This window comes from Nylanderia fulva, unplaced genomic scaffold (genome assembly GCF_048542155.1).
Source record: "Nylanderia fulva isolate GAGA-0341 unplaced genomic scaffold, ASM4854215v1 Scaffold45, whole genome shotgun sequence".
NCBI classification, from domain to species: domain Eukaryota; kingdom Metazoa; phylum Arthropoda; class Insecta; order Hymenoptera; family Formicidae; genus Nylanderia; species Nylanderia fulva.
Window position 1 is genome coordinate 1,391,124 of NW_028190532.1, and position 144,179 is coordinate 1,535,302.

General features: G+C 36.7%; 7 protein-coding genes, 1 long non-coding RNA gene and 1 pseudogene across 8 annotated transcripts in view; 5 read left to right on the plus strand and 4 right to left on the minus strand.

Annotated features, from left to right (window-relative positions):
• The first annotated feature begins 7,534 nt into the window (after positions 1-7,534).
• On the plus strand, positions 7,535-17,136 carry LOC114940936 (fatty acid synthase-like). Its single transcript, XM_085486569.1, is given in 20 exon segments — positions 7,535-7,727; positions 7,901-8,151; positions 8,336-8,567; positions 8,718-9,136; positions 9,370-9,663; positions 9,781-9,988; positions 10,069-10,229; positions 10,315-10,632; positions 10,719-11,194; positions 11,321-11,625; positions 11,761-12,159; positions 12,334-12,975; positions 12,978-13,348; positions 13,429-13,667; positions 13,988-14,684; positions 14,765-15,596; positions 15,683-16,152; positions 16,260-16,514; positions 16,591-16,842; positions 16,942-17,136. Coding segments are annotated over 20 exon segments (7,182 nt in total). The 5' UTR covers positions 7,535-7,561.
• Positions 17,137-18,026: 890 nt separating this feature from the next.
• LOC114940931 (uncharacterized) lies at positions 18,027-26,670 on the plus strand. Its single transcript, XM_029315738.2, is given in 12 exon segments — positions 18,027-18,159; positions 21,467-21,782; positions 22,535-22,712; positions 22,785-23,384; positions 23,386-23,478; positions 23,480-23,525; positions 23,598-23,854; positions 24,312-24,493; positions 24,675-24,906; positions 24,987-25,146; positions 25,396-25,636; positions 25,877-26,670. Coding segments are annotated over 12 exon segments (2,715 nt in total). The 5' UTR covers positions 18,027-18,032; the 3' UTR covers positions 26,160-26,670.
• HemK1 (HemK methyltransferase 1) lies at positions 26,660-28,528 on the minus strand. The gene is made up of 5 exons (XM_029315741.2): positions 28,160-28,528; positions 27,747-27,835; positions 27,452-27,665; positions 27,113-27,366; positions 26,660-27,027 (listed from the first exon to the last, which is right to left on the minus strand). The coding sequence occupies exons 1-5, from the start codon at positions 28,418-28,420 to the stop codon at positions 26,784-26,786; spliced, it is 1,062 nt and encodes a 353-aa protein (XP_029171574.2). The 5' UTR covers positions 28,421-28,528; the 3' UTR covers positions 26,660-26,783.
• A 601-nt stretch (positions 28,529-29,129) lies between these two features.
• Positions 29,130-75,893, plus strand: LOC114940934 (unconventional myosin-XVIIIa). Its single transcript, XM_029315746.2, is given in 28 exon segments — positions 29,130-29,628; positions 31,252-31,897; positions 32,665-33,312; positions 33,696-34,163; positions 37,377-37,511; positions 48,140-48,328; positions 48,424-48,600; positions 48,845-49,003; positions 49,005-49,046; positions 49,129-49,281; positions 49,357-49,940; positions 50,193-50,375; positions 50,551-50,813; positions 50,903-51,065; positions 51,257-51,431; positions 51,951-52,109; positions 52,357-52,572; positions 68,120-68,248; positions 68,629-68,772; positions 68,871-68,960; positions 71,259-71,618; positions 71,690-71,844; positions 72,426-72,549; positions 72,651-73,105; positions 73,216-73,528; positions 73,752-74,015; positions 74,220-74,557; positions 74,725-75,893. Coding segments are annotated over 27 exon segments (6,228 nt in total). The 5' UTR covers positions 29,130-29,628; positions 31,252-31,762; the 3' UTR covers positions 74,732-75,893.
• LOC114940935 (uncharacterized) lies at positions 52,244-56,884 on the minus strand. The gene is made up of 3 exons (XR_003821555.2): positions 56,461-56,884; positions 55,757-55,895; positions 52,244-52,627 (listed from the first exon to the last, which is right to left on the minus strand). It is a non-coding gene; the product is annotated as an uncharacterized LOC114940935 (long non-coding RNA).
• On the minus strand, positions 58,297-61,923 carry LOC146721586 (uncharacterized; annotated as a pseudogene).
• LOC146721587 (uncharacterized) lies at positions 61,435-66,306 on the plus strand. The gene is made up of 2 exons (XM_085486587.1): positions 61,435-62,322; positions 62,411-66,306. Exon 2 carries the CDS (start codon positions 65,362-65,364, stop codon positions 66,244-66,246), a length of 885 nt encoding a protein of 294 aa, XP_085342713.1. The 5' UTR covers positions 61,435-62,322; positions 62,411-65,361; the 3' UTR covers positions 66,247-66,306.
• Positions 75,894-87,140: 11,247 nt separating the features above from the next.
• Positions 87,141-93,105, plus strand: LOC114940933 (facilitated trehalose transporter Tret1-like). Its single transcript, XM_029315742.2, is given in 4 exon segments — positions 87,141-87,783; positions 88,626-88,684; positions 88,686-88,738; positions 88,852-93,105. Coding segments are annotated over 4 exon segments (1,635 nt in total). The 5' UTR covers positions 87,141-87,693; the 3' UTR covers positions 90,285-93,105.
• A 50,611-nt stretch (positions 93,106-143,716) lies between these two features.
• PPO (phenoloxidase subunit A3) overlaps positions 143,717-144,179 on the minus strand; it is a 6,917-nt gene continuing 6,454 nt past the window's right edge. Inside the window, 1 exon segment of the mRNA XM_029320268.2 lies at positions 143,717-144,179. This exon segment is cut by the window's right edge and continues 582 nt beyond it. The gene's annotated coding sequence lies outside the window, so the exon portion shown is untranslated.

The window sequence follows — 144,179 nt, forward strand, 5'->3', positions numbered from 1 at the left end:
CTTCAGTATAATTATTGAAATATAAATTCTTACAATTCACATAATATCGAAATTTAATTATAGTTATTCAGAATCAAGAGTTTTTGAGCAATTAACGCGTGTTTCAATCCGTCCTGTCCAACAATGTTCGCCTCGATATGATCCCTGATTTTGTTCAGATCTCGGATAGTTTCATCGTTAATATGCGAGAAATTAACCCGTTCCGTAGGCGCTGCGATTAATAAAAAATTACCGATCAACGTATGTCCAAATTATAATATGTATCCCCTACAACTGGTAGTATGCTTACCTATCATCGTTCTTCTTGACAATTTTGCTACTTATTAACAGTTATTAAGGATGACACATAACAAACCAACAATACAGAAAGACAGCTCATTTTAAACTCTACTTGATCGGAGAGCGTGCGTGTTTATATATGATCTAATATCTATGTTTTACTCGTTAATGTCCTATTTGTCCTATTATTATTTCTTGTTCGCTAATATATCCAAAATATCAAAATACGACTCGCTAAGTAACTCAGTATCTTTGTTTAAATTTAGTCCATTTTTTTGTTCCTTGATATGTAGCATCTCAGAAATGAGTCTTTTATAATAATTATTTTCGTTGTCCATGATCTTAACATTGTCCCAATTAAAAGTATGATTAAAAGTATTGCCTATCTTATATATGTTAAATTTATAAAAGTATGATGTTCATTTATTATGTGTTCAGAAATTACTGAATGTTTTGTTGAGTCCAATCTAATATTATTTTTATGTTCTTTCATTCGCGTCTGCAATTGCCTCTTTGTTTGGCCTACATAAGATGCATTACAATTATTGCAACTGATCTTATAAACCACATTCGAATTGCATGGATGTTTAGTTTTATCTTTCTGCGCTTTAATAATATTATCCAGTTTGTTGAGACATCTATACCCTACCATACAATTTTTATTTTTTACCGAGGAAACAATCATTTCTGAGATCCCATCTATATACGGAATGACAAAGAATTTTTTATTGACCGAGTCATTTCCTATACTTTTTGTTCTTTCTATGTTGGCCTGTCTCTCTATAATGCTCCCCTTAGATATGATGTGTTCTATCCGATGATTAATTTTGTTAAAAATCAGATCAAGAGGGTAACCATTGCTTCTGAGTATATTAATAATTAACTCCAAATTTTTATTAAAAAATAGTGGATGTGATAGCAATAGACATCTGTCTACAAGGTTATATATTATTCCAATTTTGTGGCATAATGGGTGGTTTGAATAAAATGATAACGTCCTTCCTGAGAAGGTTTCTTTTTGATACCAGTCTATATATATTTTGTTATTAATAATTTTAAGTGATAAATCTAAGAAATTCAAGCTATGGTTAACCTCTTGTTCGACCGTGAATTTAAGTCTTTCATGATAGTTGTTAAAATTATTCACAATCTGAGTCATATTAGTCATAGAGGTGGCCACTATTATGTCATCCACATAACGAAAATAAAACAAACATTCCAAATTCAACGCTTTGAGAACTGTATCCTCAAGATCTTGCATAACCAGGTCTGCAATAATTGGTGATAACGGTGACCCCATAGGGGTCCCAAACGTCTGTTTATAAATTATGTCATCAAATGTAAAATATGTAGAAGTCAATATGAATTTTATACCCCCCAAAAATTCGTTTTTCGGTATTTTAGTATTTATTCCAATGTAATCCCATCTATCGTTAATACCGTCAATCGCAAGATCCAGAGGAACGTTCGTAAACAAAGACACCACATCCAAGGAAAACATCCTATCATTCTCATCAATCTTTTTACCAGACAATATGCTGTACAAATCAAAACTATTATTAATATGACTTTTCGCTTTGGGTAGGCTAGTTCGTAAGGTGTTTTGTAAAAACGAAGCCAGCGAGTATAGAGCTGTATCAACCGATGAAACTATGATTCTAACTGGATAGTTTTCCTTATGGATTTTAGGTAATCCATACGCTTTTGGAAGGAGAGAATCACTACAACGTAATTTATAATATTCGTTTTTTGAAATATAATCTTCCTTAAGCCATCTCTTCAACAAATCATTCAAATCGTTCTCTATTTTTTTGCACGGATTTTTTTTAACAATAGTGTAAGTGTTGACATCTTTTAAAACGTTTTCCATTTTGTTAATATAATGAGATCTTTCCATTGCCACCGTAGCATTACCCTTGTCCGCGCGTGTGAATAGAACATTCGGATTGTCTTTACAAAATTTTATTAAATCTCTGTGTGCACCAAGTAATTTTTGTTGACTTACGTCATTTTTATCCTTCGTGTTCAGAAGTTGTGCAAATTTTGGAACCGCGATATTTCTGATCGTTGTGAGATTATTAATATTATTTCGTTTGCTATTACTCTCTATGTCCTTGATGAATTCATGTATCGCTGTTTTTTTACTAATATTCGGAAGACAGAATTTATCACCCATTTGCAACAGATTAGAAACGTTAGGCGGAATGTCTGTGTTGGAAAGATTAACAAACCATTTTTTATTAGTATTTTCCAAAGGGTTAATTGTATCATTGAGAAATTTATTGGCTTCTATGTGTATATTGATCTCCTTGGCATCATTAGTGATTGCCCTGAGAGAATTTTGTGATATTTTCGTCGGTTGTGAAGTTTCAAAATGTAAAGAACAATGTATATCTATAGGTTTGATGCTGTTGATATACTTATAGTGTTGTTTTCACTTAAGCCAATTGAATTTCTTTTCGTGTGCAGTAACCAATCTGTTGTGGCAATTTTTAAAAGCAATGTTATGATGTTCGAAAATTCTATTCCACGCGAGTACAGGTAAACGATTAAATAACCCGCTGGTGAGATGAAAAATCCTATTTTGTAATGACTCTACCTGTCTATGCAGGGAGATGGGATCTCAGAAATGATTGTTTCCTCGGTAAAAAATAAAAATTGTATGGTAGGGTATAGATGTCTCAACAAACTGGATAATATTATTAAAGCGCAGAAAGATAAAACTAAACATCCATGCAATTCGAATGTGGTTTATAAGATCAGTTGCAATAATTGTAATGCATCTTATGTAGGCCAAACAAAGAGGCAATTGTAGACGCGAATGAAAGAACATAAAAATAATATTAGATTGGACTCAACGAAACATTCAGTAATTTCTGAACACATAATAAATGAACATCATACTTTTAATTGGGACAATGTTAAGATCATGGACAACGAAAATAATTATTATAAAAGACTCATTTCTGAGATGCTACATATCAAGGAACAAAAAAATGGACTAAATTTAAACAAAGATACTGAGTTACTTAGCGAGTCGTATTTTGATATTTTGGATATATTAGCGAACAAGAAATAATAATAGGACAAATAGGACATTAACGAGTAAAACATAGATATTAGATCATATATAAACACGCACGCTCTCCGATCAAGTAGAGTTTAAAATGAGCTGTCTTTCTGTATTGTTGGTTTGTTATGTGTCATCCTTAATAACTGTTAATAAGTAGCAAAATTGTCAAGAAGAACGATGATAGGTAAGCATACTACCAGTTGTAGGGGATACATATTATAATTTGGACATACGTTGATCGGTAATTTTTTATTAATCGCAGCGCCTACGGAACGGGTTAATTTCTCGCATATTAACGATGAAACTATCCGAGATCTGAACAAAATCAGGGATCATATCGAGGCGAACATTGTTGGACAGGACGGATTGAAACACGCGTTAATTGCTCAAAAACTCTTGATTCTGAATAACTATAATTAAATTTCGATATTATGTGAATTGTAAGAATTTATATTTCAATAATTATACTGAAGAAGACCGCGTGCGGTCGAAACGTTTATAGAATGATTGTAATTTGCGTTAGTTTTAATATAATGACTGTAGTTTTATAATTTATACATGTAATAAATGGTAGTTGACTGAACATCTCGAATATTCAGCTCGATAAGTTGGCCTTATATTTATCACTTTGATTATAAATTTAATATTTTATTGGAGACATTGCAAAATATACTATGCAATATTATCTTGTAATAGTTCCTTCATTTGCCGCTATGCGACGCAAGATTCGCTGTTCATCTCGCTATTAAATTTAGTTAAGAGAATTATAAAGCGCATGCAAAAAGTGGCTATTACAGTTAAATATGTTATAATTATTCTGATCAGTTTAACCTTTCTGATACTATCCCAACACAAAAAATTTAGATATTGAATTAATTGAAAAAATTGAACAAATAAAAATTCGGATAAATAAAATGCGAAAATAAGAAATATTCTGCAATATTTTATGATTAGTATAAAAATGAATTAATTTTGCATGTCAAATTTATTATTGTTTATAAATTTCTTCTTTATGAATTTTAAATGTCATTTTCAATGATATACATGTATAATAAAGAACCAAAATATGTTTATTAAAGATTTAAAATTTATTCATAAAAGATCCAAAATTCGTCCATTAGATCCATAATTAGTTTATATGAGATCCAAAATTCGTCCGTTAGATACATAATTTATCCATTTAAAATCCATAAATGACCAATAATGGACGACTTATGGACGTCCAGACCAGTTGCAAACGGACGTACAATGGACGTCCCTTGTACGTCCGCTGCAGGTAATCTGGACATCCGATGGATGTACACAATGTCCGGATCGGACATCCGTTGTACGTACATAGGATGTACTTGTGCTTATTGGGTGGTGGGCACAAATAATATCATTTAACTATTTCAACTGATTGATATCCATTCAACTTATTTTGAAAAGTTAAAAGTGAAGTAAAAAAGATATATTAATAATTAATAATTATTCTCATAAAGCATAAAAACTTTAAAGAAAATTTCTTAAATATTGAAAAACTTTCAGAAAATTTTTACGAATGACCAATGACATTTTTTCGCCTGTATAGATATATTATATTTGCCTGTGTATAGATACTCCATTGAAACAATTATATTTACTTCTAAATATTTTTATATATTAATGTTGATTTCTATATACAGCATATATACAGCACAGAATTATCTGTGAATGTGCTATAAACATTGAATAAGTATCCTAATATTCCATGGGTCATTCAGAATATTCTATAGAAGTTCTATGAATATTTCATGGAATTTTGTCAATTCGGAATGTGTATATAATATTCCCGAAATATTCTAATAAATGTAGTACATTTGGAAAATGCGTGGAATGTTTTATAAATATTCTGATAAATGTGGAATATTTAGAATATTCGTAGAACATTCTGCAAATATTTGTAAAATATTTATAGTATGTGCTATAAACATTTTGAAAAATTTTCTAAAATTTACTATGAATATTTTGATAGTATTCTACAAACATTCCGATAAACATGAATATTCAGAATATAAATAGAATATATTTTTAGATATTAATGAAATATTGCTGGAACATTCTATACACATTTTAGAAAAATATAGAAAACCTTCTGATTGTTCTATAAATATTTGAAGAATATTCTTGGAACATTCTATTAATATTGTAGAAACTTTATTGTTTTCCACAATATTAATAGAATGTTCCAAGAATATTCTTCAAATATTTATAGAACATTCAGAAGGTTTTCTATATTTTTCTAAAATGTGTCTAGAATGTTCCAGCAATATTCCATTAATATCTAAAAAATATTCCATTTATATTCTGAATATTTATGTTCATCGGAATGTTAGTAGAATATTATCAAAATATTCATAGCAAGTTCTAAAAAATTTTTCCAAATATTCATAGCACATACTATAAATATTTTAAAAATATTTGCAGAATGTTCTATGAATATTCTAAATATTCTATATTTATCAGAATATTTATAAAACATTCCACGCATTTTCTAAATATACTACATTTGTTAGAATATTTCAGGAATATTATATACACATTCCGAATTGACAAAATTCCATGAAATATTCATAGAACTTCTATAGAATATTCTGAATGACCCATGGAATATTAGGATATTCATATAATGTTTATAGCACATTCATAGAAAATTCTTTGCTGTATGGGTATCTATAATTGAATATGGGGTATTGCAGAAGTTAGCTGTGACTTGTACTAAAGATCTTTTATATCACTGAAGATGAAATCAACGTCAAAATTGTCAAATTCAAAATGGTATTCAATATGGGCAATGTAAAAATTAAATAATAGTATATTAGCTAACAAGTGCGAGGGATCATAAATCGGCCGAAAGTGCGGAAGTTTGGCGCACGAGGCGAAGCCGAGTGTAACAATTCGCACGATCGACCGATTTATGACCCGCACATGTTGGCTACGATATTTTGCGTGACCAGTGCGTGAAAAGAGAGCCCTTTCTAAAATCCCATCATGTGCGGTAAAGGCGACTATTTGCGCGCCGATTGCACAAACGTTTTTTTATAAATCCGTCATATTTCGTCCACCATTTTAACACTTTTCACATTGGGTTCGTATTCAGCGACCTAAAAGGCCTAAAAGAATAATTCAACGTAATTTAAAACTGTTTGTAACTCGTCAATCAAAGTATTTACTGGGTTAGCTATTGTCACATATTGTAACTATATATAATATGACAAAGTTCGTGAAACAGACATTTTTTGCACCTTTAATTATAAATTTCTTAAAATCGTGACGTGATAGAGCAATTTGGAAGTCGAATTTGTATTCAGCGTTCAAAAAAACTATAAGAAACAACTAGTCTTGTTGCAAAAAAAATTCATTTTTTTGTTGAACTGTGTAATTGGAGCAAGATCTGTTTGAATTACCACAATAAACTACAATCAACAGTCGTTGACTTCAATCGATGTGGTTGAAAGGGTTAATATAATACAATAGAGAGGACCTTTGACCACATTAAAATCGAAAGATTGCATATAAAGTTTGTTAAAATGTAAAATTTGTATGTTTATTAATAAGATGTACCTATAACCTGTATAAATAATACATTGTCTATGTTTAAAAATAAAAAATTGCATCACTATTGTACCTTCTCAACATAATTACAGTTACTATTTATTTTGTTAAATAGATATATTATAGAACCGCCTCTTTTAATTTACATATTATAAATATACATAATATACACAATTCAGAAGACATTGTTACGAAGTAAATAAGGATGCTTCTTTTATGTAAATAATTGTAAATTATATTTAGCTCTATAAAAATTTAATATACATATATACTCATGCTATTATTCACACATTAGTGTCAATGCTTATAAATAATAAATAAGGTCAGTCTAGTATTATATAATAACTATTATTAAATATATATTTATCATATAGGTCTTATATAAATAGGTGCATAATATCTATGCAATTCATTATGTCACAGAGGACATCCGTAATTCAAAAATCAAAATTTTGGGTTTAAAAATCGAAAATATTAAGATCTGAAATTTCACAAGAAAAACATATGTGTTTAACAAATATAAAAATATAAAACAAAATTATTAGTAATTATCAAAACATTTTGCATTTTTCTATTTGTCTCACGTTTTTTTTCGAATTCCAGATCTTAATTCTTTCGATTAAAAGCATTTAAGAAATGGGCAGTAAGAAAATGTCACTCCGCGACATTGAACCTGGGGATGAAATCGTTATTTCTGGTATCGCTGGTAGATTTCCTGAATCTGACAATATTAAACATCTTCAGGAGAATTTGTTTAACAAAGTGGATCTTGGATCAAACGACACCCGACGATGGAATCACGGTAATAACATTTAATTTTATATGTAACATGTAATATAAAAAAATTAATAATTTATTGTATAAACATACATATAAAATTATCTAAACTTCAGTTGACATATAATAACATCATGTAATCAATAAAAATTTTAAATAAAAATATCTTATTTAAATTATATGATTTAAAATTTACAGTTCATCCAGAAATACCTCAACGCACAGGAAAAATCAACAATATGGAGAAGTTTGATGCGGAATATTTTGATATTCCCTTCAACGAAGTTCCCTTGACAGATCCTATGAGCAGAATGCTATTAGAACATACCTACGAAGCTATTGCCGACGCGGGAGTAAATCCGAAAGATTTACACGGAACAAAAACAGGAGTTTTTATAGGAGTGTGTTTTTCCGAATCGGAAGGAGATTGGTTTTATGAAAAACATCAAGTATGTAAAATATTATGAATAAATAATACGAATAATCTAGTTTGAATTTATATATTAAACATCAAAAAATAATTTCATGGACAATGTTTCAATATATCAAATTATAAGAAAATGATTTCTTTTTATATAAAGACATGTGCAATAGTCATATAAAGTCTCTAAATAATCTATGTATATACATTAGGTAACTGGTCCTGCAATTTATGGCTGTAGCAAGGCTATGCTGGCAAATCGAATTTCTCACTGGTTGGGTGTAACAGGACCATCTTACTCAATCGATACCGCTTGCAGTTCAAGTCTGTTTGCAATGGAGCATGCTTATAGAAGTATGCAATCGGGGGAATGTGACGCTGCTATCGTCGGTGGTGCAAATCTCTGTTTACACCCCAATTTAGCTTTGCTATTCACACGACTTGGTATTGTTGCTCGTTAAAACAAATAAATTAAAATATAAGAAATTTATATAAATTTAAGATAGATTTAAAGAAATATACGTATACATAGAAATTAAATAATATATTTTAATAAATATATATTACTTTTCACAATTATTTATAATTTTATAGGAGTACTATCGCCTAACGGAATATGTAGATCTTTTGATGATAATGCAAACGGTTATATGCGTAGTGAGACAATCGGTATAATATACTTGCAAAAAGCAAAGAATGCTAAAAGAATTTATGCTACCGTCGTGTACGCCAAAACGAACTGTGATGGATACAAAGAACAAGGCATTACTTTTCCGTCCAGCGAAATGCAAGGAGTTTTGCTTCAAGAATTTTACGATGAATGCGGTATATCTCCATCTTCCTTAACTTATATGGAAGCTCATGGTACCGGTACCAAAGTTGGCGATCCGGAAGAAATCAACGCACTCGAGAGAGTTTTCTGCAAGGGCAGACAGACTCCTCTGTTGATCGGTTCTGTCAAGTCAAATTTGGGTCACTCTGAGGCTGCTGCTGGTATATGTCAAATTGCTAAGGTAATGGTAATGATAATATTTACAATAATTTATTTTTATAATTTATATAACAATTTATTAAAGTCATACAATCATATATTGACAGTCTCATATGCACACAGAATCATAAAATAATTTAGTTAAAGCTAATACTGTTTTTGTTTTCTTTTTACTTCTGGCTCATAAATTCTATAAAAAAATAATAATTTTACAAAGAGTGAAGAAATATTTCTGATAAAATTATTTTTCAAAAGGTTATAATTGCGATACAAACCGGCATAATTCCACCAAATATAAATTTTACACAAGCACGAAAAGGTGTTAAAGCTTTTGATGAAGGAAGTATACGCGTAGTGAATAATCCGACACCATGGAAGCCTGGTTTCGTGGGTGTTAATTCCTTTGGTTTCGGTGGAGCTAATTGCCATATTTTATTACGATCAAATCAGAAGGAAAAAGTTAATCGAGGAACGCCAAATGACGATTTGCCGCGACTCGTCATTATATCTGGTCGTACTGAAGAAGCAGTTGAATCATTATTAAATGAAGTATGCAAACCTTCTGTCGATAAAATATCATATTTCCGATAAAAGCATATTTATACAATTTAAATAAAATAGACCAAATATTTTATATTAAAATAAACAAATATATTTCTACATTAGATCGAGAATCAACCGATAGACGTTGAATATATTCGACTGCTGCATGATCTCTTTTCTGACGACATGAAGGGTCATCCTTACAGAGGGTATGCGATTATCGAATCTAAAGCATCGATTAAAACGATAAAAGAAATACAATATTATTCAGGTAAAAAAAAGCCGATTTGTTTCGTGTTTTCTGGATTAGGCTCGCAATGGCCTGGAATGGGTACGCATCTTACTTTGTACTTATGTATGTATCAGAAAAGCAGTAACTTACAATAAAATTATTTTGTTATACATTGATAGGTCAAGCATTACTGCAATTTCCGGTATTTCATAAAACTGTAGAAAAGTGCGATACAATTTTAAGAACACGTGGAATGCGTGTCATTGATGTATTAACAAGCAAAGACGAAGCAGTCTTTAATAATATATTGAATTCGTTGGTTGGCATTACTGTAATGCAGGTGATAAATCCATTCTAATTATAGCGTAAATTATACAATTTATTAACCATATTAATCAAATGATTTACTTTAATTTCCTCTTTAGATCGGATTAATAGATCTTTTAAAGTCTGTAAATATCGTGCCAGATCATGTTGTCGGTCATTCTGTTGGTGAACTCTGTTGCGGATACGTAACTGGTAATTTTACAATGGAACAAGTGCTTTTATCCTCATATTATATAGGATTGGCGTTGAATGAAACAAAAGTAATTTATGGAGCCATAGCTGACATCGATATTAGTTATGAAAATGCGAGGAACATATGTCCGTCAGATATTGACGTAATATGCAATAATAATTTCAATGCTTGCACTATAAATGGACCAAAGGATTCAATAAAAGCATTTATAACAAAGTTGCAGGTTCATTTTTACATATTTTCTTTATTATTAATAAAATATTTTAATAAATGATTAATTATGTCTAATTAACATTTATATTCTTTTAGATAAACAATATCTATACTAAAGAAATTAAATGCAGCAACATTTATCTTCACAGTCGTCATTTGGCATCTGCAAAAGCCACGATTCTGTCTTATTTAAATCGAATAATACCGCACTCCATGATGAACAATCAAATATGGCAAAATTTGTTTCGTGGGACTGAAATGTCATGCGCAGAATATTTCACAAATAGTATACTAAATTCTATATCTTTCAAAGAAATTGCGCGATTAATTCCTAAAAATGCGACGATCCTGGAAATAGCGCCAGATAATATTATTCAAAGCGATATGAAAGAACTGTTAGATATGACTAATATCACATTACTACAACGCAATCATGAAGATAATGTTAAAGTATTTTTGCAAGGATTGGGACAAATATATAACAATGGCTTGCAACCTCAACTAGCAAATTTGTATCCGACAGTGCAATTTCCTGTTAGTCGTGGAACTCCAATGATTTCGTCGTCACTTAAGTATATTGAACATTTTATCTATTAAACACATATAAAAATGCAGAAAGTGTAAATTAAGTTTTGTAATGCAAAGAATTTTTACTTCAAATTTGTTAATTGATGAAAACATTTTTTATTATATTCTAGATGGAATCATTCCGAAGACTGGTACGTAATGTGTTTTAAAACACAAAAAAAGATCAATTCTGGAGAAAGAGTTGTCAATATTACAGTAAAAGACGAATCTTTCGAATACATGAGCGGTCACGTAATCGACGGACGAAACTTGTTGCCAGCCACGGGATATCTTGTTTTCATTTGGGATACGATTAGTATGCTGAGAGGTCAATGGCTTAATGAGATACCTATTGTATTTGAAAATGTCAAGTTTCTGCGAGCCACGCATATTCCAAAGCAAGGTGAACTAGAGCTAACAATAATGGTGCAAAAAGGTAAATTTGTTTAGAAAATATCTTAAATAACTCACGAACAACTTCGACACAGCATTATAATATAATTATAATATTTGCAATAAAAAATAAATATTGTGGTTATTATTATTATATATTTAAATATATATTATCTAGGCACTGGAAATTTTGAAATAATTGAAGGAGGTAATGCTGTCGTTACTGGTAGAGCACGCATTCCGACAGATCCTGCTAAAGAAAGATTACAACTTTTAGAAGAAGATGAAGAAAATGAGGAGGAAATCATGAAAACAAAAGATATATATAAGGAACTTAAATTACGTGGATATCAATATACCAATCTATTTCGTGGATTAAAGACTTTATCTTCTACGGGAAGGCAAGGACATATAGCTTGGGTGAATAATTGGGTGACGTTTATGGATAATATGTTGCAAATAAAAATCTTTGGGATAAATATGAGAACTCTTTATGTTCCTACGGAGATACAAAAATTGGTAATTGACACAAAGCTTCATGCACAGTATATACGGAACATAACAGAAGAAGAAAAGCGTAAGTTTACAGAAGAGTGATTCAACAAACATTTTTTTTAATTACGTCGTATATTTAATAACTGAAATCTTTTTATATAATTTTATAAATAATGTGTCAATGTATCACAGAAAAGTAAATTATTTATTTCTGAAACAATTAATAATACGATTATAATACAAGTTTTAATTCCAGAGTTACCTGTGCGCGTATATAAAGATTTGGATACGATAGTATCAGGTGGAATTGAAATTCGGGGTGTTAAAGCTACTTCTGTATCCCGCCGAAAGCCAACAGGGAATCCTGTTCTCGAAGAGTATAGATTTGTAGCGCATCGCGACAGAGCCGAAGTTTCCTTACAGGAAAGTATAATTATATCGATGCATCTCGCTCTGGAGTATCATCAAACGATGAAAGTAAATATTATCGAACTGATTGAACAAGGGGACAAGATAACGACAGAACAATTAGCGTCCCCATTGTTTCTCGAAGTCTTAGATAATTTGCCATTGATCAAACCTAACATTAATTTAATAACTCGAACCGATTGCTTTAATTCTATTACTCTTCCATCAAAAATCACAATTTCGCACTCCATGCAGCAATCAAAGGACGATAATGCAATTTTAATCGCTGGATTTAATCTATTAACAAACGATAAGAGTGAAACCTTACAGGAAATTCTGTTGGCGTTAAAAGACGGTGGATTTATATTGACACGAGGACTACCACTTACAAGGAACGATTTTATAAATGCAAAGAAATGTGATTTAGAAGTAGTTCTTGAGAAACGCACGATAAAAGAGCACATTGCACTTTTAAAGAAAAAAACAAAATTGATAAAAAAACACAAGTTATTTATGTAGACAATTATGAATTCTCTTGGTTAGAACAATTAATATCGAGCTTAAACGAAGAAAATAATAATTCGAGAATAATTTTAGTGGGGCAAAAAGATCTGGAAAGTGGCTTGTTAGGTCTTGTTAATTGTTTGAGAAAAGAACCAGGTGGTGAATTAATAAGAGGTATGCTAATCCAAGATGAGGCAGCTCCGGAATTTTCTTTAAACGAGCCGTTGTACGCAAAGCAACTCGAGATTGATTTAATTACAAATGTCTTACGTCCGGGACAGATATGGGGATCATACAGACATCTTCCGTTATCATCTTTGGCACCCAAACCCTTATATCACGCTTTTGTTAATCAAATCGTAAGTACTAGTTTTTTAAAAATACATTTTTTAATCAAATTTGTAATTGAATTCTCTACAATAAATCGTGTTACCCTTAGATTCGGGGTGATTTAAATTCATTTCGCTGGATCGAGGGTCCGCTTGCTTTGGATCAGCATAAAAATATTGTTCACATTATTTATGCGTCTATTAATTTTAAAGATGTAATGATATCAACCGCCAAAATCATTATGGATGAATATACGTCACGTGGACGATTAGAGGAATGTATGATAGGTTTCGAATATGTCGGTATCAATAGTGCTGGACGCAGAATAATGGGAATTTTGGAAAATAGGTACGTCATCGCATACTAATAATTGTTTACAAAAATTTGAAGCTTATAGCTGTACTAGAAAAATACATAATTTAGATAATTTAAATAATTGAATAAAATAATTTGGACAGATATTGTAGAAAAAAATATTTTGGATAAAAAATTAAATTTTAGTTTTTATAATAAATCAAAATAAATCAGTATAATTAGTCAGTGTATCTATATATTGAGATTTTAATTCAAAAGCAGAATTGAAATATTTTTATTATATTGAAAAATATGCATAATAAATTATATATTTTACTTTTCTCATTTAAAATATATAATAATTTTTTATTTAGATGTATAGCAAACATGTGCGTACCCAATAAATATTTAAGCTGGGATATTCCCGACGAATGGACGCTGGAGGACGCTGCCACAATTCCATGCGCTTACGGAACATGCTATTACGGATTATATATGAAAGCACAAATGAGAAAAGGCGATAAGATATTAATTCATTCGGGTACTGGCGGCGTAGGTCAGGCCGCGATTAATCTTGCGCTTTTTAAAAACTGTGAAATATTCACTACAGTTGGCACTCCGGAAAAGCGGCGATTTATTAGAGAAACCTTTCCATCTATTCCAGAGGATCATATTGGAAATTCGCGTGATACCAGTTTCGAGCACATGATATTGCAACAGACCAAAGGTCGTGGTGTAGATATCGTACTGAATTCATTAGCCGAAGATAAACTTCAGGCGTCTATTCGTTGTCTCGCAAAAGGAGGACGTTTTTTGGAAATTGGCAAATTCGATTTTATGACCAACAATATGTTAGATCTGTCGGTCTTTTGCAAAAGCATTAAATTTTATAGCGTCATGTTTGATAATTTTTTTACGGTGTACACGAACGAACGTAGAATGGAACTAAAGAAACTACTAGACAAAGGTATTCGTAGCGGAGCTATCAAGCCAATAAGCAGAAAAGTTTTTCAAAGAGACGAAATTGAGTCTGCATTTAGATACATGGCAGCTGGAAAGCATATAGGAAAAGTAAGTCATATCACGTATCAAGAGAGGCAGTACATCAGTAAGCAATGAATATAATCGAGTTAATATATTACAATTTTTAGATAATTATAAAAATACATAAAGAAGATGAATCTATCAACGCACCAATTCTAGCACTTCCGCGTTATTATTGTATGGCAAACAAGACATATGTCATTTTTGGCGGCTTGGGTGGTTTTGGTTTAGAATTAGCAGATTGGTTCGTCATTCGAGGTGCCGAAAATCTTGTGCTTATCTCGCGCAAAGGAATAAAAAATGGATATCAACAAATGAAAATCGACCTGTGGAAATCTTACGGAGTAAAGGTATTTGTTATATCAAACGTCGACGCATCGGACGTAGATGATTGCAAACGTATATTGAGAACGGCAGAAAAGATAGCACCAATAGATGCTATATTTAATCTTGCTGTGGCATTGAATGATAAAATCTGCCAGAATCATACTGCAAATACATTTCAAGAGCCATTTAATGCGAAAGCTTGGGCAACGAGAAACTTGGATCAATTGTCTAGAAAGATATGTTTTCAACTTCGACACTTTGTTGTCTTCTCTTCAGTTTCCTGTGGCAGAGGTAATGCTGGACAGAGCAATTACGGTATGGCAAATTCTGTAATGGAAAGAATTTGCGAGAGAAGAGTTCAAGAAGGTTTACACGGACTAGCGATTCAGTGGGGCGCAGTGGGCGATGTCGGTCTTGTGGCCGACATGCAAGATGATGATAAAGAAATGGTCATAGGCGGCACTTTGCAGCAAAAAATAGTTTCCTGCATCGAGAAACTTGAAGAATTTTTGTTACAAAAGCATCCTGTAGTAGCGAGTATGGTTGTAGCTGAGAAGCGTTCAGATGCCTTTGGCACAGGCAATATTGTTGAAACTGTTGCTAATATTATGGGTAAGTCATATGACATAAAAATTAAATTGTTTAATTAAGTAATTAAATTAATGTATATTAAAGCGAATCAAAATGTTAACATATAGGTCTGAAAGATTTAAATAACGTTGCTCGTCACACACCATTGCCCGAGCTTGGCATGGATTCGATGATGGCTGTGGAAATTAAACAGACTTTAGAACGGGAGTTCGATGTTTTCCTTACAGCTCAAGATATTCGTTATCTTAATTTTGCCAAACTTATAGACATGTTCAAAGACAAAGATACGTCGAAGGATAAAAGTGATCGTGATGAAAACGAATTAACTGGTATTAACCTGCTCGTTCGTTTGATAGGTAATGATGATTTAATTTCTGATGTCTGTATAGACATGCCAACAAAAAAGGACATGGCAAGAAGCGAAATATTTCTAGTGCCAGGAATAGAAGGTTGCGGAAGTATTTTTGATTCGTTAGCGCATTTAATCGAAGCTCCAGCAACATGTTTACAACATGGAACGTATCACATTGGTCCAAACTGTACTTCAATGAGCGAAATCGCTGATTGCCTCTTAAAAGTATATAAATCTTATATTTAATTACAATTATAATATCTTATAGAATATTAAAATGGCAAACTACAATTATTATAGTATTATTTTAATATGTATATATATGTTTGCAGCATCTTTTGAGCAAAAAGAAATTGTGTCAAAACTTTGTAATAGTGGGTTATTCTATGGGTTCAGTGATTGCAATTGAATTAGTACGTAAGATAGAAGAAATGAATCTCCAAGGCCGTGTAGTGCTTATTGATGGCGCACCTGAGCATATGAAAGCAATTGCAAATCAACATTTACCTTTTAACACGGTCGGCGAACTTGAAAATAATATTCTTTTGGGAATAATGGATACTATACAACCAGTACTTAGTGGAAAGGTATATTTTTCAAAAGTATTATTTTTAAATGAGTAATTTTTTGATACATAAGTTACAAGTAATTTAATCTTTATAGCTTCTTTTGGAGTTAAACAAATGCATCAATTGGAATGAAAAATTAGATATTTTCATATCTCATGTTCCACCAACTTATACAAAATTATCAATGAAATATAATAAATCTGTATGTACAACAATTTACGAGCGAGTAATCGCTCTTCATAAATATGATATTACACAATTACCGAAAATTGAATCACCGATAATACTTCTGAAACCTACTATACAATCGCTGCACTTTTCTCAAGAAGATTACGGCTTACATAAGGTAATTACATGAAGTAACAATTATGTAATGTAATTATGTGCTGTAATAATTATAAAGATTATTTCTACTTAATTGTTTCAATTGAAAAATAATTTTCAGATAACTAAAGGAAATGTGGAAGTACGTTATGTCGAAGGCAATCATATTACCATATTGGAGAATGATAAAGTCGTAGCTGCGATCAATGGAGATTATATCAAATGTCAAAAATTATAGTTAGATGTGACACATAATGATAATAATACATCTATTAATAAATCTATTAATAATAAAAATATCTATTCGAGATCATAAAAGCTAAATTATTAGATATTATACAGTATAAAAATATTTAATATATTTAACAATTTTACACGTTTTCAATTAAAAACGTAATAATTGTTTGTTAACATTGTATTAATATAATTTTTTGTATAAAATACGGTATTAACATGTATTTATTTTGTTAAATTATAATTATTTATAGAGTTTAGTATTTTTACAATAAATTTATTTAATTTTGAATGCTTCAAGTAGCATTAAATCAATGAAAGTGTAATGTATTGTATTGGGTTTTTGACAGAATGTAAATTTTACTTTATCTATTCATGCTTTTTATAAAAAATTATTTTTATGTACATTTAATTTATAAATATAATAAAAAACATAACAAATATACATATGTAAAAATTATATTTGTTTAGAAAAAAGTTAAAAATAAATATGTGAAATTATTAAAAAGTGAAAAAAGTTTTATATTTTTTTAAAAGCAACACAAATTTATATACACATAGAAGTCTTTTAGCATAATATTATTAAAAACTCATTTGTTCAAATTGTTCAATATTATTCTTGTAGATGATTTAATATATTCTATAATCATTGATGCAAAATACATTAATGGTGATAAATAATATTATAGACAATCTAGATTATATATTATAGACAACTCGCATTTCTCAGGGAATACATCAACCGCACATAAAAATGTTTGGTAAATAAAAGAAAGGAAATAACCGAAATAATCATTAATTGTCAATGACTATCTTTTTTTGTAGTGTCCCATTCACGCATCGCTACTTTACGCTACTTCCTTTCATCCGTGCAGCATACACCACTCTGCGCAAACTCAACCCCACTCTGATACTTTATTACTCATCCATGTAGAACACCCTGTGGTCGAATCAGTATAACGGAGCGCGTTTGACGCGATGTTACTATGCAGTATACTTCGTGCTACGTTATCCGCGTCTTTTGGGACTATTGTGCAGATTGCAATCTTCTTACTGCAAAACTCCAATATCTCCAGAGTGCTCGCGTCGATGCCACCAGGAGCCGGTCAGTGACTTATTGTTAGTGCGATACGTTTATAAATAAATTTACTATAAATGGACAAAAATCTATGCGAAAGAATAATAAATGCTTTTTTTATGTATTTTTTAAAATATTTTCTATATTAATGCATTCCATGCATTGCTTTTCTTTAATAAAAATTATAGTGTGCTTAGTTGAATGCTTAAAAGATTACCATTTGGACTTATCTTTAATAAAGTATTTTGTATTTGTACAACATTTTATACAAATCGCATTGATGTTGTTTGAAATATTATAGAATGTTGTAAATTTTCCTATTTTATTTTATTCCTATCTTTGTGAAGAAATTATTTCATAACACGACATATCTATTCCGCTTCTTATGAATTATGCTGAAATTATTACACGCATAATGAGTTTATTTTACGAGTACGCATATATTTTGAATTTATATTGCTGATGTTTTACGGTAAATTTTCACGCGCGTATATGTAACGTGTGTGAATCAGCGACGTATACGTAGTTCCACGTGCTCGATCGATTCGAGGTGAACCTTTCTTTCACATCATGATACTCACGTGCGCATGAAAATACAAGCGACGTTCCTCGTGTTCCGTCATCTTATTTCTGTACGGAGATGCGTTCTGCTGTAACTTTTTGTTGTCAATGATGCTACCGATTTTCCATATATGTAAATTAAAATCGAATTATCGATAGCCAACTAGGCGCTAGTCTATATGAGACAACTTAAGTAATTCATGCAGGTGTGCACCTTAGCAGGTAATCAATATTATTATCGGTACATGCACTTATGTATAAGTACTTATGCGCTACTATTATTCTGATTACGATATTTTCGCGATAAAATTTATTTTAATTTTTGTATCGCTATTCTGTAATATTTAAATAAAATTTGTATATCAATGTATGATTGTCACCGTAAAAGAAAATATATTTTTTTAATTAAAAAACAAGTTGTATCGAGGACATAATGATTTGATATGTATATATCGGGGAAAAGTCTCAATGTAATTTTACTCGTTCTTCGTAAATTTAAAGGAAATTATCAATGAGAATTGGTTGCGATGGAATAAACGACGCGGCATACGGGGGTTAATAACGATCAATTCAACTCATTCTCACCATAGGAACTCCGTTTTCTATCGATTTAACACTACCATCACGTACTAAAAATACCTGAGATATGCCGACTATAAACTCTGCGTATGAATGATATGATTGAGTATAGTTCAGTGACGGAAAAAAATATGCATTCGCGTTTATATATTATACATGTTGCGTGCATATTTATATGAAGAGAAAGTTATACTGGAATTATTATATTCTCTTTGGATAATTGTGAGCAAATTTGGAAACATAGACGAGTTACTCGTCCTCGTAGACACGAAGTTGCAGAACCACACGAACGATCAGGATGCGCGTAACTTCGCAACAATATTTTCACGCACCGGAAAGTCAAACGAACCGTGAAACCAGGTCGTCGTAACAACGCGAAAAAAATTGCGCGTGATGAATAGATTGTGGACGTGTTCCACGTAGTGTCATAATTGATCGACAGTTTCAGCGATGACCGGCATGCAAAGATTATTCAACGCAGAATCAATTTTATTCCAAAGTGCATCTTGCTAAAATATGAGTAGATTTCTTTTTATACAATCTGAATCAACATTAACATAAAACGTTAATTTAAAAGGACATTACCCTCCAACTATTAAAATATTTAGAATGACATAAGAAACAGCAATAGCTATATTATATTTCTCGTTTGTAATCACAAAAATAGTTCTGCTCACGCATGTAAATGGATTATACAATCTTCATAAGCTTCGGTCACGTAATCGCGTGATAAGAAATTTCTTCCTCTCTGTTGTATTCCCCGTCTTTATTATTATCGTATCTATTATGATCGGCTCATCTTCAGGCATGTCGTGACATCGCCAATAAGTCGCATGACGGTCGGTCATTGGCCCCATCGACAAGGTGCCTCGTGGAAAAGCTTCTACGTATATACACACGTGTTTTCTTGCGTGTCCTGCTTCCTTCGCAGAATCTTTACACAAGTTACAGAATCAACAGGACACGAAACCCATGAATTTTAAAATTTATGACATTATTAATATTTATCATAATTGTTATATTAACATTAATGATTCATATCTTACACACATATTGGAAAACTACGGTAATTAAGACTTTATTATTAATAGATATAATTAAAGGTATTATATACCAAGATGTATAATATCTTAAAATTGGTATAAACATGTATGTTGCATATTTGAAATTTTAAGATAGAGAAACGAAATAAAATTATTTTTGTAATTTTATTATAATAAATTTTTTATTACGCGCGCATTAGCCATATTTTTATCAGATTATTACATGATCAGATATTTTATACAATAAAGTCAAACATAATGAAATCATGGAATGGCTCTTGCGCCTATTTAAATTAATACGTATCTCATATTTAGGAATTTTTGTAAGTTTTATTAGTTATTCATGTCGGCTGAAGATGGCATTATTTACTTATTTCAAAATATTTGTATGCGAATAAGAAATATCAGGTTGAAGGGTCGGAATAGCTTAGTGGTAAGAGCAATCGCCCGGCAAGCGAAAGACTCGGGTTCGATTCCCGATTCAGCCGATCAATTTCAACCTGATATTTCTCAATTAATATGTTTCCCTGAACATCCTTCACCTCAAAGGAGATGGAAAAGTTTTAGAATAATATATTAATATCAACATCACAAGTTGTGTTTCGAGTTTCGATCGAATAATTAATCATCAAAATTTGCACAGACATTCGACGTCAGTTTTAAGGCGGCGAGAACTGACTTACTTATTTAAAAATATTTGTAAGTCGTTGAGCAATATCAGAATGAAAGGTCTGAATAGCTCAATGGTAAGAGCAGTCGTCCGGCAAGTAAAAGACTCGGATTCAATTCCCGATTTTGGCCTGTTATTTTTTTTTACTTATATAATTTTCCATAAGAGGATATAATGTCCATCCTCTTTTCCATAAGAGGAAAAGGGGATGGACATTATTAATTTGAAATTTTTTGAATTAAGAATTATTAAAAATTAAAACAATTCTTGACATAAAAATTATTTTTGCAATACCATATCAACAAAAATTTGTGCCTTGAGCATACTATTAAGTTTCGACGAGAAATATTAATTTTATCAAAATTGAAATTGCAATAACGTCTGCGTTTGGTTCTTGCGTCTATTTAAATTTAATATGTATCTTATATTTAGAAAACTTTGTAAGTTTAATTAAATGAAATCAATTTTTGCCTGTATACAGAAGACGAAATTATTCTGATTGAGCATCTACCAGGACGGCGGGTGCATCTGCAAGACTTCTTCTGGACCGGTTTGGAAGATGCGCCGCCATGGGTGGATCCTAATCAGGGTTTAACATTTTACGAGACAAAAACGATCGTTCATACTGTCACAGTTTACACTCCGAACAACGAGGAAGGCCCATCGGACCCTATATTGCCTCATCGTCCAGATACTTACAATCCGGAATGTATCACATGCATAGAACCTACACCTAGATTGGACGATGACGACGATCAGAGTATCGGAGTTCTTATCGGAGATGATCCAGGTCCAAGGTAGCTGCAATTAATTAAAAATAAATTGTTATAAAATAATATATGCATTAAATGTTTTGGAAGTTAAAGAATTAAGGAACGACAGAAAAATATTTTGATTAATAAATCGATATAATGTTGCTTTTGCGCATCGGTCAACACTCTGGGCACAAGTTTTGCGCAAATCTTCCGCATGGCCAAGTCTTCCGATACAATCTCGTGAACAATCGTTTTCGGCAAGTTCAATAATTCCGACATTAAGCGAACATTCATTCGACGGTCTGAATTCAATAATTGGCGCACACGAGTCACATTGTCGTCCGTTCGCGATGTTGACAGGCGTCCTGCGCGGGCCTCGTCGGCGACCTCCTTCCGACCTTCTCTAAACATCTTGTGCCATCTGTTTGACTGCGATTTGGAAAGGCAATCGTCCCCGAAAACTTTCTTGAGCATTTCAAAAGTTTCCAGCGGCGTCTTGTCCAGCTTCACGCAAAACTTTATCGCATAGCGTTGCTCTATCGTTCTCTCCATCACAAGTTCGACGCGACCACTAAGCAGAGGTTCACAGAATAAGCCGTCCTAACCCTCCAAGCGCATGGAAACAATTGAGCGACCTACCGTTGGAAAGCTAAGGCTACCCCCCTTCCTCCCCAACCGGTCCCCTCGCTCTCCGATGTATATATAATTATCAAATTATTCTGACATAAATACTGATAAAATAAATATCGTTTCTAATGTAGAAATAATGAAAATAGAAAATGTGCAATTAATAGATACTGGCTGTTGACGGTTCTTCGACCAGGAGAGGCTGTGCCACCCAAAGTCGAACTTCGTTTAGCTCGCTTATATCGAGCCGCGTTTTCCAGACAGCAACAACGGCACCTTGGTCTATTATCGACAGATCCGCGATCACGAAGAGGCACGTTATTACGTGACTTAATTGGCCGAAAGGTAAAATGATTTTTTCCAAAAATTTATATATTAAATTTGTCCATGATTTTTAATTCTTCTCGGTCCGCACAGGTTATACCAGAACGTTTTGAACCTTTGTCTCGAGGAAAAAGTCATCAAGAAGAGATTCCCGCCAATGTAACAAAAGTTCAACCGTCCGAATTAATCGTCGATATCGTCGAGAGCTCTTCGATTCTTGCAGAACCGGAAGCGAACATTTCGAACTTAACCGACAACAATAAATTGTATTTTCCAAACGATTCGCAAATCAAATCTATGAGAATGATCGAAATTCCCAGGCCGAAAAAAATGTTACTGCCGACATTCGATGTCGACGCAACGGAGGATAATGTGAAATCTACGAAGGAAGAAGACTTTGCTTTGAAAAAGATCATCAAAACGTTGAAGGGAGAAACAAGATTACCTTTAGACGACTTATCTACGACTATCGAACCATCGTATCCCATTAAAACTGATGATTCCAGTGAGCAAATTCCGCGGGAATTGATGCCTACGTATACAGAATCCAAGTCTGATTCAAAGTCTAATACCGATGTCGTCTCCAGAAACCGATCGAGCGATGCAGGTATGCGTTCGAGGTTGCGTTTAGCGGATGGCTCGATTCCGGGGGTCGTAAAGGTCAGAATGCAGAATACGAGCGTTATCGAAGGCAGGCGCGATGAGATTGATCTATTCGGTTCATCTCGACGATAAGCCCGTTCCCGCCGAAACTGCCGCGAGAGACATGGCCCTTCTTTCGCCCCAAGGAAGTCGCCCTGGAACTTGGAGCACCGGTGATCATTCAAAGCGAGCGTGAGTAAATAGTAGTTTTTACTCGGCAGAAGTTTATAGAAACAGAACATTAGAAATGATCTATATTTGCAGCTTATTTGAAGGAGAGTCGACCTCTGGCTCTATCAAGAAAGAGGGACGCCTGGCTCTTGATCGGTGCAGCCAGCGCAGGCGTCGTTCTTTTAATTTTGGTTCTCACTGGTTTGATCGTGGCCGCCAAAAGAAAGAGGGCACATAGTGCTGTTGTTGCGCCACCCAACAGAAGTATTCTTAAGAAGGAACGTGAATATGCATCCACGACACCTGGCCTCGATAACGCTGCATTTTCAACGTCGGAAACCGAAATTAAGGTACCCTTACATAATTTTTTTTTAAATATCTGTCAAAATAAAAAGGAAATTATTTTCTGTATTGAGAATATCAATTTTTATGCCTATATTTTAAACTTTAATTTAAATTTATATTATATGCGAAATATTTAATAGAAATGATTAAATATACATCTGCTAATTATATCATGCAATAAAAGATCTCATAATGAAAGAGAATACTTTATAATTTTTAAAGTTTTTACCTCGCGTGTTAAAAGTTATGGGATATCATAAAAAAATAAGCCCGAAATTGTTAAACCGGCACGCGAACGATCAACAAACGATGTCGGAAATTGCGAGGAAAGACAATTTGTTTCCTCGATGTCAGGGACGATATTGATTCTAACAGAAGTATTACTCCCTTTCCCATTCGGGCAAATTATTACGCTTTGAATCGCTTATCTTCGCCTCTTATGCGGCTCTCCCTTGTACGCAGACGGACGGTACCAGTCAGCGACAAACTCCGCGAACTTTATCCAGAACTCCGATCACTCCCGACACGCCTGATAGTTTAGAATTGGGCATTCATGAAGTTTCCAGCGACGACGACGAGGAACCGAAAAAGACTCGCGGCTCGACCCCTTGGAGCATTCAAGAACATCCAGCTAAGAAAGCAAGGTAGTCTCAGCAAGTTCTCGACAACTAATATTAACAGAAAAATTAATAATGATAATTACAATTATTAATTATAATTAATAATAATTTTATTAATATTCCATCCATTTTAATCTATAATAAAAAGAGGAAATATTTATTATGTAATAATTTTTATTTAAAATAATTATAAATTTTATGATAGAACCTCGCATGCAAGAATGACGAGAACGAACGCAATAGACCATCCCAGGACACCAGATTCATTAGACACGGTGACTGATCACGTAGAGACATTGGAATCTTTAGAAAATGGTTACGTGAAACGAGAGGAAGCTACCGCTTCGCCGCGATCTTACTTGTCAATGCCATCGTGCAAACAATTTCCTAGCATGCGTAGCGTGGAACCACTGTCAAGAGTGCTGGAACCCGTTATGGTACTTAGAGAAAAATATGAAATAACACATTGCTCTAATCGTTATAAATTCTTCATATTAATGATAAAATATCATTCCAGGTCAGACACTTAGATATCGATTCTCCAGAATTAGTTCGCCGCGATAGAGATGGTAATATTGACGATACGTTTCTTACAAGAACGTTGAGTACCTCGAAGGATCCTGGAGCTGTAGGACCAATCGTTTGGAATCTTAGTAAGCAGTTATTTTCGACAGAAGGTAAGCAATATCATTTTTTCTAGCATTTGCACGTTTAATATAAATTTGTGAAATCATTTAAGAATACTTTTTAGCGAGACATTAACATTTCTGCGACTTCGATTACGGACGAATAAATACTAATCTCACACAAATTGTTATAATTTAAAAGTGAAATTGTATCGATTTGTTCGTTCGCAATCGATTATAATAAAATGTAAGGAATATCTGTCTCTTCACAATCTCTCGAAAGACTCAACTTGTCTAAAGGTAACGGTGCGTCCGAAACGGATGTCGATGGAATGTACCATCTACCATCAGGACCCGTGGGTCGCGCCCGGAGGAGACTCCACGAACTCCTCGAGGACTCTTTCAGTCTCTTCGGAAGCAGAGACGTCAAAATCAAAGAGCCGCAGCAGTCGCAAACGTCACAAACGTCGGCTTCCTTTGCCCGTACCGCGGATACACTCGCGATATTTTCGGAGACGAGAGGCAAATCCGCCCACGTCAGGTACATATCCTTCTTCTTCTTCTTCTCCTTCTTCTTCTAACAGGTAATTAGCTATTAAAGTTTAATTGTCAGACTGTTATTAAATATAAATATCTATATTTCATTTTTTTTTCAGAATCCATAAAAGAAATATATTTAATAAAAAACATGATACGAAAATTGTCTCGCGATATGTTACTGTTATATATTATATTATATTTTATTAATGAGTGCGATAAAAGTAATTGTATAATTATGCAGTCCAGTAGTAACGCCAACGATGGAAATAAAAACGAGACCACGTACTTCGTTACCACGTAGAGATCTCGACGAGGATATTCCGGAAACAGGCCAGGCTGAACAGATTCATTCACGCAATGTCTGGGGTTCAAGGCCACTTAGCGCAGGTCCGTTCCACAGACCGAATTTGCCGGAAGTGGATACTAGACGTATATTGACGGACAGCAGACTTCCACCGGAAGATCCTGCAGTACCTTTGATCGCGTCGATCAAGAAGGAACTCGAAAAGTTTTCGCCTCAGTAGAACGCAATTATAAACGGGGTGCAATAAATGTTAGCTTAAATACTCTTGCGAAGTGATATGTCAATTTTAAGAATCAAAAAACGGTGTAAATATCCGATAAACTTTTGCCAGAAAATTTTATAACTCAACATCTAATTTTTTCACTATGATGTAAAATGAAATCATTTCATATACATCGCGATAAAATCGTTTTGCATACACATTTCAAAAGATAGATTTTGTAGTTTCATTGTCACGAAACAAAAATTGTGCCACTAAATTCAGCTTGTCAATTAGTCATTAGCTAATCACTGTACATATTACCATATTGAACATGTAGAATATATGTATATGTAGAATCCATTTGCAACCTTGATACTATTTTAAATTAATTAATAAGTTGAGTTTGACTTACATAAATAATTACGAAAGATATTAATTGCAATAATAATTCTCTCGTAACTTCGATCCGTCCAACGTACTTAGATAAACATACTTTATAACTGAAATACACAATAAACTTATATAACATGTATAACACGTGTGACTATTTTATTAAAATTGTTCTATATATGTACAAAATAATTATATAAAATTATTTTAATCGGAATAAGAAACATGAATATAATATCACAAGTCGTGTCTTTAGGCAGTCTTTACTATTTCTACAAAACGATCATTATTACAAAAATCTTTGTACGTGTGTTCGTGATGGAGCTTGAAATCAGGATATTTATTTGTGAAAAATTGTATATATTCGGGATGAATGGGATCAACCTCCAGAAAGAGACGTCCGCCAGGTTTTAATACTTTGGCAGTGTATTTTAAGAGCGGTTTGATCACTTTTAGTCCATCGTCTCCGCCATCCAACGCCCTGAGATCCTCGTAACTGCGTACAGTAAATAAAATTATTAATTAATTACATTTATAGTGCTATTGAAGAAAGTATTTCTCAAGTATGCCTTGTATATTACATCTTTATCTCGGATTGCAGTTTTGGTATATTTTTCGTCGGCACGTAAGGCGGATTACTGACTACAAAATCGAACAATTTTAAATTCAGATCTACATCACTGGCATCGTCCAAGTTCTTCGAAACTTCAACAGTTGCGTCCGACTTTAGAGTTGCATGTATGACTGTGATTTGATTCGCCAAGTTCAAGTTGTTCCGATTTATCACGGTTAAATCGCATGCGTAAGGACTCGTGTCAATCGCTGTGCATTTAATCTGGAAGAAAAGTATATGCATTAAATTTATTGATTAATTTAGCGAAACGTAAAGTAGTATAATATCATTATAACACGTTATGCACCTTTTTACAAGCGTGAGCGAGAGCCAATGATATTGCACCTGAGCCGCAACCGATTTCCAGGATTTCGCAACTATCGAGTTGCGACGAATTCAGTCTCTTCAATACAAAATCTACTAGTATTTCTGTCTCCGGGCGAGGAATGAAAATCGGTGGCACGAGTTTCACAGTAATGTCCCGAAAATCCCATTCGCCGATAATGTACTGAACTGGCATTCTGCAAGGACTCGATGTTGATGAGCAAGCGCGAAGGATTTCGCGCAGTTCTTCATAAAGGACTCTTTTAAAGGCCTCTTACCTCGATAATCGACATTGGCACAACGACTCCAATTTTTCGATCTGGCTCTCGTTGAGTCGGTCATTTCTGACGTTCAAAATATCGATTATCTGTAAATATAATAATAAAAAAAGTAGAAAAATTGTCTAATCATCTAAAAACAAACTCTATTAGAAATATTTATATTTTTTATATAACATAAGACATATTTGGCCTGTCTTATTATTATACACTATATTCTATTTTAATATATTTTATAAAAACAGTGAACATTTCAAAAAATAATAGTCATAAAAGTCGCGTCAAGCAATTACTCCAATAATTTTAAGCAAAAAATACCTATAACAGTGGAACGCGCATTCGTACGTAAGGATAATGATCAATAACCTTTACTCGTGGAATGATAAATTATAATGAAAAATAGCGATTATTACCTTCTTAGTTCCTATAATGTGCGCAACTATGTGTTCTATCGATTCCACCGGCTCCGTTATGCCTTCGTTCTCGAATCGGTGACTCCATTGATCAATAACATCGCCGAACGTACATACACGTGTGTTCGAACTGAACGACCGTCGCATTGGACATCTCAACGTGACAAAGTTGGGACCATTAATCGTCAAACATTGCACATAGGTAGATATGGATGAGTTATTGAAAGCAGCACACGTCTTCAAGATGTTGCGACACAACATGATGATTCATTCGACGCTGCGGAAGCTGCGAGATACAGATGTTACAAAATATTAGCAGATGTTACTGATGTTGTGCCATGAGCTGATAAACCCATGTTAGAGAATCATCAGAAGTTATATACGTATTTTAAATTTTGTGATGTATAAACTGCTGCCAGCTGGCGAGGCAAAGCTTAGTTGAACGTTTATCGGCAAAATGAATCAATATCATGTACAAAAAGAATAGGGCAATGTACAAAAGAATCGGAGCAAGATGTTCCAAATACATAAAATAATTATATTTCATGTTCAACACTAGATGTAAAATAAAACTTTTCAAAAATGACATTATCAATAAAATAACTTTATACGCTCTGGCAAAAATTTATATTGTTAGAACTTTTTTTCGAAAATGCACTACACAATTATGCTATTAATTACTTAATTATTAGATTGACTTATTTAATTACTATCAAATCATATTCCATCCCTTATTCTTTCCTTCCAAAACACACGTCTATACCTAAATCTCCGATCGACTGTTGGTGAAATCACTCCCTTTCCCAAGTCAGAGACTCGGCGACCAGAGCAGGAGTCAAAGACCTGGTTCGCTTTAGAAGATGCCGCTAAAGCCTGCTCGGCCGGTGGATCGAAAGGTCTAAAGGCCGCGCGCGCATGCGTGGATGAGAGAGTAGCTGTCTGGAAAATGAGGGTGTGCTGGCTAAACAGACCGTTGTCTGGCCAAAGGCGCTAGCAGTCGCCACCGGCCCCGCTCCCAATCCGCGCTGCCATGACAGTCCTTCTCCGTGTCGCGGCGAGTACACCAAGTACCAAAGCGTTTAAAGAGCGCCGCTGCTGACTGATGCACCTATCCGCGTTGCACTGCGAGAAGCTCCACCGAGATCCGTTCTCGGGGTTCGTCAAGGTGCTTGGAATTGCTCCGAATCAGTTCTCCGCGGATCGACCAGGCGCGGCCGTCCTGGACGTGTTGATCATCACTATCATCATCAGCGGGAGTTTCACGAAGCGTGTCCTGGATATATCTGTGTATAAAGTGGTGGATGTTGTGGCGGCGGTGTTGTTGATGTAATGCGTGTCCCGGAATCCCGCACGCACGTCTGGCTCGCTGTCAGTTTCGGAGCACCAGGTATTGGTCCGCGTCGAGATACAACAAGCAGCCACGCTTTCCCTGGATTTGGACGATCGATGCGCCTCGTCGAACCCTGTAGGTAGGTAGGACGCCTTCTCCAAGACTAGGATCTACCTTTTCAACATCTGCGGGGAATAGCATAGCAAAGCTTAAAGTGCAGCTAGCATCGATCGCTATTTCAAGCAACTCGAAAGGTCGCATACCTCGAAAAACTCGCCGGTCATTCATAGTTTTTATGTCAATTCATAGCTTTTTGGTGAAATCCTGCTAAACTTCTTCAGAGCTTTCAGGATTCAAAGCTTTCGAAATTTTTTAAATAATTCATTGAATAAATCTAAACTGTTTTCTTACAGAAAATTTTCTGATAACAGTAACTTACGTCGTTCTCTATTCGTTATTCGTTTTGTAACGCACTCGAATCAAAGCTAATCGATACATTGATCGCGGCCCAAATTTTCGGAGCAGTCCGCGTGCTCCGAAAAATTCGCCGGCAAGCGAACGTACGCGAATCGTAGTATGAATGATCGATCGATACGCCTGTAGATTCGCCGGCGTAGACCAACGGGATTTTCCGAACCGCCCTTGAACGAAGAATATGGAGTAAGGTGTGGTGGAAAATGAGCTTACATTCGTTCACACTCCGTGTAACGAATAATAACGCCGGTGCTGTGAACGTCATATATATATATAAGCGAGAATAAAGGATAATACGACCACACAGATATTTATTTTATCGCCAATGTGTCATTTCTCATTTCCATGTGGACATGATAGTTTAATAATGTAAGATCGTTTGCATAATGCATACTTCCGCGTGCTCCGATTGCAATTTAAATTATCTCCTCTTCTGATACACGTCTGGTACGAGAAAGTGTATACATACAGAACGTACAATTAAAAATAAACTAAAATGTGTGTCTATTCGTTAGTGATAGTTAATTGTCGCCTTTCTAATTCTCTACGCTCTCTTAGATCTCAGACTGTTATGACTTCTTAATCACTTTTCGCGAAGTCATGCAAATGTGAGTAATGAGGGTATGAAGGCTCGCTCGATGTATCACATTCCACTTTAAACGATATCTGTCATAAGTATAAGAGAAAAAATTGTAATCTCTTTTCTAATTAAGTCCCAATTAAATAATCGATTATTTAATAGATTATTCAACTTTATTTTTAATACGCAACAAGGAACGCGATAATCGCTGAGATAATTGGTCACTTTTCGACAACACTTTCTTATTTCGCTGACTCCGCGACGACAAGAACGCGAACGGTGCGTATATTAGCGGGTTTCGCGAGCAATAAGAAGAAAGAGAGAGAGAAAGAGAGAAATGCCTCCGTGGCTTCGTGCGGTGAATTGCACCGAACAAGGATTGCGTTATCGTGGCTTCTTCCGCCGCGCCGGTGTGTTAACGAACGAGAAGTCCGCGAGTGAATTCGCCGCCGCTCCGTTTCCGCATACTTCGCGATCTCGAATGCCGGAAGCGTCCGGTCACGAAGAGAAGCACTTTGGTTCACACCCTTGCGCGCCAATATCCAGGCGGCCTTCGGCCGAGTGACTCACATATTAATTATACCGAGGAAATTCGATATTCGCGCGTTACCAAGTCGTTGAAATCGAGGGAAAATCGCGCGAAACTTCGTTCAAGAATATGCTGACGATTCTTGTAACTAATTAATTGTTTTCTCCAATAAATTCCAGGGGACGATCCTGAGGGCGACTCGATGAACGTCGTGCCGTTGTTGCCGGTCGATAGGGTGCACCGGTACGCTTCGGGGCGAGCCGGAGCATTGGTGGGAGCTTTCTCGGACGCAGGACCGAGCTTATCCCGGCGCGAATCGTGACAGACGGCCGCCTCCTTTCGGCACGTTTTCGGCAGCGGCGACTAAAAAAGCGATGCTCGCGATCGGTCAATAACGCCGATCGCTCAATCGCGAATCACGACACACGCTCGCCGCTTGTTTTCACGGACGGTGCTGTGATCACACACATATACATATATACACACACACTGTGATATATACGTGTAATATATATAAAATACATATATATATATATATATATATGCTACGAGGTGCGAGAGATCGAGACTGTTCGCGATTGCGTCGCGTAGGGCCTCACGTCAAGCACGTTGAAGCAATCGAGAAACGAGATATCTCGTATGTTATCTCTTTCTCGCGTTCGGTTTGGGAACATTTAAAAGTCGAGGAAGATGTTTAACTTTATGAAGAAGGCCGCGGAGAAGGACGACAAGGAGAAGCGGAAGCGCGAGAAGAAGGAGCGGAAGGATGTCAAAAAGCGCGATCGCAGCAGCATGTCAGCGGAGGAGCTTCTGCGATTGGATGAGGTGAACGTTCTTATCAAGAAACAACTTGGCCTCGATATTACCCTTTTCATACATATATTGTACATGTATTCGTAAGAAATAAGAGTATTTGACTTGATAACGGTTACGATTCGCCGGTCATATGATTTTCATATTGAACTTGTGACGTATAGACTTCGTTTGGTTATCGCATCCTCCAATAATAATAAAGTGGGTGTATACTGATATTGCATGTAGATTCGCGCAAGTTATACGAAGATATCGATATCTTGTTCGGGCTACGTTTTTTATCGTCGTAAACGAGTTCGAGTCGATACCGAGAGGCAATAAGTTTTTCCGTGAGCTTTCCTCATTCGTGTTATTGCTAATAAACTGTGCGTTTAAATTAACGCGAGCAATATATCGCTTTTCAAAGTAATAAAATTACTGTAAAGATAATTATTATTCGAAAAATAAAGACAATTTTTCGATAAAATTGATACAAGATTATTAGCGCAGAAAGATTTCATTTTGAAAAGCTTTCGTTTCTTTCTGTAGACTCAGTATTCTCGCTGGTTGGATGTGGTTTTGCGCGATAAGAAGTACCGGTCGCGAAGTTACACGCAGTTACATTTGATAGACAAAGTGAGAATTGCAAAATTATTTTGCGATATGGAGAACGCGTCGTCGCAATCGCTTGGTTCGGCGAAAAATAAGAAAGGTCTCTTGAGCAAGGTCGGAGCCGATTCGGAAGAAAACGATTTCCTCGAAAAACGTTTCTCTATATTCGCCACCGAATTTCGTTACAGGTCCGCAGATCATTGAAGATTCCCGGTCGCCGGAAGGAGAAGGAGAAGCTACCGAGCGGCATCACCGCGGATTACAGCGCGTCTTTCTTCGCGCATCTGGACCGCGACCTTCTGGACGCCACGCAGAATACAGATTCGGGTCTAGGCTCGACGATCAGCGCCGGTACCAGTAGCTGGTCCAGCGTCAGGACACCCGACGGCTTGATGCAGAGCGACTCGTCGGAGGCGTCTCTCACCTCCCTAACGGCTACCACGACGACGTCGTCGACGACAACGAGTCATGCGGGTGGTAGGAATCTGCCACCCCTGCCGCCGAAGCCGCCCAAACGAGGGATCCTCAAGGGACCCCGATTGAGCGTGAACAGCGGCCTCGGGAGTGTCCTTTCGGAGGAGAACGCGCTGCCGAACGGCACCGAGACGAGTTACCAGGAAGCCAGCAATCTGCTGGTGAGGAACACTCTTCAGAACGAGGTGATAGCGTATCAGAACGTGCCGACGTATTTCAACAGCGTCCTGAACAAGGACGATCTGTGTAGCGAAGAGGAGACGGTGTGTCAGACCACGTGGCGCGTCACGACGCCGCATCAAACTCAGCAACACTATCAGCAACAGCAGCATCATCATCAAATCGACGCCAAACTGCTGCAGGTTAGATAACATTCCGCTTTCTCTTTGCGACTTCGCGCGTTACAGCTGCAATGTGAAACTCGATTATTACAGTTATTTGCAAATAATGAGACCCTGATGATGGGTCTGTTCATAATTTGACGTAAACGGATGATAAAAAAATTCCCTTCAAACAACGAGTGAATTGTGCCTTTCGTAATTTGCATTTTGCGTGCGATCATCGAAATATTTTTCCTCCTACGTAGCAGAGTTTTTTCTCTGTAAAATCGGCAATTGCTGTATCACAATTCTATAACTTTTATTAATTATTATTTTAATTTTCTCGAATTGACATTTCCAGTGACTGTCTCAAATCGACTGATCGATTTTTCGTGTAACACGTGAAAACGCCTCGATGTATTTAGGTCGTCACTAGTGCTAGTCCATCCGCGGATTCCTTGACGGACACGACGAACTCGAGTTTTGCCACGCCGCCGTTCAGCCTGTCGCCGGTCGGCGAGTCCCAGGGTTTCTCGAGGTGGCGTTCGTCGGTCTCCTTCGAGGAGCAGGGAATCGAGCTGCAGCTGCCGGAGCTGGTGCCACTCGAGCTACCCGAGCCTAGGGAGCTCACTATTCAGAGGCAGCCGCCGCCGCGAAGCGATTTCGGCTTTTCCCTTCGTCGTGCCGTGATCGTCGAACGAGCGGCGAACGGCGTCACCCAGATGAGGCCGGTGATCTTCGCCGAACCCGGAGCCCTGGTCCAGCATAACAACGACACGGGTCTAATACCCGGCGATAGGCTGATCGAGGTCAACGGGATCAACGTGGACGACAAAACGCGCGAGGAGATTATCGATCTTATTAAGAGCTCCTCCGGCAGCGTCACTGTAAAGGTAATCCTCATTTTAGTCATTTAGCTCATACAAAATAAATGCATAACCCATTATTTTAAAATGATTTTATTTTCATCGATATACAAAGCAATAATCTCCAATTAATTTGTCAAGCTATATCTCTTCTTTAAGTAAAAGTATTTGAGATAACATGAAACGCACAAATAAAGATAGTAGGCTTCTTTTATCTACCTAGACTAGAGAGATTTCTATTCTTGTTGAAATTTTTACGAAGACGTCAGAGTCAAACGATGAGAATGCTCGGAGCGTATCTGAAGACATTGTGCAAGAGATAGTATACTCTCTGTATCTCATCCTTTTCTCTTCTATAGAGTCCCGTCGCATAATGTCGATTTCTCATACCCTGTAAACGAACCTTTCTCTTCCCGGAACGCGCAGCTTATTAGCATAAGCGCGGTTTGGAATTTGATGGTATTTACCGGAAGATAATCATTCAAACGTGACGTCGCTGCACAGCGTCTTTACGTTTGATTATGAGCCCGATAACGATAATTATTAACTTATCGTCCGTTTATCTCTCATTATCGCGATCGTTGCGGTTGGCCTTGGATTTTCTTAAACGTTCTTAAAACGCTTGAAAAACACGTGTAAATGTTGCTCGGTATTGTACAGGGAAATCAATAATGAATATGGTGAAAGGTGCCGAGGAATCCTTAGGTCATAGAAAGGGGTCGAATGTCGTTTCGTAGACCTTAGATCCATTGCGGCGGCGAAACATCTATTGTATTTTAATAAATGACAATAACTTTGATATTTTATTTTAATCTATAATTTTATTTCCATAATTCTAATCAGAATGCGAGATCGCTGAATATATTTTATGGGATAAAGTACAATATTTCAATTTTTTTATTAATTTTCGTGACATCAAAAAAATCCATATTTTTTTGTTTCACTGTGTCAAATAATATTATCCATAAAAAAAGAGAGAAAGGAAGAAAGACAGAATACTATGTCGGTTTCATTGATGCTCGGCTGGTCGTTAAAAGTGAGTGAATGCGCAAAACTTACGAGCGTCTGGTAGGACCCCAATGATTATTGCCGTGCGATGTTGGCTGGTTCATTGCCACTGTTGGCAACAAATATAGCGGATAGTGAGTCATGGTCTCGCTAATAAAACTATACTCGGGGGAGAGGATTGCGAGGGGAGCGACACTGCCGTGTGAAAATAGCAGAGTCTTACCGAGAATGAGATTTTCTCTTGCGTCGTCACCAGGAGAGACCAAAAATCGACTATTTCGAGGACGCGCGGCTCATAAAGGAGGAGATCCAAGCGCGAGGTGAGTCCGCTCGAATCCGAGGAGCGAAAAAGTAAAAGGGGGCGGCGTGGTGGAGAGACGCCCAAGAGTGTATCTGACCTTGCCCCGTGTAGAATGCTAAAAATGCCGCCGCGTTCCCGCGGCAGAAAACGAGGAGATGTGCACGATGATTCTGTCATGCGTTGTGTCCGTTCTCCCTTTCACCGTGCGTCACAGAATGCAATCTCCGGGGTGGATTCGGATCCTAATCCGGAGATTTCGTGCGTCAGCGCGCATCGGGGAACGTCGAAGAATCGATATACGTGAGTCTCTGTAAATGCATTTTTCGCGTATAAACAATGTCCAATAGCGAGGATGAAGGTAATCACGATGATGGAAAAGTGGATGATGTTAGGTATCTGTAAACATACTCGGTTGAATTTATTTGTGTGTTTAAAATTCTCAAACAACTTGGAATCTCTCAATTCGATAACACGTAGACACCCGAAAATGCTAGGCATGTCAGGATGTGTAGGAGAGAAAGGAAATAAGCGCTGGAGCAAGGGAGAAAGACGCAGAGGGGGAAAAACCGGATGTAATTCGCTCACAAACCGAGCGTGTTATGTGCTGCATACAGGACGTGTTAAAACTTGCATACTTTTTGCTAGAGATTCTTCAGCGAGAATTTTGGAATTTTTTGGCAATTTTGAATTGTCACGCATACACAAAATTTCTGAATAAACTAAAACTTGGAAAATTGCTGTCATATTTGTGGCAAACCAGAGTGTGCACGTGTACATCTCTGTTCACTTCTCGATTCCATCCATCATCGCAATTTCCATCTATCATCGCTGGAATCGAATAATATGGCTACCGAATGATAAACGGTAAATATTGGAGAAGGCAATATCTATTGTGTGTTTTAGTCTCTCGATATATGTACGTGGGAGATCCGATCCTCGTGTTCTCTTTCTCTCTTTCTCCCCGTTTTCTCTCTTTCTGCGGCAGGGCAACGTCTCGACAGAAAGGAGAAACGTGACGTGATTTACATATTTGTGTATAGAGGTAACGCGTCGGCAGGCCTCTCGGTCAACATCCTGCTTCCTGTTCACTGTACGTCGCACGAGCTCGTGCGTACATAAGTCATACACGTGCCCCGTTATACACGCCCGATAGACGAAGTGTGCGTATCGAGTACGCAGACATGTCGATAACAGGCGGAGTCGTTTATAACGGTGATTAATTGGAATTAGGCGATCGGAGAGAGAGAAGGGTACATAGTACTTCGTATGACTTCTGCGAAAAGTTATTACTGTGCAATCGAGACAATCGATAGAGTCCCAAACTGTTTTCCTTTCCGAGAATTTTAGAGTTTCCAAGATATAATAAAGCTAGATCCTGTTAATGACAGATTTCTGGGATCATTTGGAGATGATTTTTCCTCAGCAAAATTTGCATATTTCCAATTTTTATCATCATGTGATTTTTACAACAGAATCATAACTTGAAATTCTATTAAAGTAGACTGTACCTGAAATTAACTGAAGAATATGGTTTTGTTAATATTTTATTAGTTTGCGAAAAATCCTTTATTTTCCACAACTTGCAAATTAGTGGTGCCTCGACATTTTCGCACTGAGGAAAAATCATTTCAAGAATCCATCATTATAACAAATGGTCCGGTAGGTTTGGGACACTCTGTATATTAGAGAAGAGTGTATTTTCCGACTATTAAATATAAAAAAAAAAAAATACATTGTTATATCTCTCTCTGAGAGCGATAAATGTACATACCTGTCACTTTGTGTTTATATCGTGCGCGGATATTCGTGTGCGGACGCGACTATTCATAAGCGAAAATGAATCTCAGTCGCAATTGTCCGCACGCTCAAGGGCGTACTTGCGTGATGCATGTTAGTATTATAGATATTAACGCCTGTCGATCTCGTTGCAGGTGCAGCCGGTCGCCGAGCTGTCGGAGCTATCGAGACGCGGCGGCTGTGACGGACGTCAAGTCGAATTGGCACCTGCGAATATCCGCGGCGGCACGCTTCGCCGATCCGGCAGTTTGCGGTTTCATCAGAATACAGTAAGCTTATCGCCACAGTTGCTTATCGACTTAGCAACTTAAATGCTACGAGTCAAGTTCGTCGAGATCTTTTTTCTTTTCGAAATAAAGGAGAAAATGAACGAGTGTAAGAAGAAAAATCTATCTTGGCGCAAAATCTCTCTATAAGCGAATAACAACGTGAGAATTCACACGTTGAAAGATATAATTAAGAAGTCACGTTCATTGACTTGTATCATTCAAGTTTTTTACCACTTCAATTCGCCACGCATGAATTATTTCGCTGTATCATGTCAGGCTCATTCTGGGCTTTTTCTGTTCAATCACCTTTCTGGCATACGTGTTTCAATATATTACGTAGTTTCTTAGCTCATTAAAAATATCTACGACAAAACGTCACGTGTATAAAAAGAAGGCCGAAGAATAAAGAGGGCATGAAAATTGAATATGAAGGACAATCTATTTTAGCGAAGGATGCGCAGAGAAATGGGAAAATGACACAAGGGGTACAAAAAAAAATACATCGGAATTCGATAGGATTGCAGTGTGATATAGCAGCAGTGGAAAGAGGAAGACAATAGTAGAGTTCACTTTCCACCCACATTCCCTAGAGCAACGCAGTGGCATAGCAATCGCATAACGGTACATCTACTGCTTCGTACCGTAATATCTCGTTTCCGCCGAGCTTCGAGCTGCTATATCTAGCTATGGGCGTAACTTGTTCCAGGAAAAACCAATTATTTCATTAAATTTGTCATGTAAAATCGAATGTCACCCAGCAATTAATATTGCAGAAATTTCAAGGATTTATTATCTAAATTTTTTATTATCTTGAGCAGATTTTTAGCATAGACAATTTTTAATACTTTAAATAAGCTCTCGGAATTTTTAATATCTCGTGTTCATCAGTTAATTCTCTCGAGTTAAGAGTCTTACAATCAAGCATCAGTCACGAAGCGATTTAACGATCGAGAATTGTGTGTCGCAATTAAGTTAATTAATCGTAAATTAAGTGGAACGATGGACAATTTTCTTTTTTGTATCGTGGACCATCGTCGATATATGGTCGATATATGGTCGTCGAATCGGTGATCACACCAAAAGAGGTAAAAGTCGAAACCGCAACTACCGCAAATAAAGCGAACGATTGCAGAGTACAGGAAGACGAGTCAGAATGTAATCCGCATTGATCTCTCGAATTGACGTTTGTTCATATATAAAGCGGGAATGAACGCACGTATGTCTCGTTATTTTTCCGCACGGTATTTCATCGACACAGTCCTCCTTTATTTCACGGCTTCGTTAGTACACGTAGTCGAGAGCTTGCGGGCTTTCGAGCTGTCTTCATTAAATTAAACCGTCACGTGACATAATACGCATTCCTACTCGCTATCGTGGACGAGATCGAAGCCCCGTTATAAACGAAATTATTATTCGTACTTGAGACCATTAATGAAGGAAAAATGCCACGCTATATTACTAAAATAATTAGCATTTAACTTGTATATTTTTTAAAAATAATTAGAGAGTCGTACTCGAAAATTATTAGCATCTCGATAAGATTTTGATCGTATTTTTATGATGATAAAAATTATGGGAAAACGAGATAATACGTTTGTTATACGTATATAAACACGTTAAGTTTATAGTAAATATGAAACAGTGTATTGTAGGGAAGACAGGTAATTCAATTGTCAGCTTCAATTAAATCAGCTGTGTAAACTTTCCTAACAATCGCGTCGATCTCACGATTTAAAGTCAAATTGTCAGTCTCGATTAAACGTCACAGATATATATATATATATATATGAGAAATAACGCAATTATATCTCATAAACGAAACGTTATATGAGCGCTACGTCGTCGAAAGACGAACGTCATTGCTCGCTGCGCAATTTGACGCGAGTAACGACGTGTCGTAATTGGCAATTAGCTCTAACAAAGTGCGACTTGTGGCAGTGCTAAAACGCATAGCAAAATCGCACGGTGATATTTACTGACTGCCGGTAAAGCCCGAGGTATGTTGGCACACTAAAGAACGTGCTGCCAACATGCCGTTTTGAAGAACATCGTAGCGCGAGCAGACCTCTTCGTATTTCGCTGAAAAAGCATTTCATTAAGATTTCATTACATATATATATATTTAACAAGAATTCAAGAAAAACATATAAGTATTTAATATTTTTGGACAAATTTATGTAAATTTTTTCTAAAAAAATTTGCAATTTTTAATATTACAAAATGGATAATAATTTAAAAAGAAGAAAGAATTTATGTATAGAATTTGGTTTTATAAAAAAATATCTTGGGAATTTTCGTGATTATCTTCGAGATGAATGAAAGAGTGTCACATTTCAAAATGCCAAGATCTTGCAAAGTATCGGTGTGCATGCTGAGAAATTGCTTCGCAATTGGCCGCGATTGGCGAGGCTATTAATCAAAGAACCGACAAATTTGCAAAATATGAACTTGGTATTACGATGTACCGATCGCAGCATCCGCGTATAGCTCCGCTCTTTCTCTTTCTTTCTGTATATAGGTACTACATAAATGTCAAATTACGTAATTAGAATTGCACGTTACGCGCTACGCTAAATAATTACCGCCGTTACCGTCGTAACACTATTATTATGCCCGGGAGGAAGGCACTGGATATATGCGCGCATACGGAGATATTATCTCCGGCGGATCCAGTCCGAGCTGGTTGCTTGTCGCAATATGTAGGCCAATAATGCATATTTTCGATCGCGTATATGCACTCGCGCGAGATAAGAACGCAAGAGCGAACTTCGCCGGTTTTTCTTTTCCATCTGGAAAATCACGCGCCATTAGATCCACGCCCAAGTCGTCAAACCCTTTGATGCCTCCTCGTTAAGAACTCTTATCAGTTTTCTTTCAGATCGAATTTACGATAAATATTGTTGCTCGTAAAGAGACGGAATTCGTGAACCAACAAACGCGCGATAACACGTTCGATGCCGAAAGCGATGCACTCAGATGAGTGCAGTCTCGGTATGACGTCAGCTTATCGCCTATAAATATCGGGTATTCGGAAAAAGTGGGTTGCCCACGCGAGAGCAAGGAGTCGCGAGAGTTTAACGGCCTCTAAATGCGCATCTACGTCTTTGTAAGACTGTTGCTGGCATGTATCGCATTGATAAAGCGCACAAAAAATTTGAATATTTTAATTAGCAAAAATATAAATAATAACAATCAAACATTATTCTCTTTATTTAACTTTATTTAATGAACTTTACTCGAGCAGAATTTCAATATCTGCTGAGAATGTCAATCTAAGAAAAATAATTATAATTATGGAGACATTTCCAAATGGAAGCGTTCGAGAGATCATCATCGATGAATGCATCAGTTTTGTAGCCTTAAAAAATCCGGATAAAAGCGACGATTCGCTTAACTTTCCATCGGCGTTGCGTTATTTCGCAAAAAATGAATAGGCTATTCGAGCGGCTTTGCCGCGCGCGCGAGCGCGCGAATAAATTTGCATGCAGTCGCGATCAACGGGCAAAAGGCAAAGTCGGCATTCACGAGAATGCGACACGTCGGGGCGTAATTTAAATTTTATGCACGTAATCGCGGTGGCTCCACTTACACACACGCACACACGTGCACATATACATGCACGCGCGTACGTGCATGCCTCCGCTCTCTCTCTTATCTGCCCACGTCGATGCGTGACGATGTTGACGCGCCGTCAACGCCTGGTAGCGAGAGAGGCATCTTGATTGCAACAGACGAGCGATGCTGCGTGCATCCAGCTGATCCTTGGCGCCTCTCTAACACCGTCCCTCTCTATCCTCCCCCTACCTTCCCAACGGTAGATGTGTTTTTCTCAATGTCTTCTCTTACTCCGCTAAAGAGTTAATCGGTCTCCATAATGTTAACGTACATTTTTTATTTCCTTGAATGAAACTCAATGCTCTTTAAGGATTATGAATAATTAAACTGACAGGTATAATGTTTCTTGTATGATAGATACTAAAATGGTATTTTCTGTCTCTTATATTCTTCATAGATAGCCTTTACATTTAGATATAATTATTTAGAAAAAAATATATATAGAAAAATATATCATATAATACAACGTCAAGTTTGAATGTCTCCATAATGTTAACGTACATTTTTTTATTTCCTTGAATGAAACTCAATGCTCTTTAAGGATTATGAATAATTAAACTGACAGGTATAATGTTTCTTGTATGATAGATACTAAAATGGTATTTTCTGTCTCTTATATTCTTCATAGATAGCCTTTACATTTAGATATAATTATTTAGGGAAAAATATATATAGAAAAATATATCATATAATACAACGTCAAGTTTGAATGTGATAACGCAGAGCTTTATCAAGGGTCGATTAGGAAACGATAAACAGTGTCGGCGATACTTGAAATCGGAGTCATATCGTGAATGGATGTTTAGATTCAGTGGATGTTGTATACGTGTAGAGGTTTCTTTTAATACAAGCTGTGCGAGCGAACTTGTTCTTTCAAATTGGATCAAGAACCGCGACTTACAATTAGACACGCGCATTTGAGCATGTTACTCGCACTCGATGCAAGTACGAGTACACGCTATTGCAGATTTATGACTCGCGTCTGCTGCAATCGTACCAGTCAATCTGGTCTCTGTATCAACGTGAGTCATCGAGCATCATTATTTTCTCTCCGCGAATCAACAACATTTTATTTGTACGCAAATGTCTAAATTTTCGAATCTGATCGATCTATCCGATTTTGCCTCAGAAAATATTTCTTATATGGTTCCATTGGTCCATTCAATTTCTTCCGGACTTCTAATGGATACTTCATTTTTTTTTCATGACAATTATCTCAATTAAGATACCTTTCTTAAATCCACCACCTACAACTGGTCGCAATCGCGCCTACGCCGATCACGTTACAACGCGCAAGGTCGATTTAGCAATTCGCGCAGCATGAACGACCAAAGGACTCGTTCTCCACTTTCTTTTTTTTCCCTCCTTTCAAGAACTCCGAGCGGCCTCGAATGACCTTCCAACGTGGATTCTATCGGTATTTTCGATGACAAGTGAAATCCATCAATCTACGTTCCAAATTTTTTTAGAAAATAATAAACCATAAAAAAAGCAAAAATTTCGTAAATTCCAAACTTGACTTATTCGCTCTTCTTCGGAACAAAGAATTCACGCGAATACGACGGGGAAAAAATCGCGTCGCGTTACATCAGAAGGTAACAATGATTGAAATTTGTTTGTTCGTTGAACGCGTCAAGCTACTTCGTCTTGTTTGTCGCATATATTATACGCTCGCACACGAGAGCAGGGATCCGGCCGTTTCGACCTACACTTTAATTCCTGCTGTACCACCTATCTCTTCGTCGTTTCGCTCGCCGGTAACATAAGCATAGTGCACCATGGAGCATAAAAAGGCGCGTAGCGCGGAACAATGTAACCGTGAAGCCTGCTCGCACATTTCGAACCGTGAGAAAGATCGCCGTTCCGTCAGGAGTTGACTCTTGACAGGTAACTTTGAAAGCCACGCACAAGCCTCGCGCTAACGATTGCCCTCGATCGACGTGTATACATATCTCGCGGTAATAAAAAGCTATTCTCGTATTGACCAGAAGATAATTGAAGCTCGTAATTGTACCGTAATTATGCTGCATTGCGTATGACAATTTATGTATGTCAGCTGTGTTTACGTCATTTCGCGCGTTGCTAATTTCAGCCTAATTATTGGCAGTGATGTGCACACAGAGGTAAAATATATCGTCTGTTTTTTATTTTTTTGTATCTCTAATTGTTTAATTAAATTATATTAAGACACTAAATGACACTAAATTTCGACAGAAATAGAAAAAAAGGAGGGAGGAAAAAAGATTTAGACTTTTTAAATCGCTTTTTCTTTTCAGATCTTAAGGTTGTACACTATATGTAAATTTTTCTTACCCGCTTTTCTAATTCATCGATCTGACAGCCTACGCGTCGCGGACGAAACGTAACGAAGAAATTGTCGTGTAGCAATCCACCCACGTCGCGATCGATTCATGTTTCTCGTCTCTTCATTGAATAAGCATCCATTGTCGAACAATGACAACGATGCGTCATCAGTCTAGCATAATTTACAATCTAGAATGTAACGCCTTTTGAAAACTAATTGGCTCGATTCTTCACAGCCGATTGAAGCCGTGTCGCACGTCCTTGAATTGTATTATTTCTCCTTCCTAGTAGCTTTGCAAACTTCGTCCGATACAAAGAAAAATGCTAGAGAGCAGAGACAGTTTATCAATTGCCTTATTACGGTTAATGTACCATATCCGTATTCCATATATATAAAGTCATCTGGTGCTTCGTGCAAAAAGCGAATTATCGCGCATCGAGAATTTCTGCTCACATTTCTTGCGGCCGATATAGCTGCGGCGGCAATATTCGGATCCCTAAAAAGAGCTAAACATCGCCGTTATATTACGTCTTTCTGTACAGCATGTGTTTTCTGCGGCGATGTCGGGGAACTCTTGCTTTGGTTGGACGCAATCTCGCGCGTTACGAGTTTCTTAAAATAGCAGCTCGTTGCTCCCTCGAATCTTCACGAATGCATTTCTCTCGGCACGTGCGATGCACGCATTGAACTGTCCTCTCAACACGTGACCAATCCGCGAATGTTTCCTTTAATTAAGACTGACTTCCTTTTCATAACGCTATTAATTATATACAAAATAGAAGCGTCCGATTTTATCCGATAGATTTCGGAAAACTTGAATTAAAAAAAGATTCAAAGGAATTTTTTAGCGAAGGAACAAAAGAACTTATTGTATGCGCCGTTAATTTTTACAGTCTTATATAACATTAATAAGATTAGAGTCGTTTGAATAATAGATTCTTCATGCTTCTACAGAACTCCCTTCTGAGGAAGTCTATATATAAACACTTCTGTATTGCTCCATTTCCTTTGCTTCCTCGCTCAAAGCTTACGAAAACGTTTACGGGAGCTTTGCACGATAAACGGTAGCTATACATATATTCGAATGATCGAGTCGAGTGTTTCTCAGAAATGGCTCTTGTTTGCACTCGCATCCATAAGTCGAAACTCTAAGAATAGGCTCATATTTAACTTGAGATAATAGATGCATTTTTATCGTCAGCCTTCAATTTATATTGGCTAAATAAATAGATGTAAAAAATTTTAATAACTTTTTAATAATAGATTAATTAGAATTATGAACGTCTTAAACTAGATTACACGATCATATCTCTTATTAGAGATTAATGAGGTTTTTTTTTATATCGAAACACTTTCAATAGCATTGACAAGACTTTGACGTCGCGACAAATATCTATACGTCGTTCGGATTTCGAATTTTCGCTAATCGCACCTCGAGATCGTCCGCGAAAACGAAACGGCCTACTGGCCGACTGTTTGCCGTCTGTATAAATTGCGGAGGAAGGACGTGTCTGAAGTAACCGAACGGGCCGATGGAGGGACGGAGAAGGGACTCTTGCACGACGGAGGCGAGAGAGACGAGAACGGAGGAACTTGGTGAGCGAGCGGGAGAATTACGTTTCGTGATGGAGAGAAAGAACTCCCGGGCGGTTCTCGTGGGCACACGCCTCTCTCGCTTCTCCTCCGAAGAGACCTGTCTCTGTCTCGGAGCACCGGCGTTGCCTCAGTCGACACTAGAGAGAGACCCGCGATGCTCCTCGTGATCGCGTTCTGTCCCTCGTGATCGTCCCGAATCATGAGAGGAACTCGCGGCGGAAGTCGCGTCTCGGTTCTTCGCGGATGCGAGTCGTTCGCTGAAACGCTCCTAAACGGAAGTCGGGTGGGACATATCGGATAATTCGCGGAACGCCCGCGATGACGTATTTATGAATCAATACACTTCGAGTTTGAGGAAAGAACGACGGCGTAATTTGTTAATAATTGCTCTTGACAAAGTGCTATGTGAGGAGGAAATTACGTGTAAATTAAGCAATTAAAAAATTTATAAATATGCAATGGAGATATGTATTACACTTTTTTCAAAGTATTACGCTTGAAGTAATATATTTGACAGTAGTGGTGTCATAATTACATACCACCGTAACCGTAATATCCAAGAAATCTGACATTATTGCGCTGAGAAACGTTAATGAAGAGACGATTTCAACAGACGACGAAGAATTCCATACACGTGAATTCTCAAGCAAACTCAAGAAAGTCGGTACAGAGAGAGAGAGAGAGAGAGAGAGAGAGAAGAACTCTCTGCTGAGATTAGTGATAATTGCGTTGGGAAAGTGACAGCGCGCGTGAGATCCGACCGATGTTGAAGATGCCGCGCAGCAGGGACGAAACCGACAATATGTCGCTCGGTGCGCATCGTCTCCTCCACAGATCTTGCAGGGGCAAGGCTCACGCTAGCGGGATAGCCAAGCAGAACCTCCGTCGAAGCGTATCCTCGCCAAAGTCCCCGAGGTCCTCGATGCGGGATAATTTGGCGAAGCAACGCGAGTCCTGCGTCTCGAACAACGGCCTCGCATCCGGTAGAAAGCACAGCAGAAATAGCACCAGCTCGTGGGAATACAGCGACAGCGATAGCATGCATTCGTCCTGAAATCGGGCAGAACGGCTACGAAAATCGACCGATCAACACGAATCTCGATCGATCACCGAGCGTCAAGTTCGACAAAAAGAGGATCAAAGGATCGTACGGCAGCAATTATCGTTGCTCACCGTTACCTGTGAAAAATGTGAGGAAGGAGAACTGGGAGGATACGCTACGCACAGGATGTCTAGACGACAGAATCAAGAGAATGGAGAAGGGTTGGGACGATAGTAACGTCATCAGGATACCGAGGGAACGTAAATGGCACAGGATCACGGCGGAAATAGAACAGAGAATACCGAGCGCGAATAGTGGACTTGGTATGCTCGGTTTCAAGAATAGCTGGACCAACAATTCGAAGAAGGTGTTGAAGAGAAGCCGGCCGGGTCATCCAAGATGCGCGAAACCGATTCAGGATATTATCGAGTGGGAGGAGCTGTTCGAAATCGCCTTGGCCAGGAAGATAAAGCGAAAAATACGGGGAAAAGGAAGAATAGAGTCGAACAGAATCGAAAGTATGAAAGATGGGAAAAGTAATCGCGCGAAGGATGAAGAAGAGTGCATGAAGCGCCTCGAGGTCCTTTTGGAAAATAGAGTGAAGCCGCAAATCGACGAGGTACGTTTTGCGATGGATTTGCAGAAAATTAGGCATTTCATTTTTCTAGAAAAGGAATGCAATGGAAAATTATTTTTGTCAATAAAAAATGATTGAAAAATTCTCATAATTTTTAAAAATACATAGACATCTGTTTAAAATAATGCAGAATACAAGAACCGTTTTTCTTCGTCGTTTTATCAATCTCAATAAAGATGTCATGTATTTGTAATATGCACCTCCAGCGAATCCAGGAAATTTCTGACAAATTGTCATCGCGTGAGAGTGCGTGAAACGGCAAGTTTAAAGGGCAAACTCGTAATATTCGAACAATCCCATCATTTAGGCCTTTTGAAGGAGCGGCGCTTATCGTGAAACAATGGCGCGTTGTGCGCTACCAATGAGCGCTGAGACCTGATGCATGATAATTTATATACCAGGAAACTCACTGCGTGTGTCTGTCGTCCTTACCCGGTGGAGCGAGTCACCGCACCGCGGTTGTTCGATGCGGAAATCGATACGCGAAAATTCGCAGCTGCATCGACTGCATAGTGTGCGTGATTCACGCGTTGTTTCATTAGAATAGAGTCACGAAATACGTTTAACTTTTGGCGCGTACAGATTTAATAGTACAAGCTAATAAATCGTACAAGACGGTTGTATAACTTTAATACCTCTACAATAAATTATCAATAATATAGCATGATTATATATAATTTTCTGTAAAAATCGTTAATACGTCGTGACTCGTTTGATACTGGCAAATCGATGAAGCTCTTTCGAGATAATAGGCATTCTTGAAGAGGGATAAGGAGGCTATACGAACGGGGGAAGATAGAAATAGAAAGGATCGAGCGAATGCCATTTCGATGTTAATGAGCGGCCGTTTAATGGTACGCAGGTCCGTTCGTCATAAACGCGCCGCGTAGCCACGCAATAAAACATTTCATAATGATCCATCGCGACTGATCGTCGCCGGTAGCGAGATACTCGAGGACGTATTGCCGATTCAACCTTATCGTGTGGGCGTCCGCTGTCCTCGCTAGGTCGCACCTAGCGAGTTTGCCGGTGGCAAAACGTCGATAAAATTCACGACTGATCGTTTAGCGTTGCGGAAAAAAAGGACGAGGAGCTCGCGTGACTGAAAGTACAGAGATGCTGCAAGATCACTACAAACGATTCCATTAACTCATACCCGTTTGATCTTCTCCCGAAATAAAATACACTCTAGAATAGATCTTCCCCAGCAATCAATCGCATCTTATTTCTTGAATCTATAAGCTTCAAAAGAATGAGTTTATTATAAGATAATTTTTGTGTGTGAAATATATATCGTTCACATTTTTTAAGGCGAAGTTAAATTTTAATTTAATGAAGAATAGCTTTCCAGTATTTTTATGCTTTTCGGAAAATATTTTATAATATTGAATAATTTATTGATTTATTATACTTTATATATATTTATTTTACAGGCACGATCAGAGGAGCATCTGGCGCAAGAACAAGCATGGCTAACTTCCGAAAAGATCTGGTTATTGCATCGAGGAGGTTTCACTCCTGCCACAAGGTGCGGTTCCGCCGATCCCGTCACAGGAAAATTGAGAATCCGATTGACCACTTCTGGAGAGGAGTTGCTCGTGGACGAGGAAGACGTAGAAAAGGTATAGTGCCATCGATTACATCTTGTAGTCAGTTATCATCTATATGCTGAAGCGTACTTATTAATCAATTAAACCGTTCGCATTGTCTCTTTTAGGCTAACCCACCCCAGTTTGATAAAGCCGAGGAGCTTTCCCAGTTACGGTTCTTGAATGAATCGTCCGTTCTCCACACGTTCAGGCAACGTTATGCCAGTAACTTAATACACACATATGCGGGGGACAGCATGATCGTTATCAATCCGGTTGCACCATTGGCGATTTATTCTGAAAAGGCAAGGCTACTTTTACGAAAGTTTACTTGAATGTTACGTTGCTTCATTTTTTTCAGTGTGACAATTAAATTTACAGTAAATTAAATTATTAAAAAAATTGTTATTATCGTTTTTCAAACTATTCATTTTTCGATGAATTTTGAATGTCAATATTAAATTTTTATACTACTGATACATACATATATATATATATATTATATGATTAATATTTAAAAAAAGATAAAAATGATATTTCTCTCCTTAGGTTGCGCACATGTTTCGAGGTTGCAAAAGCGAAGATATGCCACCGCATATCTATGCGATAGCGCAGTCGGCTTATCGAGGAATGCTGGCGACACGCAGGGATCATTCTTTGGTTTTCCTCGGACGAAGCGGAGCGGGGAAAACTACAAATTTCAAACACTGCTCTTCATTATCTCGTATTGGCTGCCGGCACGGTTAACAAGGCAAGTCGAAGGGTCGAGAACGCACGGGACGTTATTCATAATACGGGAACGTCTCTGAGCGAGCGTCGTTTCCTTTTTACAGATCTTGACGATCGAGAAGCTGAACGCGCTCTTCACGGTTCTCGAGGCCTTCGGAAACAGTAGAACGCATATGAATTCGAACGCGACGCGTTTCACGCAGCTCTTCAGCCTCGACTTCGATCAGTCGGGTCAGATCGCCTCGGCCTCTCTGCAAGTAAGGAAAACACTTTTCTCTTTCCTTTTGTTTCTCGCATGCTTCGTACGATGAATCTTTCTCTCCTCTCACAAGGTGCTGCTGCTGGAGAAGTCGAGGATAGGTCGACGAGCCAACGGAGATCCGACCTTCCACGCCGCCTACCGTCTGCTGGCTGGCGCGGAGGGTGCACTGAGGAAAGAGTTACATCTTACGAATCTAGTCGCCGAGAACAATCCCTTCGTCACGCCGCTGCAGAAGCACGAGGACAAGCAGCGGGCTATGGTCGAGTTCAACCGCATCGTCGCCGCCTTCAGGATACTCGGCATCTCCGAGGCTGACGAGAAGGTCATCTGGCTGGTGCTGGCCGGCATCTATCATTTGAGCTGCGCCGGGGCCGTGAAGGCCGGCACCAGTTCGCAGAGCAGGTGGCAATTCGCCAGGGTTGAATGCGCGGAGAAGGCCGCCAATCTTCTGGGCACCTCCGTCGAGGAGTTGAGCCGAGTGGTCTTCTCGTCCAACGGAGGTGGCGCTGGAACACCGAGCACTCCGAGACCGGCTCTGAGAACGCCTAGCCCGACCGAGCAGGGCAAGGACGTCACCGGGCTCGATGCGCTGGAGGGACTCCTGGTCGGACTCTACTCCGAAGTCTTCCACTGCGTCGCGGCTCTCATTAACAAGTAAATATCAATTAGCGGACTCATTATGCTCGCTCGAGTGACTTTTTTATTAACATCACAGTAAAGTGTTTTTAATCGTCGGAAGTTAAAAAATTAAAACAAAAAAGGTAATCATGACTTGATAATACTTGAGATACTTATCGTCTCAAGCAGCTGGAGAGATGATTAACGATGGAAATTATAAGAATCAGTTGCACAAAGCTATTAATTTTCTTGACAGTATTTATATACTATGTACTTGTCATTTTTTAGATCCATATCATCCGCTGTACATACGGTTTCCTCTGTGCTGCTGTGCGATTCGCCAGGTTTTCAAAATCCTGCTTCGTGCGGCCGGCAAACCGGAGCAACTTTCGAGGATCTTTGTCACAATTATCTGCAGGAGCGTCTGCAGTTACTGTTTCACCATACTACGTTGATAGCTCCGAAGGATAGGTAAGTGTAAGAATAAATTTCGAATTTCTATTCTCAATTCCTCCATCAATGTTTTATAATAATACAGATATTTTATTTATATTTATAGCGTTATTAACATTTTTTCGACCATTACAATTTATATTATTTATTACAAGTGGCATTATGTGAAAATTAATTTATATAATTTTATCAGATACGTCCAGGAGGGCATTGACGTAGATTACGAGGACGATTACGATGAGGACGGCATCGGGTCGCCTCAAGGTTTAGTTTCTCTTCTGGATCGCGGAAGCTCTCAAAGCGCAACGATGTTGCGAACTAGTCAAAGCGATCTTAGCGGCAGCAGGCAGATGGAACGAAAAGGATTACTCTGGCTGTTGGACGAGGAGACCGTATGTCCCGGAGGTAGCGACGAGACTTTCCTGGATCGTTTATTTTCTCATTATGGAGACCGAGGTAAAATTCATTTCCCGACATCGACGCATCTATATTCGTCCCAAATATTTTATTTCATTTTTTTATTTTACATGAAAATAATTTTATAGATCATCAAACGCTTTTGCGAAAAGCGCCGGGGAACAATCAATTCGTTTTACAACACTTGTTGGGAACAAATCCCGTTCTTTATACTGCCACCGGTTGGCTTAAGGCCACGCGCGAGAATCCTGTCGCCAAGAGTGCCATCACAATACTTCAAGAAAGCACACGGTAATATGTCGCTGATTTATTTAATTTCATGCAAAAACTTTCATTCGCAAAATATATATATATATATATTTTTATATTATATATATATAATAATATATATAATATAAAATGTTATTATAATATCATATAATTATACGATATTTATAATATTTAACATACCTGTATATATTTTTTTATATAAAAATTTACAGAGAACACGTGAGCAAGCTGTTTGTAAGTGCTCGAGGTGCCGGTGTTTCCGGCGCTTTATGCGGTTCCATGCCAGGGCTCGAAGGCTCGCAATCCTTGAGGCGAGCCTCGAGCATACGAAGAACATTCACTGCCGTGAAAAGGAAAAATGTTTGTCTGCAAGTGAAATTTACAGTAGTGAGTATTTAATTTCCCACTTTCTTTTCTCCATGTGAAAAGACGATTTAAATGATTGATATCTTGAATTTTTCCTTATTTCATTAGCAAATATTCTCTTCGCGTCTTGGAATATCGCGGCATCTATGGTAAAATTACTTTTCTCGGTCATTTACACGTCATTAATCTCTCATTAGTCTCTCTCGCGGTGTCAAAGATCAGACTATTATCACAAGTTTCATTATCGCAAGGCCGTACATTTTAACATCGCGCAAATGTTACACTAGCTAGTGGACATTTTCACGCACGTTGATCATTTCTTCTTAGCTCTGCGAGGTGCGAGATGTTTGGCATGTTAGAAATGTTCGGAGAAATATGTTGTGTTAAGATGATGTGCTGTTACCTTGTGTTGTTCTCGTGTTTTCTTTTTTGCGCTCGTTATCTAGTAAGAACACAATACTGCGATTCTTTGTTTATCTCCCCAACGTATGTCCGGGGCATTATAAAGTGGAATAAAGCACGACCGTAAATTGTTTGCAGGATGGTCTCGTGGAAACGCTGCGGAGAACTCGCGTGAAGTTTGTGCACTGTCTTCTACCTCAGCACAATGCAGGTTGCACCGACAATAAAAGCCTCCTCTCTGTGAAATCGAATCAGAGCGAGGACAGCGTCATCAATGTGCCTCTTCTGCGATCGCAGGTAAAAACATTTTACTAGATTAAAAAAATATTAACAAATTAAAATATTTTATTAGATTAAAAAAATTTTTTAAATTAATAAGTTTAATTAATTAATTATTGAAAGATATCAGTTTGTCATATTATTACAGAAAGACCTACTTTCTATAATTTTTTGTAAAATCTCTCAGCAGCATCACGAAATAAATATAATTTTTTTTTTAATACCAAATATTTTTGTCTGACATGTTTATATGACTTGTAAACAGATTCGCGGAAGTCAGATAATAGACGCTATTCGTCTACACAAAGTTGGATTCCCGAAACATATGGCCCTGGGTGAATTTAGACGTCGATTTGGATTACTTTCGAGCGACGTGAACGCTCGTCCCGGAAGTCCTGTCACCGATGAACGTCGCGCCGTCGAGGACATGCTGCTGACCGTCGACGTCGATCCCGCATCCTATCGAGTCGGCCAAAGCCAGGTGAGTCAATATTTTCTCGAAAGTCCGCATAATTTTGTTGAACTTACGGTGCAACCTGGAAAGTAGACAAACTATTAGAAACAGAGAAAATGTCATCAATCATAAAAGCCGCGACAAATAATATTTATTGCGAGAAAGTTTGTTACGACATTGAAATATTTATCAATGTGATGCCGCTTTGCGTCAAATGTCAGAGAAAAGGCGTATATAAATCTGACAGGTTGTCATTATAGGATTAGTTATAATAAAATTTACGAGATAAAAAAGTTCGACTAGAGGTTTAAATAATTGATTCATGTCTAAGGAGTGTAACGCGAGAAATAACATATATTAAGAGATACACACGTAACACACTCGGAGAGATTATGTTGGAAAGTGGCGATGTACTTACCAGAGTTGTCTCATCATCTTATCATTTTATTATTCACGAAATCCTGATACTCTGTACGCGCGCGATTTCTTGCTCAACCATGGGAAGATATGTATATAAATATAATATTCGCTTTCTAATAGAACTTTACTTCTCGAAGAAGCTTATAAATCTTTACGGCACGTTAAATGCGAATAACCACTTAACCGCACATCTTTTTTTATCGCGACGACGCTTTTACGACGCGACGCTCGCAGAAAAGCGCTCTCGTCTCGCAGGCCGAGATGTGTCAATGCACTTTCGCTTGCCAAGAAGTCGTTCAAGGAATTCAGAAGGGAAAATGACGACCGTACTTGAACGGGCGTTGTGCAAATCATCGCGTCCAACACTTCCGCGACTCGATAATTGTCCCCGTCACGAAGATGATCGAGGGTCGCTGCTCGGAAGAACGACATCCGTTTTTAAGAGCGTGACTAAACCAATATGTAGACCTTCATAAGAATATACATATATACTTTATTTTATTTTATCTGAAAAAATTGCTTGAAAAAATCGCAATACAGATTTTATTCTAACAGATCGCTTTCTGTTTTCATCGTTTCAATATAATCGAGTCAGGGTAATTTGAAAAGATTTAGAAAGGCGATCGATAAGGATATCTCGCATTAGATTCTAGACGTGATTCTGAGAAAGGATTTATAGAAAGAAAGGAGCGAACTTGCTAGGTGAGGGTCAACGAGGTCGCATGCGTATTAGTCTTTCGGTAGTTTCGCCTGCGGAAATATTCCGAGAGACGCTTTCCAAAGATCGACGACGCGCGTCAGATCGTATTCTTTGTATATACAGATCGGAATACCACCTCACAAGCGCACACATATATGTACATACACATTTCCACCGTAACTGATACGATTTCTCCGTATCTCAATCATGAATATGTATCGGGGACAAAATCAAAAGTAGTTTAACTCCGGTTAACGATTTTTTTTTATGTTAAAGAAAAGCACGCGCGTGTTATATATATATATATATAAAACTATATATAAATTCAATTTCTCGAAATTTTCTTCGAAATTTCGCCGAGTTGCTTTCGAGGGTAAAAAAAAAGAAAGGAAGAAAAAAACTATCGCTTTTCCTTCGCCGCGGTTAATTCTCCTTTTGATGCGTGAAAGCTCACGTGAGAGTGGGTGTGGGCGGCTTGTCAATAAATGACAGCCTCTTACCGCACCTGTTATGTTCGTGTATATTTTTTCTAGAGAAGGGCCACGAACGGTACGCGTGATCCATGCGCATATTCATGCATTTCACCAACTGTACTTGACACGCAAAACCAGCTTCGCCGGTTTCACCTTGCGACGCGCATAGCTTGCAGCGCGGGAGGACGCGCATCTCTGGCAAATTTTCCGTATTTAGGATTCAAGCGATATATAAATTCAATGGGCGCTCATGATGATCCACTTGCTCGCGCCGCGAATGCATCACTTCGCATTCGCGAAAATTTGCTCGAGGTTTCCTTTTTTCCGCTCGTGACGGTTGCGCGTCTCACCCAAATTCGTTGTTTCGACGAAACACACAACTTTCTGATTCTGCGAGATCTGCGTCGTCCCACTCTTCGTCGCGTGTGCATGTGTTATTCATGAAATACACCGGAGAAAAAGCTATCGCTATGGAAGTAGCGTATCTTCCAAGGAGAAATGTGCAACGTGCAAGAAACGTGCTTTACTAAGTAAAACACACGTCTCGGACGAATTTAGAATCGATTTCTGAAAGAGAGAGAATTTAACAAGTCATCATCATCATCATCATCATCATCATTGTCATTCCCCTTCGCAATGTTGTAATAATTTTTCACGTGATACGTTTCGCATATTTCATATTACGTACCATTATAGTGCGCAAATGACTATTCAGTATGGGAGCGCGTGTCACAACAATGATTTGCGATATTATTCGAAGCAGGTGAAATACATGGCGTGACGCGAGGCAGGCGCGAGGCTCGAGATTTAAAAACTGATTTCTGTCTTGCGCATCTTGTACGAGAGGCAATCAACCGTTAACTCCGTTTATTCGTGGACGACGAAGACTCTCTCGTTGTATAAGTTATGCGGACGTTTGCCTCTGCCTGTGATAAACCATACGTGATACAAGTCCAACCAGACTCTATATTTATGCACACGTTGCATAAATACAATTATTTTTCTTCGAAAATCTTCAGATTTTTAACGACAATAAAAGTGGGAATATAAATCGGATTGTCATTCAGAGAAATTCAAATTAAAATCCTGTTTGGTTAATTATTAAAAAAAGCTTGTGAGAAATTATTTAATTTCGATACACTTGCATTTAAAGGAAGGCATCATTTCCTCGATTATTTATCACGCATTTATCATACAGAAATAAATATAGATATACAATAATATAAAAAATATTATATATGTAATGAAATATTTATATATATATAATAAATATATATAATTAAGAAAATATATGTATATACATATAAGTGTAAAATTTATACTATAAACGCGCTCATCAGAGCGCGAAATAATCACTGAAGCGGATTTACCGTCTTGAGAACTTGGATAAAAAATGATCCAACGTACACGCTGCTCTAAAATATATGTTCGCGATTAAGAGAATGTAGCGTGGACCATACTTATTGAAATTTACCGAGGAAATCGTCCGTGGATTATCGCGCGTTATCGCGTACACGCCGATTTCGGTTCGTTGACTTTTGCGCGGCTCGCCGCGCATGGTTTTCTCTTCCAGTCCCGCACATTCCCCGTGCCCCTTCTTTTTACCTTTTACCTTTACCTTGGCCTTGTCTGTTGCCTCGTTTCACCTCCGCCACCGCCGCACGAAATCCGCCCCGTTCGTCCTAAAGAAACGGAGAATGTAAAGTGCCTTCGACCGACGCCACCTGTTTCCCGCCGTCTGTTGGAAGACGATCCTTCTGCGTTTGATAAATGAAGAAAGGCGTTAGATTTCAATAGTAGTTTTCAAGAAATCCATTAGAGAGAATTCTATATATAATTACCATGCACTTGAGAGTGTTTATTTGTAGAGAATTAATTATTAAAAAAGAAAATATACGATATTTTTTCTATGACTTTTAAATTCTAGAATCTAGAGATTTTGTTTAGATTTGCTTATACATAAATAATATATGAAATGGCATTATAATTTCTCATCTACGATAATGATAGTGATGATGATGATATAATCCGTCGATAATTATATATAAATACTTTCGCGGCAAAATGTAAACTCTAAGCGACCTATTAAATTACTGGTCAGAAGAAATCGAAATTAACAGTCATCCGCGTGAGATCGTTTTTATCTTCATATATCTTGAAATTTAAATGAGATAGCGGCATATACAAAGTACATCTCAGAGATCGCTTCCTCCAAGCTTGTTTATTGCGAACAAAACCGAGAGGAGTGTCTCGAGACACGGGCGCATCTCGAGGCTAAGACATTATTGGACATAAATAAGTCAATTTGAGATCTCTAAATACCTCTCTACGCGAGGCAAACTGATCGCGCCGCACGGCAGAGAGGAAATACAAATTAGATGTTGGCGATACAGGTTGGAGCCATCCTCGTCTCTCGGCGCGAGAGACCGCTATATTTCTTTCACGCATCTTACATTTTGTAATCCGAGTGGAAAGTCACCGACGCAGGCGCAGCGTTCATCGACGGCCGGCGTTCACTGATGCTTCCTGATGCCGCAGAGGCTTAATCGAAACAGCTGCGAACTATCGACGTCATGCCAAGTCGCACATCGGCGCCGGGCGAAATGTCGTAACTGTCTGATTTACGATGTCCGATGTTCAACGAGCGATTTACGCGATCTTCTTCGCGACTACAACGGATGAATTTATTTTACGGATGTCAAGACGCGTTTCAAGAATTTCGCTGTAAACATTCCGAGCTGAGATATTCTTCGTTACTTCGTTTATTATTCTCTTCTCTAAAAGAGCTCTAACAAGCGAATTTCTTTTTTTGTCGGGAAGATCGCTATATAACGTGGAATAAATCGGGGAAAAAATACAGCCCGATCGTTCATTCGCGAAAGTGTAAAAGAGACGAATGTAGGGAGAAAAAGTGCACGTGCTGTGACTTTCTCGTGGCCCACATACAAATTGGTCCTTACTGGTTCGCCATGCCCCGTCGATCCGTTTGCAATTTTGCACCACGAAGATATCAGCCTCCTTACATCTCGTCTCGTCTCGTCTTCGGCCTTTCATTTCTTCCCACCTATCTATAATTACACTTGCGCGAGATTACACGGCTTTGAAAAAGAGACGTCTCGCACGGCTGTAGCTGTCAAATTTTACTCGAAAGTAGTTCTTTGGAAATTCTCTGGAAGGCTCTTTAGATATGGATGACTTTTTTTCACTCTTCCAAAGATGAAATTCCTTTCACTGAATATTTTAAAGAGACAGAGAAAAAAAAAGATACGAAACTCGTTATTATCTAAAGCGACAGGATACGCGAGGATCACTAAATTATGTTCATTACGATCGCGTCACGCATATACGCAGAGTGTGGCACTCTCCTTCTTGGGATGCTACAATTACGAAGTGCAAATTACACGACCGTCAGATGAATCTTCCGTCATCTTCGAGAGCGTTTATGCGCCTATCTCTCGTACGTCTTCCATGTCCGTCGACGTCTTCGTTTCCTTTCTGTCGTTGTTGCCAGAGTGCAACATGCGCGTGCTCCCGGCAGCTATACGGTCATGTATGCGAAAAACCAGAATAACCAGAAAAGAACGAGGTTTTTCCGCATCTTTCCCGGAGTTGCGTATATCTCGCCCGAGGAAACGTTAACTCCGCTTCCGTTCTCCGACGTTTATTTTTCTAGTGCATCGCTGCAGTCCAATTCCTCTTCACGCGAGACTAAAAGAAAATCGGTGGTCTCGGTTACGACGACTCGCGAATTAATATATGCTCCTTACAACATCGTTATACATTAAACGTAGCTTTTTCCGGTACACTTAGTTCTTAATATCTCTTATTTTCTGTTCTCTCTCTCTCTCTCTCTCTTCGTCTTGTTCTTTTGCAATTTCCCGCCGTTACTTTACGGCAATCTCGCAATCGCCATGTGTGTACGTATTATGTGTTCTCCATTTTCGATCTTCTTATTTAATTCATATAATTTCTATATAATCTTCCTCTACTTGTTGAGATAAATAAAACGCATTTATCTCTCTCTTGCCAAGTTTCTTGAAAAAATAATTAAGTTACAATTTCTTCTATGATGAACGTCGACGTATTTTCGGGTATATTTTTGTTATCCGAGCCAATCCGTGCCTGTTTAAACATATACGTCACGACTACCGAAATATCTGGCGCTAAAGTTTCCACAGCGGAAATGTGACCGTTTTGCGCGTGCCTTCGATTACTGCGTGTCTCGCATTTCGATCAATTTGTATATGTCAAGTAATTCCGAGGCGCCAAATGGAAATAGCGCGAGCGTGCCTTAACTTGATTAGAATATTGATTCTCTGGAACAAGTACCGTACAATTAATCCTTATTATGCATGCGCGCACCTTAACAGCGATCGCATCACAATCAACTAATGAAGATTAAATCAATCTAAAATCAGTCGATTTAAGTCTCTATCTATGGATCTCGAATCTATAGATCAGTTGATTAAAGACAGAAATGTATTAGATTATGAGTAAAAATAAAAATATCTGGTTAACATAAAGAAATTTAAATTAAAGTACGGCTTTAAAGAAGGCTCAAACATAATTTTGTCATTCTTTATTTTTGACTTATTATTTTGATTAAGAATTTAACAAGGCTCTGTAATATAAATATAAATATAAATTGAGAGTGTTAAATAGGCAATAAGAGCCACATCGCGGATGACAGTGCGTTATCCCAACGAAACTAAATTTTTTCGTTAGGATTAAAACCTGTGCACAAGGCACTAAATTTTTACTTGGACACGGCCAAGATTTAAAATTGGAATAATCTCTACAAGAGATTTAATTCCATACATCCCCTGTTCCCCCATTAAGGAAATAAATGCGAGAGAAAAATATAGATTCGAAAGTCGCTGAATCGGGAATCGAACCCGAGACCTTTCGCTTGTCGGACGACTGCTCTTTATTATTTTGACTTGATGAATTCATTCCCCAGAGATGGGGCGTGACTTCTGATATACTCTGTATATCTGTAACGTAATTATCCTAAAATAATTTTCAATAAAGTCTCTATTATAAAAATAACAATTACACCTCATCTTGTATATACAAATTTTATACATATATAATCTACGTGCACTATTAGTATAGGTATATACATTATATTTTAATTGACAATCAATTTGCACTCAACAATGCCAAGTTGGGAGGCTGAAGGACTACTAATCATGTTATACCATGATAGAGAAACGCGAGTTAGTTATCCAAGAAACTTTGCACGTCTAGGTCAGGTTCGCACGACAATCTCGGCAACGAGCCAGATCGAGATCGCGGAATATCTCGCTGCCTCCACCCACGCTAATGCAGAGAAGATATATACTTAAATTCGATATCACATAATATGTAATTTGTAGCTCATATTTTTGGTCAAACACTAGACCTTGTAAATTTCACTCCAATATTTATGTGATTTATTCACACACATAATTATCATTTTCTACTTTTATAGAAGCAGCTTTAGATAAAGCTTCTTTTTTTTTACCAATAAGTCGCGTCTTCTTCTTTGTTTATTCCTCTATACTTTTCAAATTTATTTTTATGACTCTTCGGAATATGTAATTAATAATTCAGGTTTCAGAGATTATAATCGGGATTCATCAGGTATCAGAAACGAGTGGATGATTGAAGAAGCCACCGACTAATTATCAAGCGAAATGCACCACGTTGCAGGTTCTCACACGGCTCTGTTTTCCCTTCGTCGGGAAGCGGAAACATGCATACCGCTCAATCTCGGCTTCGTCAACTCGCGACACGGGGTCAGCTACTTCATTTCCACCCCGCGGTTAATTGCGACAAGTTAAACGTAACTTCCTCCAGCTTTTCTTTCGGTCCTTGAGAAGAAGCGGCTTCAAGGCTTTAATTGACCGGGAGTGTAGGCGTTCGATATGATAAAATTCCGTATTTGCAGGCGTGCGTGAAATAGGATGTTTTTACGAAAAACTGATACTTAGATACCACTTATTCGCTGCTTTCTAGAAAATTAATCGCTCGTTGAAGAAAATTATATTACTTATTAAGTCAGACGTGGTATGAAATATAACGCGGATCCTTTCCTTCACTTTCCGTGCAACCAAATGCTTTTTGCAACACAATTTTCTAACTATCGTCTCCTACTTTCCCAATGGCACGATATAAGATTAACACAAAGTAACATATATGTACGTTTACGATAAAATTACTAGGTCACGTAACACGGATTGAGAGTTAGATGTCGTAAAACGCGGAAATCTTACGATTATGTGTTTACGGACATTTTTTAGGATGAAAATAAATCCACTACTTTCGAAAAGAGTTAATTGCTTCTTAAGAAAACCGCATCGCGATGAAGTCGGACGTGCGACGAGCATAATGCACCACGAGAAACGAGTTCTTTTTTACTTTCTTCTTTACTCTCTATGCTCCGGGCGAAATCGTTCACGATGCAATTTATAAACCCGATCAACTTACCTCACTCTCTTACGAGGGGAAGAAGCGAGGCAAGAATGAGACATTGATCGCGAAACGGACTCGATAAAGCGACATCGCGGTATCTATCGAAGAGGTAATAAACTTTACGGCGAAATCTCGATTGCAGACGCTTGGTCCCATTAAACGAAAAAAAAAAAGGCGCGGATTCGCGGAAAGAAGTTCGCGATTTCATAACGCGGCCAGAGAGCCGTCTTTTCTCTTCTTATGCGGTTCCCTTCTCTCTCGCGTTGTCTCGTCTCTCTCCTTTCTCCCGTTCGTCAGTAGGCCAGCAGACATTCTCGCCGCTTTCCAACCAAGAGGCTGCGCCGCGTCTGCTTCGGATTTCTTCGCGGCCAAGTCAAGAGCCCCGGCGAAGATCTATCGATCCGATGGAGTGGACGGCAGGATGCTTTTTCTACGTATCCGAAAGGCGAACGTTTCCATAATACGTTCGAAAAATTCGCGAGGTCAGGGCGAGATCTGAGGCAGGAAAAAACGACCCTCTTCTTCGTGTTTGGCCTCGTTGATTATCATTTCCGATTAGAAAATCAACGAGAGACGAGAGCGTTCCGTGTCTTCCGACGAGTCCCTCCAAAATATATATCGAGGTGGGTCGTAAGGTAAAAAGCGGACGGGCGAAATGGGAATCGTCGCATGCGCCTTTTACGGGGATAGACGAGAAAACAAGAAAGAGAGACCTGCCAGTTTGGACCGGTCCTCCTGGGTCCATTCGGCAGCGCTTCGATGCGCCGTTCAAGGCCCACCTGTCACCATATTTCGAATCTGCGATTTCCCTTTCCCTTGCACTTTCGAAATTTTCACGGTTCCGTGAAATCGATCGTTGGTTTTGCGAAGTTGTAATATCGAAAAAAATTCGATTACATCATCATTCGCGCTTTTGATTAATCGAGCGTTTTGCTGTGCGAGTCTTCCTCATCCTTCTCGTCTGTTCCGACATAATAATTTCGAGATTTATATTCGGTATCGCGCGTATTATACTGGCGGAACGTGCCGTTGCTAGCAGGGGACCAGACGTATATGTACGTTTGAATGCGCAGAATTTATACGTGTGTTGGTGACACATTACCTGTATAGTGGGGAGGAAGATGGAGGGACGCGTACCTGATGCGAAACGAGCTTTCTGACGACGCGACGACTGACCGTGCGGCCACTCCTGCGGTTCAGTTCGTGGTTGGTTCCGGTCAAGACGTCATCGGGCGTCGAACATCTTTCGGCCTTGACATTGCACTGCAAACGAAGAGACTCGCCCTTTGTCGGATTGCACGCGAATCGTTCGCGAAGTGTAGTTCGCATATGCTGTTTCGAATGTGCTAGTGCATGCCGGTTGATCGAATTTCTTCCTCCCGATCGTTTTTTTCTCCCCAAAATTGAGACGGGAATATATATTGAAAATAATTCATTAGAATATATTGTTTCGCTGCAAAAAAGGTGCTGATAATTTTCTAAACACGCGATATGCTCATTTACATTTGATCGCATGTTTCTTCCTATATACAATATATTTCATATATTCCTATTTCATTCAATAATATATATTATATATATAATAATCTGCAATAAATTCATAAGAAACACACATTAATCTTGAAAATATTATCAAATTCCTAATGAAACAAAAATATGTTGCTTGAAATGTATTTAACTTAAAATTTATTGCTCGTAAAGGCATCATTTGCTCGTGATTCGAATCATGTAAGTTTCAGTACTAAATAATAGAACCCTCGAAGAATTTGCTCCAAAATTAAATACAAATTCATACTTTTTATTATATATATTTTAGACAATTTCCTTCATTTTGCCGAATACAAAACAGTCCACTACAATTTCAGTAAAAATCGGAGAAGCGCGAGGTAAATTCGCTTTTCAGTCCGTAGACGAAGTGTCTGTGACCGAAAGAAGAAGAAAAAGAGAGAAAGTCATCAATTTCTTAATTAACCTGCCTGAAAGAAAGAGAGAGAGAAAGTCCACAGCTATACCGGTACCCTCCTGTTAGTTTCGATAACGGTAAACATCATCGTCCTGGAAGTAAAGCACCGAGCCGCATGAGTGCTTTCTCACCGCCGACCAAACGAAACACCGGTATTACAATCCTGTACGATCGTTACAGAAAAGTTATATAAAATTGATCCGCGCGAAGATCGACAGCCTTTTTACTTTGTGGCTTCGGTCTTTGCTTTATTTGAACGTGACTGCTCGACGTCGTGAACTCGTTAATCGCGTTATTTGGGTCTATCGACATTTCCTTGATAATTCCAGTTTTCAGATGTTTCATGAATATTTCCATGGATTTTTCAAAATTTTACAATAAATATTCTTCCTCGAGAAATAATTATATATAGGTGTAAATGTAATTGCATTTCTATAGGGTTTATATAATTGATTTTATGCAAGACGCAAATGTCTCGCACGTGCAGTACATCGTATACTTTTCCTTTTGAGAGTCGATGATGGAATGATATTAGCCGCACATCTGGTCAGCGGTCGAATCATCGTCGCTCTTAATCGATTATATCACTAGTCAACGAGCTATTCTGAATAAGCTTTTTATGCTGCATATATACAAAGAGACTGTGTTTCGATTTGAGAGATGAAAGAGACGAAGACACGATCCCATCGCTGTAACCAAATTTTTTTTCGGGTGTAATTAGACTCTCATGCGAAGCGAGAGATCTAAAAGAATCCTCAAATATTTTTATATTTCCTGCTATATTTTTGTATTTGCTGATTGGCGTATTAGCATAACGGTGACTTTATCTCAAAGTAGAAAATATCACATCTTAGCCGAAATTAATGAAGAGCGCATGCGCACGTTGCAAAGGCTCTTTCGCAAAAACTTCTTTTAAAACGTCAACGCGCATGATGATTAAGAGAGGGACCTCAATGTTTCGTTTCTGTCGACTTTCAGACTACAGACATTCGTTTAACGGGTGTTTTATCTCCAGACGAACGCGTCGTGTAATTAAGGAGAGGAAAAGAAGCGGTCAGAATTGCGAAGTGTGCTTTACACAATATCCCTGTTGCGCGTTTAATTAACCAAGTCACAGCAAATTTAACGCGCCGTCTCTGCGTTTATTAGCATCTCTCAATCATCTATTTATTTCACCGTAAGGAAACGTGATATCGGTTTATCGAATAAAAAAATAAATATTTATCATAATCATTTTCATATTATTAATAAATTCAGATAAAATCTACGATAGAACGAAAGTATTTTCTAACAAATATTATTTAAAAAATTTTAACGTTTGCATGTCCGTCTCGTTATCATCTATCAGAGTCGAAAATCTTTCTTCCGCAGTAATTTCGCTTTGGAAATCTCTCGATAAATCGTAACATTACGGTCATCTCTCACTCTGTTACGTCTTTCGATTTATTTCGATTTATCGGAGCAAAAAGACGCGACGTCTCCCTTCAATGAAAATGATAAGCTGGCACCCGGGCATTAACCGGCTGCATCTTCCTGCCCAGTTGAGAGTTGCAGGCCGATGCGTGGTAACCGGCTTCTCAAGATAATCTGCCCCTTTCCCTTTACCGGTCTTTCTCTCTTTCTCTTTCTCTCTCTCTCTCTCTTTCTCTCTCTCCCCTTTATTTCCCTCACTCTTTTATCCCTCCCTCCTGTCGTCGTCTCTCTGCCGTCTCTTTTGCTTCTTTACTTCTGCCCTCGCAGTCGGATGCGTACACACTTTTACGCGGCTTTTACGGCACTTAGTCGCTCGTTCTACCCAGCAGAGGAGAGGAAGAGGCTCCATCAACGACCATCCATTCCGCAACGTATGCAAGTGCGAGAGTTATCGCGGTGTCAGTGATCGGGGATGCGACGTCGAGGTGACAAGTGCGACGAACAAACCTGACTCCGATGACAAACCTTAGACTTTAGAAATACACAATTCGCGCGTGACTATGTAACGGATGTCGTTCAATTTTGCGGAACATTTGTGACTCTTTTGCACATTTTCAAAATACTGTATTGTGAGCCTCTATGTATATTGTGTTATATATATACGTATGAGAATATATATTTATTTATATGTGTGCGAAGTAACGAACGAATTGCCTAATGTCGTGCGAGCAGATTGCAAAGGACATTATTTGAAATGATGATGAGGCGGAAATAATAGGCGCTTGTTACACACAAGTGTAATCTGTATTTAAACTTTGAATCGTTAGAGTAAAACGTTTCAAAATTGAATCGACAAACACTTATCCTTGGAATATTATTGTATTTGTGTTTATAATCGCGTCCGTCTCACCAGCTCACAAATGACAAATGCTCCAACGTATAAAAATTATCGATTAATTCGAAAGTGATGAAAGCTGTACTTAATCGGCATTTAGTTGAAAAAACATTACGTTCATTTTAGCGGAAAGAGAGTGCGCGCCTTCAATCTTTATCAAGTTACATCAAAAACAAATTATGAGAAAGAAATTGTGAAATGTTATATCAAAAAGTTAAGGATTTGAATTGATGAAGAAAGGAAATTACGCGAGAAAGTTAATTTTTATTGTATCAAACAATTAATTCGGAGATGCATAAAAATTGCGATATATTCGAAAGAACAAGATGATTGATTATAACAATAATAATAATAATAATCATTATTATTATTATTATAGCAATATAAAAATCTTAAAGAAAGACACTAGAATTGGAATAGAAATAACGATATTCCATTAGAAATAAAAAGACTTATTTACTCCATTATCAAATCTGACCTTAGATCTTTCCTCAACATGTTCGATAACGTATCTAAATGCGCGCCCGGCGGCGGTTCGCGTTTAGTTAAGGCCAAGAGCAGTCCGAATGTATCAAAAGCGGCTCTTTCATCCGCTAGAAAACAGATCCAATCGAATCAGACAACGACGAGTCCCATAATTACCCCAATTAAAACATCTCGCTCCGGAAAGCCACCTACGCCCTCGAAGATATCCATCAAGACACCTAACGACGCGATTAATCCACCAAGACGTGTCTCTACCAGTTCGGATTCCTCGAAATCTCGACTCGTTGTGCCTTCGAAGCCTGCGAAACGATCCCCGAACGAAGCCCGACCGGATGCGGCAAAAACTGCCTCGCCTGCCGCACGTGACAAGAAGAAGGTCTGCAAATCGGCTAGCTCGTGCACGATTTTAGAGGACAGAGCGTTGCTGAAGAAAGGCCTCACTTATACACCCGAAAGTAGACCGACGAAACCCGAGACCCTTCGACGAAAGGGCCTCGATCGTTCTGTCAGTTTGAGTTCTGTATCCTCGGACAATCAAACTTCGCATCTCGCAACCAGTTCGCGATGGATTCCCATTTTCTCGGATAGGAGATCGGAGAAGAAGACGGAACTATCGGGAAAAGGTCCGACGCTCATCAACAGATCTACCAGTCTGTGGAATGTTCGGAGCCCGAGAGCGGATAACAATCAATGCGGGAAGACTTCCGGTTCGCCCGCGAGGCTAAACTCAGTCTCCAGGCCGAGCAAGATTCCGCTTCCGGCGAGCCGATCCACCGGTCTCGGTCGATCTCTCGCCGATCTATCGCAAGTAGATCGCGCCGAGGAGATAGTCGGCCGGACGATCATCAGTTTCGAGCTCGATCTCGATGCCGCGTTGGAACGAGCAGATTTATGAGAATTGTCACGAGACTCTGGATCGCGCGTCGAAATTCAACTCTGCGAGGTCGACGTCGATGAGCAATCTGGAGGAGAGAGCCGCGCGACTGATGGCACAATTAGAAAACGATTTGGAGCCCAAGGAGTCACTGGACGTCGTGAATGTCGCTCCTCCGTGTAGAACGGAAACTGTCTACGAGGATCGAGAGACTTTGCTCACGAATAATATTAGTGTAGAGAAGTGTGACTCTGAGGATGATAAGAGCGATCAAGTATCGAGGGCTGATGAAAAAGCGAAGAGAAAAAGAACGATGACTTGTAAAGATATTTGTAAAGTCAAATCAGAAATGGATTTGCAGAGGAACGAATCTGTTACAAGTGAATCTAAGTCTAATCCAATCAAGAGCTGCGAAAAGCCGGATGAATTTACTAAGGATTCGAGGAGAAACAAAGAGAGTTCCATTCAAGAATTGAGGCGCAATTGGGAGAAACAGAGCGGAGGAATCACGAATGAAAATACCGACGCGAAAACGACGATCCACGCTGCAAATTCCGGAAGGATGACCGTCAACCTGTCGAAGACGACGCGAACTGGGAACGACGTCGTCGACGATGCGCAGGAGACGAAGAGGAAGCAGTGCGTCGTCGGTAAAAGAGCCAAGGATATCGAGCATCTGGTGAACTTTTTCAATTGCAAGAACGCCGAAGTCGCCAAGGAATCCTCGCGAGGGGATTTGATCAAGCCGCGGTCCGGAGACGTTCCTATCATCGAGACACCTGCCTTGAAGAAGAACGAGTCCAAGACCGGGAATGAGTACAGTGGATACGTGTCGGATGGAAACTGTTCGGAGGACAGCGGTCACATGAGCAACGAGAACGAAGTGGAATGGAAGGAAACTATGGAGAATCAGGGTCAGAGAGAGACGAGTGAGTTCAAGGGGCAGCAGTACTTCGGTAGGATCAATCAAGACGACGACGTGAAGATCTTCGAGCCGACGATCGTTTGCAGGCTGGCCGAGCCTGAAACGAAAAAGGCCGTCATTAAACGGAATAGTCCCTTGATGTCCGACGATGCTAGCAGTACTGATAATTGTCGGGAGGACAGATGCTCGGAAGATGGACGGCAGGTCCGTGTCGAATGATTATGATCTCGCGCGTTGTTAGTTTTAAATACTGGATAGTCCTCGGTAATAATTAAAAGGTTGATTGAATAATTGGGACGCATTAGTTGCTCCGCGTACCCAATGTGCGCTCGCGTTTATCGTTCATATTGCGGAAAAATCGCGATTTTTTTATATGATAATATTAATAAGATGTACTAACAGAAAGAAGATCCACGGTATCTATTAAGTAACTCTCTTTTTTTAATTAATATTTTATTTTTACGTGAACGACGACTATCGCTATTTTATGATTAGAATGATTAGAATCTCTCGAAATATACACTTAATAAAAATTGACCCGCATTATACATATAATTGAAAGTGTGTGTTAACGTAACTATATTAATACTCAGTTCATTCATTGCGTAGTCTTATGTAAAAGTAATGCAATATCGAGATGCCACGATGCGCCTTTACGCTCCAGTAGCTATATGCATTTATCCTTAATTTCCATACGAAGAAATGTGCATGAAAGTAGTAGGAAACTATGCCATGCGTATTTTAACATTTTCATCGCCCATGAAAATAGGCTCGATATTCGTCTTACATCATATGCGATGTACGTTGCTAGTTATTAATAGCTGATTATTTCTCTCGATAAATCGCGCTTGATTAAGATAGGATAATTAACAGTAATATACACCGCCGTATAACAACACCGGCATTCAATATGCCAATTATGTATTCATCGATGGGAAAACTGAAGGAACGTTCTATTCTTGTTCGCAGATATTCTTCAGATCGGGCACCTTGGAACGACTGGAGGCTCAGAGGGACGAGAAACTCACCGGCCACATCATTTTACTGCAGGCGAGATGCAGAGGCTATCTAGCACGGCGCAGACTCAACACTTTGAAAGTGGGTCGCTTATTTTCCTCTCTTGTGAATTTGAAATATTCTAACTTCATAATTATATTTAGAAGGATAATCTTTTCTGTTACGTATGAGAAACCGCAAGCGAACACTTTCGCTCATTTTTGCACGATTAATGCAGAAATCGCAGCATTTAAAATGTCTAATTCGTTCTAATAGCTCTGAAATTTTACATTTGCCTTTCTTATTATAAAAGTCTTTAGGTTTTTAATTTACCGAATTACCGAAGGAACAAAAAATGTAAAAAATATTATACTTGTACCTCACTTCTTACATTTTCTTCGCTTCGCTGATCACTTGTAATACTTTTCAGTATTAATCCATAATAATGATTGGAAGCAAATAAAAATTGACTTGTCTTACAGCTGCAAGATCTCGCAGTGCGCTGCATCCAGAGAAACGTGAGGAAGCTAATGTCCGTGCGAGAATGGCCTTGGTGGAGATTGTACGTGAAAGTCGCGCCCTTGTTGAATGTTCATCGAACTGAGGATCAGCTGAAGGCGCGAACGGTAAGAAAAACAGTTATCTATGTATTATATGTATATATTTATTACTGTATTTATCCACCGCTCTCATTGTTTTCTAATGCACTTTTTCATTTCAATAGGAAGAGCTCGAGCTTCTCAAGGCAAAAGTGGAGCGCTTGGAGCAGGAACGTAATCATCTGAAACACGACAACGACAAATTAGAGGCAAAGGTGAGTTGCGACACACGGCAACGAATATTATAAAGCAACGCAAGAGAGAAGAATATCCCCTTTCGGTTGGTGCAATTACGCAATGTTTCTTGCGAGGCTGAAGAAAAAATGGTCGCGGCTTCAAAAAAAAAAAAAAAATTTGTTATACTTGAGCGGCGGCCCGTGGTGCTGCAAATTGCTGCTCTCCGCTTCTACCGCAATGATTTCGCGTGTGACCGCGTGATGGGTTCTAATAGAGGCACTCTCGAAGGATACGTTAAGCCCAAACTGCCCGTTTAGGCATTCGTGGCACGCACGCCGCGCAATTGGGTTAAGCACGCCAGACGGCTCGTGTCGAGCGTGTGCGACTATTATCGTGACTCGACCAGTAAACCGCACGCGTTGCATTACCATTCCAGAGTTGGCCACTAATATATAAAAAGGAAAAAAACACGCTAAAACAGTCCGCGCATCCTTATAAGTTGCTCGAGAAAATACCTCCTCCGCGTCACTTGCTTTAATCGGGAATAATTGACTAGAGAGAGTCACATTATTTAATGAGCGCTTATTATCATTCAGCAACTAATGAATGACAATAAATCTCAGCCTAATTTCTTCCTATGTCATTAACGTCGAAATGTTCTCGAGCTACTTTATTTTGTTACAGCGCGGCAATTTTTTTTTCTTTTTGACATTTCTCTCATCCGTTCTATTTTTACAAAAGATATAACTCTTGGATCCCCTGTCGAAACGCTAGAGAGTGTTGTTACGTTCTCCCTTCCACCTTTACTTTCGATACACTTTTCTCACGAAATCTACGGAGAATCTGGCGAATAGCCAAAATCGCCGTCTCGCCCGCTTCTCTCCGCCTTTATCACTCTCGCTAGTCCTCTCTTTCTCGCCGTCTTCCCCTTAGAATAACTCGGAGGTGACCGCCTCCTCTAACGGACGCCTTCGGCGGCGAGTCGACCGACCCAGGAAGAGGCAGTTGCATCGCGACTCCTTGCCGACACAGGCGTCTTCGTTGTCATTTGACGTTACGCAATTCGTCGAAGTAATATAACGCATCTCCGTCTCGATCGTTAAATCAGTAGTACGAACGAAGCTATGAAGTACGAAGAAAACAACTTGAAACTCGAACCGCGACGATTCTGTTTCGGGAAATTCAATCCATCGCTCGCTTCATGATCAGATAAATTAGAAATCGAAATATTCCCGAGTTAACTTTCCTGGATCAATCGAGTCAAGATGCCTTCCGTGCCGACAAGTTACCCGGATACACCCTCCCTCCCTAATTGGGTAGACACGCATCTGAACGCGTTGGAGAACACCAGCTCCGACGAAACGCTCGAAAGAAACGATTCGATGAGCAATCTGACCAACGGTTCGCCGAACTCGCCCGATTCCGCGAGGATCCTGACGAAGAGACCACCCTTGCCGCCGCATTGCGTCAAGAGATCAACTAGCAAGAGATACGTCGCCGGCAATTCGAGTCTCTCGATGCGAAGTCCTTCTCCTTGCAGCATTGCCTCCAGTGTCTCTTATCGCGCCAAGTCCTTGTCCGCTAGAATGAGATCGCCGTCCGTTGCTTCGTCGCGAAGTGGCTCCCAACTGGACTCGTCCAGCTTCTCGATTCCGCCACGAAGAACGTTTCCTCGCGAGAGCACGCGCTCGCCGTCGATGGAGAAAGTCCTGGTGAAGGAGCAGGCTCCGGTCGTGTTTGACGCGAGTCTGAACTTCGTCCTCGGCTGCGAACGACAGAGGGTGAAGCAGTCCTTTCGACCTACCGCGTCCCACCTGGAACCTTCCACCGCTTCGTCGTATCTCTCCTCGAAGATCTCCCAATTTCTTAAACGTACCGATCATATCATGGACGAGTGGCGGAGCCTCGGTCACAGAGACGACGCTAACGACGAGACGTTAAGTTTGTCGCGAGATAAGCCCCGCGGTATTATCGGGAGAAGTCAGAGCGCCACGAATATTATGATACGCGGCTATCAGTACTATAGTAGATCGAACAGCGTGACAAAGAGTCCCTCCAGGCGGTCTTTGTCCCGCGCTTCGGACGATGGCACTTTATCGGAGGGAATGCAGGAGGTAATGACGCAGAGTGAAAATGACGGCTAGAAATTTCCATTGAGGAAAAATCAGAGATTACACAATTTATAAAAAAATTTCTATTTAGAAATCATAGACAGATAAGATATTTTATAGACGCAGAACAGGAAAAGAGTAATCGTATAAGGCATAAGTGATTCCGTGTCGTTTGCGTGTCGCGACTCAATGTTCTTACATAAGTCATGTATTTCTCTGTTTAAGCTGAGCGAGATGACAGCAGACTTCGCCGAGGAGCATTCTACGTCAACCTTAGCGGCGGAGAGGATCGATGCCGAAACGTCGGAGCGTCTGCGACTCGAGAGGGAGTTGCAGGATGTGACCGAGGCTAACAAGAATCTTCAGCAGACGACCGAACGGCTGGAGATGGAACTGCTGTACGCGAGAGCTGCCGACTTGAACGGGGTAGCTTCCGATGGCGAGGAAGGCGAGGACGGCGGTGTTTATAGGCAACGATATGAGAATGCCATTCGAGAGCTCGAGTTCACGAAGAGGAAAATGGCACAACAGCACGAGGACGATCTGGAGCAACTGGTGGGACTCAAGAAACAGTTGGAGAAGAAGGTACGTCAACATTTTACGCTCGTAATCACACAAACAAACGTCATCATTATCACCGTCATGTTTTCGCTCAGTTGGCCGATGCTTACGAAGAGGTGGAGGAGCAGCGACAAGTCGTCGGACAGTGGAAGCGACGAGTTCAGAAACTGAACGGCGAGATGCACGATCTCAGATTACTGCTGGAGGAACAGACCGCTAGGAACAATTTACTGGAAAAGAAACAGCGCAAGTAAGTTTCGTCGTGTCAAACAAAGCTACAACAATAAGAGATAGTATGAATTGTGCTAGTTTGTCGCGCTTTGAGATATGGTGCCTCGCGGGCGTGTTTAATCCACGGCTAATGGTCGACGAGTCGGTGTCGGGTATATAGTAGCTTGCTCTATTCTCATTTCATTCGCGGCAACAAGTGTCTCTGGCTCGATGCCAGGCCAGTAACGCCACCCGATCTATACTGCCAGCGTTCAGCGACGCGTCCGGTGCGCCTGCAAATCACGATTGACCGTTCGCGAAGATAGCTTCCTGTTAATCTAAATGCAGCGCACCGGTTAAAGCCGATCTCGTTACAAGCAGCGAAATTGGACTCGCTCCCGAAATCCAGCCCGTTCTTTCTAATACTTATTTTAATTAACGGTTCAAAGTAATTGATTTGTACGTTATGGGTATTTTTACTAAACATTATTAAAAAATCTTCGAAATATCTATTTAAACTTTTTTTATTTTTTACATAAAATACAGTTATTACCGTTGTAATATTGAAGTTATTAAATTTTATCTTTTTTCTCATTTAATAATTGTAATAAATGTATTTAGGTTCGATTCGGAAACTCAGAACCTGATGAACGATCTTAGACAAGAGAAAGCACAGCGTGAAAGATTAGCGAGAGAAAAGGAGATTGCGATCGCGGAAAAGTTCACAATAGAACAAAATCTAAGCGTGAGTACATATATATTTTTTCTTATTACCATTTTTTTTTTTATTTTCCCAGCTTCAGACAGATGAATATGTATCTGTATATATTACCATTTTTATAACAGGACGCAAGACTAGAGATTGAACTGAAAGAGGAGAGACTACGCACGTTGACCCAAGAATTGGAGGAGCTCACTTTCGGCGGTAAAACGGAAGAGGAAGTGGCGCAGCTGAAGAAAGCGAAACACGAGTTGGAGAAACGCGCCAAGGATCAAGAAGAGGAACTGGACGATTTAGCTGGTCAGGTGCAGCTGCTCGAGCAGGCGAAACTCAGGCTGGAGATGAGCATCGAACAACAGCGCAAGGAGATGCGTAAAGAGATGCAACAGCGCGACGAGGAACTGGAAGACGTTCGCGGAAACGCGCACAAGAAAGTTAAGGCTCTCGAGTCGCAGTTGGAAAACGAGCACGAGGAGAGGACGATTCTTTTAAGGGAGAAGCACGAATTGGAACGCCGTTTGGTAGCTTTGGAGGAACAAGATCGAGCCGATCGCGCGACTGAAGCCGAGACTATGCAGAGGTGAGTGTGAAAAATTCTGAACTCGTTCCTATTCATTTAGCGTCCGTCTTATCTAAAATATAAAATTAATTTCAATAAATAATTTACGCGTTGCGTGTATAATTAAACAGACTGAAGAGAGACTTGAAGAGGACAAAGGCCTTACTCAGGGACGCGCAGACGATGCTCGAGAGATCCAAAGGCGATTCGACGGGCAAAGCCGCGCTGCGTCAATTGAAGAATCAGCTGGAAGACGCGGAATGCGCTCGAGCAGTGGCGATTAAAGCGAAACAGGCGTTGGAACAGGAACTGAACGAAACGCAAGCGAGTCTGGAGGAAGCTATGCGACAACGTTCCGAAGCGGAAGAGCGGGCCAATGCGGCCAATCGCGAACGCACGGAGCTGTTGTCTCAGTTAGAAGAAAACGAAGAGGAGCTTGCTGAGGTATGTTATTTCATTTAGAGTCCAAAAACCAGCAAATTTCACTCAAGTCAAACTAATCGATCAATTATAATTAATATCACTCTTAAGACTTATAAAATAATATTTTAAATTTTTATAATTAATAATTGTGATAATTTTTAAATAAACAAAATATTTTAAAAATAAATAGAAATTATATAAATGTAAAATGATTTTATACACGCCTCTTATTATGATCACAAAGGTCTTGAAGAAATATCGAGCCGCCGTGCAACAAGTTTCTGCGGAGCAAAGCCAATTGCAAGAGGCTCAGGTTCAAATTGCCGCACTCGAGGCGGAAAAGTCATCATTGAAGGACCAATTAGCGGAACTGGCGCAACGATTAGAATCAGTGGAGCAACTCGGCGACCCTACGGCAAACAGTCTCGCTACGAGACGCCTGGAATTTCGAGCCAAGGAGCTCGAGAGCAAGCTCGAACTGGAGCAAACCACGAGAGCGCGTTTGGAGGTATTGTCACAAATTAGCAAACTCATTAAAATTAATTATTTAAAAACAATCTATTTAGTCTTAGAAAGAATCGGGTATATAAGACTAATATTTTAAAAAATTAATTGAATATTGTAATATGGTGACACATAATTTGTCAAATTAATAAATACACATGTATATTTTTAATTGACTGACTGTAATTATTTGCCTTTATTTTTGCAGACGCAAATAGCACGGTTGAAGGAAAGCGTAGATAAATTACAGACGGAATCAGCCTTACTCAGAACAAAGGAGCAGACTGCTCAAGACGCGGCGAGACGACTGCAACGATCCTTGCGCGATGCACGAGACGAAGCCAGCTCAGCGATATCGCGTGAACAGGAGGCCCTACGTGCTCGTCGCGATACAGAGAAATCTTTGGAAGCCGCAGAGGCTGAGACCAAAGTGGCCAGAGATGATCTCAGATTGGCGCTACAGAGGATCGACGACTTGCAGAGCGCGATTCAAGGAGAGCTCGACTTGGACTGTAGCGAGGAAGCCACGAGCGAGAATAGCGATAGGTAAGAAATAGGAGAAAAATATAATGTAATAAAAAATACAAATAATTAAGAATATACAAAATAAAAAGATAATTTTAAATGTGAGATTTTCAAATATTTTTCATGTATGATAATGTTGAATAATTTTCGTTGTTCAAGTTGTAAGAAAAATTTCCTTGTTTTTCTAGTGATTGATCCGAGCCAATATCGGGCCTCGAGTCCGATCAAAATGACGAAGGCACGACTGAAACAGGATCAATGGACCAGATGATGGATTTATCTTTGCGTACCGAAACGTCGAACAAAACGTGAACCCGCCTCGTATTTAACGTATACGACCGAGACTTACATAAAAAAGTGACAAACTAGGATCATAATCCGGAGAGACGAAAGACTGGTGAAGAGAATACGAAGGACGGTATAATAGCTCGAAATCGCGATGAACTTTAATCGTGCTGTTTGAACGACGCCGCTGGCGTCTTTTTTCGCTGTCGTGAGGAATAAAACTACCGCAAGAGTGAATAAAAACTAGCGCGGAGGCTAGTTGAATGACGAAATCAAACTTATGAAGTAAAGTTCGAGCTGCGGATCAAGCTAAGATCACTAAGTTAATTAACTGTGTGCTCACACATAGACATTCTCTCTCTCTCTGCGAGCGATGATAAACTTTTTAGGTGCTAACTATGTATAATTCTCAGAAAAAACCTCGATGTCGTGGCTAACTTTGCACGTCGCACTTAGTCGTGCGTCTGCGGTGCTATTATCTCTTGTCCGTTTTTCTTCTTCTTTTTTTTTCTCTTCTTAAACCGTCGATGACAACGACGTCGTCCTTTTCCAGTCTTCCACAGAAATTCGAGCCATTTCTTCATAAGCGCGAATGCGAATATTGATGAAATTGCGTACATTTACTGCCGAACAAAAGTCGAAATAGGATTTGACAGAAAAAGCATTTTTAATGTTGACAAAGACAAATTTATATCTTTTTATTAGAAAGATATAAGCAAATATTTTGCAACGAATTTTAAGCAATAGATTAAAACCTTCTTCTTGATTTTAATAATATCGATGTAGCGAGACTTTACCTCTTTTATAGGATATTCGTGCTTTTGTTCGACAGCGTAGATATACATATATGTCGTGCGAATATTTTTTTGTAGAATTAGCTCACTTTTTAGAAAAGGACACATTGCGCTTTTTATTCTTTACTTCACCTTTGTATCACATCGTGTAAAAAGGAAGGAAAGGAAAGGAGCACGACAGAGAAACGCGTGCCACGACTCAAATTAGGGCTTTGGTTTCATGTAAGGATTCTCGTGTAACTTATTGCTTTGTAAAATGCAGATCTCCTATTTAATTACTCGGAAGTGTTTCTTCATCCTCCCTTTACTCTGTACAAGCATCCCAACTATCTTGAAGTTCAATCAGCAAAAACGAAACGGACGAAAAGTCCGCGAGCAGAGTGGAGTCACAAAAGTAGAAACAGAGACCAGAGAAGCTAGCCAGTGCGAATTGGTTATCAAATTAACCATTACACATAAAACGACTCGTATACAAGTGCATACATACATACATACATACACGATCACTCGTCCTCCTTCGACTTTTCCCTTTGAACAGCTAGACATTGATTTCCCGCGGGATGGGTCCCGCTCACCAAAGTTCCTGAAGTAAAGTTAAGCTCTTTTCCTTCTGTTCACCGCACTCCCGTTTCCCACCCCGTCGCATTGCACTCTGTTTCTTCATCACTTCTATAGTCAGACTCTACCTCTACCAGTTAGATGCGTAAAGCGACGAGCAACAATTAAATTGCGAGTAAGTTACTGTCGCTTCCACGACAACAGCGAGGACAACGAGGATGGATGTGCCATTTTAACGACGACATTCCCTTCTCTTCCTGAGGTAAGTCCTTCCAAGTCTATTAAACCGCGAATTAAAATACGATAGTGTCGCACACAATTTTAGCGTATTTTTGATTAAAAGAAAAAAAAAATATATATATATATATATGCGCGCTGTGATATATCGATTGTTATACAAAATGGCTCGAGCGCACGATGCAATTTAATTTTTATTTATGTAGTAACTCGATCACAGTTCGCATGACATTGATTGACTGTATAATTTATTTTATTATTTGTTTTTAGTTTTTATTTAATCTGAATATTGACTGTCAGTATCGGTAAACGCACAGTAGTTTTAATTACTCCACCTAGTATAAAACACGCCTGTACACGCAGTGTACAAGCAGTACATATGCTCGCGTATAATGCATATACATATGTACATAGGCGTATATATATCACATCAAGGGAACAAAAATTTAGTCTCGACATGGCTCCTCATTAGAGATTACGTTATATGCATGGCTTCCATTCGCGACTAACTACACGCTCCGATAAATTACGGCGTCGCACGAGGTTAATGGATAAGTATGTGTATGTGTGCCGAGACGCATTCGTAATTCTCGCTATTAGCGAATTTGAGAAGAATGCAAAGGCAAATCTAGTTAACGCTCGTTATGTACGAAGAAAATGCAGAGAAAGAATTAATGAGCGAGACGCAGTTTTCATTTTAGTGTCGCATCGTTCTGAAATAACTTTGATCAAATAATTGAAAATATGCATTTAGCAGAAGTCTTATCAAATAACATGACGCACAGTTTGCATGAAATCGCGGAAACACGTTTAAAAAAATTTTCTTATCGACATATTATAATCTCGTTGCTCCTTTTAATGCAAATCAATTTAATTATTATTTTATATTAAAAAATTGATGTAAACAAAATCTTTCATCTTCGTTTGCTTATATTATACGCAGATTATACTCAAAAAATCCAATCTTCGAAGCGAGTTATAAATTCAGTGAACTTTCGAGACGAATAGATTGAACGAATCGATTAACTCGGCGTTTGCTAATTTATCTCGTATATATATCTCGTAATTGATTTGCACCTATTCATCCGTGAATTTGCATCGTGGTCATTAATCCGCACGCTGAACAGAAAGCAAGAGTCGCGCGAGCTTATGTGGCTTAACATCGCAACATTTTGCAGTTTAGCTTAGCGATTGCCAATTTTGTGAGTAAATCAAAGGTAGTTTATACAAGTTGTCATATGTCATTGTGGCTTGCAATGACACAACTGTAACCAGCTTATTTGAAGATACAAACAGGCTTTATAAATTAAAAATTTTACGCAATCTTAATACAAAAATCATTGCAATAATAATGATCGACAGTTGTGCTAATTAATTTTTTATTATTAAAATTTCAGTATCAATTAACGTAGACAGTATCAACTGTACACATTTTGAAAAACAATAAATCATAAATTAACGCACGCTGTTTTTATTCCGTTTCGAGTTATATAACTGAGAAAATATTTGCATTTTTAAATAAATTGATTTTGTGTGCTAAAGTGAAACTAATATTCTCGCAATTTTTTTAAATAGCCACAAATATCTCGAATAAATGCTTTACGCGCCAATAGCTTTTCACAAAGCTTTATCAACACAATTCCTTCGAATTTAAACGATGCGCCTTTAAATAAAGTGCTAAAAATAGAGTAATAAAATATCTACAAACATGTTAGAAAGAAGTTCGTTTTGAGTATAAGATATAATATGTATGTATATGTTTTACATATGACGAGGACTATATCTTATTAATCTTCAGTAATTCACGAGAACTAAATAAGAATATTTTTACAATTAAAATATTTATTATTGCAAATATATAATTTAAAAAAAAACACATTACTTTACGATATCGTATACTTATATGCAACTAGCTTTTCGGACCGCGCTTCGCGCGGTCCTCAAAGCCAGCCTTTCTATTCGGACCGCGCTTTGCGCGGTCCCCATATAGTCTATATTAAATCCGTTTTAACACAAAAAATTAATTCTTTTTTTGTATTACCGCGAACTACTTCCACATTTGTTGTTCGACTTTCACGAAATTTATACCAAAATAAATGTTTAAATTTTTTTGTGGATGACTACTATGTTATCTATTTCTTTCTCCCAGATATTTTATTTTCTTTTTTTAAGACACGTTTTCTCTCTCTCTCACTCTAAAACACACGCGCTCCCTTTCTCTCTCTTTAAGACACATGCTCTCTCTCTCCTTATCTCTCTCCCTCCCTCTTTCTTTAAGACACACGCTCTCTCTCTCTCTCTCTCTCTCTCTCTCTCTCTCTCTCTCTCTCTCTCTGTGTATGTGTGTGGGGTTTTTTAAGTTTACGCTTTTACCTACGCATCCACCCACACAATCGCATATTTATGAACGGATTTTTTAAAAAATTGGTACCAAAATGTTGCAAATTTTTGGCGACGATGTGGTTTTTTCAAGTGTTACACCTCCACCCACACGCATGCGCATTTATGGACCAATTTTCACGAAATTAGTACCAAAATGTTGCAAATTTTTCTGAGAAAGCTGCTGTGTGGTTTCTTTAAGTTTTATCCCACCCACGCATGCATCCACGCATTCACACATTTATTCACATACTTTTTTGAAATTTGTAGTTAAATTTGTTGGAGATGGCTACTATGATTTTAACAAATTTTTATCATCCTATTCATCCACCCACGCACCCATGCACCCATTTGCATACGCATTTATTGACTTGGTCACACCAAGAAGTAATTTTTAAAAAATTTGTGTACGTATTTGTGATTATGTGTGCAATTCGTGTAAATAAACCTTTAATTTGTATGCAATTTTCACGAAATTAGTACCAAAATGTTGCAAATTTTTGCAATCACAAACATGTACACAAATTTATTTAAAATTACTTATTGGTGTGACCAAGTCAATAAATGCGTATGCACATGGGTGCATGGGTGCGTGGGTGGATGAATAGGATGATAAAAATTTGTTAAAATCATAGTAGCCATCCTCAACAAAATTTGAGTACAAATTTCGAAAAAGTCTGTGAATAAATGTGTGAATGCGTGGGTGAATGCGTGGGTGGGATAAAACTTTAAAAAACCACACAGCAGCTTTCTCAAAAAAATTTGCAACATTTTTGTACCAATTTCGTAAAAATATTGGTCCATAAATGCGCACGCGCGTGGATGAATGCGTGGGTGGAGGTGTAACAATTGAAAAAACCACATCGTCGCCATCTTCAAAAAATTTGCAACATTTTGGTATCAATTTTAAAAAAATCGGTTTATAAATATACGATTGCGTGGGTGGGTGCGTGGCTGGAGGCGTAAACTTAAAAAAATAAAACACCAGCTTTGTCAGAAAAATTTGCAACATTTTGGTACTAATTTCGTGAAAATTGGTCATAAATGCGCATGCGCGTGGGTGGGTGCGTGGGTGGAGGTGTAACACTTGAAAAAACCGCATCGTCGCCATCTCCAAAAAATTTGCAACATTTTTGTACCAATTTCGTAAAAATATTTGTCCATAAATGCGCACGCGCGTGGATGATTGCGTGGGTGGAGGCGTAAACTTAAAAAAATAAAACACCAGTTTCCTCAGAAAAATTTGCAACATTTTGGTACTAATTTCGTGAAAATTGGTCCATAAATGCGCATGCGTGTGGGTGGATGCGTGGGTGGATGCGTGGGTGGAGGTGTTACACTTAAAAAAACCGCATCGTCGCTATCTCCAAAAATTTTGCAACATTTTGATACCATGTGTTCAGAAATATTGCAAAAAAAAATTTTTTTCGCAAAAACATACCCTCCTCTGAAGAAAAAAAATAAAAATAAAAAAATTAAAAAAAAAACCCACAGCAGCCACCCCCGAAAAATTTGCAACATTTTGGTACCAATTTCGAGACAATCGGTCCACAAATGCGGAAGTAGTTCGGGCACAGACAGACAGACAGACAGACGGACGGTGCTTATATATATAGATTAAATTAATCCCTCTCTCTCTTTCTCTCTCTCTCTCTCTCTCTCTCTCCCTCTCCCTCCTCAATATTATATATAATAATATAATATTATAAATAAATATTACGTAATATAATCATTTTTTGCAGTAAAACAGAAAGCTCGATGGGCAAGAGCCGGAAGAGGTACAAATTTAAAAAAAATCGGTTCATAAATATACGATTGCGTGGGTGGGTGCGTGGGTGGAGGGGTAAACTTAAAAAAATAAACCAGTAGTTTTCTCAAAAAAATTTGCAACATTTTGGTACTAATTTCGTGAAAATTGGTCCATAAATGCGCATGCGCGTGGGTGGATGCGTGAGTGGGTGCGTGGGTGGGGGTGTAACACTTAAAAAAACCGCATCGTCGTTATTTCCAAAAAAATTTGCAACATTTTGATACCATGTGTTCAGAAATATTGCAAAAAAAGATTAAACATACCCTCCTCTGTAGAAAAAAAAAAAAATTAAAAAATTAAAAAAAAACCCCCACAGCAGCCACCCCCAAAAAATTTGCAACATTTTGGTACCAGTTTCACGAATATCGGTCCACAAATGCGGAAGTAGTTCGCGTACATACATACAGACAGACGGTGCTTATATATATAGATAGATATGCATTCTGCAACAGCAGCAAGTGTCCATTCATAATTTAATGGAATATTTTTACAACTGTTATGTAATTCACGTGACACGACGTCGATATGGATCAGAAATTACAGCAAACTATGTCTTATGTATGGCAAGCGTGTTACATACGCGTTACATAGCGTCTCATGAATTTTTCATCGCGAACATGTAACCGTCTCCGCAAGCCCGTGAAACGTCAAAAGTCATTGCTCTTGTTGGGAGATCAATAAGGGGGTGAAAAATCACGCGTCTCGAAAAGATTAATGTCTCACATAATCCGGCATCGGCGCTGATTTATTTCGCATAATACGACGTGTGGCGCACTCGTTACGGCGTCATAGTACCGTACAAAATCAAACGTGACTCATCTGAAACCTGACCGAGGCAAAAATTCGTACCAATGGGAATTTAATCAAACTGGCTTCCGTATATTTTTACGGAAGGAAAATTTCACAAAACTCTCTTTTGATATTCATTTTTTTTAAATTTCGATAAAATCCTGAACTATACTTGAATTATACATATGTATAGGAAGAAGCTAATAAACACATACATATTTCTCTTTTCTTTGATTATTATCCATTCTTTGATATAAAAAAAGGAAGCTTAATGGATGTCTCGCTGCTCTGGACAGTTAAATGGATTTATCAGTGCAACTGAGATAGAAAAAAAAAGATTAAAAGAACTCGGAGGATTGAAACGTCGATATTTCATCGAATTCGTTATACAAGCTTTGGGTGTCACTCTGTATTTCGCGACATAGTGCTTTATACACTTGATATGCAGAGTATATATGGAAAAATATATACAAAACGATGATATGCAAACTACAGGTAAAATGAATAAAAATAATATTTCAATAAGTTATATACGAATATTTATAACATTTCGGACAAACAATTCTGTAATTGCTCGCACAGAAGCTAAATGGGACGCGTCTTTTTTTTTATATTCTGTAACATAAATCGTTGTAATCGGATTAACCGTTCGGTCGCTGGACGGAAAATGTTTCAGATTTTTCCATGCAAAAATATTGTATATATAACGGAGATGTAAAGAAATATTTTTACTATCTCCGATCGGAAGTGTTATTCCCTTTGTCTTCTTTCCTCTCTGCGGAATGCGACAAAAAGTGTAATGCTTAGCATGCGAATAAGCAAATGAACGTATATGCTCTTTGACGCGAAGCGCAGCGGGGAAAAAATATGCTTCTCAAAAGAGAAACGGGAGGGTCGATATTTTCGCCAAGCTCGTCTCGTCGGAGCGCAAATGTCGTGTGCGTCGCTTTAAATTTTAATCACACCAAGCGGGCGCCAAGCTGCGCGCTTGCATTTATAAAGGGCGACATAATGAGCGCGCGAGCACGCGGACTCTCTCTACAGGCGTGCGACACCGATTAACCGAGTATTACTTTAATTAACTTCACGTTCGCGGAGGAATGAACGCACAGGCAAGCCCGATGCGATGCCAGGGCACGATGCTAGGTGCGATTTCTCGCCGAAATAACGCATGTACGGCGTTAAGATCCCGAAGACTCTCCACCCTCTTGTGCAACCGACAGAGCAATCGGTTGTGTTGAACAGAAACAGTTAAGATAATGACAATTTACGTGATTACAAGGGACACCGGCTGAAGCAATTTGTCGCGAAATGCATTAAGTCTGGTGACTTGCCATTACTTTACTTGAAAGAGAAGAAGGAAGAGAGAGAGAGAGAGAGAGAGAGAGAAACAGAGAGGAATGGACAGTTGTTCAGTTACGAATCTCTCTCAAGACCTAACATTCTGCGAGGTTGCCTGTCACTTAGAAGTAATGAGTGAAATAAATCCAAAGAGTAGCGCATAAAGTAGCGATGCGTAAAACTAATGAAGGGTGAAGTAGATATTTCTCATATTACAATTTGAAGAATAAACTCAGTTAATTATTTATTATTTAGGCTTATTATCGACGACTTCATAGTATCAGATTTTGTTCAGGTTATTATTGCATGTTTCAAGCAGCAAAAATAAACAGAAGGTATCAAATCAAGAAAGAGAATCTTGTAATTGTTTGCAAGTCTATTAAGAGATTCTTGCGAAATTCTCTGCCATTATCGTGATATTCTTATCTTGCTAACGACGGCGAAGAAGTCATCTTAAATCTGCGTTAAGATTATATCTCGGAACAATCAGTTGCAAGATGAGCGGTAGTAATTAGGGAGATAGTATTCATAAATTATCAATTTAGAGTGACGGTTTTATGCAATATTTGTTTTATGGTACAATAAACATAAAATGTATCACGATAACAACAATTTTACCGACTACATAATCAGATATTTAATAACGATATATTCGACAATTATTTCTCATTTAAAAATCATTAAAAGGCATGCACATGTGCATTCATTAATGCGTATAGTTTATACACGAACAATCTATTTTACGATTTCATATTATTTAAATCTATATGTGATTATTTATATTTATATAACTGTAGGATATATCAATCATAACTGTTTAAATCTCCAGATCGGCGCGGTTTCCTGTCAACATGTTTTTAACAATTCAATGAGAATGCAAAATGTTTTTAACAATTCAATGAGAATGCAGTCTGTTTACAGATATAAATTTCTATCACGTTGGAATTACACTTGTATATTTGCCAATCGAAACCAAAGCTTGCATAGGAATTAATCATGGAACAAGAGCAACGTGACGTTCGCTGCTCGTTAATAATATATATGTCAAGCCTGATCTGTCACTACTCTTATGATTAATTAAGTTGACACACATGTTGAATGACAGTAGGTCTTATTAGTTACAAGACATAGTAAATTGCAGCACGACAGCTTTCATACTTATAATTATAACGTCTGCGTTTTTTTTTTTTTTTTTTTTTTCAAAAAAAAAGGAAACAATCTTAATCTTAAATGTGCACAAACTGTTATGATATGCTGAATAGAAAACTTAGAAGATTTTTGTCATCAGTTATATATTTTATAAAAATCTTTCCTCAATGGTAAAAGTCGATCAAAACTAGCAATCATTTATTATAAATAATTAATTAAAATACAACGTTATATATTTGATTATTTATCTATCAGATATTCGATTTTGAGTGCTCGTGCGCGCAATTATAGTTAAAAGTCAATTTATCCTGACGCTTTTGTGTCACATCGAAAGTGTTTCTATGAATCGTCAGAAACTGCTGCAAAAGCCGCAGCTTTGAAATGTGAGATTATCATGGATCACGCGTATTCCAAGAGAACCGAAACTATCCGCTCTGAAACGCAATCAGCTTAACTCTGAAACGCAATAAATCCCTTTGATGCATCCTGTGTTTGTTGTTCTCGTTATTGAATCGCCGAAAGCGATTAAGACCCCGGATCCATCGATTTCTTTTTTTTTTTTTTTTTTCATCGTTATAAGCGAAAAGATTGACGTTAAAGCGTGGCCTTCCGGTCAACTATTTGAAAACTGCAGTGATAAAATTTTTATCACGTGTCGTCCAGAAGGTACTATAAAACAAATATTATATATAACAACAAGTCGAGACAGCAAGGCAAGATTATTATCATCTCTCTTTCGGACGTGAAGAACGAGAATTCTCCCTTTACGATAACCTCCGCGATCGATTTTGGTTTCGACGAAGGTGAACGAGATTGGAATAGGTCGAATAGATGAAAGTCGATCGAGCGATAAATTTACTCGAGGTCTGATATCTCTTACACTGGCGCTAATTACCAACTATATTGCTTGTCGTCGCGGTTTGTTTGAAAACGAACACGGATCGTAGACGAACGATGCGAGATAAGCCACGGCGCGTCTTCACGAGGAAATGTTATGAGCTCATCATCATCATCGATAATGATGAAGAGATAAGGAGACAAAGAAGGCATTCTAGGATTCACCTCTTTGTCGCGTGTCTGGATGACAAGGTAGACGACCATGAGTGAACAGTAACCGACTATTGCTCGCGTTATCGTTATATAGTTAGCATATAAAAAAAAGACCTGTGTCGCACGCGGAAGCCTGGTTACGTCTGGAGCTGTCCCTATAATTATACCGGCTTGCAACAATCAACAATCAACAATCGTATTAAGGCCAATTGGATGGCACGAGGGCGGTGATGGGTCGTCATCTATACCACAGCTCTTAATTATGAAGTAACAGATAAATAGATCTCTCTAGATCTCTCCTCGTCGAATCACACACATACATACACATACATACGCACATGTCGATAAGACGCAGCCGACTCTGTTGTCGGCTCGACGCGAATTCAAATTCCGAAGTCACCAGTGTCTGTTAGCTTCTAGTGGTGGAAACATCGTGAAAACCGAGGCTGCAAGTGATAAAACGACTGCTAGTTAATCATGAAACTTTCGCAGCGGTGATATAAAGCCGCGAACACAAGAAAAAAAGCAATGAAGTAATAAAAGGCTGAGTGGATTAGTTTTTGTACTTTCGATTTATGCGTCATTTATGTGTTACGCTGCGAGCATACACCGGCGATAGTAATTTTCGCGAACCTGGAATTTGTCGGGAATAAATGGTAAAAGACCAATTAATACTAAAATAGATGTTATATATATGTAGCTCTCTTTTGTGTAAAATACTGTGAAATACAGCGATTAATCAATTTTAAAAAATCGTTCTCTCTGAAAAGCTGCAATCATTTGCAGCGATTGTTTGGAAAGATAAAATAATAAAAACGACGTTGGAAAAATGAAAGTATCGATACACGGATGATTTGAAATTAAGGACATTCGATAAAAACTTGAGGAAAACTACTTGTTGGATTCATTGTATTGAAGTCCGCAGCTCCGGAGAATCGCCAGGAAAATAAAATAGGACAGCCCCCGTTCCATTCTCGTCTCACATGGCTACGATCACAAATGTAAGTGACACAGTTTTGCTCCGCAGTTGCAATACGCCGCTGCTCCGATTTCTCTCGTTACCGCGTAAACAGCCGAAATTGAAACGCTTTCGCCGCGAATCGTTAATTCGAATAATTAATTGACGCTTATTATTAGATGTAATAGTGCGGCTGCTCCGTGCGCATATTGGATCAATTTTCGATAATATTGGTCGTATTGGAGTATTATAATATTGGATATTAACATAATATTGAACAAACAATCTATTCCAAATCTTCCTCGAACATTTCTGCAGGATTTCTTGCACAAATACGCGAAGCGGATCGCATTGGCAATAATTATGGCATAATAATCATATCGCATTTACTAACATAATCAGTCAGTATTGAATAAGCAAATTTGAGCGCAGTTATCAAGTTTATTTTACATTTATCAAATTCTACGCGGCTTTCATAATTCAGTTGATGAAAATCATTTACATGATGAATCGTTTCCTCGATGTACCATTTCTCAATCTCTTTATTTTCGCAACGCTACAATTGAGGGATCAATGACTGATAACCTTTGCCGTCTGCGGGTGATTATAAATATCGGTTAATGTATAAACGCGGAACGTGTCGAGCGAGTGAGCGAAAAGGAAAAAAAAATAAAAATACATAAAGAGACGATCACATACATGTACGATGCGTGAAAGTAGACGCAAGAGTTGACGCCTGCGCGTTTTGCAACGTATCCGATTCCACAAACACGGTCCAAAGTTAATACCGACGAAAACATGAAAGTGGTCGCCTCTATCGAATTCGGGACAGAGGAGCTGGTCGATCGTGGCACGTTGTATTTAGATCGCGGATTTGCGCCATTTAAAGGGATCGAAGCGGAGACGACATGACTGAAACAATGGACCCGCTGGTGAGTATCGATCTCTCGACTCGTTCGCTTTGTTGAAAAAACGAGACATTTGGCGCATTTCCGAGATGTATTCCTCGTGCCAGATAAAATCCGCAAGTCTGAGGTTATATTCGCGTTGAGTGTGCGCAGCACACGCGCATGCACGTGAAGTTTTCCTTCACGCCGTTATCACGCTTTTACGGAAACGCTTGCGCGCATGCGCACGCCGGTGTTGTATATCGACTGGAAAACAATCTTGAAATAATTTTTCCTTCTTTTTTTCGGGTTGCAAACGTGCGAAAAGATTGATGATCCACTCGTAAAGCTATTTATTATAGAATGTCTTACGAGATTCCGAAGATGTCATTCATACATGTCGCTTCTCTGAACAAAATTCGAACATACAAACGGAAATGCATACGGGATTCCTATACTTTACTAATTAAACTTTGTAAAATTTAATCCATATATTTCAAGATTATGATTCTCGGCAAACTCAATTCGCAAATGTATTCATTAATACAGAGAGAGCATCGCGTTTCAAACCAATTAAAATCGCTCAAAAATTCGATCCTCCCGTACCCATCTATGCAAAATCAACAGTATTTTTTTCCAAATATGACCCGCGGCTGTAATCACTATTTCAGATATATTATATTTTTTTACGATGAGCCATGTAACTCAGAACTTATAAAACCGAATGATTCAGCATTTAGACATTGAAGTCGGAGCACGTTGACCTCCATCGGCGTGTCGCGTAACGAGTGTTGTGTGCGCTTTGTGTGTTCTCCACACATATGCATCGGACACACACGCATGTCAGTATGTGTTCGTGATGTTGGCACGCGATCTCGAGAAATAAACTCGAAGCGGCTCCTCCTGCGACGAAGCCAAAAATGGGTGTTCCGTTCAGCGCCGCTTTCCGGCACCTTGCGGGCAAGTGCGTGCGATGGCTCCGGAAAGCCACTAGAAGTGCAAACACGTTGGTGAGTTGACCAACGGAACGAAAGCCAAGACCATGTTCACCATGTTCGCTCGCTCGTTCGCTTTCCCGGCCTACGCCGATGCACTCGCGTGCACCAAACTATATCGCGATAAGCCCGCGTAGCCGCCGTTGCGACTGATGAGATCCTGGTGTTAGATTGCGTCGCCAGCGAACACGCAAACACGAAGAAGAAGAGTGACGTATCGCTGCGAGAAGTAGTAGCGCGCATGTGCGGTCGATCAGCGACCTTACGATGGCGCTTTATTCAATCGAAGAAACAGGAAACCTACGCTAAAACCGCGCTTTGCTAATGTTTCCTCCGATGTGCCGTGTTTACTTGGCAATTGAAAAGAAAATTTCTCCTCCGAGAGAGCCGGCTGTTAAAACGAAACCTAGGATAATTTTTCCGCAGCATGTGGCTTGCGTAGATTGTTTGATTCTCGCAGTATGTCCGAGTTCTTTGAAAGAAGAACGCGGTTTCTCTACTTGATTCCTTGCGCACCACATTAATCACTATCACCTGTTGCTTCTCACTTCGAGAAAGAATTTCTGCATTCCGTCACGCTCAAGGGGCTGCATGTGCGAATATCATCACATCGCTGCATTCCGATTTGATTCGAGTTCGCTCACGAAAATATTTCATAAATCATATTGGCAGTAGAAGAGCAGCGGTTGAGTTGTTATCAGTAGCTACCGCGGGATTTAAATTTAAAACGCGATAGCATCTGATTTTAATCAAAACCTACATTATTTATGCTATTTTACACAGCTATAAGCCTTATATAGTAACGTAAAGGCTTTCAGTCTGATGAAAAAAAAGGAAAATATTTGTTTCTATTCTAGATCGATGCGCTGAAGGAAGGCGGGCCGAAGGAGGAAATTGTGATGCAAGCTTTCGTCTCCCCAGCGTCACAGCAAACGCACGCAATGGAGGCAATGGCTAGCATGCATATCAGGTTTGCGTCATATTTATTTTTTATGAGACGTCGCTCGTTTAAAAGTTGCACGCGGCGAGATCAATTGTTTAATTATTGCGCCATTAGTCTTCATTCAATTCTTTGTTTCGCAGCGACTCTATCTATGGTGGCGGTCGGTACTGTTTACGGATGGACCACTACGTCACTCTCGCGACTCACATCCGGCGCCAGCGATGTTCCAGTGAAGATCACCCAGGACGAGAGTTCATGGATCGTGTCGCTGACGGTGATCGGCTCGATGATCGGTCCGTTCCTCGGAGCCGGCCTCGCTGATCGTTACGGCCGTAAGAGATCCCTCCTGCTCGCCAGCGGTTTCTTCATCGTCGGCTGGACGGTCGTGTTCTTCGCCCAGAGCGTCACGGCTCTCTACATCTCGAGGGTAATCCTGGGCATCGGCGTGGGCATGTCGTACACCGCCAATCCGATGTACGTGTCGGAAGTAGCCGACGTCAACATCAGGGGCGCCCTCGGCACTCTGATCTCCGTGAACGTGTTCACCGGTTCCTTACTGACCTGCAGCATCAGTCCCTGGGTGTCTTATCAGGTTCTAGCGGTTATACTACTGGCGGTAGCCGTTCTCTTCGTGCTGTGCTTCTCCTGGTTCCCAGAGACTCCCGCTTTCCTCGCCGCCAGGGGTCGCAGAGCAGAGGCCACCAGATCCCTAGCGTTCTTCAAGGGAATCCGCGATCGTGACGAGGCTAGAAGAGAGCTGGAGCAAGCTCTGCGCAATCTTTTCCTCGAGGACGTCTGCGACAACGGCCCGGTGACCGGTCCCGGAGCGCGAACGGAACCGGTGAAGCGTAGCTGGCTCGTCAAACTAAAGTTAATGCTGTTGCCCAGCAACGCCCGGGCCCTCGGCATCGTTCTCGGTCTTATCATGGCGCAGCAACTTAGCGGGAACTTTAGTACTATGCAGTATCTCGAGGTGCTTTTCAAGAAAATGGCCATCGGCCTCGACTCCAACATGGCTACGGTTCTCGTGCTCGCGGTCGGCCTCATCTCATCAGGATTATCGACCGCGACCGTCGAAGGCGCCGGCAGACGTCCGTTGCTGATCGCCTCCACCCTGGGCTCCTCCGTTACCCTCGCGATTCTCGCGGTATACCTTATGCTGGACGAGCGAGGCGTCGACATGTCCTCGATGAATCTCCTTCCGGTCATCGACGTGATCGCCTTTCAGGTTGCCTTTCAGATCGGACTAGGTACCCTACCCAGTGCGCTGATCGGCGAATTGTTCCCCACCGAGGTGAAGGCGTTCGCCGGCGCCATCGTGACCATTTTTGACGGAGTGCTCGGCTTCGCCGTCTCCAAGCTGTACCAAGTGATCGGCGACTCGCTGGGCGCCGACATCGTTTACTACTTCTTCGCGGCTTCGTGCTTATTCGCCTTTGTAATGGTGATGTTCGCCGTACCCGAGACCAAGGGCCGGACGTTCCGCGAAATTCAGGAACTTCTAAGAGACGGCAACAAAAAGGACATTGCCGAGAACGTTGAAAGTTCACAGAATCGAAATAACGTGGCGTGACAGAGAGAGCGATGCCGCGTTTCACGCTGGACGCGGCGTAAACTCGTTTATCCAACGTCACAGGACGTTCTTTTCGAAGCGACGAACTTTGAAACGGCGATTACTTACCCTCACTTGTATATATATACAGTACCTTTGTATACGCGGACGAGGAGCGAGTCGCTAAGGCGAAATCTTCGTCCCCCACAACTTTTCTCGCACCCGCCATCGAGAAATAAAGAACTTTTTAAACTCATTTTTGCTACACCTATACGTATATAAATCCGTGCCTACTTAGATGTATAGTGTGTTCTTCCTTCAGCCGCCAGTATTTCAAAATTATGAGATCTCGTTATGAATTTCACCGTTTATTTATTGAAACACCGCTACGGAGGAACACTATCTTTGTATATATATGCGGCTCCTCTTTCTTACTTTCTTCTCTTTTTTTGCGCGCGGAATGTTACGCGGATGGGATATTTAACGAGACGTCAGACTTCAGAGTTGTTTCTCGTGCGCATACAAGATAAAATATTTAAGTAAGGAAAATTGAGAGAGAAAGAGAGAGGAGAAAATGAAAATGAAAAGGACTGGCGAGTACAAATTTCGCATAAACACCGCATCTCTTACGCAGAAACGTAGAAATCCTAGGAGTGACAATGAAATTAAGAAGAAGAGAGAGAAAATGGCGCTTGAAGAATTATATAAAAACGTTTTGTGGTAAAATAAATGCTTCCATTGAGAGAAGCACATTTTAATGTTTTCTTTTACAGTTAATTATTGTACAAAATAATATTTTTATATGCTCTGTACTGTTTCTCTCTCTCTCTCTCTCTCTTACTTTATATCGTTGTTAGATAATTTTCTCGATACTCTTTTAAACAATACAATCAGTAAAACCAACTCGGAATAATCATACCTGCAGCATGGCTATAAGACTGATGGAAAATATATATGTCTCCAGTGTTGCGTTTATTGTTAGATGATTTTAAAATTAGCTAGATAAAGATAAAGATGAGATGAAAATATGTAAATACATCTTAGATAAGATGAAAACGATTTTGTTTTAAATATATCTATATCAAAGATAAAATTATATAGCGATTCATCTAGATAATATTATTTTTCAAACCGCTTATGTAAATACAGTTATAAGAAAATTTAAATTATTAAAAGGGATATAAAAATTATAAAAAGAGATATAAAAATATATTCACATATTTTTTTGTAAGTTTTTATAATATCGCTTACTGCTTAAGTTCTATTACTTAATAAAATACTTAATTATTTTTATGTGCTAAACTAAATTATCTAAACATTAGATAATTTAGTAAAAAAAAAAACACTTTTTTATTTAAAATGCAGGTATAGATAATACATATTTTTATTATCTAAATAAACATAAGATGACGCAAAAATTTCACCTAGATGAACATTTATATAATTTTATTTAGATAACAGCAAATATTATGTCTTGGCCATAAAAGATGTTTATAAACATGACGTAATCTTCGCGCAATGCTTTTTGTCGAATTAGTTAGAGCCTTCAAAATTTCAATTTGTGAGATCCGGTATATGGGGAATTTGCAGACAGCTCTGCTCTTTCTTTTTCTCTCTCGTACGCGACGGTAGAAGATATATAAAATGTAACAACAATAGTCGAGTTCGTGTATCCACTAAAACAAAGAATTGTTGTAGCTATCACTTTTCAAACATGTTTTCTCTACATGAACGGAAACAATGAATATATCACTCTTTTATACATGTAACATTAAAAAAAATATATTTTAATATATCAGCATTTTTTGTAATAAATCAGAGAGATCATTCCCTTTATTTTATTTTATATTTTCCTTTTATTTTATTTTAATTTCAAATTTTAATTTCATGTTTTTCACATGTAAAACTAAACTGTAAAGCTGATTAAAGATTGAAAAAAAGAATAAAGTGAAGATTGAAGGAGACGAAGAAATTGCGATAAAAGAAAGAACATAATTAAATTGCAAAAAAGGAGCAGCGAAATAAAATGACAATATTCTTAAAAAGCAAGAAAAGCTTACGTTATACGACGTCCTTTCTGAATTTTTATTTTCTTTTATATGCGTCAATGAAGCTGTAGAAACACGCTAGGTTTGACACGATAGACATTTCAATTTATTTCCCCGTATTCCACACAGCTGCCGCGCATTGTTTTGAGGTCGTGATATGTACTGTTCATTCATTCATTAAATAGAAAATTGAAAAGACCATGTGTTGTAAAAATAATTATACGAAAAAAAAAAATTTTTTTTTAATTATTATCTAGTGACTTCATAGTTTTATATCATTAATTATAAGAAAACTTGAAGTAAAAAAAAAACAGAAAAAGAAGCATCACCTGTATGATAGAATTAAGCTATACATGACGAGACAAGTATATAGCAAAGCGTATATTTGAGAAAAGACTTACTTCCACAAATTAGAGAGAATAATTTCTTTCATTTCTCCCGCGCTCTCAGAAGAGAAACAATGACAAAGAATCATAAATGTAGACGCGAAATCGTTCGATAGAGAGCCGGAAGACTTCGCGCCCACTTTCCGTATTGCAAAGAGAGTCTGTATAAATCGAGATAACGCAATTGTTGCAGCCAGTGCTCTTACGATGATGGCATGTAGAAGGACGACTTCATCTTAAAATGGACCGTATCTAGATTGATTTAATGTGGAAGAGTGTATTATTAAATTTCAATTTTTGCAATATCTCTCGAACGTAGACGTCTCGATCGCAAATCAATTCATCAATAAAATAATGAGTTTCGATTTTAATAAAAATTAATGAGTAAGAAATAAATTATCGAACAGATTTATAAGTTTTGTACATTTTTTTATTTATTGAAATCTCCATCTCTGTTAGTTTTTATTTTTCGAGTATTATTTTCATTCTTTTATTTATTCGTCAATTTTTTCTCCTTCAATCTTCAATTCCATCTTTCGCGTAAAAGCACAGTTTTCTGCAAGTTAGCGTTACTATCTTAACAAATAAATAAATAAATATATTTATATGCATGTATTTAATTATGCATATTAATATAATTGAGTATAATTCTTTTGTCAAGATAGTAATCATATACAACATGTGTACGTGCATCAAAAAGCTATATCCTTTCACCCCCCAAAAAAATGGAATCGGAGAAGAAAGAAACGGAGCGAATAAGTATGTAGATATGTATATACGTACGTGTACTCATATATGTGTTAAACCAATTAATTAATGACCCTACGAACACATCAAAGACCGCATTGTATCGTCTATCAATGCGCCTGTTGTTCCCGAGGAAACAATGAAGAGGGTTTGGAAAACTAGTCCGGTCTCCGGTGCTTTTTCGCCGACTTTGGGACGATTTATGCATTCGATCGCGGCGGCAACGGATTAGAGTGAATTAACGGGTCCCGGAACGTCGTTGAAACTTGCAAACACCTCCGGGGGCTACGATCGCGCCGGACGTTCGCGATTTTTTCCCTCCCTCGTTCTTGGTCCCTTTTTCCGGCTCCGTTCGCTTTGTTCGACCCGTAGTTGCGAGTCTGCGGAGAGCTGTAGTTTTATTTCCGCAGCCCCGTCGTCGTGTGCACAGCGAGCTACATCCGTGCAACGATGCGGCATGGCGATATTCGCCGGACGAGGAGAATACGGCAACACGCTGCGAACGAGCTTGTAAAACGATCCGGATATTCTCCGCATGAACCAGATGTAATCCGCAGAACGGCGTGGCCTATGTCGTTTCCGAATTTATACCCGCCGAATTTTTTCGTAAACAATACCGCGCGCGGTTGAGCATTCAGCAAAAGTATGAAATATGTATGATATTATAGGAAAAAAATATAAAAATGTATTTGCGGATGAACGATACGTGCAGGAATCAGAAGCGCGCGCGAATGTAAAAAAAAGCTCGGAAATATCGCGTCGCTGACGTGAGCCACTTTACATTCGCTCTATAATTAACTTTCGATCCCTTTATATCGTAATCGCGCGATTATTGTGTATATATTGAAGAACTAAAATCATAACTAATTTTATTTCGATACTCATCGCGGCATCGATATATATACCGTCCCAAGTTATTGTTCTCTCCAACCATTGCCCTCTCTCGGATGTGGTTCATTTCGCTACGTGATCCAGAAATTCCAGACGCCGGTTATTGCGACGCCATATGACGCGTATACGTTGGATAAAGCTTCATAAAAGTAAATTGCGGATATTTTCTGGCCGACTAATTCGATTGTGCGTCGAGGGGATCGCGTAATTCAATTTATCCGCCACTGGAGATGTGATCGATGTGTTATCGAATAAAGATGAAAAATAAAGCGAATTGTCGGATGAGAGTCTCTCTCACTTTACCTCAGCTCGATTTCAGAAAGTTCATATTGCGCGTTATCCTTCTTCGCTGTTCTTGCGTATCGCTTCTCATCCTGATACGCAAGCTCGCGAAAGAAGGTAAAGCGACGGAAGGAAAGCTCGCTCTCGCGCAGATGTTCGCGAGAACGAAACGTTTCTTCTAAACCATATCACAGAAATGTAGCTCCTCGCGACATTCGTTGCCCTTTCTCCTCGTTATTTTTCTTTTCGTTGAACTCAACGACATAAATCTTCCCACAACGGGATTCATTTCTCTCTCTAGACCCCTTCTCGCTTTCAGCCATTCAACAAGCTCGCGAGCTTGGTTAAGCATTGGCATTGCATTCCAGACTCGTGGCATTAACTAAACACACGGCGGAATTATATTGAATCATTGATGGAGGTGCGAGAAAGGAGAAGTTGTGGGAAGATTCTCTACCGAACTGCATAAAAGGGAATATCGTACATATTGTATTGCGCTTTTTATCAAAAAGATCTGTTGGAAATAGCTCGTTGTGAATATTGACGGAACATGCAGACGGAATATGGAGAAAATGGAAAAGCACGCGTAAAGGCAAATAACCGCACAAATGGCAGTAAAATATAGGTAAATATTGCCAATTGTACAAGTAGTTATGTGTATTTACACGCTTTGTGACTCTTCCGGTTCCAAGTAAGCTTTGATATCAATCAAATGTAAAAATTGCAAATTCACGGTAATTAATGCACGCGGAAAGTATATATGTATTTTGAGTGTGTGATAATTTTTTATCTTGAGAAATTAAATTATACAGACGTAAGTGAAAGAAATAATTTTTAATTAACACGAGAAAACAATTAATCACGACCACAGAGAGAATAATTAAATTTCATCGAATCGAAATACATTTTATCCGTAACAATTTATCGAATCGTTCTCGCTTGTCTCTTAAGATCATTTATAACTGTATAGAGTCCTAGCTTTGTTCGTTTGTCCACATCTTTTATCAGTCACTCGTGTCCCACTCCTATTTTCGTCCGTAAAAAGAGATATACCTTTTGTAAATATCAACTGATTTTATCAGCGAGTGTCTATTTGACCCTTAGGACGTATGTGAGAAAACGAAAACCAATATATATATATATATATATATATATATATATATATCGATAACAGGATATGTCACTATGAACAAGCAGTGCTCCGTCGACCAAATAACGATATCCTATGTTTCTATCTGATCGTAATTTCCGGTATATTCTTCTCGTCGTTCTCCTTTATTTTGACGACGTCAGAACATTTATATTATCACCGTCGCGATGAAAAAACGTGACTAGAATTTGCTAGAATAAGTGACTTACTTGCAACGTTCGAAATAATCTAATAATGTTTGCTAAATTAATTTACTATTTTCTTTTCACCGGCTTTTAAAAATTTATATATGTTTATTACATATATATTATATACTATATACACATATATATATTATGTAGTTGGAGATTAATAAAAGAGATACCATTGTGCACCATTCAATCCTTCAAAGAGTTTAGCTCCTCCCTTCGATATTCCATTATTTCTTCGTTAGCTTCACCCTTGGATTTTTATAATGGCTTCCCATTATGCGCGCTACAATATCGATACAACTTTATATCGAAGCAATATCGCTTCTAGACTCCCGTCCGGTTAGATCGAAGGCACGCACGTTTCTCGACACGCGAAGCAATCGAGCAACGTCTTTATGAGAAGACTCGGGATATATCGCCGCGATATTGCCTGAAATCAAGGCTCGAATAAAAAAAGAAAAAAAATATTCAGCAAAAGTATAGAGGGGATTTAATATCCAATCCTCGCGATTGATCCTTTTTGCACATTCAATATCATTTCGTTCAATTCGTTCGATTAGGAGCATCGAGTTCCGAACGAAACACGCATGGCAAACACAGAGGTAGGAGATGGTCCTCTGGTACATTCGCGGCTCTTTGTCTCTGATATTGAGCATAAACCCTAACCGCGACTGCGGCCTTTGATATCCAAATCCTGCCGCTTCTAGGCTAATAACGATTTCCGCCTCCGCGGTTATCCACTCTCGTCCTCGACCCCTCCGATGCCTGAACAACCATCCACATCCACCCACGTTTCCTCCTCCTCCTCTTCTCGTCCTTCACCTGTATATACCTCTATTGTAATTTCCGCCACTCTCCGTCTCTCGCCCTTTATTCTCCGTTCGCTCGAACGGTTTCCTCCAAATAACTCCACCGCTATTCGCACCAGCGAGACGGTATCAGCAGGACGATTTCTATCATTGCCGGGAGGTTTTCTTCTCTTCCCCTTTTCCTTAGTCTCTCGAACGAATCTCCGGATATCGAATTCTTACGCGCCGACGCCTGCACAGTAATGAATAAAGCATCATCATCGCATCGGCGACTGCGACAACGATGGCGATCCTCGAGTGAGGAGTGCATTGTTGCGTCGCCAAGTCGTTTCGCAAGATATTTTCTAAGGAGCTTTCCCCCGGTTTTATACAGGGTATCAGGTTTTATGACAGGGGACCAATGATTAAGGGCGGATTCTCTGGCCAATTTGGAGACGATTTTTCCTTAGCAAAAATGTTGAGAAGTCAATAATTTTCGAGTTATAAACGATTGAAAAAAATGGGTTTTTTGAAAACTAAACGTTTTGGAGTTAAAAGTCTAACATAATTACATTCTTCAGTTAATTTCAGGTAGAGTTTACTATAATAAAATTTTAATTCGAGGCTTAGTTATAAAGATACATAATGACAAATATTGGAAAGTTGTAAAAAATGATGACCTTTTTCGACATTTTCGCTGAGGAAAAATCGTTCCCAAATTGACCAAAGAATCCATTTGTAAGGCGGAGATCGTTGGTCCTTTAGTTACCGGACACCCTGTATATTCAGGAAACGTGTTCACTCGCGTGAGCGATATTGCCCGCGACGTTTTCCATGCACTTATATTCCGCTCTTCATACTGTAAAGATGGAAATACACTTTAACGTATTATTCAGGGGCGCGTATATGCTCCTTTTATGTTTGCGCGAATATATATAATTCGGGCGATCAATTCACGGATCCGTATCGCGGATGAAACGCAAATTGCTCCTGGGATGCGATCAACAAATTTGCAACCAAGAATACCGTATTCGAGAAAAATAATCGTACTTCTGACAAATAATTAATTTAAGTCAATATAATTGAATTAATTAAATAAATCATTAAATAAATTGAAAATAAATCATTAAATAAATTAAATGAATTAAATAAATAATGAAACAAATTGTTATCCAAAAATAATTATGAAATAAATTTGTTCCTTTTTTTTTCTTTTATTTTATTAAAGAATCTTGTCACAATATCTCATTGAAAAAAAGCTCTGGCCATGATTTCCTACACAAATGTTATTGAGCGATCGAGATTCTATGTGCAGCGCGTATTTATATGACGCAATTTTACATGAGATTAATTTTGCATAAAACTATAATTAAATATCTTATACGCGTGTGCAAGGTAATAATAAATAACGCGATAAAACACGGTCGTAACTCGCTCGAAGCTCGCGCTTTCTGCGTGCCCGACTTAACCACTACATGAATACTGCAAACTGCAAATAAGGACAGTGAGATCTCTGAAATTATCCTGCATCATCAACAAATTATGCAACGCACAACAACACTTGAAACATATAATATTTAAAAGAAGATTAGTCTTTTTGCACGTTTCTATTGTGTAAATCTCACGCGTATTCTCTTCTACTATATAATATATAATTACCTTTGCTTCTATTAATCCTGCTACCTCTAACAGTTGTATTTAGTTCATAATCCAAGTTATAAGCAGCAAAGCGAAACTTTATTTCTGGGATAATATTAATATAAAAATCAATTTCTATACATAATATATGTAGTATACCTCTCTTGAACAAATAAATACTCGGGATAATTTATCACTTTGTATGCTAATAAAATTGTAAATTGATGTGTAAGCCAAGAATCTTGTACTTTTCGCCAGGTGGTTCGTGGTTCACCATACGAGCCCTTCAATCCTATCCGCGGTACGTGCTGATGGATTGAATTAACTGCGAACACGATACGCTGTCGTGGCGATAAATTATTATTTAACGCACGTGTGTATAGAGCGAGGCCAGAGTGAGATAAATTCGAGCGCGCGCGGTATAAATCACTTTCTATTATTTATCCGATATATCGCTAATTGCAAAACACACAGAGGTATAATGGTACTAAAAAAAATTGCGATACATCCGAACCGGGGCATTCCATGAACCAAAATTTAACGAGCATCAAAACCAAAAAAGATTACATATCGGATTACAACACACCACTGCCCCGCTTTATATATTCATTAATTCCGCTGACGTCACTAAACGAATCAATACCGGTCTATATATATATATATATATATGTGTAAATAAATGGAATTATATTTTTCTAGAATTAATAACATTAGACTAACTTTGATCTTCTTTATTACAGCCAATTAATTTTGTTACCTCTACTGTTTTATTGACCGATTCGAATCGAGGGATCACGAGCGACAGTGCTCGAGTTTTAAGGTGGAGGATCAACCGAAGATTATTCGCGTAATCCGTGCCATTATACCGGCGGTTTGTTTCGACCAAGAGAGTATAGAATTTCCGGAAGGAGAACTCGTTAAAATAGTTATACTTTCTTGTACGTAGCAAAGATAACGATGCACACGCAGAGAATGACCCTTCCGCCTCGCAACGAGGTCAGGGCTCAGGGGAATGTTGGTTGGTGGTAAAAAAAAAAATAAATAAATGAATGCAAGAGAAAAATATAGATCCGAAAATCGCTGAATCGGGAATCGAACCCGAGACCTTTCGCTTGCCGGGCGACTGCTCTTCCAGCTGAGCTATTCAGATCCTTTCGATTCTATACTTTTCTCTGTTATATATATTAATGTTGGTAAACAAACGCATTTTTAAGCCAGCGTGTATCAATATAAGAGTTTTAACAAGGCTCCGTAATATAAATATAAATTTAACGTATAAGACGGGCAACAAGAGCCAAATCGCGGATGACAATGCGTTATCCTAACGAAACTAAATAATTTTCCGTTAGAATTAAATACCGGTGCACAAGGCACCAAATTTTACTTGGACACGGCCAAGATTTTAAAATATGAAATAATCTCATATTTGAGATTTAATTTCAATACCCCCTTTAACCCCCCCCCCCCCACGGAAAATAAATAAATGAATGCAAGAGAATCTGAATAGCTCAGCTGGAAGAGCAGTCGCCCGGCAAGCGAAAGGTCTCGGGTTCGATTCCCGATTCAGCGATTTTCGGATCTATATTTTTCTCTTGCATTCATTTATTTATTTTCCGTGGGGGGGGGGGGGTTAAAGGGGGTATTGAAATTAAATCTCAAATATGAGATTATTTCATATTTTAAAATCTTGGCCGTGTCCAAGTAAAATTTGGTGCCTTGTGCACCGGTATTTAATTCTAACGGAAAATTATTTAGTTTCGTTAGGATAACGCATTGTCATCCGCGATTTGGCTCTTGTTGCCCGTCTTATACGTTAAATTTATATTTATATTACGGAGCCTTGTTAAAACTCTTATATTGATACACGCTGGCTTAAAAATGCGTTTGTTTACCAACATTAATATATATAACAGAGAAAAGTATAGAATCGAAAGGATCTGAATAGCTCAGCTGGAAGAGCAGTCGCCCGGCAAGCGAAAGGTCTCGGGTTCGATTCCCGATTCAGCGATTTTCGGATCTATATTTTTCTCTTGCATTCATTTATTTATTTTCCGTGGGGGGGGGGGTTAAAGGGGGTATTGAAATTAAATCTCAAATATGAGATTATTTCATATTTTAAAATCTTGGCCGTGTCCAAGTAAAATTTGGTGCCTTGTGCACCGGTATTTAATTCTAACGGAAAATTATTTAGTTTCGTTAGGATAACGCATTGTCATCCGCGATTTGGCTCTTGTTGCCCGTCTTATACGTTAAATTTATATTTATATTACGGAGCCTTGTTAAAACTCTTATATTGATACACGCTGGCTTAAAAATGCGTTTGTTTACCAACATTAATATATATAACAGAGAAAAGTATAGAATCGAAAGGATCTGAATAGCTCAGCTGGAAGAGCAGTCGCCCGGCAAGCGAAAGGTCTCGGGTTCGATTCCCGATTCAGCGATTTTCGGATCTATATTTTTCTCTTGCATTCATTTATTTATTTTCCGTGGGGGGGGGGGGGTTAAAGGGGGTATTGAAATTAAATCTCAAATATTAGATTATTTCATATTTTAAAATCTTGGCCGTGTCCAAGTAAAATTTGGTGCCTTGTGCACCGGTATTTAATTCTAACGGAAAATTATTTAGTTTCGTTAGGATAACGCATTGTCATCCGCGATTTGGCTCTTGTTGCCCGTCTTATACGTTAAATTTATATTTATATTACGGAGCCTTGTTAAAACTCTTATATTGATACACGCTGGCTTAAAAATGCGTTTGTTTACCAACATTAATATATATAACAGAGAAAAGTATAGAATCGAAAGGATCTGAATAGCTCAGCTGGAAGAGCAGTCGCCCGGCAAGCGAAAGGTCTCGGGTTCGATTCCCGATTCAGCGATTTTCGGATCTATATTTTTCTCTTGCATTCATTTATTTATTTTCCGTGGGGGGGGGGGGGTTAAAGGGGGTATTGAAATTAAATCTCAAATATGAGATTATTTCATATTTTAAAATCTTGGCCGTGTCCAAGTAAAATTTGGTGCCTTGTGCACCGGTATTTAATTCTAACGGAAAATTATTTAGTTTCGTTAGGATAACGCATTGTCATCCGCGATTTGGCTCTTGTTGCCCGTCTTATACGTTAAATTTATATTTATATTACGGAGCCTTGTTAAAACTCTTATATTGATACACGCTGGCTTAAAAATGCGTTTGTTTACCAACATTAATATATATAACAGAGAAAAGTATAGAATCGAAAGGATCTGAATAGCTCAGCTGGAAGAGCAGTCGCCCGGCAAGCGAAAGGTCTCGGGTTCGATTCCCGATTCAGCGATTTTCGGATCTATATTTTTCTCTTGCATTCATTTATTTATTTTCCGTGGGGGGGGGGGGGGTTAAAGGGGGTATTGAAATTAAATCTCAAATATGAGATTATTTCATATTTTAAAATCTTGGCCGTGTCCAAGTAAAATTTGGTGCCTTGTGCACCGGTATTTAATTCTAACGGAAAATTATTTAGTTTCGTTAGGATAACGCATTGTCATCCGCGATTTGGCTCTTGTTGCCCGTCTTATACGTTAAATTTATATTTATATTACGGAGCCTTGTTAAAACTCTTATATTGATACACGCTGGCTTAAAAATGCGTTTGTTTACCAACATTAATATATATAACAGAGAAAAGTATAGAATCGAAAGGATCTGAATAGCTCAGCTGGAAGAGCAGTCGCCCGGCAAGCGAAAGGTCTCGGGTTCGATTCCCGATTCAGCGATTTTCGGATCTATATTTTTCTCTTGCATTCATTTATTTATTTTCCGTGGGGGGGGGGGGGTTAAAGGGGGTATTGAAATTAAATCTCAAATATGAGATTATTTCATATTTTAAAATCTTGGCCGTGTCCAAGTAAAATTTGGTGCCTTGTGCACCGGTATTTAATTCTAACGGAAAATTATTTAGTTTCGTTAGGATAACGCATTGTCATCCGCGATTTGGCTCTTGTTGCCCGTCTTATACGTTAAATTTATATTTATATTACGGAGCCTTGTTAAAACTCTTATAATAAAATTTTAATTTGAGGCTTAGTTATAAAGATACATAATGACAAATATTGGAAAGTTGTAAAAAATGATGACCTTTTTCGACATTTTCGCTGAGGAAAAATCGTTCCCAAATTGACCAAAGAATCCATTTGTAATCGTTGGTCCTTTAGTTACCGAACACCCTGTATATCCCGGAAACTCGCGCGTGTTCACTCGCGTGAGCGATATTGCCCGCGACGTTTTCCATGCACTTATATTCCGCTCTTCATACTGTAAAGATGGAAATACACTTTAACGTATTATTCAGGGGCGCGTATATGCCCCTTTTATGTTTGCGCGAATATATATAATTCGGGCGATCAATTCACGGATCCGTATCGCGGATGAAACGCAAATTGCTCCTGGGATGCGATCAACAAATTTGCAACCAAGAATACCGTATTCGAGAAAAATAATCGTACTTCTGACAAATAATTAATTTAAGTCAATATAATGGAATTAATTAAATAAATCATTAAATAAATTAAATAAATTAAATAAATAATGAAACAAATTGTTATCCAAAAATAATTATTATTAAATAATTATGAAATAAATTTGTTCCTTTTTTTTTCTTTTATTTTATTAAAGAATCTTGTCACAATATCTCATTGAAAAAAAGCTCTGGCCATAATTTCCTACACAAATGTTATTGAGCGATCGAGATTCTATGTGCAGCGCGTATTTATATGACGCAATTTTACATGAGATTAATTTTGCATAAAACTATAATTAAATATCTTATACGCGTGTGCAAGGTAATAATAAATAACGCGATAAAACACGGTCGTAACTCGCTCGAAGCTCGCGCTTTCTGCGTGCCCGACTTAACCACTACATGAATACTGCAAACTGCAAATAAGGACAGTGAGATCTCTGAAATTATCCTGCATCATCAACAAATTATGCAACGCACAACAACACTTGAAACATATAATATTTAAAAGAAGATTAGTCTTTTTGCACGTTTCTATTGTGTAAATCTCACGCGTATTCTCTTCTACTATAATATATAATTACCTTTGCTTCTATTAATCCTGCTACCTCTAACAGTTGTATTTAGATCATAATCCAAGTTATAAGCAGCAAAGCGAAACTTTATTTCTGGGATAATATTAATATAAAAATCAATTTCTATACATAATATATGTAGTATACCTCTCTTGAACAAATAAATACTCGGGATAATTTATCACTTTGTATGCTAATAAAATTGTAAATTGATGTGTAAGCCAAGAATCTTGTACTTTTCGCCAGGTGGTTCGTGGTTCACCATACGAGCCCTTCAATCCTATCCGCGGTACGTGCTGATGGATTGAATTAACTGCGAACACGATACGCTGTCGTGGCGATAAATTATTATTTAACGCACGTGTGTATAGAGCGAGGCCAGAGTGAGATAAATTCGAGCGCGCGCGGTATAAATCACTTTCTATTATTTATCCGATATATCGCTAATTGCAAAACACACAGAAGTATAATGGTACTAAAAAAAATTGCGATACATCCGAACCGGGGCATTCCATGAACCAAAATTTAACGAGCATCAAAACCAAAAAAGATTACATATCGGATTACAACACACCACTGCCCCGCTTTATATATTCATTAATTCCGCTGACGTCACTAAACGAATCAATACCGGTCTATATATATATATATATATATATATATATATATATATGTGTAAATAAATGGAATTATATTTTTCTAGAATTAATAACATTAGACTAACTTTGATCTTCTTTATTACAGCCAATTAATTTTGTTACCTCTACTGTTTTATTGACCGATTCGAATCGAGGGATCACGAGCGACAGTGCTCGAGTTTTAAGGTGGAGGATCAACCGAAGATTATTCGCGTAATCCGTGCCATTATACCGGCGGTTTGTTTCGACCAAGAGAGTATAGAATTTCCGGAAGGAGAACTCGTTAAAATAGTTATACTTTCTTGTACGTAGCAAAGATAACGATGCACACGCAGAGAATGACCCTTCCGTCTCGCAACGAGGTCAGGGCTCAGGGGAATGTTGGTTGGTGGTAAAAAAAAAAAGAAAAAGGAGAGAGAAAGAGAGAAAAAAGAAAAAAAAGGAATAGTCTTGGAAAGAGGAAGGGATCGAGTTTCCTTGCATGGAAATCAACGCTGACCGAAGAGACGGCCGACTTTTCGCCCGATTCCATTCTCCCAGTTTTCATTCTCGTCCATTTCCCGCGTTCGTATTCTGCGCCACGGTATTTCCTTTTATCATTTAATTAAACAACCAGTTACACAAAGTATCCGAAGTTCGAATGCGACGATGGAGAGAATGCATTCTGCGAGAATTCGCTCTGTTCCTCAGCTACATCTCTTTTGTGCGCTATCTTTGTTCGTTAAAACGTACGCGGAGGACTATCTTTTTGCGAGATAACGCTCGTCGTTGTCGCAACGACATTCATTAAAGCGCAATTGATGAGTCGTTTAAGAGCAACCGTAAAGCGTAATGTTTGTTAACGAGGCACCGCGATATCTTTTTTTACGCGCGACTTAGAAAAAAAGTTCATATTATAGGAAAAGATGCGGAGGAGAAGAGTGTTCCTCTTCGATTCTGATTAACTTCAATTAGACCACGCGCAATTATATATCTCAACATTAATTTGATCAAATGGATGAAATGAAATTAAAGACGGAGAAAGATAAATTTGCGTTTGTAATTATTCGGCGTCTCGCTGCTTCCTTTCTCTTATTATTCCCGATGCTAGTTATTTTGATCTTATAATTGAGATCTAAAGAAGCGGAAGAAGATAAAATCGAGGAAAGAAAGAATCGATTGTAGTATGTGAAGAATTTGTGCGATGTCAGACGCACGTCGTGACTTATAGGGGGGTTTAAAAAATGGCCAGGATCTTTATTTCATATCTTCAAGCACGTTTCGGCGATGAAATTCGCGCGGAAAACGGTTTGTGTTAATCTAAGATAAAATTACAAAAAAAGGTAAGAATCTTCTCTCGACCGTACTGGCAAATGTTATTTATTCAATCACAACGTTTCGACTCTTCTTTGAGTCTTTATCAAGTGATTTGTAAAAATAAAAATAAAATTATAATTTTAAGATGTCAAGAACGAATATAGTGTCGGTTTGATAACATTTATGTTCGTTCTTGACATCTTAAAATTATAATTTTATTTTTAATTTTTACAAATCACTTGATAAGGACTCAAAGAAGGGTCGAAACGTTGTGATTGAATAAATAATATTTGCCAGTACGGTCGAGAGAAGATTCTCACCTTTTTTTAAATTCTGTCTGGCGATTCTCAAATATCTACGTTTTTATAAAATTACAACTTTCGAGTGTATATATTTCGCTTAGCTTTCTTCCTTTAGTTTCGGATAAAAATGCAGTTAGATGTTAGATGGAAAGGGGAAAAGGGGCAAGAATTAAAATAACTGTAGTAAATTAGTCACTTATAATTTTCTTTTCGAGAGAGAGCAGAATTCAACTCGTGCGAGGTTCTATTTTCAGAATTTTGAGATATAATTGATAGAGTTTCTAATTTATTCATTCAAGAGTTGAAAAAATTCCCATTTCATCGATCGAATTTCTATAAATGTTAAATATTCACATAAAGACAAAATATATATTCAATTAGAAAGCGCGAATTTCATCATCAAACTGTATTTCGGTATATAAGACGAAATGTTTCCGCGCGATGTTTCACCTTCGTGGAAATGATTCTTTTTCACAAAAGTCACACTCGCAAACTTCGCGCCAACCTTCAGAATCACTTTGTAACAGGCGGCCTCGTTATTTTCCCTTCCGTGAGGTTGCAGTACTACAGTTTGCTATAGGTGCGATGGCGAGACAGAAGAGAAGACACGAGAGAGAACAGACAAACGCGCGAGGAGGCTAACAATAAGTCTAAAAAGTTTCTGGCTACGTCCGCGCACATATATGTTTCCATGTGCTTCGCAAATATCAAATGATCATCGTTATATCATTTTCGTTTGCCGCGGTCTCCTTTTCCGCACGATCAATATTGTTTTTACCCTCTCGTCTCGTTCGTTCGGTTCATATCTTTCGCCGTTTAATTGAAAAGACACGATAGGGAAATACGACAGAGAGAATTCGGATGCGGCAGGTGAGAGAAGCTTCTCTCGAATGTAAATGCAGGCGTCGACAGTGCGCGACGGAAATCGTGACAAATTAAAAGCGAGCGGAGACTGGTTAACTGAATATTCCTTCCTCGTCTGCATCGCGGGTTAATTCAGAGCGGGACACGGCGAATCGGTGTGAACAAACTTAGTTGACCCGAACTAGCCGCACTACTAGAAGTGCAAATTTGCTTGAATTGTACTAAATACGGATAGTTCTCCGTTATATCGAACTGTTATTATTAGGTGTAAATTAGAAACACGTTCTTATGAAACCTCTTCAGGGACGATTTATTGAAGTTCAAAGAAATTATTATATCTCTCTTTCAATTATATTTATGCAAATATATATATTTATAATTGTTGAAAAAACAGAAAAAATTTAAAAACACGTCAAAATCTCTGAGAAATAATGTACACATATTTAATCATATTATGCAACTTTGTTAAGGATTTTACGCACTATGTCTAAACTAAATTACACATATGTCAAAATATCTAAAGAAGTTAATGTAGCGTGAATCGCTTGTTGTCCAGCCATTGTATTATGGACTTTGCGATACAAAATTGTTCGCTAGGAAAACTCGTACACAAACCCGCATAATATTTATTAAAATCCGCGATGCAAAAGCCTACATATGTGTGAGTCCCTTAACTTTGTTCTCTCGTAACCTGATTATGTCGTCTCATATAATTTTACCGCGTCCGTGTTCAAGCTCTCACGTATCTGATAAAGTACGATAACCCTTGAAAATGGAGCGCTCCGACTGGCCATATTCTTGCCACTTCTACTGCGCCTTACGACCGACTATGAATCATCCGCTTTTACTTTCAAACAGGTGACTTACGTAATCCATATGGCGAGCGTGAATTATGTTAATGGGAAATAAATCCACTTCCCGGCAAATTGCATCCGCGTGTAAAATATTTTAGTGTAAAAAATATTTCATTTTACGTCAGTCATAATACATATATCTCTTTTTCTATATATTTTTTATTTTCTTATTTTGTTTCTAAGCGGACATATAATTACGTGTGCGAAGCAAAATTATAATATTATTCTTTTATAATAAAATCTGAAAATGTGCAACACATACATAAAAATTATTATTGCAATGCATACATAAATATTAAATAATTAAATCTTTAACAGAGAACAAAAAAAATATAATTTTCTACAAGAATCTTTCGATCAAAATATCTGTGCTTCCATTAGATTTGTGCGTCCGTACACGTCCATCGCTGCATATCTCGGGCGAGACTCTGAGCAACGTATCACCAATTGACGACAGAACCTAACTTCAGCCAAGAAGAACCGGACCCAACGAATACATCTCTCTCCTTCTATTTTTTCCATTCTATTAGTACATCCCATACGTCCACCACGCTGCGCGTCTCGCGCGAGACTGATTCCCGCATTGCGAGATCGATGATCACGTGATCAGTTTCGCGCGAGCTGTGGCGAACGCATGGAGACGCGCGTCTAATGAAAGTGCATAGGTATTTTAATAAAAAATTCTTTTTTTGTTCGCAGTTCTGTTAAAGTTTTAAATATTAAATTTTTATGCATTGCACAATTAATTAATAAATATTTTATACCTTGATTGCAATAATAATTTTTAAACATGCGTTGCAATTTTATTACATCAAAGAATAACTTATTTACTTTATGCGCGTAATTACATTCGGTTAAATTAAACGAAATGAAAAAAATATATATACATGTTTACAGATTGTTTTAAAAAAAATAATAAACATTCTAGAACATAATGGTACACGTCATTTTAAGCAAAAAAGTTTATATAAACACATGCATCCTATTTTGGAAATAAAAATACAGCATGTTTAACCTTTACAATGAATACATTTATTAACTTAATATAATCAAATTTTTTGAAAAATTACTTTAAATTTTAAACTTGAATAACTAATATTAATTAATAAAGAATAATTTCAATGAATTAATAATAATTTTGACATAAGTAAATATAAGACATTTCAATTATAGCAGAAATCAAAAATTTAAACACATGACTAAAATGTGACCTAATGTTTACATTCGTAATTATGGTAACCATGAAAATTTAATGTAATTGTTTCATAGCATTTGAGTCTACTAAGTTTATAAATTATTTAGTCTTAAGATTGAACAAATAGGACACATGTTTATATAAACTTTTTTATTTAAATCATATTCTAAAATTTATATATATATAGTCAACAATTATTAAAATTAAAACAATGAGAGATAGTTATTCGTATATAATTATCCTTCATTAATTTGTACGTGCACGGTGGGATGAATGGATGAATATTCAGTCTTTCAAGAAAAATCGATTATTTTACTTTGAGATTATTTTTGTTCTCTATATACGAGCGTGCAATTATCATTCCACATACATATACATACGCATACATATGTGTGTACGTAAATATGTGCGCTTGTTTTAATTGAAATTGTTTTAATGGCAATGTACATCTGTATATACACGGTAGAATAAGATAGCAGGTTGATAAAAGCAATATATAAATGCGACCATCGATTTCATCTCGTGTTAATTCATTGAGTTATTATACACATGTAATCCGTGTACAAGCAAGTGATTATGAGGGAGTCGTATCAGTAAAATTGCAATTTGCGCAACGTAAGCTTAGTTTGCAACAGAAACTTTACATCGAGGAAAACGAGTTCCGTTTTATTTGCATCGAGGCATCTTTTTCGAAAAATTTACTTTCGCGATAAAGCACAAGAATATATTCTAAAGGAAAAGAAGTTTGAGAAGCAACCGTTGCAAAGTTTCAAGAAATTTTTCAACACTTCTATTTACGTGCAATAAGTTTTTTTCTTACTTATATCGTGAGTATCGGTAAACAACAATTTGATTGGCCTTGTCTTTTATATTTAAATACATATAATAATATTATCATTTTTTTTTCAACTGTTACGTTGTATCGAACGTTTACAAAATAATTTCGTCAAATACAAAAATTCAGGAGGATCATCACTAAAGTTTGTGTATATATATATACGATATAAAAGGAAATAATAATTTATCCGCGCGAGGACGTGAATCAATTCTCGCAAGAATGGCTGCATTTAGCAAAGAAAAATTGAATAGCAGCCGCGTAACAATCGAACCTGATTCAGTGGAAATCCAGAGGTATATATCAATCACATCCAATTGCCACTCAACTGCTGTTTCTGCTGAATGCGCCCAATGTGACATATCAGTTCTGTTGCCTCATTCATTTAATCTGGAAATGGATCGTATAACTTACCCATGTAAATGTAAAATTTCGCACGCGACGTGCGAAACACACTATTGTATGTTATGTTTAATGATCGAATTCGTTTAATCAGCGAAAAATTGTAATGGAGATGGATGTCATAATTTTTGAAAATATATAAATATAATATGATTGAGATTTTCTACATTTGTGATGTGTTGTATGAGACAGTGAGAGAAAATAACGTATTCTATTTCACGTAAGAAGAGAAGTATTTCGCAGATGGTAAAATTAGATGCTTCTCGCAGACTTCCGTATATATATGCGCTCTCATGTAAATACCTAATGCCGTGGTATGCGGCTTGTTCACTTCCGTTAACGATTTCCCCTTTCGTCTCTCTTGGCGGAACCGAAGCACCTCCTCGAACTATATCCTTCAACGTTTCGGTATCTATAGGAAAGAGCTCGTTAGTACCGTTCGCCATGGAAAGTCTTTGTATCGCACGTACATAAGCTACGAGTCGATACTACCGTAGCCTAGAAATTTCGGAATTTCGCGATCCAAGGCGCAGCCTTGCATATTTCATTGCGACTGTGAATACACAATGTATTGATAAAATATGGACCTGAAGCGTCTACCGATGCGAGAGGGAATTGGAAAGCGCTAGCTCGCAGAAAAGGGTAGAAGACAAGATACGAATTTAAAATGCTTACCAGTCAAATAGTCTTGATCCGTAAAATAAAACGTTTTGTTACGTTATTAAAATTTCATTATCAGTACAATTTTATAGTTTCTTTAGTTGACTTTGACTCAATTTCGAGCTCTTTTGAACTAAACGATGTTACGTTTTGCGGAGGATGATTCAACTGGTTGATAATAGATGCGCAAACGGTTCTTTGACAGATGCTTAAAGGCTAAAAAAGCCCACCATGTATAGGACGCAGCGGCGTGTGCGAAATGTTCAAAGATTTGCCGGTGCTAATTAAGATTAATGAGTTGTCCGAGAAATCATAAGACCGAGTTTTCGCGCAGTAATTAGCAGTCTACCTCACCTTTCTATATAAGACGGCTGGCCCGAAAGCTATATATAGCTATAGTCGAGTGTCGTGGAAGTTTCTCTCCTCATCTACAACGCATCATTCTAAGACGAAGCGCTTATTATGGAAAGAGTTTTCTTCATTTTCGTCATAAAAATTTTTATAATCATCATAACACATTTTGTTTTAAATGTTTTATTTTATAACATATAATAGTGTTGTCAAACCGACACTATATTCGTTCTTGACATCTTAAAATTATATTTTTATTTTTATTTTTACAAGTATGTTTCTTCTTTTTCTTTTTATCATTTTGTAATATTGTTAGTGAAGTAACTTTGTTTTTTTTATTGTATTAATCTCTGTCTATATATATATATACAATATATATATATATATGTATATCTAGATCACTTGATAAGGACTCAAAGAAGGGTCGAAACGTTGTGATTGAATAAATAATATTTGCCAGTACGGTCGAGAAAAGAATTTTACCTGTTTTATTTTATATTTAATTCCTAATAGTAAATATGTGAATTCACTTCGATATTATATCTTACGAAAATTTATGGAAATAACATAACAGGTTATATTTGGCAGAATATATTAGGGGATGTAATAGAAACTTCTTTTACGAACGGCTATCTATTTATAGAGGCAATTTTGGAACTCCAAGTTCATTACGCAAAATTTGCATACGTTTACCCAAAATTGAGAGCGCTACTCATTTTTCCCTCCCCTTTGTCTGTATTGTATATCGCATACTCTCTGACCGCAATTATTAATCTTTTTGACCACAGCGTGGAGAAAAGTATAAATTAGTCGAACGATAAAATACGTCGTCCCGCGGTCTCTATGAAACTTTTAACCGTGCGACTCGCATGTTGCATGCACCCACGCAGGTAATTAGTTTTACTGTCCCCCACTGCGAAGAGTTTCTATATAAATAGAGTTCAAATATAATTTAACAACTAACTCCAGGCGAGCCCTGTATAATTCGTATTAAACAGTATAATGCAAATCGTTATGGCGCATCCGCGCAGTTTACAACACGCGTTACAATGAAACAATTAATTTTCCTCCTCTCTCTCTCTTTCTATATATATATATATATATGTATGTGTCTCTCATTTTCTGAAGTGTACCATTTTCGCTGTGACGATCAACTGCAACGTTTGATAACAGCGTTCAGAAACAATCGGGACAGCATAAGGGTCGTTAATAATGAAACACGACGCGCGAGATCCGCTATTAGATAAGCTCGCGTTAGCGACAACGAAACGATTAAACTATCCATGGTGATGCGAACCGTCTATCACATTATATCATATTTCCTTGTGACGTAGAAAATTAGTTAATTATGTTATTTTCCGCTATATCGCTTCTAAATGTCATTTGTTATAATTCACCCTTCCCTGCGGCATAATTCTTGATAGTACTCTAAATCTGTATATTTACTACAATTCAACGAAATTTGTCACACTTCAAAATTAATGGAAACTGGAGAAAGAGAAAGAGGGAGAGGGAGCGCAAAAATATAAATTGATATTTATCAAACTATTACATAAAATATAAATATTCATCTATCATCTACCTTGTTATGCATAAATCACGAAAGATATCTTATATAATGGCAGATATGTAATTTATCAATTAACGTTTAATACTGATATTCAGTGCTAATAACAATGTTGAAAACAAACGCAATATGTGGTCACTAATTACAAATCAAAGCTTATTATCAAACTTGCACCTCCCTCCCTCCCCCCCCCAACAAAGATATTAATTAGTTTATTATGAAAGTTATTTATCAGCTTTTAAGGGGATTTCTATTCATCGATGTTTTTCTTTACATCTGAATGATATGCAAGCATATGCATTATTAATATTTATTTTAGTAATTTATTTATATTAATATATTAATTTATATTAATATATTTATGTTAATATATTAATTTAATTATATATTAATATTTAGCATATATTAATGTATTTAATTATCACTTATTAATATTTCGTAAATTTTTCCAATAATAACGCATCCGTTTATAACAAACGCAACAAGAATCATATCAAGTTCTAATATTTATTTTCTAGTTTAAAACAAAAATTAATTTCAAAACTAATAATACAATTTTCCTTACATAATATGCTGCAAATAAGATAAGTTTTGTTAAACGAAAATTTAAATGATCGATTGAAATGTTCCCTTGAGAACATACGCGTTGAATATAAATTAATATTAAAAGCTCGTATTTTCTCGAAGAATATCGACGCGTATATTTCTCGATATAAAACGTAAAAAAATAAGCAAATCACGCTAAACCGCTGAACTCTGATAACAATTGCTTTACACGTATGTTGCGCCTGTCTAGAACACGTCCGAAAAATAAAATACGACAGTTTAAACTATGTCGGATAAAACTGGTTTGACTGAAAATGCAAACGTGTGCGGTATATGTATCTTTGAAAGAGAATCTTGAAAAGAATCTCCGATACTCTTTATTATTGCAACTTATTTTTGCACAATGTGCAAATATTATCTTCGTCAAATATTAGTGTTCGTTTAAATATAATTATATAGACGATGAAAAAAAATACATTTCTATCGTATGATAATAAAAGTATTTTATGATAGCTTTATTACTTACAGCTTTCGATTATCTTATATTTTAAAGAATGAATCAAAGTAATTAAAAATTGTACTTCTATTACAGAGCACACGATGTAGAATATGAAGTTGAAATCACCTCCTGTAACCTGAGAAAGTAGTTTGCTTCGACGTCTAACTTCTCTCTTGCCCGTATTACACAGTCGTATATTAATTTTACGACGACAATTCTCAATTTTCACTTAGCCCAATTCTATTTCTATCAACTAAGAATACGCATACTATCAAGAGATCGAACGGATTGCCGACTCGACGCGATGCAACGATGGGCATATTTCTCCGCAAAAAGGATGAAAGAAGATCGAGAAGAATAGCTTCAGAGATATACAGCGACAATAATCAGCTTGATGTAATGAGAAATCTTTCACAAAAGATAAAATTGACTTATCGAATCGCGACATTGAAGTATAATGAATTTAATAGCCGGAATTTAATTTTACGCAAAGTGCTACTGACAGATGACAGATTTAATTTCTTTTCACGGTTTTTACTCAAGACGACGTTAATTTCTTAACATTTTATTCGACGGTAATTTCGTTTTCGCCGGAGAGCGTAATTATGGATAATGATTGCGCTTCGTTTCAATTTTATTTACAAGTTGTGTTTCTGCAAATGATTTTGCATATTATTTTCCCGAGCTAAAATTATGCAATCAAGATCGCGAGCAATTACAATTGTATTTGGCTTCAGGCGAGCGCGAAACAAAATATGGTCGATAAAGATGGCAAAATAAAAACGTAATGCATAAATGTTTTGATATAATATTCTCTCGAATATGCCACTACCTATTACATTATCAAATCAGATTTTGCAGCAAACATCAAAATATTGCGTAATTTCATTTTATTTACGCAAATGAAAGAAAAATTAAATTATTTACTTTAAATATATTTTTATATTTATATATTTTTATATTTATATATTTTTATATTTATATATTTTTATATTTATATATTTTTATATTTATATATTTTTATCTTAGCAACGATTAAGAGAATTTATTTTTTAATTCTTTGCGATTTCATTATTTTAGTGTCATTAAAATAAGCTTTAAGAATTAAAGCGCTTGTGAAAAATAGTGCAATATAACATTTTAATACTTAAATATCATGCAATAACAATTCAAATATGACTGTCTGTTATTTTTCTATTCTCCAAGGTAATAAAAATTATAACATAACTCGATGAATACTTAATGAAATAAAAAAAAATAGGTTGGAAACTAATTACGCGTACAAAAAATTTTCAATTTTAACATATTTTATCCCAAATAATTCAAAATAATAAAATTCGAAAAGTTATGCATATAAACGGATAATACAATGATATTTCCACGAGAAAAAGTTAGCAGATAAGATTTTCATTATTACGGGGTCAGAATCTATAATAAGAACGTAGAGCATAATATGAATCAGAATGCGTGATATGCAGGTTCACGTGAAAATAAGTTTAAAAACTCGAAGAAAAAATTCTGTTTTAAGGATAAATAGAAAAATAATTATTACAAATATATAATAAGAACATAACATGAATTATGTAATTGATGTAACATAATATAAATTAGAATGCATGACATGCAAGTTCATGTTAATATAAGTTTGAAAACTCGAAGAAAAATTCTATTTTCTCTAAGGATAAATAGAGAAATAATTATTATAAATCAGTTTGATATATATAGTATAAATATATTTTTAATATTAATATTTTTAATATGTTACTATTAAATGGGAGAAGACTACATGAAAAAGCACTTTACATTTGTGAGAACACATTTCATATATTATTATTCTTATGACATGGTAGAAAATAATCAAATACGAAAACGATTTTAATATATGGAACATAATAATGCGCCGCGACTGAAAAATAATAATTAGAAATAATAATCAAGAAATAATTCTCAATTATATAAATTGTAAATGAACAGGGAATAGCTTGTCAGCGCGAATTGTACATAGATTACTTTCTGTTATTTGCACGCGAATCGCATTATTGTTAAATTCAAGTTAATTATATGATAACGGATATAAAACAGTTCCAAGAGATATATTACGATTATGTCATACGATTTTGATTTGAACGATATCGCGTGCGCGCGTGCTGCTATCAATTTACAATAGAAGTAAGGATGTAATTAAATTTCAGTAATTAACGCACATTATTCGCTTGAGATTCGCTATCGAAAAACAATAACAACTCGACAATAAGTAAGAAGGCTGATAAAATAATTATAATATTATTTTATCCGCGAATATGCAAATATTTGAACGTCGCTGGCAAATAAAAGTAGAAGAATGTTTGTCTTAAAAACAAGTTAAAATGTAATTGAAAAAAATAAACTTTAGTATATGTAGAATCACCAAAAATTAGTAATCAATATTATTTTAAGTAAATGTTATATGATAAAGTAATGATTTATAATATAATAATGAGAATACCTGCAAATCTAACTATTCACTTTCTATACATTTCAACTATCGCGATATCAGTCTCCTATAAACATCCAATGATACTTTTCAAAAAATGACGACTAACAATATTTCGAACGATCGATTTGTCACTTTGATATCAGCATGCGATATCAAAGAAACGTATAGAGGTGCCTAAAATTAGAGGGAATGACTGATAGCATCTGGTAAGTACACGAATAGCCGAAAGATCATGTTCGGGCGTGATCCTATAGAAAATGTCGAATGCGCCGTGATATCGAAGCATTATATGTATATAGCTCTCGCACGCGATTTTCTCCTAGGAATGTTTTTTCCACATTTACACGATATACATACATGTGCGAATATGTGCGGTAACGTGCTCTCGGTGTGAGTATAATGTAGTTCGAGAATAGGGAGACCCATGAAGAACGTGATGATGGGCGATAAAGCACAAACCCCTCGGGCACCGGGATTGCTTATCATAGTCGTCATCGATCGTTCATCTACGTTCGCGACGAGATAAACTTTGGGGGTCGCAGCTGAATAGAGCACTTCGTTGGTTAAAGTTGTATAAAAATATACATATAATATATATTGATATTTTCTGTGACGGAGAGCTATCGCGCTTTGACCGTTTTCAACTTATGGAATATTCAGTCATTTTATCTTCATCAATAAATATCTTAATCTCATTAAAGCTAAGCAGTTCACTTTATATTTTTAGTTATAAAAAGGAGAAAAACTGTCGGATTTATTTTATTTTATTTTTTTTTTTTTTACAAAAAAAAACATCGAATTTACACTAAATTATTTTTCAGTCAAATGGGACAGAGCGAGAAAGTCTTCCAAATGAGTTATAATACACAATACATATTCCTTTGTTTCCTGAAATATAGAATACACAAATGTCATTATGACTCTTTCCATATCGAAGCACTCGAAGCAAACTGCATTCCACCACCTGAAATGACTGCATTTTTCTTGTTGTATTTCACTAGCAATGTATGTATACATATATACAAGCAGTGTTGTTCTTTATATTTGTCTACACCTTTGTATTTTTCTCTCTAAAATCTTTTACATATATAAAAACACTCTCTTAACTTCAAGCGTAAGTAAATGTTTTAATCTGTCGTGCAAATGACAGGGAGACAAATGCTTTTGACAGAAGCAAAGCAGAAAGGTACAGTTAGAAAAAGCATTACTTTTAATTCGAAAAAAAACATTAGTTTTAATTAAACGTACGAGCAAAAATAAATTCGACGTTTTATCATGTATAATAATTATAATATTTCAATTTCCGATCCTCGTACTCCGAATTTAAAAATTTTACATCTCAGGTATGCTCTCTGTATGCATACAATTTTGCATTTAAAATAAATTGCTTATTAAACGAATGCAATATTATATATTTTTTTATATCAAGCATTTTACTAAGCGGTTTTAAGCAGAGTAATCGGGCTTTCAATGCATTCTATCCTACTTTAACCCATTTCGTTTATTTATGCATTTCGTATCATAGCAACGAACATTTAATTTATGTCGGCAAGGCAAGTGATAAAATTATTGATACAAAATAGAATCATGATTATTTTAGCAGAATTAATAAATATTATTCTGCAGTATCTTTCGCTCTGTTTCTTTCTTTCTCTCTTTCTCTAAACACTGTCGAAAAAACGAAAGAATCAAAAGATTTTATACATCGAATTTTCAATAAAATTGCCGAATCTTTCGATGAAAATTTACATAAAATAGTTACGTCAACAAAATACACAAAACATCGGAAATCCGACAAAACCAACAAATACGTTAAGTGGCTTTCGCAGTTTCACGTTTCGTATCGAACCGCTTAGCCAAAGCATATATATTTTTTCCAATCATTTCCATTTGTTTTTACTATAAGCGATTTCGATATTCCATAGATACGGGGTTTCGAGCTCGAGCAATGCGATGGCACAAAATGCGTAAAGTTCTCTTCATATGTATGTATATTTGTAAAATTTCGTTTCATCGGTCTGTTTTTAACTCGGATGAGGAATTTCTTTTGCGAGCGCAACGCGTTCTACCGTATGTAGAATTGATGCGTTTTAAATTATTATTGCTATACGCGTTTTATATATATATAACACGCTGCGTACAGGTAAGTTAACCTTTCCGTTTCTGAATTATAAAATGCCGGGCCTCCCTTTGTTCTCCCTTTCCCTTCTCTCGAACAAAAATGCTGAATAATGTTCCGTCCACTGCAGTACCTGACTAAGCATAATTCTCATAGCATAACGTATGTACACGCGCAGAGAAATGCTGTTGCCCGGTCATTTCTTACGCGAGACTTTTCCACGATCTTCGTCGAAAATTACCATTCCTACGTTAACACGTTTTTTTCCCCCAATAATCCCGGATTCGCCTCTCACGGTCGACGTAATATAATTTCCGCGACATATAAGCGCGAGTCAACGGATTACAAGTTTCAGCACTCTGCGTGAGTAATCTAATGTTTACTTTATGTCTCTTCTCGAAAAACAATCGCGATTATTTGAGTATATGGTAGATTTGTTTTACCGAAATGAAAAACATGTCGCGAGAATGCAATGATTTATATTACTCTTTTCCCAGTAAAAGAGCTTACGCATTAAATCTCTGCGAGAGGCAGTCCGTAATCATCTAAAAGAAATCTTTTATCTCTCTTTCGCGAGCTGCCGATAATTTTATTTCGATAAAAATAAAATTGCTTTCGATCGATTTAATCTCGTTAAACTAATTTCCTCGAGGAGAGAGCGTTCCTGTCTATTACCCTTATTCTTTAGAGATTAATTAAAAAGAGATAATGGGACTAATGTCGCATAATTTTCCTTCGATGATGCGCATCAATCTATATCACATCTTGCATTATCAAGTATTAGATACGCGGGGTAACGTGAACAAATAGAAAGAGGACTAATAATAATTTTTGAAATATTTTTCAGAGTTATTTATATTGTTATTTTCCTACTCTATAAATATATAAATTTATCGTATCAATTAATGTATTATTTTTCTCTATATTAATCATTTATTTGAAAAATGATCGACACAAGTAATTGTAAAATGATACAAATGCATCATATATTTGAATCGAATTTAGCGGCTCACCTGCTTTTAATAATATATATCTGATAATTTAGTTGCAACGTTTTTAAAATAAACATGCTCACGTACATGTTGCAGTCTCTATCGATTTATTCGTGTGGAACGAGATATCGAGGTACGAGAGGAGATCGTTGCTATCTCTTTTTTTTCCTTTTTTTCCAAACTACTTACGCTGGCAGCACAAAGATTGGCTTTTCATCGGCAACCTATGTGCTATGTGCTCTATAGAAAGCATAACGAAATTGAAAGTGGCAAGTTTGCTGATAACCAGAATGAAAAGGCAAAATACGGGAAAAATTTTTGTCGACTTTTTTTTAACATATTCCATGAAGTTCCATCTATAATTATTATATTAAAACCATAATTATTAAATAACCATGTGTACATAGTACATAATAAATTTATTATAAGTTCCAAATAATAAATTTTGAAAAATCGTAAATTTTATTTATATTTTTGATATCGGGTGACACATGTCTAACTGGAAAATAAGAAAATAATTGAATATCATTCCGCATCAATCAACATTATTTTTAAATTATAAAAATATATAATGATAATTCTTCTGCAGTATTCCTGCTTTTCCCTTTTACCTCTTAGCACACAGGTTTTACTTTGAAATCTAGAATCCTATTATAAAACATATAAAGTAATTAATATATTTATAATTTAATATATTTATATATTAAGTAATATATTATAAGTAATATTGATTTATAAAGTAATATATATTTTAATAATTTTAATAAAGTAATATATAATTTTTTAATATATTTATATATTAAATTATAAATATATATTACTTTATATGTTTTTTAATAGGATCCTAGATTTTGAAGTAAAACCTGTGCTAAGAGGTAGAAGGGGAAAGCAGGAATACTGCAGAAGAATTATCATTAATGCTCTATGCCCGATACACCTGGCCGTTTCCCGTCGCCGCAACACATTCGCGACATAATCGATCGCATCTCCGCGAGCGATTAATTATATCGCCATTAATAATACACAGCATGCGATGCCGCTGGCAATTGCATTGCAGCGTCACAATAATATCTGGCCTGACAAAACCAAAATTCTCTTTCTCTCTACTCTCTTTTTTATATATTTTTTTAAATCTAAAACTAAAATAAAAAAAAATATTTTTTGAATAATATTTTAAAAACTTTTATATCTAAAATCAAAATAGTTTTTGTTTAACGTAATCTTCAATTGTTGGCTAATAAGAAATTACGATAAAATCATGCCAAATATCTAGTATAGTTCTCGAGTTATAAAATTACGATTTCTCATGTTAAATAAAAAATGTGTGTCATATGTGCAGCAGAATCTAATACTTTTTAAAGTTATTTAAATGCAAATAGAAGAAGATAAAAAACGTGACATTGATTTAAAAACCTAGAATAAGTCATAAAAATATTAGTGTTATCATTGCCGATTAAATAGAGTGCTATCAATGTGATACTTGATCAATTTTCTGAAACGATTAAAAAATTCGATTACAAACTTTTCATCCGTGAAATTCCTTTAAGCACTACTGTGCGGGGAGTCGATATTTCAAATTAATTGGAAGCGTTTCCCGGTTAACACCTATGGAGCTATCTTGAGCTATCGTGTCGACAGCCCGCCAATTTATCCGTTCTCTTCGAAAGGGCACGACTTTGTTCGTGCTTAAGTCGGGTTGCGCTGATGAATATCGGGTTCGGATAGTTATTAATCTAAGCAAGAGGCGACGTCGCTATAACAGATATCGATGTTAGGTATCGATTCAATCCGCCTACGCGGTAAAGTGTCGATTAGATTACCACGCCAAATATTTCCTATCGACAATCGACAGTTCGATCGACTCCGCCAATAGCTGCAAATTAGTTTAATGGGATGAATCTATCCTGCAATTTTCAAGCCTCTATACGATCTTTAATCTTGTATATGTGTATAAAAAAAGAATTATGTTATAAATAGTTACATTACCGATTTAAAATAGTAAGGCGCTGCTTTTATTCTAATCGTTTTATTATTTCGTGGATTATTTGAGTTTTCTTGCGGAGGAAAAATTTGGCTAAAATATATTTTGGTTTTCATACAATATAATATAAGTTAAGCGCTCATTGTATAAAAATTTAATTAAGAAATAAATTAACGCTCTTCCGTAATTTATATAGTAATTGAATACAGTAACATTAGTTACCGTCCCAGTCTTCTCTTAAGCTTGTCGCATTATCATACTAATATCGCCGCCGGTACCAACGTCAGTTATCAACTCGTAGTTATATTTACTCTGAGAGTCCCTATGTATCAGATGCCTCTAAGGTATAAGACTGAATTATGCGCATGGCAATGTGTTAATGTCCCTAGCATAGGTGCACATAGAAAATTCGTTTGAAATGAATTAAATTTTCTATGAGAATAATGTGCAAAATTAATATATGTTTATAATATACGTTTATTATGCATTATTTTAAGGTACGTGCATAATAATGAGTCAATTATTGCGGCAATTTAATTCAGAACATGCGATACGTGTTGAGTAGCGCCAACTTCCTGTTTAAGGTATTTCCGTTGAGGTGAAATCTAATATCCTTGTCGTATATCATTATGTACCCTTGAGTCCCGACAGAGAATACACAGTATCAATCACTTTAAATTTATCCAATTTTATGCGGAAATTTTACGTTAAGCTATATGAGGGCCTCGTGCAATTAACATGCTAATATTAAGTTATCGCCGGATCATTACGCATTTTACGAGAAATGCGATGCGTCCATTATTATATTAATTATTGCAGAAAGTATAATGGATCGTATAGTGGAATTCTCGATTTTCTATTTTCTGTATTTCCTGATCAATAAAAATATAGTATCATATAATATATATCTGCCATTGACCGAATCGCAATATAATATTTATAATTGGCAATCGTCCAAACCGGATGAATAAAGACCAATCGAGATGTACCAAAAATCGAATTAAAATTTATGGATTGGAATATAAATCCCTAATAGAATTTGAAAAATTTAGAAAAACACGTAGAAATGACTCTCAAAGATATATATATATATATATAAGAAATCTTATATAAATGTATATAAAATAACTATCTTCTTTCCATAAGCAAATTAAATGTTCTTATTTGTTTTCTCGATCGTTGAACGAACGGTTAGAATAGATAAATCGATATGTTTATTGGACCAAGAGTTGATCTCACGTAAAGCATAACTTTATTTAATCACGTCACAATTTTTTTAATAGAAGAGCTACGCGGAAAAATAGTATTTTTAATAAATATGTAAAAAATGTACTTGCTTTTTAAACATTAATATGATTATATAAAGATACAGAGAGAAGTAATAATTATAATTAGATCTTTAGAAACGCTTCGTGACAGCCAATAATTGTATTTTTTATCATACACACACGAACTTGTTAGAGATGTTAGTATGGAAGCTAAGCAAATTTTTCGTGTCACATTCAATTGGTTGCTAGCCAGGTACAGCAGATAAATTGGTAGATTCGCGAATCACAGTTCACGTAGAATGGAGAGGTTCTCATGGGATATTCGTAGGAGGGTTGGAGATCGACAATATGTGCAGCGAAGCGGGTAGAACCTCGAAAAGAAAGATGAATATACTCCCGTAAATTCCAACATTTTTACCGTTTGCCTATATACGCATCTTCGATGTGTTCGATTCATCCGGCATCGTACCTTTTTCCTGCGACCAATGATATTCTCTATTTTTAAATTCAATCTGTTTCGATGCTATTCGATGCATCGATAAAAGACATTTTACCTGACACTGTCAGGTAAAATGTATGTAAATGTCTTTTGTGTCTATAATATTGTCTACAATATGACGTTAGATTCTAATATAGGAATTAATATACCGACCTAAACGTAAAAATAATGCGCAAGAATGGTTATATGTAAACTATAGAAATAAAAATTTCAAGTTTTCTTATGGAATAGAAATCAATTAATTCATCGATACGATACGCAACAAGTAGAGAAAAAATTATAGTTACTTAAAATAAATATATATAATAAAAATGTTTTCAAATATTAATTAATTTTAAATAACATTAATATAATATATTAATAAAATATTAATATAATATTAATAATATTAATCAATTAATATAATATTAATATAATATAATATTAATTATTAAAAATATATGCATATGCATATATAAATACATATATACCTATACAATATTTTTTATATATTATAGAACGTTTAAATATTATATGTATGTATATTACACTGGCAAAATAAAATATTACTGTAGAAATAAGCAAACAGTTAATTTTATAAGTAATAAATAATAAATTAACATAAATTATAAATTACGTTTGCTGACTTCGTCGAAGCACGATACCTTTCCGGGCTATTTCTCTTGCTCATCTTTTCTCGCTACTTCATTGCACTCACTCGATATTCACGCACGAAAGCACAGCTAATCAAGATTACGCATTAATTAGAAGACGATTATAAGTAGCAATTTGCGTGGCGCGTTGCACAACACTCACGTGTATATTTTGTTACATTGTAAGGTGGGAACGACGCATGTAAAACTCATCCGCACTAGAAATAAAAGTGATGTGCCACTCGCTGCGTAAACCGAACAAATCGTACAAACTAATAATGGAAAATTGTAAAAAATTATATTTAAGAAATCGCATTTTGGAGAATAACATAACAGCACTGAACGCCTTACTACCTGCTCACTCAACTCTCGCTGCGAGAATGCCAACGCAGTATGTAAACAATAATACGCTGCAGGCGTACAATAGGTTTATTCGTTGTTATCACACAATATGTGATGCGCTAGAATAAATTGAATATATACTCACAAATTATAATTTTATTATTAATCAATTTTTCATTATTCAAAACACTTGATTTTACGATTGATATGTATGATTTTGAAGTATTCGTTCTCCGAAAATAATTAATAAATAATATCCAAATCGGTGTGTAAATTTAAAACACAATAAATTAATATATTTAAATTCAAGCACACGTAAAAAAAATTAATTAGCAATTGTTCTCTTGTATAATTTTTCTTATTCTCGACCAATTTCTTAAAGTCTCTAATGTTCGATAAAATTGTAGTTATTATTACAGTCGTCCCTGTGTTTGGTACCAAAAATTATGAGTATGGTTACTTACTTTTAGATTATTTACGACAGAAAAAAATTTATTGGTTAATAAACAAGGTCCGGAAGAGTTCCGTTTAACGAGATGTTTATATATATGCGCACAAATTTCTGCGTAGACGTCTAAATACTCGTTTAACAATTTCCCTGCATGCAAAAAATCCAGGCAAAGGAAAGGATCCAAAAAACAAGAGATATATGTATGACAAAAGATATACATTAAATGTGAAAATCAATAAAAATCTCGACAGCAATTGACGTGGCGCAAATATGGCCATTTATATATCAGGCACAATATACCACGCCATTTATATATCAGGCACAAGGATGGCCCTGATATGTATCTTTTCAATTCTTTTAGATAAGGCTGTAGTGTGGCAAACTTGCATGATGCTAGCAAGTGTCGTGGCACCGGCAAGGCAATTTCTACCAGGGAAATAATTAGCAAATTACTTATACCTAAATTGGCATAAAATTTAATCTAAAAGATTATATGTATATTTTAAATTATATTTATAAATAATATACATATATAATGTTTAAATCTATATTTAAATAAATAATTATATATCTCGTAAATATATGAAACAGCAAGTTATAATTATCATTTACTATAATTTCAATTCCTATTTTATATAAGATTATATTGATTAATGTTGAAAAACACCCCCCAAAACAATTATCATGTTACTTTCATGTGCGTTGCATCAACTAATGGAAATATTAATTTGAAACTGACAAAATTGCATCGCGTTTCGGTATTAATTCCTTCCTCCACCGATTCATCTCGTAAATCTATTTAATAAAAATGATCTGATTGTTTGATGGAACACGCGTGATAAAAGCGATGCGGGTAGTTTAACGTGATTTTAATTGTTTATACAATATTTCAAACAAATATCTCCCGCGATATGCAAACAGGCACATGCACACCGTCAGTATACCTGACTAAATTTACACATTATTGTTTCTGTTAATTAAACGTTCTATTCATTTATTAAATTTGAAACGAGTCAATTATATAAAAAGTTTGAAAGGGGCGCAATGGACACAATATACATGTATATCGATCTATAATCACTTCGAACTTTCATTATTCCTTTTAACTTACTTTAATATTATATAACTTACTTTATAAAATACATTTAAATTACATTTTTGTATAAAATAGATTTAATTGTTATGAATCGCATTTTAATTAGCAGTTTGCAGTTACCAAACTTTAAAAGTTCTTGATAATTTCTCAACCTAAGTCAATACGAAGTATAATTCGAGGTTTCGGAAACGTATCCTGCTTCTTCAAGCGAAAATTAAACTTATTACTGCTTTTGTGAACTACACGATAACTTCTTTAATGAGAGAATTAATAGTTCGGCACTCGAACCCCCAAGTTCGCAAAAATATATCTATATAGAGTGTTTGAAAATTGGGAGGTGACAACAATTGATTATGCGCGCGACGAACTTGAGCTATAATTAATTTACAGTAAATTAAAAAGAATTAAGCAAGAAATTTAAAAAGTTGTTATTACTCCAGAAATGCACATTTTCTCTTTTTAAATAATTTTTTTCTATTTCACAATTTAACTTACTAAGGAATAATTATATTAATCACAGAATTTAAATATTGCAAAAACTAAATATATGTATATTTTGTACTATGACGAAAAGTTATTAAGAATTTATAAAAATTAGAAATTTTAATATAAAACTTTATATAATTGGCTCTTAAGCTCAAAAGATGTATTTATCATATAACATTGGTAACTGAATTATTCTCTATAAGCATGTGTGATTATTTTTTTCTCTGTCTTTTATATTTACTATTAAAATCATTCCATGTGAAAATGATTACTTTTTGAAGCATACAAAATAATATTAATTACTTTAAAATATATTACGCAGTTCAAAAATTTTAAGATTAATTTGTACCAAGTTTTTGTACTTTGGCACATTTCGCGATATTTAAGAATAAAATTGTGCTATTCAATATTAACTTTTCGATTTTTTTGATTAAATTACGTAATTTTTTTATTAATTTTTAGCAAAAAGAATTATAAATGAAAATTCATTAATTTTTATGAATCTTAATACACAACAATTATAAAAGTTTATAAAATTATAAATTTTGTTATTAAAAAAATTAAAAAGTAATTCGTTACTTAATTTTAGAAAATACAATGTTAAATTTAAAAAAAAATTCATTTTTAATCCAAATTAGTTATAAAATTTGTAATTATAACATATGTGTATGTTAAGTTATTCATTAAATTCTCTTTGTAAGTTCCACAAAATGGTCATTTTCATGAAATAATTTTAAATATACATATTTAAAATTGCGTACTTTGATATTATAATTCAATCCTGGCAAATACCACGCGTTCGGAGATAAACGTCGATTTGATATTAAAATTCAGCGCGACAAATGCCTTCCGGAGGATGTCGGAAATTCTTATGAAAGTTCCGGTATTTGGCGGCGATTTAAGTTCACCGCAAATCGTGTAACTGACGAAAGAATTAATGATCCCTTCCCTTCAAAAGCCAGCAAGAATATATCATCTCAATTCGTCGTCGTAAGCGCGGGCATGAAAATTCATCCGTGAAAAGTTTTCGTACTTTATCTCATCAAACGGCCAAAAAAGAAGTAGGGTAACCTGGAGAAAGAGAAGGACGAAGGGGATATACGTCGGATTTAATCTCGCGTGCTCGTTCGTGTGCCCGTAACGATAAATTTATCATCCTCGGTTAAAGCGAGACACCGCGCAGGCAACCTGTATAAATGCAAATCACGATCGCGGAATGTTTTACCGTTTCTATCCTTTCGACTCCGCGGTTCGGAGTGAGTTTAATTGCAGTCCGTAAATGTACGATTGTCTCTCTCTGTCTTTCCCCTCTCGAGAAGCAGTCTTTTAATTATTCTAATAAGATTCGCCTTGATCGAACTTCCACTTCCTGGTTCGTTGCGTGCTATTTTATGAATCTATTTCCACCAAGCGCGTACATTTACGAAGTTATGCGAAATAACGAATTTGACGATAATGCAATTTGCCAAACAATATAGAAGAGCACGTGCAGTGTTTTTTTCTGAATTTCCTAGATTTCGTTCATTTTTCCCAAGTGCTGTCAAACTTTGAAACTTAAAAACATACACATCTTTACACGTTGCGTAAGAAGTAATTCGCAAAAAAATGCCAGAAAAAAGCTGCGCAATTTCGGAAGTTACTTATGTAAATGCTATTTTGCCATTCTAGTTGCCAAACTTATCTTCACTCTAAACTACTTAAGCGTTGATCCTATTACCCCAATAAGCGAAGATTACCTGTAAGGCGGCATGGCTGTAAAGTACTTTTGAGGCTAATCAGTTATTGCCTCGGTGAAACGGTAATAGAGTAAATCGTAGCGAGGTTAAAATAAATCACTCAAAATTAACGATTACTGGAAAATATTCAGAGTTATATCGTTATAAAATGATCATTCTATTAAAACCGTCGACATAATTGAAATTCTTTCCGGAGAATTATGACGGAGAATGGATAATTTATGAATTTACTAGACTCTGTTTCTTTTGTGCAAAAAATATCAATTAGAAAAGAATTATATGAATCACTTAAATCAAATTGTCACATTTCAAACTAATGTCGCAGAAGCAGACGTATACGGTCATTCCCAAAAAATTCTTTGATGAAAATATGTTTTTATTCAGTCGCGCAGCGATATATATACTATATAACTAAGCGCAAAAATTGCATATAAATCTCGAAAATACAAGTGGCCAATAACTATGCGGGAACCAATGCGATTTACGGTGGCTCTTATCGAGGTAAGCCCCTCGACAGGAGCTGGAGATTGATTTTATCCGGCAGCCACTTTCCTGGCCCGTGGCTTTTGTCCTCGCTTTTCCCACGTCGTATTTGCGCTGCGTCGAGTCTATTGCGATATATTGCGTGTTGTTTAATAAGAAATGGAAATTTCAACAATTGAGTTATCGAGTTTCCATTTAACTCCCGTCGAGGAGACTGGATGACATTAAAATGAATTACGAGGCAAACAATGGGGCTATGCGATCCAACAAGTTTGCCTTCGATTGTTAAGTATTCCTAGCATCTAGTTCAGAAGTGTCAATACTTGAACGATGCGGTGAACTGGCTCAAAGTACAACGCGGCATACCGATGTCAACATGGAAGTGCTAACAGTTTCTGTTTACACGGATAACGCACGGATCAGTTTGACCCTCACTTCTATATACAATCCATTGCCATGTTTTCAAACTTAACTCTTATTTTAGAATACCCTTTTTAATCAATCATAAATGATTAAATTTTGCTTGTAACGAAATTAAGATTGACTTACCCTAAAAAAGAAAAATATGACATGGCATTGTAAATAAAAAAGTTTTAGATCCCTTTTTAGATTCTGATACATTAAAGTGATCTATAAAAAATTAAGATTATCTATCCGTATTTTTTCCAAGAATATTTGATTCACAAAACGTTATTGATTTTTAGTCATTTAATAAAATTGTTTTGCTTGTAACAAAATTAAGATTGACTTGCCCTAAAGAAGAAAAAATATAACATGACATTGTATGTTATTTAAAAAAATTTTTTTAAATTTTTTAAATAAGCAGATTATCTGTATTTTTACCAAAAATATTTTCGATTCACGAAACGGCATTGATTTTTAGTCACTCATATCTCAATAATCATATTTCCGTCATTTCATCCATTAGACATTTTATCCCGTTTATTTATATGATTGCTTGTGTGTAATAAACAAACTAAACGAGGGACGAATAGAAATAAAAGGCGCGGTAGCCCTTAGCGAGAATAAACGAATGCGCGAACACGCTAGATGCCGGAAGGGGCTCGAGTCGATTTTTGTTAGAGCAGCTCGACGATCTTCCTCTTCCAGCGATTTGACTTTCAAATTTCCTTCACCGCGGAAAAATGTACTACTCTTCATCGCGCACCGTTCCTGCTGCTCAAGCATCTTCGAGAGAACTCTACTGCCTTGCCTTACCGTTCCACTGTCGCCACAACCCTCTCTCACGTTAGGCAAGCGGGCATAAAATGATCGCTACCGACGAGAGAACCTCTCGGTTGCAAGAGATTGATTTGCAACACTCGGTTCGGAACGGAAAATCGCCATCATCTCTTGCCTTTCGAGGACCGCAGGATGGAATCGCATTTTTAGATATGCTCGTGCTTCATCTTACTGTCGCAATCGGAAATCTAACACGATATATTATATTTAGTGAAGCGTGTGTAAGCTTTTAAACGTAAATAAAGAAATCTCACTTGCACAATATCGGACATAAAATGTAAAACATTTTAGAACTTAAATGAAGAATGTTGAGATTTTATTGGATTAATGGAAAACGTAAACTCTTGAAAAATTTATGATACGCGATTTATGTCTGTAAAATCGTTTCGAAATCTTTAAAAGACAAAGTTTATATTGATTTGCATATCTTTTTATTGTCAAAAAACTTTTATTTATAGTAATAGAGTCACGGATAATTCAAGGGATAGTAAATATAAGACATGCCGAAGAAAAGAGAAAGATATGTATGTAGATTATGACAAAGTGTATGAAAATTTTCATCATCGTTTTTCATCATTTTTAGACAATTCATATCTTAAGTGCATGCTTTAATTGCGAAAATGGAAATGTACGAGAGAGCAAGTGGAAATAGTTCAGATAATATTGATTGAAATGGTTAAAAGGACATGTAAATGTATAAACGCGAAATATTAAATTATACAAATATTTAAAATTGTAGATTATTTATTAGTTGATAGATTGTTTTTCGGAACGTTCTCAATTCAAAATATATTTAAATCGTCAAAAAGTCAAACGATAAATAATCAGATAAAATATATTTGTAATTATTATATAGAAATGCGATCATTCTATATAATTATTATAATTAGTAATTATCGGACCGCGCGAATTATTATTTTAAAGTGCTTGTATAATTTAATTATTCATATATATGTATATATTATAGTACGTAAAATAATTCAGCAATATTTAGAATCAAATATAATTCATCCGATGCTTTATTGTTCGATTTATTTTTCCATGTCTAAATATAATTCGGATTGAAAACGCGCAATAGAACGATCGAATCGAGTAATTAAAATAAAGAAGAGCCTCATTAAAATTTATTAATCTCGTTTAATAAATAATTAATTTATACTTAAACATTTTTGTGTAAAGAATTAATATTTCGTTGTCTAGCGCGCTATTGTTTAGGTACTTCGAACTTTCGGCTCTCTTGTCATTCGCGTGCCGACACTCGTGCAGGTTGTAAAACGCGAGATACTCGAATTCCTTGTCTAAAACCGGTCGATATCAGAAAATAATTTGGTATTCTAATATGATTAATGAATAATAAATTTTTATAATTAATGTGTATTTACTTATATCGCGTCGATATGTTTATTTAATCAAGTAAGAATCGATTCTAGGAATCCAAATTATAAGTTAATGATAGTTTTAATGATAGAGCCACAAATATATTTCGATTTTTTGAAGATCTAAATATAATTGCACTTGGAATGCGCAGTAAAACGAGCGAATCGTAGGATCATGTACCTAATTAAAATAAGGCGATAAGTTTCGTTATCAATTTTTTCTTTTAATAATTAATTAATCTATACTTAAAAATTCTATACTTAAAAATTAAATTATTTTTCTCGCCTATTTCTCCATATGTAAGTTTCGAGATTAATTTATATATGGAACTTTGTAATCTCGTACCAAGAGATACAGTTCCGAATAATTAATTTTCGAAATTTTCCGTTCTCTTTGGCACTGTTGGCCGATTTAGAAAACATCATATTTATATTGTTTATATTGAGTAGCCGATAAAAATATTTATTTCTGAGTTAAAAATTAAAGTTGTATAATTTAAATATTCCGTATATGTATATATGTATGTGTCATAATATATAAAATATTTCGACAATGAATTATCAATAACATAATACTCAGCCTTGATATTGTCAACAATAGCTCGTTCAACAATTGTTGTCATTCGCGGGTGGACACTCGAACAGTAAAGTAATAGTGCGAAACGCTTCTATGTACAGTGTCCAATTGTTTTCCTAAACAAGATTGCGATCAAAACATAATTTGCAATGATTATTACATCGAACGATTATTAAACCATTGATAATCGACACGAAACTATATTGTAACGATAAATTTTTGTCAAAGAATGATTATTTATTCTTCCAAGTAAAAAAATTGCAACAAACGAGGATAAAAACTAGAAATTATCATTTCTATATGATTCTTCGATTATTGATTTTAATGGATAATTATTTCTTTAATAATGTTGGAGTCAAAATACCCAATAATGTAAATTTTCCTAAAATGAGAGTATAAATTAATTATTAAATTAACATCATTGCTATACTATCACTTTTCATTATTTTAATCATTCGATTCTTACGATTCACTATACGTGTTATTGTATTATACTACCAAATTATATAATATAATTTGAATTATATTTGTATATGTTTATAGATCAAGTTAAGCTGACAACCTGAACGGAAGACCTATATAGAAGAGGCATCAGTGGAGAAACCTTATGCTGAGTATACATATATCATTATCTGTATATTAATTATTATAAATCACGCACATATTAATTCGGTTCATTTATTTGAATAATTTAAATAGAGAGAAAGAGATTCAGAAAGAAAGACTTATATAAATCGTATATAAAAGTGTATTAATTTTTTTTAATTAATTGTTAAGTATTTATAAAATTATTTTATATTTATATATGCTTGTATATGTCACTGACATAGCTTCAATATTATGCACAACCGAGGTGCAAGAAACATGTTCTTCAATACAAAATTAACCGCAATTGAGGAAAGTATGCAGTTCGACGATCACGCGATGATGTATAATATATACTTATGGCGTAAAATGCAACGAATCGTATGCAACATTCCCCGTTAAAGGAACAGTTCGGTGGGGCGAAATTAATAGACGATAAAGTGTTGCGATCAACAGTTACAAGGGAGAATCCAAATGGAATGCATGCAATCGACCGGGAGCGTTGCAATTCAGTCGGCCGTGGAACCGCGTCAGAGTCTATATTTAGAATTTCAAATATACTCGTGAATTTCGCTTTTCTAAAGGTGCAAATTTATCCCCGCAATTGCGGGAATATAGAAACCGAATGGGAACTTGCGAATGATAAAAAGCGCGAAAAATCGGAATCATCCCCCACCCTCTCGACACTTGAAGGAATAAAATTACAAAGAAATTCGTGACTATTTACTCGAATTCCAATATTTCGGACTCTTTCGGACTTTTCGTTTTGATCATCTCCTCGAATTAAACTATCGACAAAGAATATTCCGAGTTTTAAAAATACAGGAGCGAAACGACTAAAAACTTTCTATCCACACCCATGTGGAAGTGGTTTCCGATGTAGGAAGTAGGCAGGTCACTCTCTTCGATCGTCGCTCCCTTATACGACACTCTTACCTTTCCCATTGTGGTCCACGAGCGACTACCTACATCGCTCTGTCAACGCCACCGAGGAATGCAGAAACTCTGACATTACTGACGGCGCGCACATTCGCCATGTTTATCATCGCTGACCGAGAAGAATGAGAAACGCGCGATCTTCGCTTCGTTCTCGTCGTCGTCTGGTCCCATCATCGTCGTTTTGCCTGTGGTACGCGACCAAAGTTTTTCCATTACCCATAAAAGCGAAGTATCCGCGAAGTGCGACGCTTCACGGCGAGAAAGGGTGCGACTTGGGATTGGGTGGCCCAACGATGAGTGCTCAACCCCGGTTGAATGGACCGATCGCTAAAGCGACATTACGGGACGAATGGACGGCCGTTGTCTGACAGCTTCGGCTACGTGGGAAAAGTTTCAATCGGGGATCATGAAATATCGCGCGAATTAATGCCCCTATATACCATATATACTATATTCCGACACGTCGCGGTGATATTTCGATTGTGCGCTCACGGATATATCTAGTTTATCGAACGTAATAGTTCCTCCCTCGCATTGTATCCGTATCGCAGAATATTGCAAATTATATATAAGCTGTTGACGTGTTAGTTCTGTCCCTCGATCGTGATTAATGAGATATTCCCGAGAAATATATATGAAATTTATAAAGTTGCTTTGAATGTTGGGAATGAATTTTCTCGCAATATCGAATATTGTGTATGAGAAAGAGAACTGGAAAAAGTTTAATTTCGTTATCGTTACGCATTCTTCAAGTGTATCAGCTCTGACCTTTCACTTAATATTGCATAAAACTCGGGAAACTATTCACGTTTTGAAACGCTTTGAAACAACCGTCGTGCTCTGCTCTCTATCTCCTGTATCTCTCGACATTCAACATTTCTATTGAAAGAAAATGCATGTATGTATATAGTAATATAGACATGCATTACGATGTTGCGTGGACGGAGAAGTAGAAATCGCCAGATATGCGAACAAAATATATATATATATATATATATATATATATTCTTGTCATTTTTATTTCTTTTTTTTTCACCGAAGGGGACGACGGAGTAAACGATTTCCCGACACGTACGCAGCAATATTCGCTGGCTTTGCCCTTTTTTCCACATTTTGATACGTGTCAGTTTGTCCTGCGCGAACGATAGACCGGACACTACGTGAAACGAGAAAAAAAGACAACCAACGATAAAAGGGATAGGAAGCTGCGAGGGAACGGCGATTGGTGCCAGGCTTCAATAAGTGTCTGCGTTCGCTACAATAGCCGCTCTGCAACAAAACGAGCGAAATCGCACGTATAACGTATCACGTGTTATTAATATCCGACCGCGCCGTGTGGTTAAATACGAGATTTCGTGCCGTAAACAGAAAATTGAATTCCCCCCCATTAATTGATCCTCGTTTATCAAGAAGAATGATCCGTCTATAACGCTCATTTTAGATTACGTTAATAATCTGAAACGGAAGCACGCTATATTGTTCCTGTCGCGATGGTCTATGAATAATCATAGCAAGAAAGTGCTTTCGTTTTACACAGTTTCGCTGAATGTTATGATTATTCAAAATTCAGCTGAGAAAGAAAGTAATAAATAACAACTGTAATGAATTTAAAGTTTTCCACAAGTTTATAATAGTGGAATATTATATGAAGTATCAAATATAGATATTTTTGATGATATTTTGATGACCAAATGTGTAAAACTTCATCTCCGAAACTCTCTATTAATTTTAGCATCCCTGATTATATCCAGTTCATTATCCATCAGTTTAAATTAGACTTGGGTGCCCAACTAATATCTATGTGGTTATTTGAATCGACTGAATTATTGAGGTCGAGGTAAAATATAGCCACGTAATCGAAGTTCTCTATTTTTTTTTTAAATTTCCCTTAATTTCTTTTTTCAATCGCAAAATTAATTCCCTCTAGTCTTTTCTATTATTTATCAAATATTTATATCGTTTGTACAATATTAATGTCAAAATATTTATAGAAGAAGTATATTTTGATATCTCAAATAAACTCTTATATAGTATATCAGAGAAGTGAGATTCCTGTATAAACACTATAACTTTGTACACATGTTATTTGCGGTTTCTCGTCCCAGGTGAGGACGTTCTCCCGGAAGACACGGCGATCCAGCTAATCTAGGGCAAAGATCATCATGGCCGGATAAAAGGATACGAAAGGGCAGAAGCGACGGGATTCGAGACGCTCGGTTTTCCTTCGTAACTGTCGTTGCAGTTGGGACGTAATCGAATCGAAACTATAATAACTTTGTCTCGAGCGCGGTACCTGGCGGTAAACTCGATTTATCTCTGAAGAGGAACGACGACAGTCGCATCAGGGTCGGCCGATGCGAGTGACGAAGAAGAGCCGAGGAGGCAGTCTGTGTCGGAACGATCGATAACCACGGCGGATTCCTTAATATTTCCCTATCCTTTCAGTTATGGACTCGTGGAGAAGACGCGGAAACCTGTCGCCGCTGCCAGATTTTATGCCTCATAAAACGACAATCTCAACGACAGAAAGCGTTCAGTACTCTCTCCGGGAAAGGAATCGATAGGCGGGAAACAGATTTGCTTTTGATTCCTGTCATTTGCTGTCTATACCTCACGAGGCATTTGCGTCATTTCGTTTAGCGTCAAATGTGATAGGAAATTGAAAGACGTTGATCGATATATGATTACTGTATATATAAAAATGTTATAAATCAGTGAGAAATTCATAAGTAAGTATATCAATTTATATTTCAATATAGTCGCCTATATGCAGACAAGCTTTAGAACAAAATATATGGTAATATGAAAGAGATGCAATGAAAGAGAGCTTCGTTCTCTTCGATTCGTGCTTCACGCACAAAAATATTGCAACGTTTCGGCAAAAATATCGGAACAAATTCTTTAAACTTTTAAGTAAAAATTGATGAGACTCATCGATACGATGCATAGCAGCGGCAGGAGTAAATTTTGTAAAATATAAATACATGCAAACTATATAGTGAAATTTAAAATAATTAATATTTCGAAAAAATTGTTATTTACATCGAATGTTTTGTTTGATTTCTTAAACAAATGTTTAAAAACATTACATTATTTTTATCAAAAAATTTTTTTTAAATATAAACTTTTTTATAAAAGGTTAAAATTTAATTTTTAGAGAATAAAAATTTAATTTTTTTAAAAGTAATCTTAATAATAATATTTTTATAAACATGTAAAAATATTTGATAAAAAACAAGCAAATATTACATATTGCATAATATTCTATATTACAAAATAATGTACAAAAAATGTATCATGCAAATATGAGCATACCTAATTAAATTTAAATAAAAAATACTAAATAAATAAATATATATATACAATAAAATAAATAAGTAAATTATTTACCATATAGTTGCTCTGCTGTTGCCCGATGCCATCCCGAACCTCCTCCTTCTCTCGTAGAAACTTCGAAACACTCGCGTTACTTTTCCTCGTTCGCGACACGCGGCGCCCGGGATTTAATTATCACATTTTCGATGAGTAAAACGCGAGAATCGCGAAAGCATATTCGCACGCGAATAAAACCGATACTCCATTCTCGCTTCTTTTAAGGCCCTGACGAGGAGTCGCCATTATTCCCGAATTGACCACTGCACACTTAACTGTATTTTATATTTCACTGAATCTATTTCGCCGATTATTTTCGAGCGCGTATTTCGAAGATGCCGCGAAAGTACGGTATCTATCGCATAATCGTCCACTTGGAAATACGATCGACAACGAAACTTCGATAATGTTCACGCCGAAAGTGCCTGGCAATTCTCGCGATCTGCCCTCGTAAATTTGCGCGCGCAAACTTTCGAGTCGGTGCTTCGACGTCGCGCACTTTCGCGCGAACGAAAGTCGAGCGAGATTCCCAGCTGATGAGATTAATGATGTTGAAGATGTGATAATTAAAACCCGGGCGTCGCGAACGAACAAAAGTAACGCGAGTGCAAGTGCTTCTTTTACGAGGAGGAGAAGACCGGGATGGCAAATGGGCAACGGCGGAGCTTGTATATATATTATATGGTAGATAATTTATTATTTATTTTATTATACTATTTTTTATTTATTATTCTGTATTTAAATTGAATTAAATATACTCATATTTGCATGGTATATTTTTTGTGCATTATTTTGTAATGCACAAAAAGTATAATTTTTTAATATTATTATACATATATATAATATTTGCTTGTTTTATTTTTTAAAAATGTTTACAATTATTTAAATTCGATGTTTATATAGATTCAATATTTATAGATTTATAAAATATTTTTAGATATTTTTTATGAAAAAAAATATAAGATTATAAAAAAATAAATTTTTCTTATCAAATATAAAAATGTTAATATCTAAACAAAATATTTTGATAAAATTAATGTAATGCTTTAATTACACATCTGTTGAAGAAAACATTAAAACATTTAAGGTAAATAATTTTATTTTTCGAAATATTATTTATTTTAAATTTCACTATATAATTTCCATGTATTATATTTTACAGAGTTTAACTCTGCTGCTGCGCATATCGTATCGATAAGTCTTATTAATTTTTACTAAAATTTGGGTAAATTTTTTGCCGAAACTTTACAATATTGTGTATTTTTGTAGGCAAAACATTCGCAAATCTATATAAAATTATCTACGAAAAAGAGGCACAACCCATTGTAACTTTTTTCCTACTTAAGAGCGATAATTTTAATTTACAGATTTGTGTTTTACATATAAAAATACATAATATTATAAAGTTTCGGCAAAATTGAAGAGAACGGAGCTCTCCTTCAGTTACCCAAAATATAAACTGTTATGCTATGGAATGCTGAACATGAACTTGACCGAGAAAGTAGACCATTCGTGGAAGTAGAAGTTAAACTATGTTAGCGAAATAATTATGCATGTATATGTACACATATTAGCAATCACTTTCTCCTCTGACAAATTCGGGTTAAATTTCATTCTTGGCGAAAATTTAATGAAAGAAGAAAAATGAGAAATTACGTTTGAAATATGTAAGAATGGAATTTTCTCTAACGAACATTCTTATTGTACTTTTTGCATTTTATTGAGAATTTCATTATTGAGAAATTTAATAGAGAAAAAAATAGAAAAAAATTAAAAACCAGAACATGTCAGGATCTATTATATATTATATATTACTTATATATTAATTCATCATCGTTCTCTCATAATTTACAAATTATAAATTGAATTATTGCAAATTGAATATAACATGTATTTTTTACAACACATCTGTGGAGAAAGAGAGAGATAGCGAATTTCCGGCAATAAGTTGAGGAGAAATCGACCGTCCGGGTTAACCGGGGACAATACTTTGACACCGGCGAGTAATATATGCCCGATGCCAACCGTATCCGACAAAGGGGTCAGAAGAAGTCGACGAATCGCCGAAGAGATATGATCGCCGGATAAAAAAGTTGGTGGATGATGGGTTTCCGTCTCGTTGCAGTAAAAAAGCTGCGCGGTATTCAATAAAAGCGGAATAATTAACGCCGCCGTAGCACGTGTGCCCGGTGATAAATCTCCAAGTTATATTGGCGTCCGGAAACTATGCGAATGCCTAAACGAAGTTTAACTTTAACGCTTAACGCCAACGTGACTATTCACTTTCGAACGAATGGGATCGAGATCGAGTCGTCAAGCTCTGAAGGCATAATTATTACGCATGACTTACGGCGAATGGAGGAAGGAAAATAAACGAATTGTGTCTGAATAGCAAATATTATTCCGAAACGATAGACTCGAAATTGATAGACGAGTATCGACAATGCTCGTGTAAAAAAAAGCAAAAAAATTCTATTTTGTATTTGATATCTACATATAAAATATTTTTTCCACATGCGCGAAATAATGGGAAATGCAATTACGTAGACAAAAACATGTTATATATTTTATTGTAATTGTAATTTCAAACTATACATATGCGCGGCTAATTAAAAAATATATCTCAATAAAATATATTTTCGCGATAAAAAGGATGTATCATTTCTCTCTCTCTCTCTCTCTCTCTCTCTCTCTCTCTCTCTCTCTCTCTCTCTCTCTCTTTCTCTTTGATGTATCGGGCTATATCAAAGCGCGTTTAATTGCGATAGACAGTTACATTTTGCGTGTATAGGTATACGGTACAAATATCGTTCGATATGGGAACCTTCGTGCACAGATACAGCATAGAGGAATTACACGGCTCACCTGAGAGAGAAGCCTAAGCGCAGCTAATGCTGCTCTGTGGAAAGTATACAAACTCCAAAGTATCACGTTGCATGTCATTACCCCATCCGGTAGCGTATGATTAACGGAATGATAATCCTGTTTAGAAATTCTTTGAGAGTCTGCGAGAGTAATTACTGATTTTAATGAGCTTCTCGTAAATATGCTATACAGAAGACTAAGCCTTTCCTTTGAGAACTTAAGACATATTCCCTCCTTCATTCTCATCCTCAACGTGTTGCCTCTAAGCAAGCTAAGACATCCTCATTCTTTCCTCTATAACAAATGTATCGAGATGTGAATGCGATATTATCTTCCTCTCGACCTAATGCAGTTGGGAACTAGTATTCCCAAAAGAAGCGGGACTGAGCGAAAAAATGGCCGATACATCCGTTAGAGTTTCTTGCATCAAACCCTTATCGAGGTAACGGAGTACCTTATTCAGGACATTAAGTACATTAGAAAAGTCGATTTCTGTGGGGCAATAAGAATGGAAATTTAATGTATAAATTCAATTTGATGTATAAATTTCACTCCATCATGACTTTATAAATATCGCACTACTTATTAATATCTCCTATTATGGGAACAATTATTCTCTTGCCGGATGTTATTCGCATTTGACGTGACTTTTACGTGGCAAAGTTTGAGTTAGATACCGAACTAGTTTTCGTTGCTCGTATACTCCGGTATCATAGAACTTAACAAGTCCTTGTCTACATGAGCTCGCCTAATGCGTATAAAGGTATTGCGTGCATGCGTGCATGCGTTATGAACAAACAATGCAGCGCAGCTACGACGTTATTAATTAGGTTAGTGGAATGAGGAGAAACGCTGAGTTTTTTATCAAACATATATTCACGGAAAAAAAACATAGATGAATTTTAAATAAATTTTATAAATATTAATAAACAAATGTAAATATATATGCAAGTTTCATTTTTCTATATTATAATAATCAAAAAATAAAATTTTCCTGCATACACATTTATCAATTGATATATTACAGAAGACTTGACTAGATTTTTCACAATTGTAAAGTTAAACATGAAACGAATATGTACAGGTGTATAAATACATAATTATATAAATCCAGCCTAATACGCGCATAATATAATGTTAATTGTATTCACAAGTGACAATTCTGTGCAATATGCGTTATAAATAGCGCTCACAACATATCGCATCAATAATTCTGATTAATTGTGTAACAAGTTAAATAGTGTACGATATTATTATATCGTAAAACAGCGAAACAACAATAGTGCTGTATTAAAATATCATTATTTGCGGAAGTAATCCCTCGAGTATTATAAGACTTAATGGCCGATTATCTCTCCATTAACATACACGTGGCTACAAATTGTATGCGCACAAAGCATGTATGCGCCGCTAATTACTCCGAATTAAGGCGCATTCGTGACAGGGAAGGAAGCAGCTTGATTCTCACCAAAGTAACGAAATAGTAGTAGCGTATAACGCGATCACCGGTCTTTTTTTTTTGCCTTCCCTCTTTGGCGCCGCGGCGCATAGTGATCGATATCAGGAAATTAGGTGGCCAGAATACAACGTTGGAAATTAAGTCCAAATCTCAGGAGTAATCTGAATGAACCCACGTAATTATCTCTAGATAATAGCAATGGTCAACCGCGATAGGGTTCGTCTTCTAAAATCCTTCTATAAAAATGATAATCTCATAAAGAGAGAGAGTTTGATCTATCTTTTTAAACTAAAACTATCACTGATTAAAAGAGTAATAATAAGATTTCACCAAAAATCAGTGAGTATATTTCACTGATTTTCACTGATTTTCAGTGAAAATACCGACACTTTGCTCCTCCATCTCATGTTTCACTGATTATGGCAGTAAGAAACGTCGAATTAACCACGAATACTAAGTAATTGATTTTTCTCAATGGGCTTTTACTGTTTACAGTGCTATAACTAAACGCACTACTTGTCAGTGATAATACACTGATTCCATTTATAAGATTAAAATAATGATATTACTTAAAATAAATTATTATTTTTTATTAGAGCGAGATTTTATTAGAACGGATGAAGCGAACTGTTATGAATGAAATGTAATGTGCGACGATCGTAGCTCCAAGTATAATCGGTGCAAATGAACTAGCTCTACGTTTTAATTCAAAAGACGAGACGTGCTCTTCCTTTACGAAATAGAACTTATACCTGGCACGGTTACGTAGTTCCGTAGCAATTTCATAAACGCCCGCACTTCAGTTTTATATACGTCATAAACGTAACGTCTCGTCTCGCGAAATCTTCTTGAATAAAGGAAATGGATGTTCGAAATAAAGATCGAACTTACCAGGAAGATTATTTATCCCAACAATCCTTATTTACTTGCACAGACTGCAATATACATATACAATACATATATAATATATTATAATATATTGTATCAATTATATATATATACATATATTGATTGATTTTATATATATATATATATATATATATAAAATAATAATAATTTTATATATATATAATTTTATACATATATGTATATTTTGTGTGTTTCTAGAATTTACACTAGTCACTATGACTAGATATTGGATTGCCTTCTTCCTAAATTCATTTAGGCAAATCCCTGGAAAGCATTGGTAAATAGTTCCGCTGCAACTTAGAAAGGTAAAGAGGAAGTTGTTACGAAACGTAAATGCGCATGCAAGTGCAAAAGACACCTGTTTACTCGTATATGACTTTTTTGATGGAACCCATTTCGTTTACCGTCTCTATATCCGAAATATCGTTTCTTCTTCGAACATGCAAGCTATAAATGATTTTCTGTAATGTATTCATTCGAAAAAAATAACTTTTCGCATTACAATTGTTTACTTGGCATTTTAGATGTTTATTCATACATATTTGCAAAGTATACAATATATACTTGCATTTATATAAAGTTATAAAGAAAAAAGACATAAGATAAAAAATATATTATTTATGGTACATTTTTAATATGTAATATGTTTCATAATGGCTTTTAATGTTAAATATTTATCATATCCCAATTCAATTTTGTTTTTGAAACTGATACATCTGCAGCGTTCTCTCCATTGTTCTTTGATCCATAACTTGACTTAATTACCGTTTCACTGCGTTACCCATTTCATCTACTTCCTTTTCCACCTTTGAACGTATACACATTCATCTCAATGGAGTGCTCAAAAATAACAGTGAAATGAAACCATAATAGTGTCCTTTAAGATGCAATTCAACACGTGATAAAAAGCTGTTATTACAACAAAGTACGGAAAATAAATTCTCCTCTTTTACTGCGAAAAGTACAATATATAATAGAAATTTTTCAAGCATGTGAGAGAACATAAACTCTGATCTTAACTTATAAATCATAATATATATCTACATACAGGTCATCATTTTTTACAATTTTGCAATATTTGTCATTATGTATCTTTATAACTAAGCCTCAAATTAAAATTTTATTATAGTAAACTCTACCTGAAATTAACTGAAGAATGTAATTCTGTTAGACTTTTAACTCCAAAACGTTTAGTTTTCAAAAAACCCATTTTTTTCAATCGCGTATAACTCGAAAATTATTGACTTCTCAACATTTTTGCTAAGGAAAAATCGTCTCCAAATTGGCCAAAGAATCCACTTGTAATCGTTGGTCCGTTAGTTACCGGACACCCTGTATATCATATATCCTCGTATAAAAATAAGATTTTAAAGTCGTATACAATAACTCTCGGGATTTTATAAAAATGATGAAATAAAAAAAATGAGAGATTAACATGCAATTTATCGCGTTTCTGGGATGACGACAATTGTTCGTAGCACGATCCTGTTATAAATCTCTTTCGACAAATCGCCGAACACGAAACGTGCATTATCATTTCTTCCGAATTGAATACGCGCGACGATGTCGCAGTTAATCACGCCTTAACACCAGTGACAAATAATTGCAATCCTTTGATTGCTCGAGACGGCTCGGTATATCAACCGTTCGAATGTATGCTCGCGTGAGAAGCGGAATCCTTGAATAACCGCGCGAGTGATATTAGGGGAAAGGGACGACGCTTAAGCGACGGTCGTAAACGTGTATCTATCTTCGTCCGCCCATCCCTATTTCCACCCCTCGTAGGAATAAATCCACGTCCGTCTAGCTGCGAACTAGCAGAAACAAACGCGTGATAAATGCATTTGGGGGAGAGAACAGGATTCACACGCGGCTCGAAAACGAGCAATGTGTTATATATGTAAGTATGTGTATATATATGAAAATGTTGACTGCACGTCAGTTGATAAAGACGTGTTTAGTAATTTAACTCAAATGTGTTAATTATAAACTGTAAATGACATAAGTTTTGTTATTTTTTCTGTTGACATCGCATCGCAATTTTGATATATTAATGAAGCGAACAAAAGAAAATATGATAAAAATAATCCCTCCAAGTTTAATGCATATTGATTTTAAAAATGTATAACAAAAATGTATGTGAAATACATAAGTACTTTTTTTTGCATTTTTTAATATTGTAAAAATTAATTACGTAATCGATGAAAGAGAAGAGGGAGTTTAATTGTAAGAGAATTTGAAATATTTAATTAAATCATTAATTCAGAATTTTTTTGTCAAGCACGCTCTCGTATATTCAAAGTATTGTCGCTCGCTTTCAACACCGGTAATGCGATAAAAGAGTTTAAAAAAACGCGCGTCTAATTTGCATAGACTTTATTTTTATCTTTTTTTGCTTTTTACATTTGCTGCTTCCTACAATCTAGTTCCCGTAATACGGGTGAAACGAGAGAAAGAAGACGGGAAAAGCTCCGCTTGGGCGTTCGGGACATGTCTTTGTTCTCGTTTTTACGCAAAGATACATTTGTTAAGCGGTACTTATTGTTTGTGGACGCGTAAATTGTAAAATCGTAAATACAATCTCTACAGAATCGTTCAAGAGAAAGATTCAAATAGAATTGGTTTGCGTATAATAAAAAAATTATAATATAAAAAATATTATGAATTAATTCTAAGTTACACAGACAAAACATTATAATTATATAGATATCTGCTAAAATAGCTAAAAAAAAAAAAAAGTAAGAGCATAATAAAATTGAACGATAAAATGATAGGAGAAACGCTATAAGTACCACGACATAGATACAATTCTAATGAAATATCG

Bases quoted from the DNA above. Each gene is read 5' to 3' on its own strand.
- HemK1 (XM_029315741.2), bottom strand. From the start codon at position 28,420: ATGTTGTGTCGCAACATCTTGAAGACGTGTGCTGCTTTCAATAACTCA. The intron at 27,666-27,746 runs GTAAGAGGCCTT...GAGTCCTTGCAG, and splicing joins TGCCAATGTCGATTATCGAG to AATGCCAGTTCAGTACATTA. The intron at 27,028-27,112 runs GTAATATACAAG...TACTGTACGCAG, and splicing joins CTGCAATCCGAGATAAAGAT to TTACGAGGATCTCAGGGCGT.
- LOC146721587 (XM_085486587.1), top strand. From the start codon at position 65,362: ATGTTCGATAACGTATCTAAATGCGCGCCCGGCGGCGGTTCGCGTTTA.